General features: G+C 39.1%; 1 protein-coding gene across 4 annotated transcripts; it reads right to left on the reverse strand.

The window, feature by feature from the left end:
* Positions 1 to 16,049: 16,049 nt before the first annotated feature.
* On the reverse strand, positions 16,050 to 92,123 carry LRRC8D (leucine rich repeat containing 8 VRAC subunit D). Of its 4 annotated transcripts, none has more exons than XM_070941212.1 (3): positions 92,082 to 92,123; positions 61,274 to 61,410; positions 16,050 to 18,901 (listed from the first exon to the last, which is right to left on the reverse strand). In XM_070941212.1, the coding sequence occupies exon 3, from the start codon at positions 18,897 to 18,899 to the stop codon at positions 16,323 to 16,325; it is 2,577 nt and encodes an 858-aa protein (XP_070797313.1). In that variant the 5' UTR covers positions 18,900 to 18,901; positions 61,274 to 61,410; positions 92,082 to 92,123; the 3' UTR covers positions 16,050 to 16,322. The 4 variants fall into 4 exon arrangements, 3 of the variants coding, with proteins under 3 accessions (XP_070797313.1, XP_070797312.1, XP_070797311.1); XM_070941211.1 differs by having other exon boundaries at positions 91,937 to 92,111; XM_070941210.1 differs by lacking the exon at positions 92,082 to 92,123 and adding an exon at positions 61,597 to 61,747.
* Positions 92,124 to 111,001: the final 18,878 nt, after the last annotated feature.

Consider the following 111,001-nt stretch of genomic DNA (forward strand, 5'->3'; position numbering starts at 1 on the left):
GGGACTTGGGAGGCAGAGAATAGGTGAGGGCGGGGCCAGTCAGAGGTGGTATTTACCGGTTCTCCGAACTACTCAAAATTTCTGCTACCAGTTCTCCAGAACTGGTCAGAACCTGCTGAAACCCACCTCTGGTAGTCGCCCAATTTCCAACCAGACTGGGAGGCTCTCAGTCACAAGTTAGAATAATATATAAAATCACATTAAAACTGTAAAACTAAACAAATTAAAACATTAAAGACAACAAAGATCTGGTATCAAGTCAAACTTCTAATGTTTGAGAGAAAAGCCAGGTCTTCAAAGCCTTAAGGATGGCTAAAAGGATGAAGGCCTGCTGGACATCAGGGGCAGAGTGTTTCATAGAGCAGGGGCTGCCACAGAAAAAGCACATGTTTCGTGGCTCTTCCCATTAGATGACAATATTTAGGGGAAGGGATTAGGAGCATGGTCACTCTGTTTGACCTGTGGGATGGGTAAATACTGTATCCTTAGGGAAAGGTGGTTGTGCCCTGTGCCATGTGGTCACACTTAACCACAAGGATTGTTTTAAACAACCCCAACCAGAATTACTGTCATAAATTGGGTGTGGTTATGTGACGTTTCACTTTACAATTGCATCATTTAGTCATGGAGTTGCCTGTCCTAATTGTGGTCAGTAAGTGAGGATGACCTGTATTGTATAATAACTTACAGCATTGGTCCTGAAATCCTCTTTGTGCAGCTCTTGGTTCCGTTTTGATCAATAATCCAGTTAGTGATCAAACTGGTGGTGCAGTTTTTGAAGTGGGAACTATCTAAATCTACTGTGGCGTAAACCAGCTTGAGCAATTAAAGTTGGAATGGCGGTTTTTTAATAAACAGAAATACAAAGATCAGAAATGACTTCTTCCATTGCAAAATGATGCTATAAAGACTTCTGTGTGTTGACAGATTGATAAGAACAATTGCTGCACACCAAACAAATGTTGATGTTGCAATAATCCAAAAAAATGAATTATATCATTCTTGCCTTTCCCTCATCTTAACCTTCAGTGGATTCATTTGTGGTTTGAAGCTGATCTAATTGAGGAATCTATCCTCTTTATTAAGGTTAAAGGCTGGAGTTAGCTAAGGGTGTGTTGTGATTGCAGATCTAGGCAGGCCTTGCTGAAAGTGGCTCAGACTTGCGATATTGTTGAAGTCACATTTGCTAGTTTTGGAAAGATAATCCCCGTTCTCTTCCCTTGAGGCCTCTGTCCTCTACTTCACTTTCTTTGGTTTTCCAAAATACACAAGAAAGAAAAAGGTTAGTCACATAAAGCAAAAGAAGATATTTATCTAAATTATGCAGCTTGGTAAAATCAATGTGCATTATGGAGCATAAGTAAAACGTTAGATTTTTGTATTCAGACAACAGTGGATGGGTGTGTGTCCCCGTGGGTCTATGTCTCTCTGTATGTGGCTGTATTATGTATCCGAGATGAATGACATTTTGATCCTGAAAAAAAATCAAGGTGAAAAGTGAATGCCTGTGGCAATGTGGGAAACCCACATTGTAACCAAACATGGAAAGTATTGGATCTCACATTCCCAGCAGGGTCTGTGACCATGTGAACATCATTATTCTCACACAAACACTTAGGAACCCTTGGCTGTCCTTAGACCAGATGAGCAAACACTTTTCAAATGTTAAGAAAATGTATACGTAATCGTAACGTCCCACCCTGTCTATGACTTGTGAAATGAACAGCCCTTTGTCTGGCCCCGTTCTTGGGAATGGCTCATGTTCTTTTCTCCATCTCAGCAAGTTTCTCAAGATCCATAGCTTCCTTTTTTGTATTTTAGTTAAGCCAGAGATGCATAATTCAAGGGGACCACCTGCTGCCAGAAGCATTGGGTTTAAACCAGGGATGTCAAACTCAAGGCCTATGGGCCTTGATGCGGCCCGCAGAGTGCTTAAATCTGGCCCACTGTTGTGGCCCGTCAGGGGCCTGTGCAGTTAGTAGCTGATTCCAACAGCGAGGAGGTTGGTGTGGTACTGTGCCAGCAGCCTGTGCACTTGGCACTCAAGTCAGACAATGAGGAGGCTGGAGAAGATGTGCCAGAGGCGGGGATTCAGCCAGGGCCTTCAGAACCTCCAGAAACTCCCATAAATGAAGAGGAAGAAGAGGAGGAGCCTCTTCTCGATGCACAAGCGCACATAGCTGCGAAAAGGCAGGAGTGGCTCCTCAGGAGGAGATCTCCTCAAGAGTAAGGCTTGAGGCTAATTGGCCACTCCCCTAGCCTATTTAAGGAAGGACGACGACTGATGCAATTTGCAGGAAACAACTTCGTTCACATTCCTTCGTGTCTTGATTCGGCTCTTGTTTCTCTCTAATCAGTTTTCCTGCAAATTGTTTCTGGGCATTCTGCCAACCCCAGTAAGATTACAGTTATCTGAAATATTATGCCTCAGAATTTATTCATTATTCTTTGGATTCTTGTCGGCTGTTAATGAACTTAAATTAAGAGCCTTTGTTCAGAAAAGACTGGTTTAAATTAGTAAACTAAGGTTTGTACGGACTTGTGTGTGCTGTGTTCTTTGGGGTCCATAGCTGGCGCAGAACACCCGCGGGACTCGCCTGGAAATAGGAAAGGACTGGCCTGCAGTGCCTCTTGCAGTCAAAACAGGGCGCATGCGCCCACGGGCCCCATTTTGGCTGGCAAAATGCTGCAGGAGGCCATCCAGGCTGAAAACAGGCCACAGGGGGGCCATGTGCACCCCTGTGCCCTATTTTAGCCGGCAAAGTGCTGCAGGAGGCTGTCCTGGTTTAAACTGATACGGAATTGATTTCCTGTACTTTATTCTTGCTTGCTTTTAAACAACATCCATATCAAAGTTTTGAAGAGCACCGTCTTTTTGAAAACATCGCATAGGCTCTATGAAGAAACAGTTCATGGACACACCCTGAAAACAAGTTTTATTTATTCTATTTCAATCCTCTTTTTTCTCAGCCGGTACCAACCGCAGGTTTATTGTTTCGAGGGTACCGCTCAAAACTTCAGACTGAAGAATTTCTATTGAAGAGTTGAGAAACCATAACAACATTCAATGGGCTTTGCAAAGGTAGCCCCACTGGATTCCTTATCCGACATTGATGTGCCAAATTTTACAATGTGATTGAGCTACACCAAAGCTGGAACGTTGTTCTGCCCTGTGCTACTCCTCTTTTGCAGCCAAATTCAACAGGAACGTTCAGGTTTCAACGCTATAGTTAAACAACAATTTGGTGCTTGGCTGCTATGAATCACAATCAAGGTTCCAGGAGAAACAGGAGACATGCAGCTGGACATAAATCACCATTTTTCTTAACATAGCGAGGGAGGTGTTATTCTATCTACGAGAATGAATTTAATTCCTTTAAAGCAGTGCGGCTTGGGGAATTCTGGGAATTGAAGACCACACATTTTAAAGTTGCCAAATTAACAAAACACTGTTTTAAAGCATGTCTCGGCAAATAGCCTTCACCTCTTCTTGGTATAACAAACGTAGGTACTACTACAGTTTGATTATGGAGAGTATGCAGAAGCACTTCCTTGGTCAGTTGTAAATTTTTCCATCATTCAGCTGATTCCTTGGAAGAGTCTGGCTTCTAATACAAGTAATCCTTGACTTACAACAGTTCATTTAGTGACCATTCAAAGTTACGACAACACTGAAAAAAGTGACTTACGACTGTTTTTCACACTTATGACCGTTGCAGCATCTCCCTGGTCATTCAGATGCTTGGGAACTGACTCACATTTATGACTGGTGTCCTGGGGTCATGTGACCTTTTGCGACCTTTTGACAAGCAAAGTCAATTGGAAAACTAGATTCACTTAACAACTGTGTTACTCATTTAACGACTACACTGATTAACAACTGTGGCGAGAAAGGTCGTAAAATGGAGCAAAAATCATTGAACAAATGTCTTACACTTAGCAACAAAAATTTTGGACTCAATTGTGGTCATAAGTCGAGGACTACCTGTACTATCAAAAAGACCAATGCACATTTTCCACACCATCTGTAATTTGACAAACATCTACCATGTCTGCCTCTTTTTAAAGAAACTTTTTTAAAAACTTTTTTCTAAAGCTAAGATGTTCCAAGTTTCTCTTGCAGGGCAGTTGTTTCAGCTCTTCCATCATTTTCTTTGCTCTTTTCTAGTTTATAAAGATGCAAAAATTGAAATGGTACGGAGTGTTCCTAGAGAGCCTGCTGGGGATATCTGCAGTTTGTAGGGCCAGTTTGGTATAGTGGTTAAGTCATCAGGCTAGAAACCAGGAGAGGTTTTAGGCATGAGAGTGACTTTGGGCCAGTCACTCTCAGCCAACCCACCTCACAGGATTGTTGTTGATGTGGGGAAAATAGGAGAAGGATGGAGTATGTTTGTTCCCTTATTTATAAAAATAAAGGCAGGTTACACATAAAAAATAAAATCGTATCAATTTTTTAAATGGAACTCACCTTTTCACTGTTGCCAGTCTAAGTTGCTTGTTTCAACTGGTACCGCATGGATTTGTGGAGACAGGTCCAGAGAAAGACCAAAATTCAGATAGACTCAACATTTGCAATCCAGAAGAATCAAACTTCCCACAATTATCTATGCATCTTTTCTAATCCTCATATATGTTCAGGCTTGTTTTATAGTCAGGGTAGTGCTTCTGTTGTAAAAGGTTAGAAAATACAACCTGAGGGGATTGGAAATGAATGATGCTATGATTGCTTTCTTAGGCCTTCGTTTAAAGGGCGCCAACTGGGGATACAGCTATTAATTGCTGGATGCAAGGATTGGAGGACACCTCCCAATTCTGTACAGGCAGACAAGTTTCCACCTGAATTGGACGGCAAGTAAAAGGCTGGGAATTCTGATTTGGAGGACAGCTGCTCAGAAAAAGCTAGGCCTCTCCTTTGATACATTGCTTTTCTGCTTGTCGTTCTGCCAAAATACAAAGAAAGGAGGAGGAGGAGGTAAGAAAGGAGGAGTGAAATTATGGCTTCTGGTGGAGATCTTCAGTTGTCCCTTTCCTACAGCTGGTTGAAACAGAGGCTATTCTGTGAAGAATCCCATGGTGAAACTGGTTGACCTGTAGGAACCAATTATGTTGTAAAGCCCGACGATTGGGGTGGATGGAAACAGAGACGACCGGAGGCTAAGGAGGCTCTGCTTCAACCAATAGAATTGTTTTGAACAAAATAACTAACCATTCCACTATCTGACTGAATACAGGTAGTCCTCGACTTATGACCCCAATTGGGCCCAAAATTTCTGTTGCTCAGTGAGACATTTGTTAAGTGAGTTTTGTCCCATTTTATGACCTTTCTTGCCCCAGTTGTTAAGTGAATCACTGCCGTTGTTTAGTTCAGTCAAGTGAATCTAGCTTCCCCATTGACTTTGCTTGTCAGTAGGTCGCAAAACGGAATCGCATGACTCCAGAACACTGCAACCGTTATGAGTCACTGGCTGAATTTGGATCACGTGACCAAAGGGGGATGCTGCAACAGTCATAAGTGTGAAAAACTTAAGTCTTTTAAGTTTTTAAGTGTGAAAAACTTAAATATTTCATTATTTTTTTTCAGTGCCGTTGTAACTTTGAACTGTCACTAAATGAACCGTTGTAAATCGAGGACTACCTGTACTGCATTCCTTCATACTTTTTTTTTTTTATCCAGGCCAAAGCCTGGATTTATTTGAGACAACCTCGAAACCTGACAGCCATTTCTTTTCTCATCTAGTTGGAAATTCTGGGAAGTGCAATTCCCACGTTAGGAAAGACTGGCCTAGAGAAACCTAGTAAGTATCTCAATCCCCAATTTTGTACAAGAAAAGCTTGGGGTAAAATTATAACAGGCTCCCTACTTTCCAAGGGCAGCCTCTGGATTCTGCAAGGCTGGTGAACAGAATGCGTTAGTGTCTGAGCGCTACCTTTCCTCAGCTGATGGTAATTGTACCCCACAGAACAGCTTAGCAATTAGTTGCCCTTTTCGAATTAAGTCGTGCTAAAACTTCCAATTAGGCAGATTATCCAAAGAGAAACAAACTGCTGCAGCAGACCTTGGATTTTTTGTCACTCAAATTAAGCATGCTGCAATATAATTTTTTATTATACAACTTTTAGAATTTTCACTGGCACCAGGTATGGGGTTTTTTTTCTGCACAATCTTGGTTCTGGAAGGTCCTGCCAGGCACCAGTCCACACACACACACCCAATATATATATATATATATATGATATATATATATTGGTTCCTGGCAGGATCTTCCAGAACCACTTAAACTGATTTCATCCCATTTTCATATTAAAATATGATTCTCCAATTGTGTATCTAAGACCTTTTCCTCCTACACTCATTAAAGATTAACAATTTGATCACAGTTCTGAGAAGTCTCTAGAGGACTGCAACTGGCTTTGAGGCCTCAACGCAGATTTTATTCCATAGTTAGGAAAACATCCTTTGGTGAGATGGGCAGAATATAAGACAGTAGATAGGTAGGTAGATACGGTAGGTAGGTAGGTAGGTAGGTAGGCAGGCAGGCAGACAGACAGACAGACAGACAGACAGACAGACAGACAGACAGATAGATAGATAGATAATAAACCCTCTCAGGTGATCCCCATTTGTAAGCTCATTAAACATTAGAATGGGAAAAGCAAGGACATCAGCCTGGCAACTAAATATAAGGTTAGTCTGCTCTATCATATTCCCTATAGCTACCTATGGTTGTGAAAGTTGGACCTTAAAAAGACGAGACAGGGTGAAAATCGACTTGTCTGAACTGTGGTGCTGGAAAAGGCTCCTGCATATTCCTTGAACAGCACAGGTGGCCAACTAGCAAGTACTAAATCTCCTAAAGCCAGGCTGAAAGCAAATCACAAAACTATGTCTTACTTATTTTGGCCATGTTATGCAGGGGAATTCATTGGAGAAAGCAATTATGTTTGGGTGAGTTAACAGTAAAAGGAAACTAGGCCACCAAAGAATCGGTGGCTGGACGGATCTAGGACAATTCATTTCGCCACGGCCATCTCGCCACAGCCAACTCATCATAGCAGTCTCCCCATGGCCACCTCACCATGGGACAACTCGCTGTAGCCAACTTGCTGTGGGACAACTCGCTACACAAAATTCCACGTGGGATAACTCAATGTAATAAATGTTATCCTCCACCATTTCTTTGACATCATTTCCATTCACAAAAATGGTGACTTGTTCTGTGGCATGTTGGCCACGGCAAGCTGTCCTGTGGTGAGTTGGCTGCATCAACATGGCCACATCGACTTGGCCATGGCGAGATGGCATGGTGAAATGGCCATGGCAAATTGTCCCATTCTGTGGCTGGACACCATCAAAGCTAACACCAGCCAGAGCATGGAAAAACTCAAAGAAGTAGTGCAAGATCAGAAGATACCTGGCCCATAGAATCACCAAGAGTCGAACACAACTGAGTGCTTCAACAACTCTGTAAAAGGATGCAAATTACCAGCTGTCTGCAAGGAGTATAAACCCTTCCATTCCCCACTATCCTATCAGAGCTGAAGAAGCTTCTTGGATGAGAAGCGAAATGTCTTCAAAGGAAAAAACAGGAAAGTCCAGTTGCCTCCTGAAAAAACACCTTTGGGACAACCATGAGCTGTAGAGAATCTCTACAGACTTTTAGCTATACAATTTGGGACGAATACCTTTTGAATGGTATGGGAATAGGAATGGATTTCCAGAAGAAAAAATTGCAGACTACAAGAACAAGGAGCACTACTCAGGTGACCCTGAGGACACAGATAAACCTCCAAGTGCTTCAAGGACCCTCTAAAAGGATGCAAATGATCAGCTGTCTGCAAGGAATATAAATCCTGCCATTCCCCACTATCCTGTCAGAGCTGAAGAAGCTTCTTGGATGAGAAGTGAAACGTCTTCAGAAGAAAAAAAAACAAGGAAGTCCAGTTGCCTCTTGAAAAAGCACCTTTGGGAAACAACTGAATGAATAATACCATCATCAACATTATAACAGGGCTGGGTGCTGGCTTTTTCTGTCGATACCCTCTGGAATAATCTGCTTGGCCTGGGCAAGGCCGGGCATCTAAGTGGGATGGGCCTCTTCCTCCTCCCTTTGACTGACCTGCTTTCTCTCCCTCCTCAGCCAGCTGCTAGCTAAGGAGTAAATTGCTTATGATTTTACAAACGGTTTTTGAAATTCAATCCAGGGGCTGCTTGTCACACCTAAGTTTCTAACTCTACATTAGAAGCAGGAAAAATAATATTAATTCTTTCCTATTTGGGAGGGGAAAAAAACATTAGGGCTGGTGGACTATGCATTTAATAATTGGGTTGATTAAATGATAGCTGGATTAGAGCCAGATAATAGCCACGGAAAGTCTTAAGAGGATGGGCTGTAGTTCAGTGTTGGGAGCATATGGTCTGCAAAATGGAAATGCATCCTAGCGCAATCCTTGGCATCAATTCAATTTAAAGGATTAGGTTGCAAGTGATTGCAAACCCTTTCTTTGTCTGAAGCTCTAGAGAATTGCAAGCTTGTCAGAGAAGACAGTGCCGTAATATATGGAGAAATAGTGTGACTCAGCCTGTGTTTAGATATGCGGCAAAACATTTTGAATCAAACCATATTAAATTCATACCTCTACCCACAACAATAGTGCAGCAGTTCCCCTGCCACAAACTCGTTTATTTATTAAACAGGAGGCAGAACCAGCCAATAGGCCAAAGAGAAGGCCTATTAGGCTATTTTGTTTCGACATTAAGCCAGCAGAGTTGTGAAGGTTAAAATTCTGGCCTTAAACTTGCTGCAACAAACCCAAAGCTAATTAGATGACTTCAGAAAAAATGAGGCAGAGAAAGCTCTGAGCTCCTTGACAAAAAGTAGGATTCAAATGTGAATCGTGTGACTATCTCTCCCATTACAACAATTAACAGTGGCAAAATTAGACCAAAAGATTGCTTACCTTTAGAGTAAACCCTTTTGATAGCAACTTTTCCAGGGGGTTTCCAAGAAGACATCTTAGGGCTATCAGTCAAAAAGCACCACACAGATTTCTATATCTGTATCAGTATGGTTGGTTGCACAGTTAGCCTGATGTGAGTCCTTCCCAACAACTTAGGATAGGCAGATATTCAATGGTGTTAAAGGTAACTTCTGTTCCAAGTAAAGCGGCCTTTTGCGGTTGATTGATGGGGATTTTGTCAATGTCGATGGTGGTCAAATGGTGTCCAGTTGTAATAAGATGCTTATTATACTATTGGTACTATCTTTGCTTTCTTTTGTCACAGACATTCTATATCTGTTTGCAGGTCTTTGTATTTGCAATAGCGGCAAATATCTGTAGCTCGGGTGTAGGATGAGGGTGAAGGTTCATTCTCCAAGCTTGTAGGTTGGTTTCCAAACATTTCATTTCTAGGCTAGGTAACATCTTCAGGGAGTTTAGGGGATGCCAGCATCAGTGTTCTTCTGTAAGAACAGAAGGGCTTCAGGGCAGTGGTGAAATCTACTTACCTTCCTTACTGGTTCGGAAGTGCACGCACCGTGCACGCACGCATGTGCATCACATGCACACACACACCTTCTGTGCTTGCGCTAAACCTTATGCACATACGCAGAAGGTAAAAAAAATACTTCCTAGTTAAAACCAGGAAGTAATGACACCTGGGCAGCAATCGCTACCGGATCGCCGAACTACAGGGAAAAATCACTACCGGATCAGGTGATCCGATCCAATCCGAGAGAGGGGTCAAGTGAGGGTCTCATTTGACACACCCACAGCTGAAGCCCTTAAAAACAGAATACTGACACTGACACCCCCTAAACTCCGCTAAAGATGTTACCTAGCATGGTAATGAAACATTCGGAAACCAACTCACAAGCTCAGAGAACGAATCTTCACCCTCAGGTCTTTGTATTTGGTGATTTAATCCAGCTCCTTCTCTTCTGCTGGCTTCTCCAGATACTACCATGTCCACTATCCATTTTGTTTTTGTCTGTCTTATCAATCGGAATTCTCGAAATGTCAGATTTCATCCAAGAGCCAGTTTGGCCTAGCGGTTAAGGCACTTGACTAAAAAGCGGGAGATCATGGGTTCAAGTCCCACCTTAGCCATGAAAGTCAAGTGGGTGACTTTGGGCCAGTCATTCTCTCTCAGACCAACACAGCTCACAAGGTGGCGGTTGTGAGGAAAATAGGAAGAAGGTGTTGGATATTTTCAACATCTTGAGTTATTTGTCAAAATAATAAAGGAGGGATAAATAAAATGAAATAAATGAAATACAAGCACTGACCTCAAGCATCAGAAGTAGAACATGTGTGATCCTCCATATCCTACTAAACTACCAACATCCCAGCTTTAACTAGCTAGGACTAATGAAAATTTGAAACGAGGGTATTTTCTCTCCTCTCATACAGAAGAAAACTAGCTGTAACAATAGCCACACTGCAAAGTATTCTAGCAGCAGCCAGTGCAGGGTTGATAGAAGATTGAATTCAAGTACCCACTGATTGATTTTGGAACGAAGGCTCTCTTCTTTAGCTTATATCACAGGTGGTTTGGTTTGGTTTGGTGCCTTTGAATCAGTATTGATGCCTAGCAAATATGGAGCAGTTCATGTGTTTTCTTGACAACATCTTTGGAACGGCTTGCCACTGCATCCCTCCTAAGGCTGAGAGAAAGCGACTGGTTCAAAGTCAGCCATCTGACTTAGTGTCTAAGGCAGGACTAAAATTTACAGTCTCCCAGTTTCTTACCTTAACCACACCACCAAATTGGCTCTGTATGCCACAATGGCTTGTGGAAATCGAACGGTGGGGAAATTGTAGACGGTCCCTCTTGTTCTTTGGAGGAATAGATACATTAACTAATCATAAAGAGGTTGAGAATGGGAACTCTGTTTTAATTGCCACAGGTATGAGAAATGTTAAGGATTCTTTTTACTACATGTAGGTTTCCTTTTGTTGCCATGTACATTGTTTTGCCTGCTGTAAAGACAGCAGATGTAGAATTTCATATAACGATTTCAAATAATAATTTGGTTAGTTTGCAGCGAGAGTTGTGGGTTTTTTCCCTCTGGAACAAGCAGCAATAAGACAAAGCTCAGGCAAGGAAGCAAACTTAAAAGAGTGAGTGTTCATTGTAAACCTTCTCCTCAAAAATAGGTCATCGTGCAGATATTGGATTTGGAAAAAAAAAACCACCTCTCCTGTAGTCTGTAGTTTATTTTTTTTTCAGGGAAGCATTTTGAGACCTCAGAATGGGCCAATCAATGTTTAACTGGCAGGTACAACAAATTGGTGAAGGATTATCGGAGGTCTAAACAGGGGCCTGCTTCTAGATTAGGCTCTGCTCAAATGACATGTATAATTACAGTAAACAGTTTTTAAGCGTTCTGTGGAATTAGGTGGCACTTCCAGCTTCATTTCTCTTAAAGGAATGCTGTTCAGTTTTACAGATATTTCTTTAGAAATCCTTTCAAGTAACTGCATACTCTGAGATCATGGAAAAATACTCATGAGGTGCTGGCCATTGTGTGCAAGTCATAGTTGATTGCGCAAGAGACTTTTCACATGTCTTCCAGCACTAACGTCACTTCTTTGTGGATTTTCAATGAGTGCAGTATGAGGCCAGAATAACACAGAGAGACTCAGAAGCAGCCCTGCCCTAACTTGCTACCCTGCTACACTTTTACAGCTGCTCTCTATTTTCTGGAAGTAAATTTTTATCCAGGGTGTGAATCTGGGATCGATTTATGCAAAATCTGCAGCGTTTTGTGGAAAAGAATGCTTTGGTCATGGCTCCAGCATTTTCATCTGTGAAATGGGGGACTGGATTTTAATTCTATACTGTACATTTCTTCCTCTGGTCCTCTTACTGAAATGTCTCCCACCCCCACCCCCACCCCCACCCTTCACCGGGAATGACTTTTAGCAAATGGCATGATATTGCCTCTTGCTAGGTCCTTGATTTTAAATAGCAACAGAGCAGCGCAAAGCAAAAGAAACTGGCAGCTGCAAATAATAATTAAAGGGCCACATAAGACTTTTATTTATTTATTTATGGTAACTGACCAGCTTACATAAGATAACAACTAAAGTAGTAAACAAGCCAAGCACGGAAGGACCAGTTTGGGCTCTAATGCTGCATCTGATTTGGCTGCTGCTGATCAGAGAGCTGCTCTTTAACTGATGTGGCTTCCCCCCTTTTGTGATGGTGGCTGTGGTCCAGATGTGCAAAGGTGTTTCTGAGGGCCACTGAAAATTCAGTGCCCGCGTCCACAACTCTATGCATTGAAATGCAAGCTCATGATCATCAGGCATCCCTTACTTTTATAGCATGTCTTTTCCCAGATAATTCCTTCTGTTCTGATAAAGGGATTTGCTTCCTCAACTAGACTTGAATTCTCACTTCAGGAAAGTCGGTGTCTTTTGATTCGCTTTCTCCCAAGCATCCTCTCTTCTGCGGGTCCAGCTGTCCTTGTTGCCATATTCTAAATGGACAAATCAGCAGTATTTGTACTGCATGTACATTTGTTTTACGGCAGGGGTGTCCAACCTTGGCAACTTCAAGACCAGTAGACTTCAACTCCCAGAATTCCCCAGCCAGCCCATGACTTGTTGAACTCTACCGGTCTTAAAGTTGCCAAGGTTGGACACCCCTATTTTAGGGAGTATAATGGAAGATGGACTCATTTAACCAGGAACCTCTGTAGTTTCTTTGCCTTTGGTACCTATGCCAAAGTGGCTTTTATATCTAAAGTACTATGGCGACTGTATTCTGCTGGCTGAAAATGCTTTCTCCATGTGGTTGGGCAGAATATTGAGTTCATTCATACTGACTTCTACCTGATGTGTTAAAGAGGGAGAAGCTCTTTAGCTACTAATGCACAACTACCTGCTTTGAAGAAATTCCACGTTGTTTTGCAAAGATACTCGAAGCATGCTTCTTGATGATGTACATTCTCTGTCATCTGGTAAAGCAAAAATTCTTCCACAAGTTGCTAGCACTGCAGAGCATAAATATTATGTACCGCTGGCCTAGTCAGGCCTTACTAGTCTACCTTAACCATTATGCAAATTGCTTCACTGCTTTTTAAAGATTTTCTAGATTTTAAATGTTTTTACAAGTCATTTCTGTTTTCTGATTTAGAACAAAAGCTAAGTGGCAGTTTTAAAAAACTTTTCATGTGTAATGATATCCATAAAACAAGAAACATCTATTTTAAATAGTCTTAAGAAGCATTTAGCATAGAAAGATTAAGACATTTTAGTATTTTTTCAAAGTGAAGGATGGTATAATAAAAACAATTCTTGAATAAACCTTACTAGCAAATAGAACTTTTGCCCCAAAACCAGCTAAAATTTGTAGTCGAATGCTATGTGTTTCTATTCAAAAGCCTGCCTGAATTGTATGGGTATTACCCAAGAAAAAAAATTCTTTTATACCTAGACAGGAAAAACCAAAATACAGATTAGGCAAAACCCAGCCCCAAATGAGTAACTGTGAGAGGGACCTAGGAGTCCTAGTGGACAATGGCTCAAACATGAGCCAGCAGTGTGCAGCAATAGCCAAAAAAGCTAATACAATCCTTGGTTGTATAAGCAGAAACACAGAATCAAAATCACATGAAGTATTAATACCATTTATAAATGCTTCGGAAGACTTGGAACATGGAATACCGCATCCAGTTTTGGTCACTACATTACAAAAAGATGTTGAGATTTTGGGAAAAGTGCAAAGAAGAGCAACTAAGATGATTAAAGGCTGGAGACAAAAACATATGAAGAACGGCTGAAGGAACTGGGTATGGCCCGTCTAGAGAAAAGAAGGACTAGGAGTGACATGATAGCAGTATTCCATATTTGAGGGACTGACACAAAAAAGAGGGGGTCAACTTATTTTCCAAAGCACCAGAAGGCAAGACAAGAAACAATGGATGGAAACTAATCAAAGAAAGAAGCAACCTGGAATTAAGGAGAAATTTTCCTAACAGTGAAAACCAGTGGAACAGCTTGCCTTCAGAAGTTGTAGGTGCTTCATCCCTGGAGGTTTTTAAGAAAAGACCGGACAACCACCTATCTGAAATAGTATAGGGTCTCCTGCTTGAGTAGGGGGTTGGACTAGAACATTTCCAAAGTCCCTTCCGGCTCTATTCTGATTGAAAATGTAAAGAATTTCAACATCTGAATAGCAGCTGATGTTGAGTTTCTCAGCTATACTGCAATTAGGTTTATATGAAAACACATTTCTATTTACATATTGTGGGGCAGATGAAAACTATATTGAATTACCATATTTTTCGGAGTATAAGACGCACCTTTTTACCCCCAAAAAGGGGCTGAAAATTTAGGTGCGTCTTATACACCGAATGTAGCCCTGCCCACCCACTGGCCCCCACCCTTTGGCCTGTGCCTCGCAGCAGTTACCTCCTTGCAAGCAAACAGCAAGAAAAAACAGCTCCTTTCAGCTTCAGCATAGACTAATTAGCACAAGTTGATTAGATCGGTCTCCTGACTCTCAGCTGATTTGCTCTCAGCTGTTTTGCTGTTTTGCTGCTTGCTGCAAAGAGCTAAATTGCTGGAGCAGATTTTTTTTCCTTGTGCTAATCAAGCTACGCTGAAAACGAAACTGAAAATAAAGCAGGCTGTTTGCTGCAGCAAGGCAAAATTAGGCAGAAGCAGAGGGAGATTTCTTTTTCTTCTTTTTCCTCACCAAAAAAGGTAGGTACAAACAATGGGAAATTTAGGGCAAAAGAGGAGAGTTCAAGATTTTAAACACAAAAGAAAAAAAGGAGAAAGAAAAAGGCAAAAATAAAAATGGGAAGGGAGAAAAAGAAAAAGAAATGAAAGAGAAAAATGTTATACATATTTAGAATTGAAATATAAATAGTAGTAAGAAATAAATGGGAAATCATGATTGTAAAAATGAAATGAATAATAATTGGAATATTTGTCTTTGTATTTTTGAAATTTAGACAACGATAAGTTTTTCTTTTTTTCTTTTTTTTAGAAATATGAATAAGTATAAACTGTAACAATTGAAATACCTTTAATGGTATATGGTGGTGAAAGTAAAAAAAGATTAAATTGTAGCTTGGATAACAGCTAGAACATTTTTAAATTTAATTAGGGAAATTGTAATGATTGAAATATTTTTAATTATATATTGTGATGAAAGTAGAAATGATTAAGTTGTGATTTGAAGGATTATATGGGCAAAACTATGTGGGTTATTGGGAGAGTTTAAGATGTAAAAATGAGTAACATAAGAGGGGAAATTATTTGGTTTATTATTATTGGTAAATATAATTAATTGATTTGTAAGAAATTGGATTGCATGGAAATAATTGAAATATTCATGTTCATATTGATTAATATACAAAAAAGATAGTATATAACTAATTGATTTATATTAATTATATTTATTTATAAATTAAATTATATTTATATAATTATATTATATTATATTTATGTTGAATTTGTATTAAACAACTGTAATATTACATAATTAACCAATGTGAGGATGGATTTAAAAATAGATGACAATGGGAAGGGGTATAATATAGAATAGAAGGGAAAAATTGAATTTGATTAAGATTAGAGATGAGGATGAAAGATAATATTGTTTTTTTGAAAAAATAGATGAGGAATAAATATGGCAAAAAGGAAATATAGAAATTGTAAATTTAATTGAAATGACTAAACACACTTTAAATTTGTGAACCAGCCAAATACTCTGTTCAAAGAAAATACATTGTATGTTTGTATGTGTGTTTGTCTAAAAAATAAAAAAACTTTAAAAAAAAAACCAAAAAAGGTAGGTGCGTCTTATACTCCGGTGCATCTTATACTCCGAAAAATAGGGTACTTACTATTGAATTATCTATAGATTTTTCTTGTTGATCAATAACAATAATACTTGCTTGAATTATCATTCCAATTTTATAAAGTAAAGAAAACTATGGCCTTTAACACAGCGCTAAATGAACAGAGCCGTTTAAAAGTATTTATAGTAAGAAAAGGTCACCAATTTAATCATGTACGTTAAGCAGGCAAGCAATTTGTAAACATTCAAAAGCGGCAGCATCCATGTTACAAACATAAGGGAAACAAAAATCAAGATTGTTTTAACGATTCCCCCACCCTTTCTTCTTTGCCCTCCCAAAATTTTGGAACTGATGTTTAAAAATACTACGAACACCAAAGGAGATTCTACCGGGCTTAACAGTCCTTTCTTACAAAAAGAAAAAGTTCCAAATTCTCAACACAACATTTTATTAGTGTGCTCTTTAATATGATCTATATTGATCGCCAAGTTCGAATTCTGTTTAAATCCCATTAGCAAAGGGAATGCTTGTATCTTGATTCAATGCTTCTTTAACTTCTGAGGGCAATGTATCAAAAAGATGATCTTCTACAATTAGTCCACTTTTCCTGAGAAGCCGACACTGACCCAAAGTGGCTGGTAGACGGTCTAAACAGTTCCCCTTCAGCTCTAGGTTAGTTAATTGCAACAGCTGGCCAATTTTTTCTGGAATTGAGGTGATGCAATTTTGTCCCAAACTCAAAGTTCTTAACTTGGAGCACTTAAACAGCTGTTTTGGCAAAACTTCCACTTTATTTCCTGTGATATGTAAGTGCTGGAGATTTTGAAGCAACCCTATTTCCACAGGAATCACCGCAATGGAGTTGTAGCTTACATCCAAGCATCTGAGTTTTTGTAAACTGAATACTGCAACAGGTAAGGATTCGAGTTTATTATTGGAGAGGTAAAGCGACTCCAAGTTTTTAACGTGGGTAATGGAAGAAGGAATGTTAACTATTTTATTGTGCCACAATTTCAGACAAGTTAGTCTTTTTAAATGTTGGAAGCTGATGACTTCTTCAATTGTGCGTATGCTGTTCGACTTTAGGTCTAGTTCCTGCAAGTTAGTGAGACTAAAAATGGCGTGGGGAATACGTTCCAGTTCACAGTTCTGCAGCTCTAATTCTGCTACATTCATCATTTTCTTAAGGCTATTCAGTACAAAAAGCTTGGTACCATCATTGTGAATGACCAGCTTGGTTAGATGTGGTGCTACATCTGTGATGTTAGATGGAATTTTGGTCAAATTGCTTTTCACATAGAGAATCTTTAGGTGCCTTAATTCTCTAAGCGATTCAAGTCCTATCATTTTATTGTTTTCAGAATTCAAGTTGCCTACCAAATATAACTCTCGGAGATTTTTAAGTAAGTACACCCAAGCTGGTATCTCTGCAACATCAGTAAATTTCACATGCAGGCATCTCAGGTGGTCACGAAGAAAACTGAAGGCTGTCTGCTCCACCTTTGCAGGGCAATGATAGAGATGTAGCTCTTGAAGGTTAGTCATCTGGGATATTTTAGCAGGGATTTTCGCTTCAGGAATCAGCTCAAGTTTTAACACATCTAAATCTGTCAGGTCAAAAACCGCATCCGGGACTCCCGATAGCATGAAAAGATGTAATTCTTGCTTATCCTGAGCATTGCGAGAAACGTGTTGCCTCAATTTTTCAAAAGTCCATTCGTGGTTCAAACTTATTTCCCTCAGTTTATTTTCACTGACCTCTGACAGAAATACACCAAACCTCTTGGAGTAAAGCTGATCGTACTGGTCAACCATGTGCAAGAGAAAAGCAAAATCATTTTTAACATCTGGAATATCGCTGAAACTGCTCTCCTCTCTAACTTTTTCAAAAGAGTACTCCTTCAGGGGTAACCGAAACAACCAGAAGAGAGTGTACAGACAGACAAAACCATAGACACAGATGAGAGAAATATAACTAATAAGCAACTTTTTTAACATGTAAGCCATATTGTGTGTGCATTCAAATTCTTGGTAGCCAGTTAGATGTTCCACTTTGGGCATGCAAATGTGCTCAAAGCTGATTTCATTGACAAAATTTGCTGTGTAGCAGAGAATAAATATGAATTTTACAGTTTTGATGACAGTCTGAACAACATAGAGTTTATAAATCAAATCACTGTCCTCCACGTGGGCCCGGAATTTCCGTACTTTTTCAAAGAGTGCTTTGGCTTGCTCTCCATCTTTTTTGTCCAAAATGGTCATACCTGGGACTTCAATAACTGGCTTTTCTGCTGAAAACTTGAAACCAGTCTTATTTATCATGGGGGTACTAGCATTTGGACTTCCTTCATCACTACTAGTTGATACATGCTTTGGCAGGGACTGGGCCCCAGTTAGTCTCTGTTTATTCTCCTCAGAATCTTCACACGCCGTTTCAGACAATGCTTTTGTAGTCCAAGGGGATTCAAAGCATTTTCCTAAAATAGAGACAAAATGCTCAATTTTTGAGCAGGTTTTTGGGTATTTAAACCAAAAATTGCTACTGACCATTAAAATAATTGTGTGTATAAGAGCTAGGTAGGGAAAGTACTTCGAATACCAAGGAAGAGCCACATGATAACACATCTGGTTAATGAAAACATATTGCTGATAATCCAAGTTAGTCTTACGGCCCAGAAAATCTTTCTGCTCCTTCTTTGCTTCCTGATTTGCAGCAGGTGAGTGTAATGGGGGATAGGCAGGTCTACGTACATCAGGCGTAGTGACAGGTGTCGTGTCAAGAGATACAGTCATGGCTGCCTGTTTCTCTTTGTCCTGAATAGCTGGCGTTTCGGATTCTGGCATATTTGTAGCTTTGGCACTTCCCAAGGGGCTGGGTTGCATTTTCGCACTTACAGCAGACTGTAACACAGGCAAACAAACCACCTGATCTTTGGTCAACTGCATGGTTCCAGCAAAAATGGCAACCATTAGCATTACAACTGCCAGATAATCCATAAATACATCCCACCATGGTTTCAGAATTCGGTAAGTTGGCTGTATGTCATTCAGAGATGCAACTTCTGCAAGGGTAAACATTCCTGTAACAAAACAGAAGTTTCTGTTATTCACTGCTGAGAAGCACAATAATAATTTATGCATTTCTTTATTTTTAATTTCTATTTTTACTACTTGTATTAATTTCAATTTTATCTCTTATAAATGGTGGACAGCAGCCACTTTTAAAATATAAAAGGTGGACAATAGCTACTATTAAATATAAAATAAATATATTTTAAGGTCTCTCCAGCTGTATTGACAAAAAATTAAGATTGTGGCACTAAAACATGTTCCTTAAATGTATTTTAACATTTTAGAGATGTTTTAGGGTTACCATCTTAATTTAACATTTTAGGACAGAAATGAAAAAAATAATACAGAGCAAATGACCTTCAATGAGAATCAATCTAATAGTAATGCGTGGGTTACATAGTAATAGTCTATTTTATAAATTATAGCCATTAATAGTATTATTACATCAGAGCAGTAGTCCATATAAAAGCAGTACATATGTGATTTTATTTTTCCAACTTCATATATACTTATTCATTCCAATATGGATATATTGCTATATTCCTGTTTCCAAAACACTGAACATTTCTTATGGTAAGGAAAAATCAAACTAATATAATGGACAGGCGATGCTTCAACGCTATTAAATAATTAGCAGATGTAAATCCTCCTGTTAATCTTTTCCCATAAGGTAGGCATTATACGCAAGGTTTTATGGTCTATCCAATAACCTGCAGGCTGATTTTAGGATTAATTGTCTCAAAACCAAAACAATCAAAGTTGGCTTTGAACTGCCAAAGAAATTATGTTTCTTTGGAATACTGGAAGGCCTAGAAGCAGGAAGGCAGAATTAATGTAATTCAGCATATTTTTCAATGTGAGTTAAGCACATCTTTACTCTAGTCCACTGACATAAAAGAAAATGAAAATGTTTTCATGATCATGAACTTATCTGCCCTGTCCATGTTAGGCTCAATCCTGAATTATTTGATAAAAAAAATAATTCTCTAAATTCAGTATAAGTTTATTTCCAAATAAGCAGGAGACAATTGGAGTCTCAATGTCTTCTGAGTTGCAAGTTCGCTCAAATTTAAACTAGATTAATCTTCCATCTCCCACTATCAATCAATCGCCCAATCCGGTAGTGATGTAGGCGGGTGGTTCGGAGAACTGGTAGCAAAAATCCCTGCCCACCCCCCATGCCCAGCTGAGCCGCACAATCATCAGAGGCTTTTTTTTTTTACTTTTAAAAGCATTTTTTCTACAACCTCTTCGGCCAAAAAATGCTTTTAAAAGTAAAAAAAAAAGCCTCTGCCAATCGGGCAACTTAGCTGGGATCGTCAGAGCCTTTTGAAAGCATTTTTTTACAACCTCTTCGCCGAAGAGGTTGTAGAAAAAATGGTTTTAAAAGTTTTTTTTTAATGGCCACGCCCACCCAGTCACATTACCCCCACCACCAAACCACGCCCACAGAACCGGTAGTAACAAATTTTAGATTTCACCACTGCTATCAATATGTGGAAAAGTCAAGATTACCTAAGGAACAAAACTGTGATTAAATAAATCAACAGCAAAAGCTCAGAACTTTAGATCTGAAGGCCAGAAATATTTTTCAGAAGGTTATAGTTCAGAAAACAGCTCCAAAACTTGCTAAGAAAGTGAATTTTCTTATATGACAAAAAAAGAGAGTTTATGTAGAACATGACTGTCAAACTCGTGGCCCACAAGCCAGATGCGTCACGCGCTAGCCACGCCCATGCCTGGTTTAGCAAAGGGGGGAAAGTCATGATATGTCACGTGACAATGCTGTGACGATGCGGGTTTGACACCCTTGATGTAGAATATTAATTAAATATATTGTAAACCATTTGTTCAATAATTTAACTATATTTAACTTAAACAAGGATTTTGTTCTGGGTCTAACCACATCTTTTTCCTGTCTCTGATTATTTTAACTGTATTTGTGGCACCAGGTGTTCTACAATGTTTGAAATGCAGAAATGTGGTGGTATTATATATGTAATTCAGTATGCCAGTAGATACTTTCAAGACTGCAAATGTGGAAAATAGGATTAAAAATGCTTACTAATTTATTCTCAGGAGGTATGTGAAGAATGTTTCAATTTAAAGAGAACAGTAGCCTAGAAGCTACATTTTGATAAACTACATCAGTTCTGAATGGCTCTTTCCTTCACAAGCTTTCCTATACTCAGTGAACTCATTTACCATTGCAAATCATGCTGTAGACATATTAGATGTTCATTTAAAAGAGTTATGGTTATTCCTCAGTTAATAACAAGGTAACTGGGGCCAGAATTTCCATTGCTAAGTGATGTAGTTATAAAGCACAACATTGCCAGAATGCACTGCTTAATGATGACAATCCTGCACTCCCCATTGCTGTTGTTAAGCGAGGATCCTGGGTTGTTAAGCAACTCCCAGGTGGTTGAAAGCAGGCCTGCAGGCAGATAAGGCATAGTGGTGCCAGGAGTGGCTGCTGTTGGGTAGGGATAGGTATGTGAGTGGCCTGAGAGGCTTAGCAAGATTATAGACAGGGGTGCCCGGTGCAAAGTAGGGGAGGATCGAAGTGCCTTAACTGAAGTATCTTCAACTTTTCCTGCTGGTTTCTCCATTGGTTTTGCTTGCAGAAAGCCAGCAGGGAACATCACAAATAGCAATACCATTTAGACTTATATAACAGACTTATTTACAGCCCTCTCTAAGCGGTTTACAGAGTCAGCATATTGCCCCCAACAATTTGGGTCCTCATTTTACCCATCTCGGAAGGATGGAAGGCTGAGTCAACCTTGAGCCTGGTGAGATTCGAACTGCCAAATTGCAGGCAGCCAGCAGTCAGCAGAAGTAGCCTGCAGTACTGCACTCTAATCACTGAGCACCATGGTGATTATGTGGTCGCAGGACTCTGTAACCATAAGTGCAAGTTGATTGCCAAGTGCCTAGATCCCAATTACATGACTGCAGGCATGCTGTCACCACCACAACTTCAAGGGCCAGTCATAACTTGGAATGGCTGCTCGGCAAAGGCTACTTGTATTAAGAAATGCTTGCAAAACAAACACACCGCCTCGAGATTGGTATGTACTTAGCAAGCCAGTTTAGTCTGGTATATTAAATTCTGTATATATTGCTAATAACCTGTACAGGCTGGAAAACATTTAATATCTCATGACTTTCTATGATTTTTGGCAGGGATTGTGCATAATCACCTCTCCAATGAAGGAATAATAACATGCATTTTGAGTATAATTAGGTGAAAACCTGAGTTTTTATTATGTTCAGAAAAGTTACCCTTGGAAGCAAAACACACCGGCTTCAAAAAAATCCAGTAAAAGAAAATATCCAGGGAACACTATACTCAGTCAGCTAAAGTAATTATTCCAGTTAAAATAGATTTGTTTCACATAAAGAACCTTCTAGCTGTTCTTGTATTTTCTAGGGCACCTTTTCACCTTCACTTATCCACAGGGCACTTTAAAATAATAGCTATATTTTTTTCCCAGAATCCTAAGAATTGTTGTGCTGTAGGAACAGATGCAACAAAAACCTCATCACCTCACTAAATTACCATTTCCTATGATTATACTGATTCTTCATCATTCTTCCATAAAGGATCTTAACCTGGTAAGCAAGTGAGTTTGATGAGGGATTTGAACCCAGGAATTGTTCTTAGGTTAAGATGCACTCTGCATTTCTGCTTAAAAACAGCCCAATTCTAAAACAGAACTGCATCCCCATTTTGTATGAGACTAATTAAATACTTAACTGGTACCAACTTTATACAATATAGCTGAAAAACCCCCGAGGAGTTTTTATGTTTAGAAACAAAAGTGCATTGGATAATGGAATCACTATTTATGTTATGTTATGTTAGATATTAAACTATCTGTTTCTAAAATGAAGAAGCTAAATTGCTCTGGGACTTTAGAATTCAAACATGCAAGCATCTGTCACACAACACTCCAGATTTAACTATGGTTTATAAGAAAGATAAAAACATCTGGATAGTGGACATGGCAATTCCTGGAGACAACCGAAGAAAAGACAAAGAAGTGGAGAAAATCACAAAATACGCAGATCTGCATATAGATGTAGAATGACTGTGACAAAAGAAAGTAAAGGTAGGACCAATAGTAACAGGCACTTTGCACCTTGGGTGCAATCCCAAAACTTCAGGAATACCATTGACAAAATCACCATCAGTCAACTGCAAAAGGCAGTTTTTACTTGAAACAGCTTACATTCTGTTATGATACCTTTTGCTCCATCAAACTATCCCAGGTTCTGGGGAAGGACTCAATAGGTGGATAAAAATGCCAAATACAATCTAAACATCTGGCTGTGTGACCAACCATAACAGTAATAATAATAATAATAAATTGATGCTCAGAGTGTTACAGAACTGCTGTGACTAAACACAGAAATTATGAAACTCTGCTTCCTTGGTTCATTTTACTTCCAAACTCTAAAAACATCTTTCAAAAAACTGCTCTTGATCACTTTTCCCTGAAATGTGGAACAAATTCATCAAAGCTGCTTGAAGAATTATCGAAATAAATGTGTTTGAAAGCACTTTAAAGTACTCATTTTATTACTATGTAATTCTTATTTGCTCTGAGAAAAGGAACTGTGCAGAGATTTCTCCTTGAATGGCTGGCCCCTATACAAGGCAAAGACAAGGTTGTTTTTTTCATTTTCTTTCAAGAGTAATCTGGTGGGGCCACATAGTGGGCAGAGCAACATTGCTTAAGCTCAGAGTAAAAACGAATGCAGAAGCTTATTTTCTAACCTCTTTTTTCTTGGACAATATTTTTCTCTTCTCTTCTAAACACCTTGCTATAAAGAAGACACAATGCTTATCAAAGGTCTGAACTGTTTTCCTGCGGTGTTTATAAAATTAGACCAAGGGCTCCAGGATAAATTTATCCCCAACTATTACAAAAACAAGGACAGCTTGCTCTTTCAATCTTTGCTATTTTCAAGAATAAAATAAAGCACCAATTGCTACTAAATACATCTGAGCTGTGGCATTATTTGTCTGCAGTTCTAATAATAAAACCAGCCGTATATTACAAGACATAATCAATTTACTTTGTGTATTGATAACAAAGCTTTGTAAATGTATTAGGAAAAATTCCAACATAATTCAATTACATCAGAACTTGGAATAGGAACGGGGAGGATAAATGGAAAGAAAGTATCTTTCTTAATTGAGGTTTTGAAGTTCAAAAGAAATTGTGTGCAGATAAGAGTCAGGTCAGAAGAAGTTATCACAACACATCTACTAACGTAATCCTACAAACTCATTTGCAGTCTTGGGTTACACCAGAATGATAAGCATTTATTTATTAAGCCAGAACAGTTAAATTTCTTCTAACTAGATGCTTAGAAAACTCCTCATAATGCTACCTCCAAGAGACTAAACCATTTAATGACCAAGCTGACATTCACAGATTTCACATGACAAGTTATTGGATTACCAATGAAATGGAGGAGAGATGACTTTGCATGAAAATAAACCTATGTATATTCAATTAATATGTTACTCTGTGGCTGTGGGCAATAGGTTTTCCACATAAGTGCATCTTTTTGAAGGAAAATTTCATTTTCCATGCATTGAATGTATTGTATTGTCAATAAGTGTCATTTTATCCGTATCTGGACATACAGTACATGAAGAAATCTATGATCTATGGGCCCACTGAAAAACATAAAGTTAATACTTTCATCCACATCAACAATTCTAACATGGATAGAACTTACATCATTTTTCTAAAACTGTAAGAATCAAGAATTTCAATTCTCATATTTCTACAATTATTCAATGTTTTTCTCCATCTCTACATACCAAAGTAGAAAATACAATAGCAACTCATGAAGAATAAATATAAATTTAAGCAATACTCTACAAAGATATTTGGGGGAATACATAGGTCTTATCTACTCTGTATGGCCACAGGAGTCAGATCTTGAGATTACTATCCTTCCTTTTATTTTGAGTCATTCCATATTTCTTGGTCAATGGGTTTTGTACAACATTGTTTTAGTAAGTTGTGCAATCTGAAATTTTATTTCAGTACAAAATTAATTAGACAGCAGCTAAACTGGGCAGAAGATGATAAAGGAAATATAAAATAATCACATATACTATTGAATAGGTGAGATTGGCTTTGTCTAATTCTACCATCTCACTTCTCCTTTATGCCCAATGACAGTCTAAAGAATTATAGTTATAAATGTTCTTAAATTAGCATTTCCCTTTGCACTTTCAAATTTATTCTATTCTGATTAGAATTATAAATGCATATCCAAAATTGGTCCATGGTTCAAAGATGAATATGACAATTAGTCCCACTGCAGAGCATTGTTGTCTCCAAATTACATGAGACAATTTTCCTGTTCTGTTTAATTATGGATAGATCATTTATAGAGGCAAAGCATAAAATGATGTCAATTGGTATCAGAACCCTTCTGTTGGAAGAGTGTCTTCATTGTGGTAAAAACCAGCAAGTAGAACATCACCCACACGGCAATATTTATATAGGCCATGAGATCAAACTAATTCAAGAGTTTCTTTCTCCATATAGTTCAGATGGAATCTTGAACCAATCCATCTGAGGAAAACTGTCAAGACCTGGAGCTGTCAATGTAGAGGAGAAAAAGACATCCAAGGAAACAGAATGTGCAAACAGAGCAAAAAAGTCCAATATATCACTCTTCATCAAATTTGTAAAGAAAAGTAGTTGCAAAACAGGGTTTATGCTCTACTGAAATAGCTTTTAGAAAGAAAGTATGGCACTAAAGCACTTTCTAGTTCTGTATCTCTTGTGTTACAATTTTGAATGTGTTTTCCTTCTTCCTCACAAATAACCATTCTCAAGATTTCAAAAATGAAAAACATACACATACCTAAAATGAAATATTTTGATTTCTGTGCCTAATAGTGAATTACTTGTAAAAAGATTTCATTCAGGTGTTACATATGCACCATTTTGTCTGAACATCTAAAATAGCTTGTAAATATCATCAGCTTACTACATTCCTTTTCTATGAAAGCCTATCAACTTTTTCCACTCTATACAATTACAAAACAAAGTAAAGATTTTAGATTTTGTTTGAACAGGTGTTAAAATGCAACCAGGGAATCAAAGAAACCCTTTGGGATTGAATTAAATATCTGCTGGAAATATTATAAAAGCTCAAGAATTTCAAAGCAGTGATTCAATTTCCTTACAAGAGCTTATCTACATAAACCCATTTCTAAATTAATCATTCTGAATTTTTAAAAAAGAAAGAAGACATTTTTAATTCTCTGTCATCACAAGTATTTAAAAACATTTTAAGTAGAGCCGGCATTAATCAGCCTATCCCACAATTTGAAGTCAACAGTATGATGCAGTGCAATTTCTTCAAATGAAAGCACACCAGGGAAAATTCTCATATGCACACTTTTCCCTTTCCTTTGCCCATAAACTATATAAATCCATGATCATACATAGTAGATTTTGCCTGCCTTATACTCACAGGACTTTCCTATTTTATACCATAAATGACCAGTTCAGATAAAGTATTTTCATTGCATGTGATTCAAATGTGTTATTTCAAAAGCAATCCTGTTAATCCCTACATTTGTAGGTATTAAAATTACAATACATATTAGTTCAGCCAGTATTCTGGCTGATAGAAACATGATGGTATAGAGGCCCAAAAAGGTTGTGGAATCTGTTTAGTTATGCTCAGATTGCTATGAATACTTGCTAGACTTTTGGTTACAATTGGAAGAAGAAGGACAACAAAAGATCAATGACAGATTCAAAAAAATACCATCCTTCTCAGCTAATTTGTCACTCATTAATTGCTACATGAACTGCACTTTGGACCAGAGCAGAAAATGGTAACTGGTGGGACAGCAGTAATCTTATATTGAACAGAGAAACGACCATTTAAGAACTGTATAACACGTTTAGGCAAAGAAGAGCCATCGTCTATAGTAAAGGAGCTACATGGAGTGAAGACAAAATAGCAGCAATCCAGACTGGGTTAATTATCCAGCTTTTTACAAAACAAAGCTCAGCCAAAGACATAAAAGTACAGCATCCCAATTAGCTGGCTTTTACAAGATACACTGAGCAAAGTAGGCATCTATATTTTAAACTAATTTGTTGTGTGAATTCAACCAATATGCTTAGCTTATGGTAAAATAATGGGTTAGTTGGGCAAACTATGGATTGGTTATCTATGGGTAAGCATGCTGTGAATAAGAATTCATTTATCTTACTTTGCTAGACTTACCCAAAAGGAAATCAATTTAAAACAAGAAATTAGATTACCCAAGGTGAACTTCATGAAAGTTGTACAAACTACTTCAGAGAATAAAAGGAATCTCATCTCTTTTCTTGTCCATATAGATTTCTATATTCCAATCTATATATCTAAAGGACCATAATAGATTCTGTTTACTAAAGCTCCCCTCCTACCAAATAGTGTGGCAGGAGGGAGCAGTCTCTGTAGCAGCCTCCCTTCTATGAAACATCCAACCTGCCCCCCCTCCCCAAGGAAGGATGGGTTACACTCTCACTTTAAAATGTAAATAAATAAATAAATAATGTATAAATAATGACCTTCCAGACACTGGTTAAAACCTGGTTTTTTCATATGGCCTTTAGAGATTGATTGTGGACCCACAGGCATATATTTAAGAAGGAATATGGTGGGCCTCAAGGGAAACAGAGATGTACAGAGTGGTAGTTATGAGACCCACACTATTTAATGGTGCTGTTTGAAATGTGTTTAAATGTCTCCTAGTCTCTGTGTACAGTAGCTTTATTCAAATATTAAGTAAGTTTAATTCAAGTTTCTACTTGATTATAAATTATAGTCTGTAGATGGTCTGGACAAGTCCTTAGGTGTTTTAAGAAAATCTGAGAACTGGTGAAATTACTAGAGAAGGAAGTACAGTTCTACTTAACTGATTATAGATTAATATACAGAATGTCATTCCCTTGATTATATGTCTTGTTCTAACTATATTTCATTATGCATAAAATAAAATACCTCAAAGGAAACAGAATTATAATCAAATGGTTAAATAGTCCAATATATCCTGGATTTTAAAACACCTTCTAAAGTACTATTTGATTTTTTTACATTAAAAAATCTGCTTACCAATTCTTTGCTAATGCAAAGCATCATTTCTGATTATTTTACCTCATTGTTTTCTCAGATTTTCTTTCTCTAAATACATGGTATTTGTATACAAATACCATGTATTTGTATACAAGAATAAAAAATGGATTGAAAGAATGCAAGCATTTTTTTTTTCATCAGATCTTCGATATGATATGATGCATCTTATACAAGAGGACAACAAGCCTGAAGATGCTACATGATCAAATATATGGAATGGAATGGAATGGAATGGAATGGAATGGAATGGAATGGAATAGAATAGAATAGAATAGAATAGAATAGAATAGAATAGAATAGAATAGAATAGAATAGAATAGAATAGAATAGAATAGAATAGAATAGAATAGAATAGAATAGAATAGAATAGAATAGCAGAGTTGGAAGCGGCCTTGGAGGTCTTCTAGTCCAACCCCCTGCTTAGGCAGAAAACCCTACACCTCTTCAGACAAATGGTTATCCAACATCTTCTTAAAAACTTCCAGTGTTGGAGCATTCGCAACTTCTGGAGGCAAGATGTTCCACTGATTAATTGTCCTAACTGTTAGGAAATTTCTCCTTAGTTCTAGGTTGCTTCTCTCCTTGATTAGTTTCCATCCTCTGCTTCTTGTCTTGCCCAGAGGTGTTTTGGAGAATAGCTTGACTCCCTGCCAATATGGAAATGTAGAGCCTTGGTGGTGCAGCAGACTAAAGTGCTGTTAAGTAGCACTTAGCTGCCAGCTGCCTGCAATTACTGCGAGTTCAAATCTCACCAGGCTCAAGGTTGACTCAGCCATCCTTCCGAGGTAGGTAAAATGAGGACCCGGATTGTGGGGGCAATAAGCTGACTTTGTATAAAAAAGAAAAAAAAGAACACCGCTCAGATGGGGCCGAAAGCCCTACTAAGCAGGTATATACAAAAGTATGAAGGCTATTGTTTAACGCATTGTAAGCCGCCCTGAGTCTCCGGAGAAGGGCGGCATATAAATCGAACCAATAAATAAATTAAATAAATAAATAAATCTTCTGGCTAACCTGCAGCTCAGGCATATAATCAAGCAGAGAATGAGTCCACAGTGTGTTTTCTTCTCCTGGCAACAGTTTTTCTAAGCACATGTTACTCACTAAAACATGTTCCTGCAAGCAAGGCTTTCTTTAACACTCCACATAAGCTAACAGAACAACAGTTGTCACAGAATGAGTTCTCTAAGTTTTTGAGAGTTGTTTAAATGGTATTTTGTCCTTTTCTATGAAACAGATGAAAACATGTAGTCCTCAACTTACAACAGTTCGTTTGGTGACCGTTTGAAGTTACAATGGCACTGTAAAAATTGGCATGATCATGCTTCACACGTATGACCGTTGCTGCACTTAACAACTGTGTTACTAATTTAATAACTGCAGGGATTCACTTAAAAAAAGGGGCAAGAAAAATTATAAAATGGGACAAAACTCACTTAGCTAATTTCTCACTTAGCAATGTAAATTTTGGGTTCAATTGTGGTCGTAAATTGGGGATTACCGGTACCTGTATTCAGTCAGATTCAATTGTTAATTGAATCTGGCTTCCCATTGACTTTGCTCGTCAGAAGTTCGCAAAAGGGGATCATGTGACCTTGGGACACAGCAATGGTTATAAATATGAACCAGTTGCCAAGCATCTGAATTTTGATCACATGATCGTAGGGATGCTACTAAGGTTGTATCTCTGAAAAATGGTTATGTCACATTTTTCAGTGCTGTTGTAACTTTGAAGGGTCACTAAATGAACTGTTGTGAATCGAGAACTACCTGTATTAACTATTGTTTAACATACAGATGAAACCAAGGAATTTTTCTGTATAAAATATTTCTAAATATTGTGAGTAATTAATTCATTTTCTGTACAAGATCACAGCAAATTAAATTGTAGGATGAATGATATACTGTATATTCCTGGTGATTTTTTGCACTTTCCTTAGTTTCTTCTTTTACGAAAACAATGCAGATGTTTAAGAGTCCTTAAATTTTACTTGGTTAAGGTTTGAGGAAGGAATTAAATATATACCAAGGAGTTTGATAAAACTGATTAGAGCTGATGCTTTTCCCGCTGTCCCTCACATCTGTTATAGTACTAGTTTTGGACTCTAGTAGTAGCACAGCTGCAATGCGTTTCAATCCCGTTCACACAATGCATTTCGATCTCATTCACACAATCTTACTTGGTAAAGGGTTGGAAGCTGAACAGTTGTGTTATTCAATATGATTAGAGGCGAACAATTTTTATCTACCATAACATTCTTGAGCTAAAAAAAAAGGGGACCTGCACCAATCATATGTGGAAAAAGTATGTATAGACCTGCATCCAAGCTTTATTGCTAGGTTGCTCAACGGATAACTGGAAAATTGGTAAGTGAAGCAATGCTGCTGGGGAACACACATACCAGATACTTTGGGAAAAGGTATATCAAGGGCCATTTGCCAAGGATCCTCAAAGGACTAGACCTTCAAAAATTAGAACCATAAGTTGAAAATGAACTTGACTGACTTTGACTGCAAGTTTTATACATTCTGTAGGCTACGTGACTTATGTTGCAAACCAACTGCACATTGCAAGTGCTTTTTTAAAAAAAAAAAACATATTTCATCATCACCCTTCAGATGAAAAGGGCTGAATGTTTACATAAGTAATTGTACACTAAAGTATAGCATGCATTTGATTTTTTGCCATCAGAAAAACTTTGCAGAACAGCACAGATTTATATATATATATGTTCGAGTTCTCAGGATTCAAGGGCAAAAACTAGAGGTTCAAGAACGTATCTACTATGAAGCAAAGCAGACCCCAGTGGGAATCCAATGACTCCATGAAAGATGTAGAGATATATTGCCATGATGATAAATACAGCTAATTAATTCAAAATCAGCTTTAATTTCAAATGCTTCAAGAAAAACAGAAAATGGGCACTGAAAACCTGGAGGCATTTTCCTCCAATCTGAAGGTACTGGACTGCAGTTCCCCTCATCCCCCATCAGCAAATATATTTCAAGGATGCTAGCTCACAAAGGGATTCTCTTCTACCTTGTATAGCTTCAAAACATTCCATATTATATATAGTTTATCTACTACTACAAATGTATATTTTTTAAAAAGCCTAATAAATGTCAAGGAATTTATTACTCAACTTACTCAAATCCTTAATTACTTAACAAGAATGAGTTGGTTGTGTAAATGTTCAAGATTTAAAGGTGGATGTACTTGAAGACTATTAGCATCATTTCCACTGTCCTTTAGCTTTGTAGTTTATAAGCATTACAATACTAAAAAGTGTACATGTAATATTTATCATATTTATCACAGCTGTCTCCATAAAAGGAAAAAAAATATCCTATTCAAACTCATTTTTTGTCTAGCTAATTGCATTACAGAGAACAAGTATGTCAGTGCCTATTGAAGTTACACCACACCTTTAAGTATAATGATTATTTTCAATATTTTTTATTGGAACTAATAATTAACAATTATAACAAAACTAATAAATCTCCATAACTCATTTGTTCTCAGAATACTATGATTTTTAGAGGTTTTGGTAAATAATAATGTTAAAGGTAAATGAAAGCATTATGAAAACTTCTTCAGCAACTTGATATCAACAGAAGAGAGGAAAATATAACCTTAAAATTAAAATTAGTGTTCCAACATCTGTGAGCACATTCCAAAACTGGCCATGCCATATACTTTTAAGATAACTGGAAGAAAATGCTAATTAGCCATGATAAAAAATCATGATGATCGATTTATTTATTACTAAAAGGAACAGAAAAGACAAAGTTAAAAATAAATCTAAACAAAGCCGCAATTGGGACCAACAATTCAGTCATTAAGTGAAGTGGATGCTAAAAACTGCAACTGTGCTTATGATCTTATTTCCTTTGCTTTGCAAACTTAGCAAAGGTCATAAATGCGAGGACTGGTCACAAATCTACCTTGTCGTCACATATCTGTGAACAGTTGCTAAAATTCACACCCACATTCCCAAGTGCATGCATACACATGCTAGTGAGAGAAAGAGGCTTTGTATTCTTATATTCTACCACTACCCTAGTGGTAGAAAATATTGCCATTTTTTTAACTGCTGAGATCCTGGAGAACCAACAACTAATCAAGATATAGGTGAGGTGAGCTTGTCATTGTAGTTTCTTATGACTAAGGATTATGTGGTTAGAGATAAGATTGCCCTCGGCGGCCATTGTGTCACTATAGCGTGGCTGTTGTTTTGTGATCATTTCTTCTTCTGCTGCTGGTTTCTTGATCTTGTGTTCACAATAATGAGAAGCAAGGCTACGTAAATCAATATAGATCAATCAATAAATGATAACCCCAGCTTATCCTCTCACTCTTACCCTCCTTCATCATTGTTCCTCAGCAAGAAAACACAGTTGCTGACAAAATTAGTTAGGCCCAACGGAGTAACCACTCTGGCCAACGTTCTGCAAACTCTATGGTTGACAACAGATTCTGCGACCAGGTCAGAATTTTGCAAAGCTGAATCCCAGCATCTTCTGACGCTCTCAGAATGCTTAATTATGGCTGCAGCAGGGAAGGTGGGAGGGAAATGGGGTGCAAAACAGGATATTGAGAATTGTGTGAAATCTAGTGGGTTGCTTCCCTAGATGTGTGGTACAAGGACACCAATCTTCTCCAGCCAGCATAATCATTTCAGGTTGAAATAGCAGAAATGTTGTGGGACGATGTTTGGGAAAGATTACATATACAGTAGTTGCTGAGCTATCTCTTCACCTCCCTTTCCCTTTGATCTCACAGAGCTATGGTTAAAGAAGGCTAGACACAAAGCAAAAATCTATTGGATTCCAGATGCGTTTATTATTTTATTTACTTGATGTACACCCAGTCTTTATTTTGCATCTTTCAAGGCAATTAATGTTCCCTCTTCCTATTTTATCCATAAGAATCCTGTGAGGTGGGTTGAGCTGAGCAAAAGTGAATAGCCTTAAGTCACCCAGCTGGCTTTCATGCCTAAGGGAGGACCAAAACTTACAGAAACTCCAAGTAATACTGTTTATTCTGAGCTAAAGAACTGAAATCTCTTCATGTAAACAAGTCTAGAGGTTAATTGGACGCTGCTGGAGTCGTGACTCAACTGTTTCATCTCCAGATATCTCATTCTGTCAATGGAATTGAGGTCACCATCTTGGATACAGAATTCCCTGCAAAAAAAATTGTCATGAAAAAAGGATGGGCTAATAATATGCAGTACACGGTTCCACAACAAGTAAAAGGTAGCTATAGATGCAGAAACACCATTTCTATCAACACTAGATCTCATGTTTTCTTTGCTCTTGCTACATTTTCTGATAGTTAACTGTTGGCTCCTATTATTGTCTTTCTTAGTGAGAGATTACACAACCTATTTTTTTAAGGAATAGAAATAACATTAAAGATTTATCAAGGACATTTTATTCAAGGGGAGAAAACACTACACACACATAAATTATTATTATTTTGGCCATAAGTCAAAGAAAATTCTTTAAAATTTCATTTGTTTTAATGGAATATATACTAGTAGGGTTACTCCCACTGCAGTTAATACAAAGTGCTTCAAAACAGACAAAGCAATGCATAGGTTTCTACACTTTTAGGAACCTTAAGTAAGATCTTCAAAGATTTTTATCTAAACTGCACAAAGAACAGACCTGTTTGTTCCCCAGTGAATTCTGGGGGCAGGAGTTACAAAACACTGTGATCTTATCTATTTGGAACAACAGCAATATTACTAGCTTGCTCACTAATTTATCTGTCTACTGAATAAGTCTGTCCCCATAAAGAGTTCCTGTTTCCAATATTTATTTTAAAAGATGAGCCATTCCGATTCACTTGTTGAACTACACTAATAAGTGTTTGTCCTATATCTCAGTTTTCAGTTTCTTGTCCTTTTAATCTATTTCTAAATTAAATTCATGCATTATTTATTGAAAGCTTATCAAACGTATCAAGGAGAGAAGCTGACTGATATTTCATTGATTTATCCGAAAGAACAGTTATTTGAGATTCCACAGCTATAATTGTAAGGTTGGAAACTTTTCAGAGTTCAGATGTGGGACCACTGACCCCATTGTGTAAAGAGGCACATTCAAAAAGAAAGTGAGCCCATGATATAAAAGCGGGCCAGGACAAAAACTGAATTTAATTTAATGTAAATTTATTTGACATTAAGTTCCATTAAATAAAGTTAATATGATTTTTCCCCAGAGACATGTTTTATTCATCCTGCCATATTAAAAATTACAGCTTGGTAAACAATTTATGGAGCATTTTTGGAGGCTGCATGTGACTGTGATCTCATTTAATATAACCTTTAATTTAAAAATAATCATATTTATGTTTTACATAATATGAAAGAAAGTTGTAAAATCAAAAAGAAATCTTTTAAAGCTTTCAGGGTAGGGGGATATCATAGATCAACACTTTTCATCTGGGTTGGCCGGGATTATATGTGCTGTAATTCAATATATTTGGGAAATGCATGCTTGAGGAATTATGCCAGATTTATAATCCTTTTACTTCTTACATATTTTCCTTTAATCAGGAGGTTGCCTTGGGTCTGAATTCTCTAAGATGGAGTATCTGTCAAAGGTTTGTTTTTGTGGCCTTGAGAAAAGCAGATTTACAAATTATTTTTTTAAAAAATCCCTCAACAAAATCCAGCTCTTGCTTCTTTAACTCTTAAACATTTTTAATCTCTGCTGCAAATATTTCTATAGCTCATCCCTAATGTAATGCAGATCCAGAAATTTCACTGTTATTGACAGTGATAAATAATTCACTATTATATAATTTTATATTAAAAGCAATTAGATTTTCCGCTGCTTTTGTACTTCAGAGAGAGAGTAAACTGAAGCTATTATTCACCATGAAATGCACATTTTTTTCAGTTCTGAGAATTATACACATCCATTTATTAACATTACTGTTTTATATTTAACGTATCGCTAAATAATTAAGATTGTACAGAAGACCTAACTTGATGGATTAGACACAGAACCTATGTATTGAAAGACTCTACTCTGGAAGAAAAGTGGTTAGCTGGAACAAATTTGTAAAGCAAGAAAAATTCCAGGTCCGGAGTCTGCCTTTGAAAACAGATCCATCAGCAGAAATATCCGATAGGACTTTGTCCTTAGATTTTCCTGCGATAGCATTTTCAACTGTATTGGTTGCCTATAAGTTTTAACAAGATCAGTGCACAGATAAACAAAAACCCTATTGATAAAAATAGTTTAGATTTAAGGGTACTATGAAATAAAGGTGGTTCTCTTTAATGACCACTCATTCAGCAGCCATGTGAATAGCTTGGTGATGGCTGAGAAATTCTAAAAGTCCGAGTCTATTGTACATCTTTTAAAGTTCCTGAGATTAAGAAGCACTGCCTTAGATGCTGGAAACTGCAGGCTTCTGATTTAATCGTTTTTAAGTTATATCAGTCCAATGGGTAATCTATACTCTTTTGCTCTGCATTTAGAGCAAAGAGTGCTAAAGAGCTGAACCCAAAGGTACTTTTTGAAAAGGTAACTGGACTTTCTGGTTTTTCTTTGAAGACGGTTCACTTCTCATCCAAGAAGCTTCTTCAGCTCTGGAAAAGCACCTTTGGGACAACCATGACCTGGGTGACTGAGAATCTCCATAGACATTAAGAGCTGAACATTTCATGTTTATGAGGCCACCAACTCTTAATCTTAAAAAAAAAAAATTAAAACCACTAAACTACTATTCTAATTTTTCTTCCTTAATTTGTGTTTTTTGGTAGCAATAAAAATAATAGAAGCAGTGGGTAAATGTAAAGCATATAAGCAGCAACAACAGGACTCTTGCAAAATGCTGTTTATGTGACCAGGTAATCCCAGCTTCTGCCAACCTAGCAGTTTGAAAGCACATAAAAAATGCAAGTAGAAAAATAAGAACCACCTTTGGTGGGAAGGTAACAGTGTTCTGTGCGCCTTTGGTGTTTAGTTATGCTGGCCACATGACCACGGAGATGTCTTCGGAAAGCGCTGGCTCTTCGGCTTTGAAACAGATGAGCACCGCCCTCTAGAGTCAGGAATGACTAGCACATATGTGCAAGGGGAACCTTTACCTTTACTTTAATCATACAATAAAGAAATCCCTTGTGTGACCTGGCATGGCAACATTTATTAATAAGGATATGACCAAATTCAAAAAAGAAACTGATAAGCGAGTACCATCCCTGTCACCTGAAAGCTTAATTTCTATACAGAATAGAGATAAAATAGATTTTTCTTAATGATATGGAAGGTTTTCGGAAGACTTATCTCAATAGTGCACAATTTAAGAGGTCTTGGGGAAGTGCAACCACCCAAAACTTCAAAAAGAGTTGCCAAAACCTTTCCGTTGTGATTTTAAATGTCAGAAAATCATTCACTACCTTTAGGGGACAATATAAAACAAAAACATATAATTCAGTTATTTCCACAAACTCCTTTTAGATTTTTTTTTAGACTCAATGTTTTAGCTTTTGTTAATTATGGAGAGGTATTTCAAAAGTGAGAGCCAGTTAGGGGTAGTGGTTAAGGTACCAAACCAAAAATTAGGAGTCTGTGAAATCTAGTCTCATTTTAGCCAAAATACCATCTGGTTGACTTTGATCCAGTTTCTCTCACCCTAGGAAGGAGGCAATGGCAATCAGCTTCTGAAATCTTGCCAAGAAAAATGCAGGGGTATGTTCAGGCAGTTGCCAAAGTTCAATAATGATTCAAAGTGCACGCACGCGCACACAGACACAATCAATAGTGCAAGGTTAACAACAAAAACAATAGAACGCAAAAATCATCAAAGACTGCAAAAAGCTTCTAATTCTATCTTAGTTTGAGTAATGATTTTTCATGAAAGCAATAGCTTTGTCTTCCACAGGAATGCTTCCTGTGACAAATATTTTATTATGATATATGACACAAAATGAAAAAAACAGACTTCATGTCCTGCAGCACCCAGCTGTCCTCCCACAAAACAACACCCTTCAAACCATATCAGAAGTCCAAAGATGCTTTCATTTCTCCTTGGTTTTAGTATATTTTTAACATACAAATACAACTGCCGTGCACTCAAGAATCATTTATTCAAAACCAAAGAAATACAAATAAAAATTACTTTGTGAGAGAATTTTATAAAAGAATGTGGTGCTTCAGGAAGGAAGGTTTTTTTTAAGCATGATACAGAAAATAATATTTTCTCCAACCGTCACAAACAAAACAAATTCAATATTGAAACTTACACACATTGAGAGGGCTCTCAGGTTGGAATAATTTATTCAGACTAAAATTAAATTTTTATCTTTGATCTATAACAAAAGAGTTTCATTCTAATAGAACCCAACATATCTATTATATCCAATTGCTTTTGTTTGACAGTAACCAACAAGGCATTAAATGATTAGTTATGTAACACATTATTGATCCCGAATTTGCTGTTGGTAGGAATTCTGGTTCCTTGTTTTCAAATTGTGCTTCAATTTCATCCACTACATTTTCCATGCATTTCTATCACAAAGTCCTGCAGTCTTAAGGTTGCAGTCAGTCTTGAGAGCTCATGTTACTCATCCTTGGCTGGAATGAAAACTAAGTTTCCATCAAGCCAATAGTATTACTTTACTCAGCTATATTGTTGTCAATTTCAGATAAATTAACATCATGCTGACTTGTTAATATGATATTTCTGCAAAGTAAAGAAGCATTTTTTTTTACAGTTAGGTTTATCTATTCATTGCAAACAGTTCCTTCTAAGTTATGGTCACTTCAGGCAGATATTTCTCTTTCCACCAAGTGCCTGGTTTGCACTTTCAGCAGCTCTTAGGACTCTCAGAGATTGAACAGCATCTTTTTAAAAAAGGGACCTAAGGAAGCAAAATGAAGGATATTTGAGGGGGGTTTAAATTAGGGGTGAAATCCAGCAGGTTCTGGAGAACCAGTAGTGGAAATTTTGAGTAGTTCGGAGAACTGGCAAATACCACCTCTGACTGTCCCCAGAGTGGGGTGGGAATGGAGATTTTGCAATACCCTTCCCCCAGGAGTAGGGTGGGAATGGGGATTTTGCAGTATCCTTCCCCTGGAGTGGGATGGGAATGGAGATTTTGCAGTATCCTTCCTCTGCCATGCCCACCAAGCCACACCCACCAAGCCATACCATGCCTACCAAGCCATGCCCACAGAATCGGTAGTAAAAAAAAATTGGATTTCACCACTGGTTTAAATCTCTGGCAAGTGATGTATGGAAATAATCTTAGTATAAAGGAAATCTTTGATACTACATAGCAAGAATATTTTTTTGCTGTGACTGTACTAACCACAAGCTTAGGGTTGAAAGGTGTCATTCATGCTGAAATATAAAGGTAGTTCTTGAGTTACGACCACAACTGGACCAAAATTTCCATCTCTGAGCCAGGCAGTTGTTAAGTGAGTTTTGCCCCATTTAAGAGCCTTGGTGACGCAGCAGACTAAAGTGCTGTTAACTAGCATCAGCTGCCTGCAATTACTGCAAGTTTGAATCTCACCAGGCTCAAGGTTGACTCAGCCTTCCATCCTTTCAAGGTAGATAAAATGAGGACCCGGATTGTGGGAGCAATAAGTATTGCTGTATGACTGTATAAAAAAGAACACCGCTTTGGGGGGTGGGGGCGAAAGCCCTACTAAGCAGGTATATACAAAAGTATGAAGGCTATTACTTAATGCATTGTAAGCCGCCCTGAGTCTCCGGAGAAGGGCAGCATATAAATTGAACTAATAAATAAATATATAATAAATAATGACCTGTTTGCACAGTTGTTAAGCGAATCATTTCAGTTATTAAGTGAATCGTGCGGTCATTAAGCTTTCTCCATTGACTTTCCTTTTTGGAAGCCAGCTGGGAAGGTTTGCAATGCTAATCTCCTGATCCCAGGACAGTGCAACTATCATAAATAAAGGCCAGTTGCCAAGCACCCAAATTTTAATCATGTGACCATGGGGAAGCTACAACAATTAAGTGTGAAAAGTGGTTGTAAGTCGCTTTTTCAGTGCTGCTGTTACTTTGAACAGTCACTAAACGAATGGCTATAAGCTAGGGACCACCTGTAATCATTCAGCCTAGCAGCAATAGGAAAGACCAGGACAAAGCTTTTTCCTGAGAAGGTGTTGTTCCTGAGAATTGCAGTTCACATGAATTCATGAACGTCATTGTGTCTCTGCCAAGAGACTTTTTCTGCCTAGTGAGTCTGGGACACTGCATTCCACTGTTGTCTGTTGCAGATGTTCCATGTGCACAACTCAAGTGGTGCCATGAATTAAATACAGAAGGGAATGAAAATATCAGAATAATCAAAAAATGATTGATTGTCTTGGATAGGAACAAACGAAGGGAATTTCAAATGCATGGAATACATTCTACAGAATTTATAAGCTTAGTAGAATTAAAATTGATTGTTACAGAGTGCCAAGTTTTATTTTCCAGCTACAAAACGTGGGCAACTTTATACATTGGTGGGCTTTGGCAGCTAAGCAGAATTAGAATTGATTGTTACATATGCAAAGTTTTATTTTCTTCTAGTTACAAAACTTAGGTTGGCTTTGTCACAAGAAAATGATCTGAAATGCATATTAATCATACAAGTCCATGCATTCCACATTCAAACAGTTTCTCTAATTTGTCCACGAACCGCATTAAAATTAAATTAAAAGTCATTTTTGCACCATAACATTTGAGTTCCTTTTACATATGTGTGTTGTGTATTCCATACTCATATTCCATAAAAAAAACTCATTAAAAAACTTGTGTGTTTTTTTTAACCAATTGTAAGGCAGGTATATCGAAGTGTCCAACTGGGAAAGGAATTCCACAGAAACATTGGGTTAGAAAGGACCTGGAAGGATTTTTAATCCAAACTGCTGTTCTAAAGACATTTGCTATTTTCTACAGAAGGACGTTACAAATTATGTTCACAACTCAAGAGAAGAATTAATATGAGCAGTTTTACATACTAGCATTACTGTCTTTGATTCTGCCAAAGGCATGGAAATCAAAGAAAGATTATATGGAGGAAAAACAAAGGCGGACTATACAAGTTTACAGAATGCTTTCAAGATGTCAAGTATGATAACAGCCTGCTGAATTTATATCAAACACTGCCGTATTGTCATAAAGTTATTTGGTTAAGCAAGCTGTGGTTTTCAAGCCGTAATTTATGGCTTACCATGTCTTGTGTATCCAACGATTGTGTTTCAGTTAATAAATCACAGTAAAGCAAACTATGGCATAACTTGATTCAGAACTTGCCACTAGCTTTTATTCCTAGAAATAATCAGTCCCTTGATTTCTTGTTAGAGTTTTTATCCCACCTTGTTAGACGCTCATTCTGTAAGGTTTTTTCCTCCCAGTTTCACAAAAACCATCCCTATAGGATTGGCTGAGCTCAGAGAGAATGACTGGCTGAAGTTTACCCGCTGAATTCAGAGGATGGAGTTGGGTCTCCCCAGTAAGGTCACTACCTTCATTATCACATCACACTGTGGTGAGTTTTTTCCCCAGAAATTTTCAGGGAGAGTGGAGCATATTGTTCAAAACACCAAGACTAGAATCTGCAAAAATATTCATATGTCTATTTTAAAGATCTACTGATGTCTTTTATAACACTAGAAATAGGCTAATGACTCAACCCAGTATCTTATATCTGCAATCTTTTATAGCCAAATTTAGAAGCATTCCATCTCCATACCAAAAATATATCCCTACAGTTTTTATTTTAACACCCGAAAAAACATGTCAGCATTTTAGCAGAAAAAGGTTAGCGTAGTAGATCCTGCTTATGTCTTGGAATTGGAAAACTGTAAAATATACACTAGAAAACTCAGTGTGAATTTCATTCAAGCGACAGGCTGGGAATAGCTGTTGATTAGCTTACTTTCACTAGATGAAATGGTTAAATAATTACATAAAGCCTCTTCGGCAAAGTCAATACAGAGGGCAAAGTTAGTCTTCAAATGTCAAATGCTTGTTCTTTCACCATCATCCTGTAGTCTTGTAACAGTTTGGAAATAAGCTGTTTGGACAGGCAAAAATTGTTGTGATACCATAAGAAAAAAAACAAAACAAAATTTCTCCCAAAAGAAGAAGGAGGCTTTTAAGATATCTTTTTTTTCCAAAAGTTTTTTTTCCCCTGTTATGTGAAGAGAAAGCAACATGAAGCATCTAGAACAAATCCGGTTTTTCCGGTTTTTGTCAGGCACACAAGTTAAAGAGAAGCCTTACTTTAATTATTTCAGTATTTTCTGCTGTGGATGGAGATACAGTGGCTGTCCCTTGAACAGAGCAAATTCTTCATTTCATTGATTTACGAGCTGAAAACCATTTTTTCATAACTACATAAGACTGTGCAATCCTTTCAACTTCAATCAAAGACAATATTCATAGAAGTGCTTGACCTTTCCAGCAAACAGAACACATTGCTACTGATTATAGAATGAAGCTAAGAAAGATCAAGCCAGACACCTTTGAAACATCATTTTAAAGCTTTGCTGAATATTTGAAGCTCTGATTAGATCTCAGATTTAAACAATTATACATTAGAAGAGGGGGAGAAAATTGCTGGACTTGAGAAATGTTGCAACAGTAATTAATTTTTGAAACAATTACTTTTTTAAAAAAGGAAAAAGCTTGAAAAGGTTCAAGGATTCACATTTGAAATGAATTTTTGAACCCCCCTTACTGCTTATCCGATTACAACAGAGAGAGTGGTCATAAAAGGGCTTTTGATCTTGCTGGAACCTGTTCCTCAAAGCCTGTCTGACAGTATGAGTTAATATTCAAAAAGCAGGCTCACTGGGCTGAATTAATTCTCCCCAAATCTCTATCAAATAATACTGGCAAATTAAAGACTGTTTTTCAGAATACCAGTGAGATTATTTTTCATGTGGGGAGAAAAAAAACCACTTCTCAAAATAATATCTACATCTTGACCAAAAGAAAACAGCAAAGGTCAGCAAGTTCCATGAAGACATGGACAATGATATGAACAGTCCAGAGGTGGTATTCAGCAGGTTCTGACCAGTTCTGGAGAACCGTTAGCGGAAATTATGAGTAGTTCAGGGAACTGGTAAATACCACCTCTGACTGGCCCCGCCCCCATCTATTCTCTGCCTCCCGAGTCCCAGCTGATCGGGAGGAAATGGGGATTTTGCAGTAACTTTCTCCTGGAGCGGGGAGGGAATGGAGATTTTACAGTATCCTTCCCCTGCCATGCCCAGTATCCTTCCCCTGCCACCAAGCCATGCCATGCCTACTAAACCACGCCCACAGAACCGGTAGTAAAAAAATTTGAATCCCACCACTGCAACAATCATCCTTGCCATTTCTATTTACTGTGTTTCCCTCTGACTCAGACTATAGGGCCTACCTAATGGAGGATCTTCTTTACTGGAGTCCGTATCACCCGTAACGCTTTACCTGGAGCAAATGAGTAGGAAGAAGCCGGCCGATTCAAAAAGGCCTCACAAAGCTAAAGCATATCCGCTGAGACCAGCAATAGTTTTGCTACCGTTTCCCTGAAAATAAGACATCCCCTGATAATAAGCCCAATCAGGCTTTTGAATGCATGCGCTAAACTAAGCCTCCCCCAAAAATAAGCCCTCCCCGAAAATATTTAAGTGCAGAGCTGGAAATCAGGTAAGACGGTAAGAGGGGCCCCATTTTGCTCCCTGCACCCCAAAATAATAAGATCTCACAGAAAATAAGGCCAAGCGCTTATTTTAGGGTTCAAAAAAATATAAGACAGGGTCTTATTTTCGGGGGTCCGAAAGTAATTATATTAATCTAATTTGAATCATTGTTGGTCACTATTCAATTGTTACTAACATTATGATCCTTGCATTGTTTTTCCTTTTCTTTTCCCTTCCTGTATCATTTTCCTTTTGTGCTGTACCTTTCGGTAAAACTCCTGAAACTCAACCACAGTGAGGTTAGAAGGGACTGAGGGTCTATTGGCTTGTTCATACTGCAAATAAAAAGTAAACAATACGGTAGGATTAAGCTCTCGCTGCAGTGGAAGAGTAAGGCACAAACAAACTGGATGACTGGCTGAATAAAATAGTAACTTAATAGAGACTACATCTCTTCTCAAATGCCAAGAAGATTCCTAAAGCATGAATGGCCCTGATGTTTACATGAAAGCTCTGTTTATGTGTTTGATCTGTGGCGAATGAAAGGTCTAGCTGTATGTTTTATCTAACTGTATAAGCATCATTTGATATTATCAGTCGTCAACAGCTACATCCTGAGATTGAAACAGACAAAAACTGCACTTCAGGTAAAGGGGAGGAAAGAAACAGAAATTATTCAAAAGAACAGACAATTCAGAGAAGAGACTTACAACTTTATCTGCCTATTTCTATTTGTATTCTTGTTCTTTTATTTCTTTTAAACTGAAAGATGGTTAAACATTATCAGAGAACCACATGCAATTCAAGGGGTAAAAGGTCTCTAAATAGTAATAAAACCATCATAGCCATTGATTTAAAAAATCCAGTTTGGTAGGCACCACAGTCCTACCTTAAGCATGAAGTCCTTCAGCCAGTTGTCGTATTTCAGCCCAACCCACTTTTCAAGGTTGTTGTTATAGGGAAAATAGGAGGAGTTATTTGTAAAAAAAATAATAAAGGCGGGATACCAATAACTATATAAATACATACATAAATACATAAGTAAATAAATATTTAGGATTAAATTTAGCATGAAACACCGAACATGAGAGAAAGAAGTCTACCTTGTACTATGTATAGGACCAGGATTTTTACTCGACCAACACTTTTCAAGGTGTCAACTTTGCTTTTTGAATGAACAAGGTAAATGGGTCATTTTGCTCATGAGACAACACAATAATTTAGAAAAAGAAAATGGGTAAATTGATCCTGGGAAAAGCATCAAAGTACACTACAGGAAATGAAAGATAGGGAAGTAATAGTTGAATGTCATTCAGTCTCGCCAGCCAAAATTATTGCTGAACACACTTCCTGGAAACACTGGGAGGGTGTATATCTGATAGCTCCTAAACTGCTAGCTGCTGTCCTGGAAGAAATATCTAAGAGCATTTTAATAAAGCTAAGATTGAGCCCAGTAAGGGCTGATCTGTAATCTCTGTAATTTGCGGGATGGAATTTGCATCTCCCACTTGGTGTATTTGAATCTTCAGTGACACAAACTCGTTACCTGCCTAGTTGCTTGTCTTTGAGAGGTGTTGGAGACAAACTCATATTAGTAACAATAGCAATAGCACTTAGACTTATACACCGCTTCTTAGTTCTTTACAGCCTTCTCTAAGTGGTTTACAGAGTCGGCATATTGCCCCCAACAATCTGGATCCTCATTTTATTTACCTCAGAAGGATGGAAGGCTAAGTCAACCTTGAGCAGGTCAGGATCGAACTCCTGGCAGTGAGCAGAGTCAGCCTGCAATACTGCATTTTAACCACCGAGCCATCATGGCTCATACTATTGCTTTTCATTCTTCTGTATCAGCGCAGACATCAAATCAATTAATGGGGCAGCTGTCTCATGCACTGTGGTTAAGGTTTGCATACAATTCTCCAACTTTTTCAATACATTTTCCTGTTCAGTGCTTGGCAAGGCTCCAAAGGCGTCAATTAATTCTGCCTCCAGTGGTTCAGCTGCAATCTCTCCTCCTCTCTCTGCCTGAAAATATTTATCTGAAAAAGCTTCTTCCAGGTACAGGACCGGTGGATTCTCATTTAAAATACTGGCAACATCTTGAGGTACTGACTCAAAAAAAGTGGTGAGATTTGACCCTCACAAAACACAGGCCTTGGGAATATTAGGAAAGTAGTCAGCATAAGCTTCGTTTTGAAAAGCGTACTTGGAAATATGGACTGATTGAATGTCAGTAGGATTTGCTTACAGCCCACCTTACTAGAAAGCCACTCTGCCAAAAGTGAGTTAGTTGCATAATCCAGGTAATCTTCGACTTACAATCATTTGTTTACGTGCAAAATTACAATGACACTGGAAAGAATTATTTATGACCCTCCTCGCACCTCCAACCCTGGCAGCATCCCCACGGTCATGTGACCAACATTTAGGCACTTGGCAATCAGCATGTATGTATTTATGCCTGTTGTAATGTCCTGAGGTCATATGATCATCATCTGTGACTTTCCTAGATGGTTTTCAACCCAGCAAAATCAATGGGGAAGCCAGATTCTCTGAACTGTTGTGTGACTGACTTAACAACTGCAATGATTTTCTTAACAACCATAGTAAAAAAAAAAAAAAAGGTAATAAAATCAGGGGTGACTGCTTTAATCAATGCCTAGCTTAGCAACAGAAATGTTGGTCCCAATTGTGGCTGAATTGACGTTCAATTGACACTGAAAGAACTGACTTTGGGAATAACGCATCACTTTCTTTGAATCCCACCATCCGCTGTTTATTCTGTTACGGATGCTTTGCAGGTCAATCTAATTAGTTTGCAACATATGGTTGCTTTGATTTTGATTTTCAACCCTTCCATGTCTCAAAAAATGGAGGGCAGGGTTTTGGGGGTGTCGGTCCCTTTACTCAGTAGATTCAAATATAGAGTTCACAACAGCTTGATCATTTTTGGGACTCGGAGTTTTCTTCTTCAGCAACCAAAGTTAACTTATTGTAAATAGACCAAGTAAGTAAGAGACTCTTTCAATTAATCCACTTTCTTTTTATTTGTATTAAATAATAAAATAAAGATAGAAAGGTCTGCACCGTCAGTAAGCTTTGCCTAGACACAAAATCTGTAGTCTCATTTTTAAAAATCTTTCTTTTTTTTTTTTTTGGTCCACAATAGCAAAGTGGACCAAAACAAAGATAATACAAATATTAGAATTTTATTTGTTTTCTCTTTATCAAAATGAATTGAAATCAAATACGTATCTCCTGATTCAAAAGGTGCCATGAAAATCATCCTCTTAAGGGACTGGAATGCCACTTTTAAAGAACTACCATCTGCCATGGAAGCTCACTGGGCAATTTTGAATGAGGCCAAACTGTCACACAAGATTCCTGCTAAGGAGACAACACTGAGGGCAAGAGGAGACTATGTAGGCCACCCCTATCTCCTATCTAACAAATCTAACAAATAAATCTAACAAATAAATGGATGAAGATTCCATCATTTAGGTGGTGCCACAGGATCTGGTGGGTGCCAGTATATTTTATATTTCTCCTAGTTAATGGGATTTGATTCACAGTATAGTGATTTTTAAAGTAATAGCAAAAAGCCACCGAGAACAAATCTTGCACCCAGGATTCTGGAGGAGAACCTCCGCCCACCCAACCCCACCACCACTGAGAACAAGCAGTGCTGCCCCTGCTACTTTCCTGGGGCCACGTAGTGATTCTCACCATGCCACTTGTGGCTGGGATTCTGGAGGAGAACTGCCGCCCCCTTCGCCCGCCACCGAGAACAAGCAGCACTTCCACAGGAGCAGAGTCCGCGCCAAAGGAACGTCTGTCCGGCGCCAGGTAAGAGATGCGCCAGCTGGGAAGCGGGTGTGCTCCCTTGGCAGAAGTCGGGGGGGGGGGCTGCACTGGTTTGCCAATAAAATAATGTCCATTCAATAAATGGAAAATTGCCTTGGAATGTAAATGGAAAACAAAGTAAAAAGTATGAACTAAGAAATGAACAGAAAAAAAAGTTGTGTGTCTATAATAAGAGAAATTGATGGATTATGTACCATGAAGTCATTTTTGACTCCTAGTGACCACTTAGATAGAAAATAAGAATAAGAGAAATAGAATGGATGTAATACCAGTAGAAGGACAGGAAGGCCTGGAGGAACGTTGTCCATGGGGTTGCGATGGGTCAGACACAACTAACAACAACAACAATACCGGTAGACCTGAATCTTGTTGAGTCCAATTGATTGATACTTGCAGTGAAGTAGAATTGTAAATTTAGGTTTGATTTTGAATGGAAGGGCTAAAAGAAAGTCAGAAAAAAAGAACTGGTGTCACTTAGGTTGTGGTGGATGTACAAGAAAGTAGGAATAAATTGGGGATAGTTGCATAGCATGCTCCAGAAAATGGTCATATAGATCAATGGGAAATCAGTCTGAGGGTCAGCTATGCAACTTTCTAATTATTCTCATGAGACAAGAGTCAATACAAATATATCAACTGGGCTACTCAGAGACCAAAGAATGAAAGAGAACTGTGACTATATGGTGAATCTCTTCTTATCAGAATATCTGTTTCAAATTAAACCGTATATGTGAATGTCTATTCATGTATGTATATAGATCTAAATGAATGGAAAAGCATGGTTAATTTAGTTGTTTACAATGGAAGATTCAGAGGAATTGTAAAGGATAGAAAATGAACCAAACCATTATTTACATTATCAAGAATGTATCAGAGATGGTTGAAACACGGGTGGCTATATAAATGTTTAAATAAATAAAATCATAGAAGGAAAGAAGTTAAAGTGAAAGCAGAACAACTGCAGGAAGAAAACGTATGGGTTCTGCATGAAAGAGTATCAAAAGGATGGATTAATCTCCCAACAGGCTGAATGGAAAGCAGACGTAAGAAAGAAAAGGATGTGGCAGCTGCTTGGAACAGAGTGAAAAGAGTTGTGTTACAAACTGCTATAGAAGTGTATGGAGTTACATTAGTGGGAACTTTGAAAAAGAATGCTGGGACTGGGTGGAATAATGAAAACAAGAGGCTATGGAGGAGAGAAAAGTGTGTTTAACAGAATGACTGCTACCAAAACTCAGAATATTTTTTTTTAAAAGACTCTCAAAGAGACTCAAAGAAAGTGGGGGGGGGGGGGAAGATAGCTGCAAAGGATATAGTCAAAGAGAGCAAAAATGCAGAAAGGTGTAAATATGTATAAATATGGCTGTGGACCTATATATATGCACACACTTTTATAATGCAGATTAAGTTAGGATGCTGACTGAAAGCCAAAAAGTTAGTTTATGTGATATACACTGAGGATGATCTGAAATTCATTTGTCAAAGACCAAGGCAAATCTGTTTGACAAGAAAAACTGTAATAAAATAGCTATACCTAAATGACAAAAATAAGTGCAAATACAGGCCATCCTTATTTGCCGACTAGCTTGTTTAGTGATCATTCACAGTTGCAATGGTGACGAAAACTTAACTTTTCAGCCAATCCTCATGTTATGATGTCCACGGGTCTATAAAGCAAAGGAAAGCTGAAATAACATACATGCAGTCATGTATGCAGTCATGGTTTCACTTAGCAACCTCTTTGCTTAACAACCGAGTTGCTGGTCCCAACTATGGTTGCTAAATGAAGACTACCTGTAGCTGAAGTTGTGTAGCCAGGCAGAATATTTATTAAAGATAGGAAACGGATGGGAAAATGTAGATATCCAAATACTGATAAAGAAGTAATGGATAAAATTGGTGCTTTCTGAGTGCTCTGCTCCTGCCTATCTAGCAGTTCAAAAGCATGCAAATGCGAGTAGATTAATAAGTACCACTTTGGTGGGAAGGTAACAGTGCTCCGTGCACCTTTGGTATATAGCCATGCTGGCCACATGACCACAGAAATTGTCTTTGGACCACGCTGGCTCCCTCAGCCAAGAAATGGAGATAAGCACCGTGCCCTAAAATCAAACACAGCTGTCAAGGAAACCTTTGTCTTTAATTGGTGTTCTACTGCCAGGGATGAGTGATTGTTCAAAAAATAAAATGACAATGGTTGTGTATTACCAAGGTCATCCACACATTCCCCAGTACAGTAACACATTTCTGCTACAAGTTAGTTTACAGATAGTCCTTGACTTACAACAGTTCATTTAGTGACCGTTCAGTTACAACGGAACTGAAAAAAGTGATCTATGACCGTTTTTCAGTTATAACCTTTCCAGCATCCCCATGATCATGTGATCAGAATTCAGATGCTTGAAAGCTGGTTCTTATTTATGACCGTTGTGTCGCAGAGTCACGTAATCCCCTTTTGCGACCTTCTGACAAGCGAAGTGGGGAAGCCAGATTCACTTAACAACTGGGTTACTAACTTATCAACCGCAGTGATTCATTCACCAACTGAGGCAAGAAAGGTCATGTAATGGGACAAAATTCACTTAACCAAGACATTTCTCACTTGACAACAGAAATTTGGGCTGAATTGTGGTCGTTAAGTCAAGGACTACCTGTATTTTTATCCTTCTGTATACCAGTACCATTCTGTCCATTTTGTTACAGAAAACTGAGGACTGGTATACGGAAGGATAAAAACACACCGACTGTAGCAGAAATGGGTTACTGTAATAGAATGTGTGAATGACCAAGGGGAAAGATGGGAAGAGGCTACCTAGGAAACAATCAGATAAAAGAGGCAGAGGCCCCCAGTGGCTTCCTGGTCAGACAATTAAATTTAAGAAGAATTCGCCTTAATTGATCAAGCAATTAAAATTGGTGGCAGGAAGTTTGTTCTTTCAGAGTTGCAAGACTCTGTTAATGTAGTCTTACAATAAACTAGAATTACCGTGTTTCCCCGAAAATAAGACCTTGTCTTATATTTTTTGAACCCCGAAATAAGCTCTTGGCCTTATTTTCAGGGAGGTATTATTATTTTGGGGCATGTGGAGCAAGATGGGGTTCCTCTTGCTGTCTTACCTGATTTCCAGCTCTGCGTTTAAATATTTTCAGGGAGGGCTTATTTTCGGGGGGAGGCTTATTTTAGCGCATGTACTCAAAAGATCAATTGGGCTTATTATCAGGGGATGTCTTATTTTCGGGGAAACAGAGTAGTTCTTCTAGTCATGTTTTGGGTCTGGTTTACCTAGAAGGACCTAGAAGTTTTGAGTCTGGTTTACCTAGAAGGACTTAGATGTTTTGGGTCTGGTTTACCTAGAAGTTACTTAAAGGTTTATCATAAAACATGAAGAGATAGAGTCAAAAAAAGAATATATGTCGAAAGAAGGTTGATTGAGCGCAAACCTGAATTAACAGAGAAAAGAAATATCTCTCTAAAATGAACTCATCTCCCAGAGTTGTTGTTGTAGGAAAATAGGAGGGGGCAGCATTAGGTATGTTCATTGCCTTGAATTATTTATAAAAATAATAAAGGTAGAGGAGGTTCATTTAAGGACCATTCAAAGTTACAACGGTGCTGAAAAAAAGTGACTTATGACCAGTTCTCAAACTTATGACCACATTGCAGTAGTCATGTGATCAAACTTCAGCTGCTTGGCAACCATCATGTATTTACGATGGTTGCATTGTCCTGGGGTTGTCATTTGCAAACTTCCTAGGAAGCTTCTGACCAGTAAAGTCAATGGGAGAATCCAGATTTTGATAATGACTGCATGATTCACTTCATAATTATAGTAATTCACTTAATAATCATGGCAAAAAAAAAAAAAGGTTATAATATGAGATATGATTCATTTAACAATTGCCTTATTTAGTAAGGGAAATTGTGGGCTCAATTGTGGTTGTAAGTCAAAGACTACCTATGTGTGTGTGTCTGTATGTGTGCATCTGAGTGTATCCCATCTTTATTATTATTTTTGTAATTAAACAATTTTATAAATATGTCAAGGCCGTAGTATACCTAATACTCCTTCCTCCTCCTATTTTCTCCTATGACCGTGATGGCGAACCTATGGCACGCATGCCACCTGTGGCATGTGGAACATATCTGTGGGCACGCGAGCATTGCCCTAGATCAGCTCCAGCACGTGTGCGCTCACTGGCCAGCTGATTTTTGGGCCTTCCCAAGGAAGGCCCAAAAATCCCCTGGACTTCCCCTGGAAGTTGGGAAATGGGCCATTTCTGGCCTCCAGAGGGCTTCCGAGGGGGGATGGGGGAGGCCATTTTTGCCCTCCCCAGGCTCCAAGAAAGCCCCTGGAGTCTGGGGAGGGTGAAAAAACGGGCCTACTAGGCCCACCGGTAATCTTTTTGCCATCACGTGCCAAAAAAGGGGGAGCACTGAATTATGGGTGTGGACATGCTCGCGACCCCACCCCACTGCCCGCGCTTTTGACACGTGACGGCAAAAAGGTTAGCCATCACTGCCCTATGAGGTTAGTTGGTCTGATTGACCCAAAGTCACACAGCCTGCTTTCATGGCCAGGTGACAACAGAACTCATAATCTCCTGGTTTCTAGCCTAATTCCTTAACCACGAGACCAAACTGACACTCTCTCTAAAAATATAAGGTTAATTCTATAGAAGGAATGAGTAACAACTGAATCCACAAACTAAATATGTGAAAGACACGTCAATGGCTTTAGAGGAAGACAAAAATCATGAAAACTAAGTAGACAGAACAGATGAAATCTTCCAAAAAAAAAAAAGAATGAGAAAGTTAAAGAGCAAAAAGCAAAGTATGAACCGCATATACATGTGGTAGAAGTAAGGATGATTTGCATGAATAGAAAGGTACAGAGAGTCTCAGGGCATGTTAGTGTATTTAATAATTTACATTTCTTTTGCTTTTGCTTACTTCATTCTCAAAGTAGGTACACTGTGTTCTGATTCTCTCCCTCGTTAAGCCAACTATCTTGTATTTATATACCTAATTTTGGATAGATAATTTTTTGAGGAAAGAACTTATCCTTCTGTATCATCTCCAATCTTGCCATTGTCCGTAACACTACATCAATAATACTAAACAGCTTCACTGTGGCAACTCACAATTGGTGCTAACTTCTGTCTCCTCATATTGGGACCTGGCATGATTATGGGAAAACTGATGGCTTTGGGAAATCATATATGGATGTTTAACAAAGCCCACACTGCCAGTTTGGCTCTCCTGATCATGGCTTCTTCTCATACATGCCATAATGAAAGTTGAAAGTCAGGATTTAGAACAGATCTCCAGATACAAGCAGGCTTCCTTGAAACTTCAGAAAAATATTCTTCTCCTTTTATAAGGGAAAAAAAAAGTGATTGCATATTTATAATTGGGAATTTAAATAATTATAAACATGATGATCTTTTGTTTCCCCAGTCCCAATTTATATTCAAATCACAGTCTCATCACAATTGAGCAAGTAAGTAGAATAGAGTTACATTAATCTTTTCATTCTCCTGTTCCAAACATTTCTGCATAAATGCTCAAAACAAATAAGATGATTTAATCAATTATTAATAAAGAAAGGGTGCATTTTATTTAACTGCTATAAGTAACTGAGCCTCATCCTATCCCAAACAAAATAAATTTAAATAGCAAAAGAGGATTCCAATGTACAAAACATCATTTTAGGCAGTTTTTATAATTTAATAGAATACATTTATACCAATAAAGGTAGTCCTTGATTTACAACATTTCATTTAGTGACTGTTCAAAGTTACAATGGCACTGGAAAAAGTGATTTATGGCTATTTATCACCCTTATGACCATTGAAATATCTCCATGGTCACATGATGAAAATTCGGATACTTGGCAACTAGCTCATATTTATGACAGTTCCAGTGTCCTGGGGTGATGTGATCACCTCTTGCAACCTTCTGGCAAGCAAAGTCATTGGGGAAGCCAGATTCGCTTAACAACCATGTTACTAACTTAACAACTACAATGATTCACTTAACAACTGTGGTAAGAAAGGTCATAAAATGGGGCAAAAATCACTTAACAAATGTCTTGCTTAGCATGAAAATTTTGGGCTCAATTGTGGTCGTAAGTCAAGGACTTCCTGTATTAGGACTTTGATGATACTGGCGGTTTTCACACAATGACATTAGTCATTGTAATGTAAGCAAACTGTTCCGCAACATAAAACTATAAACCAACGTTTGAAAACCACACTGCTTGGATTCATATCGTACCAGGTCCAAACCAAACAAGCCACATTAAGATTAATCATAAGATCCAATAGGATCTTATGATTGGAGGATCCAATCATAATAGGATCCAAGAATGGGCAGAATGATCCAAGCAGATTATTTCATTATAATTAATGAAATTAATATATGTCTGTTCTATTCAAGGTAAGGGATACTGTTGCCAAGGTTGCTTCTAGAAATAAGGTTAAAAATATAACATATGAACAAGGCCTTTTAAGATTTACTATTCGACTCAAAAAGACCTTGCTGTTGGACTCATTTTTACCTCTATTCCTCTTTTTGGTTATTAAGTCTATGGCAGGGTATATTTATATATTTACAAATATACAGCAACTATATCTTCTGCTACCTCCTTTGAGTTTTTTGAATGAATGGCAGACAGTAAAACAAGCAATCAATATATATATATAAAAAATAGAACATATATAAATTATAGCTAGAACAGGACAGACAAAAGGCAGTAAAAATGCCCCTGTTCTATGGGTTAAAACTTGCAAAACTAACTCTGCCCTTTTCTTCGTCTTGCGTCATATATTATGAAACTTCTTGTCATGTAACTCAGGATGAAAACAATAGAGGGAAAGACAAGAAAGAAAAAAAAATGAGCAATGAATGGGAGGGAACTTTCTACTTTTCACTAGTTTCAATTGTTATTTTTTGAGGGTTCACACCCCCACCCCTTTTTACAAGAAGACCTGGACAAAGAAAAAAGAAAATACATTGCATAAACTGTAGAGCTGTGTTTCAAATTACAGTTTTCACAAGCCATTGAGCAAAACTCAACATTATACAAACTGAAGTCTTTTAAGGCTAAGAAATTTAATCATCCCTTCCTTTCTTCTGCATGTTCCCTAATCAGGGGTGTTCCCCAAATCTTCATAGTTAGTTTTGAAGTCATGAAGATATTGGAAAACTCCCCTGCTAATGGGAGCAATTGTTTCCATAGAAGGCTTCGGATGGCTTCTTAAGTCTTCTTCTCATGACAATACCTCTAAACATTTATTCTAGAATGTACAGATAATCCTCGATTTATGACCACAATTAGAATCAGAACCTATCAATAAGCAATGCAGAGAGTCAGCGTGTCACCACACTCAACTTTAAGACCTTTTTTTGCCATGGTCTTTAAATGAATCCAATTTCCCCTATTGAGCCCAGCTGGGCAGGTTGCAAATGGCCATCACGTAATCCCTGGGATGCTGCAACCATCATAAATACATGCCTGTTGCCACAGTCATGTGAACACGGAAACACTGCAACAGTGTTAAGTGCGAGGGCCAGTTGTAGGTCATTTTTTTCAATGCCATCATAACTTCGCAAGGTTGGTAAATGAATGGTCATAACTTGAAGACTACCTATAATCTACGTTCATGTAGACGAAACTGAAATTATTAATGGCCTGTGTTTATAATGAGACTGGTTTCAGTAGAAGCATTCAGAAAAGCACTGAGTAATTAGCTTTTAAAACAATGCATTAATTAGCATTCCAAATCCCAAAGATTCCACGCAGCGGATATATTTCTTTCTGAACTACTAGAATTACAACCTTTAATAATAGGGCAACTGAGATACATATCAATGCTTTTGAAATAGTAAACAATTTCTGCTTTGTCTGAAACTCTTCTATGAGCCCACTCTTTAAAAAATCTTCAATAGGCTTTGTATGCTTGGGTATAAGACTATTACAGCTTTCTGAATGAATCACAGTTATTCATATATATGCATCCCTTATATTTACATGCATATATATAAACACATACACAATGCACATAAAGTTGCCTAGGTTAAACATTCTGCTAATACTCCTTCCCTTTAATTTTCATGATCCTTATCGTAAACTACAAGGTGTCTCAGAAAAGATACTAAAACTCATAGCTCATCGGTCACAAAATTCTTATCTTTATAATACACGTTATCATCTCTTTCACTCATAATTAAAAAGTATCTGAAGACAAAAATGTGATAAAAATGTGCCACAATCTGACCACATCATCAAGATCAGTTTCTCCTAACCTTCTCCTAACCTCCTTTAATGTAAAAGTCTTTAGTCTTCATTCTGCAATTCAGAAGCATCAGAAGTCACATCAGTGGTGGCATTCTCTAGGGTTTACACCTAACAGCATCTGTGCTACCTGCACAACACAACCATTTTAATTTAACCCAAGCTGAACTTAATCAGAATTGTTTCAGACATTTCCAAACAAAAACAGCTCAATGGGTTTACAATCAGTTCTCCTTTTATTCCTATAACCTGGTAGCAGTTTCTGTTCAATAGGAGACTTGCCTACAATATACAATGGCTGCTTCGGCAACTTGAGCTGGTTGCTTCACCTTACCTTCAGGTGTGATAGTAACAATATCAGCTAAAGGCCGAAATTCTCAGCAGTTTTTGAAACCACTGCATTTCTTCAGTAACACTGAAAACTAACAGAAACAGTTTAATAAGAGATGAATGTTACTAAAGTGGTTTGCCTTGTGTCAGGCAAATATTTAATGAATAAAAATGCAATGAAAGGACAAATTAAGAATTCCTTTCCTGAAGAAATGTATTCTTCTACTATCAAGTGCACCATGAGCTGATCAGAGAAGTTTCTTGATTGCTACTTGCATATTTGCAAGAATCTCACCAGATCCCTGAAGGGGAGGAATTGATGGAGACCTGACTTTCCCTAAATCCCTGAAGGGTTTATCTGGTTGTTCTCTAGAGCAGGGGTATCATACTTGATTTCACTGAGGGCCACATCAGGATTGTGTTTGACCTCGGGGGGGTGAGCATGGCCAGGGTGGGTGTAGTCAGCTTGACGTCACTCATGTCGGGGGCACCTGTGGTGACCCGCGCGCTATGCAATAGAAAATGGGCTTCTGAGCTCCGTTTTCAGCTGCAACTGCTTCCTGAAACCCTCTGCCAGCAAAAATGAAGCTTGGGAGTCCATTTTCGCATGCGGCCCTCCCGAGCTCCATTTTCACTGGCAGAGGGAGTACAGACCAGTCCTTCACTGTTTCAAGGATGGCCCTGCGGCCCAGATCTAAGCACCCCCCAGGCTGGATCCAGCCCCCAAGCCTTGAATTTGACACCCCTGCTCTAGAGAACAATTAGATAAACCCTTCAGGGATTTAGGGAAAGTCAGGTCTCCCTCCCCTTCAGGGTTTTCATGCTAGTCAATCTCTTAACTCCACCCACCACTTCAGAAGACTCCATCTCATCTATCATCTATTAACTCAAATAAAAAAGACTTTTAAAAACCACAATTTTAAAAAAGGCAAAAAAAACAATAATAGCGCATTCCCTGTGCCAACAATCCTGCTGAAGGGCTAGATATAATTTTGTGGAATGGTTGCCATATGGCAACAATGCATGTTGATGTAAATAAAATTATAGACTGTTGATTCCATTCAAGAAAAGAAAAAAAAAATGTTCAAGGCTGAAAATTGAAAGCATAAAAGTCAAAAAACCTGAAGGGAACCCTCCCCGCCAGAAGGCGGCTTTTTGAAATCCCTAAAAAAATCAGATGATGAACTGAACCATAGGGGGCGCCAGAATATGTTTTTGCCAAAATGTCTGGAGCTTGCTCTGCTTAAAGACAAATTGTATCATGCAAAATACACAGTAACTATAAATATGAATAAGTGCTGCCTTATATCCCTGGTTTCAATGAAAATATACTTCTATGAACAAAATAGAAACAACACTTTTCAAAACCTGGAAAGCTGAAGAAAGCAAAACCAAACCAAACCAAGATAAGATGTTGGAAGCATTCGCCTCTTTTGCTTTTGACAGTAACCTCCCCCCCCCCCGACACACAAAAGTTAAATATATGTATGCAGCTGTCTTTTTAAATGTAAACTTTTATATTGTAAAATGCTTTAAAAGTTAAGATTGTATGCATGTGTATAATGCTTTAAATGTAAAATTATCCACCTGTCTGTCCGTCCATCGGCCTAACTATCCCCAATATCTGAAATTCTGGCAATTTACATGGGCTTTATTCAGGATTATCCTAGTTCTTCTAACCCAAAATCTCATTAAAAAGCTAGATCAAGACATAAACACAGGTAGTCCTCAATTTACAACAGTTCATTTAGCAACCATTCTGTCAAGTGCAGGGGAAATCAGGAGATTTGAGGAAGTTCAAATATATAAAGATTTATTGCAAGCTTAAGCTCCCTATGAGAATCTGAACTACTAACAGTCAAGAGAAATTTGGGAAAAACAGGAGTTAAGAAAGGAATTCACAGTGGGCTGGACTTAGATCTCTTATGGGTGCGCAGGAACTCATGACTGATGACGCATTTGACCCCTCCCTCGGGGTCGGTCTGGTCATCTCCTACACATTCAAAATTACAATGGCGCTGAAAAAAGTGACTTATAATCGTTTTTCACACTTTCAACCATTGACTTTGCTTGTCAGAATGTCACAAAAGGGGGATAACATGACGCCAAGACACTGCAACTGTCATAAATAGGAAACAGTTGCCAAGCATCCAAATTTTGATCATGGGGATGCTGCAATGGTTATAAGTGTGAAAAATAGTCATAGTTCAATTTTTTAGGTGCCACTGTAACTTTAAACGGTCACTAAATGAACTGTTGTAAGTCAAGAACTACCTGTATAGACTTTCCCTAAAAATTAAGTCATATCCAGATCATCATGCCAACAGCTTGATATCGCCAATAACTTAACCAGATAGGATGTTAACTTAGAATTCTTCTCAAGTCATTAAGAATGTTTATGTGGAGAACACCCAAGTTTGCCAAACCTTTTGCTATTGACTTGGTATACTCATGACATATCTATTTCAGCTCCAACAAGTTGATAAATATTTCAGTTGATAAATCTGCTTTACCTCTTCTCTTCCTGGCAAACTGCATAAGCAGTATCCTGATAAAATCCAAAAATAAATGGCATAAAGTTTTATCTATTATCAGAAACAATATAGATTCATGCATTACATTATGCCATGCTTTCTTTCAGACATCACTTGTAGAATTAGTTATAATGGCTTAATTCGCATGTGCATTATAGTTAATGTACTACAGGGGTTGGCTTCACATCTGAAACAAGCCACATATAAGCTCAGGATGGTCCATGAAAATAATTACTGTCCAATCTTTGTTGGAGACCAGAGAGTGGAAGAATCATCCCTAAGGGTTCAAGAGGTAAGTTCAAAGAACTACGCTTACGCATAATAATATAACATTCTGTAACTGAGACTGAACATGAAGGGGGTAATTATATTTTTTAGAACTTTCTGGTAACATGCAAGTTATTTTGATAGTTTGATAAGCCTTGAAAAGACCAGGAAGAATGTACAGAGTCCTTCTGCTAAACAAGAATACTTTGCCAGGCAGGTTGGATAACTTTACCTTATTCTACTGTCTACAACAAGAGTGTCAAACTCAAAGCCCAGGGGCTGGATCCGGCCTGCAAGATGCTTAGATCTGGCCTGCGGGGGCCTCCGTAGAAACAACGAAAGACAGGCCTGTGGTGCCTCTGCCAGCAAAAATGGAGCTCAGGAGGGCTGTGTGCAGCCCTCTCAAGCTACATTTTCAGCTGCAATGGCCTCCTGCAACTCTCTGCCAGTGAAAACAGAGCTCAGTTTTCACTGGCAGAGCGCTCAGGCCACAACAGGTGCCTCCAAGATGAGTGATGTTGAGCTAGCCACGCCCACACCCACCCCTGGCCATGCCCACCTCCCTCCCCCAAAGTCAAACACAACCCTGATGCGGCCCTCAATGAAATTGAGTTTGCCACCCCTGGTTTACAACTACGATGGGTACTACCAAGATAAGCCTGAGGAATCACTGAGAGCTAGATTTAGCTCTGCAGAACTTCCCAAGGATATTCTAATCAACATCTTGAGAGCAATGGGGATTCAAAACGTCTTCATTGCCCTATATTTTTTACCACCAAATTCTCCAGGAATTTTCCTCACTCCAGGAATTTTCCAACCTCAGTACCACTAATGGCATTAAAAATTTTCCTGAGAGTAAATATGAAGGAAAAAGGAATGCACTACCTTCTTCTAGACTTCTCTGCCAGAAATGAATAACAGAACTGGATAAAACCAAATATGGTCAGACAAGAAAAATTAAGAATGAAGTCAGAAAGTTCAAAGGACATAGATATAAAATGTCTGAAAAAATGAAATTACTACAGAGGCCAAAGTAAAACAATTTTTTTAAAAAAAAATATTGGGTTCTATCAAACTGAAATAGAAAATATATATTTTCCAAGCAAGGGAAAATGACTTATTTTGGCTATTCCTTCTGACAGATATGGTCTCCTATCCCTTGAGCAAGATGCATGCTTTCAGGAAACAGATCTGCCATCAAAGTATCTAGCTTGGTCTTTGGAGAAAGAGTTGGTAGTCTAGTTTCTACAATATAGACCTCAGATATCTAAGGAATGGATAACTATTCATAAATACTATATCCAACTCACTCTTACTACTAAGAGTAGTAAACCTTGGGGTATCCTTTTCATTTAACCTGTGACAAATCTAACCAACAGCTTCCCTTTCAGACACTGCAAACTCAAAACAGTCTTGACCATTTTTGACACTCTGCACTAGTAGTGGAATACACATTCCTGAAGCAGAGAATGTCAAACATCTGCTTTTATCTTCCAGAAGGGATTGGGATAGAGGATAAACAACTTGAACTCACTTTCAGAAGTACTGAGTATCTCATGGCTGCAGCCTAAACCAGCAAGAATTCTAGCTCAAAGTTAATCTGGAGAGAAGATTATAACATTAGTATTTTATTAACAGAGCAAAAAAGGTGGGGGGGGGAGCAAAAAGAAAATCAAGAACACTTAACAGTGAATACAACATATTCACTTGGACCAAGTTTTTGTGCACTTACTATTAGCTTGCTAGGTTGACTTATTTATTAAATAAAACTGACCGGTTGAATTCTGCACAATTATTAAAGTCACAGGGTTTTCCAGAGAAAAGAATAAGGGTTCTGCGTTAAACCCAATCATACAATTAAAAATATTTAACCTGTATTATGCCTGCTTATCAATACATCTACAATTCTCAAAACAAAAGCCCTTGTTGCAAAACTATACTGTTAGATACATCAGTTAAGAGAGAAGACAGGCAGAAAGGTTGTCACTTTCCTCCATTTATATTTCAGTGGGAAAATGGGACAGCTTTTTTCCCCCACCAAAGGCCTTGATTTTTTTTTGTATCAACTATGTACTTCTTGCTCTGGCAGGCTGGGAAAACAGCTTGCAAAAAAGGGGGACATGAGCAGTCCTTGCATCAACCATGGTAGAGGCTTCCCAGCAATCACACACAGAAAAATATTGGTCATTGCATAGGGATCATAACCAGTGGTAAGGGATCCCTATGAAACGAGACTTTTACACGAGGAAAGGGGGTGTATTTTCTATCCTGCACGTTGCCCCCTCCCTCCCATTCATTGCCAAAGACAGTGAGTGATACATTCCCCATCTTTTGTTTCAAAAGCCCCCAGCGCATCACACATGTCACCAAGAGCTTCCCTTCCCGTTAGGGCAGGATGCACGCTCGACAAACCCAGCTCTCCCAACCCATCAATGGCTGAGCCGAAAAAACAAACTTTAAACACCGGAAACCTTCCTCCTCCTCCTCCTCCTCTCAATGCTCCCGAAGGCGGCTCAATCCAACACCCTCGCCCGGCCGGATTGTATTTCCTTCCAACATGATCGAAGGCTGAACTTACTGCCAAAAGGGGGGGGGAGAGGAGGAGATGTGACAAAGGCGACCGCAGGCCCTTCTCTCTCTCTCTTTCTTTCTTTCTTTCTTTTTCTTTCTTTTTCTTATTAAAAAAAAATAATTTAAAAAAGGATCTAGGAGAGCAGAGCCAACATCCACCCCTTCAGTTGCGCCTGCTCTCCTTGAAAACCGCTCTCGCAGTCCGGCGTCAATTCAATTCCCCTCCTCCAGCGCCTCCCGGCTAGAGCCGGTTTGCTCTGATGCTCCTACTTTTCGGTCTGCTTCGTAAGCGGCTCCACCATTGTCTGCCGGGGCTCTCCGGATCGCGATACACAGGAGCTCAGGTGGCCCGGCCGAGCGAACAAAGAGCAACCGGCGCTCGGAAGGCTGGAATAAGCCGGTCCCGGAAAAGCCCACTCTGGGCTGGGAAGCCCCAACCGAGGAAAACAACGTGCCTTTTACCCCCGCCCTTCGCCTCTTCTCCCTCCCTCCCTCCAAACCAGACTTGTCAACTGCGCATTTGCGCCGAGCAGCGCCGAGGCTGCTGTTGAGCAAGCAGGCAAGCGGGGGCCATATATATATATATATACATTATGCATGTATATAGACTGCTCGCTCTTCAGGCTCCGGGGTCGCGGGGGGGGGTCGTCCGTACCTGAGCGAGCCGCGCTCTTTTCTACACCTTCCTTCAAGCTGCGGTTTCCTGGAGGATCGGGGGAAGCCGGAGAAGGCAGCGAGCCCGAGATGATCACTCAGTCATTTTGGTCGGTCCTGCAGAGACGCGGGGGTCTCCTGGAAGAGAAGAAAAGCAAGGGTGGGTTTTCCGGGCTGTCCTCGGCAGCGTGGACGCTTCTACTACGAACGTCCATTTTCTCCCTCTTTTCCCGTTTAGCCCTCTTCCTAGCAAACCGACCCCCCCTTCCCTTCCCCCAGACGCGGGAACCTTGGCTGATCCTCCCTCTCACCCCGATCCAGCACCTAGTTTGACATCGGCACCCGCGATTCTCTTGCAAAGTCTGCAAAGTTTCCCTCGCCTGGCGCTGCCGCTTCTTAGCTCTCTGGCGCTGGATCTCCAACCAGGCTGATTCACTTCGGCACCTTGCTAGCTGGTATGAGGCGGGAACTAGGAACCGTCGACGTATTACAGCGAAGGGCTTTTTTTTTTCTTCTTCTTTTCGTTCAACCGGCTCACCGTTTTGCATAAAACACGAGAGCCGGACTCTGCGTCCAAGTATCTGCTTGCATCATTTTTTTTTTTAAAGGAGAAAAAAAAATGCGACCGTTCCCCAGTTGGGATCGATCGTCCACCTGCTAGAACAAAAAGAGGTGAAACTTCACGCCGCGGAAATGATCCGCTCAGTTCCCATCCACGCGCGAGCCACAGCGGACCTTATCCACTCTAGACGCCTGCCCGATATTTCATCCCAGACTCCCAACACTCAAAACCAAGGCTTCCTCTCTGGGTTTATCATCGAGGTGAAGAACTTCATAGATGGTTGTCTATGGAGATTCTCAGTCATCCAGGTCATGGTTGTCCCAAAGGTGCTTTTTCAAAAGACAAGTGGACTTTCTGGTTTTTCTTTGAAGCTAAGAGCTGAGGAAGCTTCTTGGATGAGAAGAGAAACGTCTTCAGAGAAAAACAAGATTCAGAGCTGAAGAAGTTTCATGGATGAGAAGCGAAATCTTCAAAGACAAACCAGAAAGTCCAGCTGCCTCTTGAAAAAGCACCTTCACAGGTGGTTGTTTTTAATGTTTTTAATTAGGTTGCCCTAATAGAAACCTCTCCCGCTATGGCCACAGATCTGAAGGAGGTTTGGCACAGGTTCAAAACGGTTTAACTTAAGCGGCCACATTAATCACAACAGACTGAGTTAAAATGGAAGCAGCAACCTGAAATAAGTGTTATTATATTATGTATACACTGTGATCATCTCCGTCTCCCTGCCATCTCCAGCTTATCTCAGAAACAGTTGTCTGCTATTCAACAAGGTTGAACCCTCAAGGTTATCCATTCCTCCAGTATTGTGGACAAGATAAGGCTATGGGCAGGAAGTTTTGCTGATATACATGGGAACAGCACAACGTAACTACACTTCCTGTTTGTTGGGCACGACTTGGGAGATCTGGTTTTTACTGGACCCATGAGAGAAAGTCAGTCTACTTGAATACTTTGGAAAGTAATGTGCTGGTGCCTTGCAAGCAACAAGAGCTGGTTAGCTCTGAGCAGTGGAGGTTAGGAATATCTATTTTATCATCGTCCCTTTTTGGCACCTCCTTCCTTCCCAATTATCAGACTCTAAAATTGGGAAAGAGACAATGTGGTTTAGCCCTTCCAATGTTGGGCTAAATCAGGATGACCCAGGTTTTAGTCAGCCCTACAAGCTAGTCTACTCCCTCTACTCTAGGGGGAAGCAGCTCAGGGGTGTCTTTGTCTTAAGTTGCTCTCATGCAGCTCAACCTTGTCATGGAGAAGAGTAGAAGAGAACACTCTATATCTTGAACTCCTTTATAAAAGGCATAATATAAATGTGTTTGTTGGAGGGTGCCTTTAGGTCATTGTTGACTCCTAAGGTCACCCAGTTGTGCCTAAGGTGGAACTAGAACTCACCATCTCCCAGTTTCTAGTCTGGTGGACTACTAAAATGATAGGCTAAACATAACAGTCTGCACATAAGTACTTGTGCCATACTATACTGCACTGCCTACATGTAGTCGTCAACTTACAACTGTTATTGAGCCTAGAATTACAGTGATAAATTGTTCCCATCCTTAAGCAGATCACTAGGTAACTGCACCTGACTTGATTCTTTTTTTGCAGCAATTGTTAAGCAAATCCATTGTTGGCAACCAGAAGCATTGGTTTCCGGCAAAAAAGTGTCATAAATTGTGGTCACATGACCACAAACAACTGTAGAAGTGGGCCAGTTGCCAAGCACATCAAATGCAGTCACATGACCTAGGAGGATGTTGGAACTTTGAATTTGGGTCATAAGAAGCCCCGGAGAAGTCCGTCATAACTTTGAATGGTCAATAAGTAACCCATTGTAAATTGGGGACTATCTGTACATCTTTCCTACTCAGATACATCTTCATACAGAAACTGGCTGTGCATACAGGGAAAATGCCTTTACAAGATTTTCCAGAGTTGCCATGTTTTGAAACATCTAAAATGTTCCAGTTTTTACTGTCAGCCCTAAGATGTACATAATGTGCAAATTAGTCCTTTAATCCAAGTTGGTGTGCTTCTGAACCAGAAGCCAGACTCTCCTTTTAAAACATGTTTATCACTTTTTAAACATTTCCTTTCTTCTTTACTAATTAAATACAATTTTAAAAGCAGCAGGGTTTTTCACTATAATGGGCAGTGCATAATGAGTGGATAGTTCAAGACCAATGAAGTGGTACAAACATTCATAAAGTTAATTTAGTATTGTTTTAAATACCTCTCTATTGCCATGACTGTGAACCAGGTTTTTTTTATGATTTCTGCATCATAAAAAGATTCTGGATACAATCCTATTCAACCTGCAGGGGAGCAAAGTCCATAAGCAAAGCACTATTAAGTAACACCAGCTACCTGCAATTACTGCAAGTTCAAATCTCACCAGGCTCAAGGTTGACTCAGCCTTCCATCCTTTCGAGATAGGTAAAATGATTACCAAATTATTGCCCCCACAAAATGGTTTGTAGGGGCAATAAGCTGACTTTGTATAAAAAAGAACACCGCTTAGGGCCCCCCCGAAAGCCCTACTAAGCAGGTATATACAAAAGTATGAAGGCTATTGCTTAACGCATTGTAAGCCGCCCTGAGTCTCCAGAAAAGGGTGGCATATAAATTGAATCAATCAATCAATAAATAAATAAATAATAATCAGGCACCTAAACAAACTAGAATATATCAAAAGAGCAAGAAACAGGAAGTTTAACTAATTTAAATCTGCTTTGTTCATTCCAATGAAGCAGGGGAAAAAAGCTCAAACAGCTATTATCTAGGACTAGGAAAAGAAAGTCTGTTCAACTGAAGACTCCTCTAACATCCACTATTCTGCTTGCTAGAGTTTCTGCTCTTCTGCTCCACACTATTCTAACAAGCAAAATCTTACTCTCCTTGAGAGATAAGCAGCTGTTTCTACACAATTATAACTCTCAGAGTAGAAGGCCTTGAGGTCTAGACATCAGGGTTGAACCAGTGGTGAAATTTGGCCGGTTCTATCCAGCCCGGGCGAACTGGTAGTGTCAGCAGCGGGAGGCTCCGCCCACCCGCCGGGATATCATCACGTCCTGTTTTTGTCCCTCTGCACATGCATGGAGAAGGCGCGTGTGAGCGTAGCAAGCACGCTCACATTTGCGAACCAGTAGCAAAGGTAAGTGGATTTCACCCCTGGGTTGAACCCCACTGTCTTCTAGCACAATGTTTCCTAGTTTGGTAATGGATACTTGTACTTTTTGTGTGTATGCTACAAAAACTCTCAGAGAACTGTACTTTGTCTCATTCCATGAGAATGAACTGGGGGAGGGAGGGGGAAGATGCAGAACAACAAACTGTTTGCTGTAAATCCTACCCCTTTTGTATGTGCATGAGACATTGCATATATACATTGCGCAAGGCGTCCCAATCCTTTCTGGATTGGGACGCCTTGCGCACAGTCACTCACGCCCTCACTTCCCGTCTGGACTATTGTAACGCTCTCTAAATGGGGCTCCCCTTGAGGAGCACCCGGAGGCTCCAACTGGTCCAGAATGCGGCCGCGCGAGTAATAATGGGGGCGACCCGTCGCTCCCATGTAACAAACCTCTTGCGCGAGCTGCACTGGCTCCCAGTGGTCTTTTGGGTGCGCTTCAAGGTGTTGGTTACCATCTTTAAAGCGCTCCCTGGCTTAGGACCTGGCTATCTACAAGACCGCATTCTGCCACCGATTGGCTCCCACCGACTGGTATGCTCACACAGAGAGGGCCTCCTCAGGGTGCCGTCAGCCAAACAATGTAGACTGGCGACCCCCAGGGGGAGAGCCTTCTCTGTGGGGGCCCCTGCCCTCTGGAATGAATTACCCCCAGACATACGAAGGATCCCCGACCTCCGTGCCTTCTGTCGTGCAGTGAAGACCCTGTTATTCCAGCAAGCCGCTCTGATGGGACAAATGATTTTAATTTGGTTTTAATGGGGTTTTAAAATTGGTTTTAAAATGAGAGTTTTAAATTCAGCCCATGATTTAATTATTTTAATCTTCTCTTAAATTCTATTTTTGTACATTGTTTTTATTATGGCTGTTCACCGCCCTGAGTCCTTCGGGAGAAGGGCAGTATATAAATAAAATAAAACAAAATAAAATAAAATAAAATAAATAAATAAATAAATATCTCCAAAAGACTGACTTACAGGATTCTTTATTGGCCAGGTGTGATTGGACACACAAGGAATTTGTCTCCGATGCATAAACTCTCAGTGTACATGCAAGCAACAAGTGATAAATCGTGATCATAATCATCATAAAAATGCATTTATTGTGAATCATAAGAGACAACACTTAGTGATAATCATAGGATACTACATAAGCAACCAACATAAATCATACTACAATACTAAATAAAACAATATAAATCGTAAGATACAAGCAACAAAGTTATAGTCATAAGAAGATAAGGAGATAAATAATAGGAAAGATGAGAATAATAGTAACACAGCCCTACAGTTTGACAGTATTGTGGGAATTAGTTGTTTAGCAGAGGGATGGCATGGGGGGGTGTCCTTGTGTCTGGCTGTTCTGGTATGCAGTGCCCTATAGCGTCTTTTTGAGGAAAGAAGTTGAAACAGTTTATGTCCAGGATGTGAGGGGTCTGTATAGATATTTTCACAGCCCTCTTTCTGGCTCATGCAGTATACAGGTCCTCAATGGAAGGCAGGCTGGTAGCAATTGTTTTTTCTGCAGTTCTAACTATCCATTGAAGTCTGTGCCTGTCTTGTTTGGTTGCAGAGCCAAACCAGACAATTATAGAGTTGCAGATGACAGACTCAATAATTCCTCTGTAGAACTGAATCAGCAGCTCCTTGGGCATCCTGAGCTTTCTGAGTTGGTGCAGGAAAAACATTCTTTGTTGTGTTTTTTTAATGACGTTTTTGATGTTAGTTGTCCATTTTAAGTCTTGAAATATGATAGAACCCAGAAACTTGAAGGTCTCTACTGTTGATATTGTGTTGTCTAGTATTGTAAGAGGTGGTAGTATATGACAGTTTCTCCTAAAATCTACTATCATTTCTACAGTTTTGAGTGTGTTCAGGATTGTTCCAGCTACACCACAAGGCTAGTTGTTCAAATTCCCATCTGTATGCAGATTCGTAAGACAGTTGTTAAGTGAATCTGGCTTCCACATTGATTTTGTTTGTCAGAGGGTCGTATAAGGTGATCACATGACTCCAGACACTGCAATTATCATAAATATGAGTCAGTTGTCAAGCGAGCTGCACTGGCTCCCTATTGGTCTCCGGGTGCAATTCAAGGTGTTGGTCATTACCTTTAAAGCCCTATATGGCTCAGGGCTAGGCTATCTTCAAGATTGCCTTCTGCCACATAGCTCCCAGCGACCGGTAAGATCCCACAAGTCGGTCTCCTCCAGGTCCCGTCAGCTAAACAATGTTGGCTGGCAGGCCCGCGGGGGAGGGCCTTCTCTGTGGCTGCCCCGGCTCTCTGGAACCAATTATCTCCTGAGGTCCAGACCGTCCCCACCCTATTGGCCTTCTGCAAAGCGGTGAAGACCTGGCTTTTCTGGCAGGCCTGGGGCTGTTGATCTCGTTATAATGATCTTGCGAGACCCGGCCATGAATAGGGGTGCATGTGTTTTAACGTTTTTAAAGTTTTTAATGTTTTAATGTTTTTCTTTTTAACATTTTTTTTATGGGATTGTTTGCATTGTTTTATTCTTTGTTGTAAGCCGCTCAGAGTCCCTTAGGAGTTGGGCGGCATAGAAATGTGACAAAATAAATAAATAAATAAATAAATAAATAAATAAATAAATAAATAAATAAATAAATAAATAAATAAGTAAGTAAGTAAGTAAGTAAGTAAGTAAGTAAGTAAGTAAGTGTCCAAATTTTGATCCCGGCAGATACAGCATGGGGATGCTGTAACGGTTGTGTGTAAAATGGTCGTAAGTCACTTTTTTCAGCCACTAAATGAACTGTTGAAAGTTGAGGACTATTTGTATAACACTTCATAATATAATAAATATATTATTTTAAATAAACTTTCATAAAACAGGGACAACCTACCTGAATCCATGCACTCAGGATTGTAAACCTCTAGCCCTGTTTCTGGAGACTCCTAATTTGCATTTTTGAAATTAAATGGTAAAATAATTCTTTTTAAAACGGATAAAAATATTTTTCTCCTCAAGACCCCAAAATATCAGGTCCATCCCCTCCAGTAACCTAATTCTTTTTCCCCTGCAGCCATTAGAGGCTATAAAACCATCGTCCCAATCAGACCTGACATATCCAGACTTTACTAGGTCAAATTGCAAGTGAATTTAGTACACCCCCATTTTAAGATACATGCAATATTAGACTCTAGGATGAAGAGAATGCTTGTCTTTTAGGTCAGGTTAAGGAATCTGTTATCTTCTCTTTGTTGCCAAACTACACTCTTGATTCTCAGTGATTCTCAACCTGTGATCCATGGACCCCTGAGGTGAACTGCGATGTCATCATGGGGGGGGTCTGCATAGACTTAAAGAAATGTTATGATTTAAATCCTGAGTTAAGTCTTGGGGGTCCATGGCCACAAAAGGTATTTAAAGGGTGAAGAAAAGGTTCTGATTACTGGTATCACTGGCAGTGGTGAAATGTAAAATTTGTTGCTACCTGTTCTGTGGGCGTGGCTTGTTGGGATGGGTAATGTGACTGGGTGGGTGTGGCCAACTTTTTTTTTTTTTTTACTTTTAAAAGCATTTTTTCTATAACCTTAAGAGGTTGCAGGAAAAAATGCTTTTAGAAGCATCTGACAATCAGGCAACTCGGCTGGGATCGTCAAGAGGCTTTTTAAAACATTTTTTTTCCCTACAACCTCTTCGACTGAAAAGGTTGCAGAAAAAAAATGCTTTTAAAAGCCTCTGACGATCCCAGCTGAGTTGCGCGATCATCAGAGGCTTTTTTTTTTTTTTTACTTTTAAAAGCAATTTTTGGCCGAAGAGGTTGCAGGAAAAAATACTTTTAAAAGTAAAAAAAAAACCAGCCTCTGATAATCGCGTGACTCAGCTGGGCATGGGGGGTGGGCAGGGAATTTTGCTACCGGTTCTCCAAACCACCTGCCGCCATCGCTACCGGATCGGGCAATCCAGTCTGAACCAGGAGCATTTCACCCCTGATCACTGGTATATATCACTGGTGTTCTGGTGGAGGTTGCTCTACAACATGTACAGCACCACAATTTCATATACTTCCCTAAGCAGAGAGGGACCTGTAGGAAGACAACCCCATCAAATAAGTCCCATACCCGCAACTGGAGATATATGGACTAGATAAAATTTTCAGTAGAACTGGGATTCTACGGGGGAAAAGTTTCCTGATGCTATTTGACAACAGAGGAACCTACAATTGGTCATTGATGCACACACACACACACACACACACACACACACACACACACACCCAAATCCTGGTATTCTTTGAAGAGGAATCCTTTGTTCATGTTTTCAGCAAAGAGACTAATATTTGTGCGTTGCTTACCTAGTATTCCCATCCTTCATTCACTGGTTGGTTGGTTTTTTAATGAGATTGAACCTTTCAGATTTATGTAATCATCAAAAAAGTATGCGGTTCCACTCTTATGTAATGACTTTAAATCCACATCTGACTTGCTGAGGTTATTAGTGAATCTTCTAATCTTTTGGCTCTTTGCAATATCAGCAATTACATGGCTTTACTCCATAGTTAGCAGGACTTCGTGAAACATTTATTGCAAATTGTTCAGACTGTAAGGGATTTTTTTTTTCCAAAATCGCTGCATGAGATTCTTACCGAACACTTTTCATTAACTCAGAGTGATGAAAGTTTTAAATAAATCAAAAAAGCTGTAATATAGGTTATTGCTCTCGTGAAAAAAGAAAGAAATTAGGCTGACCATTGAAGAGAAAGCACTGTACAGCAAGTAATTTCTTTAGCTGTTTAACTGATTTTCTTTGTTCAAGAAGGATTAGCTACTGAAAACACACAAAAATTAGCCTCATAGAAGTTAGCCTCATAGAAGACTTCTACACTACCTTTTCTAACTAACGAAGAGCCTTGGTAGTACAGGGGTTTAAGGCACCCTGTTATTAAGCTGGTTATTAAGACCAGCTGCCTGCAATTACTGCAGGGTTCGAATCTCGCCAAGGCTCAAGGTTGACTCAGCCTTCCATCCTTTCTAAGGTAGGTAAAATGAGGACCCTATTTGTGGGGGCAATAAGCTGACTTTGTATAAATATACAAAAGGATGAAGGCTATTGCTGAGCACATTGTAAGCCGCCCTGAGTCTCCGGAGAAGGGCGGCATATAAATCAAATTAAAAATTAAAAATTAAAAAAAAATGTTATTAAAAGGCACACTATGCCACTCTGTAGATCTGATGAAACGAACAGCAGTTCAAAAATGCTACACATTTTAATACAAGTAGTCCTTGACTTACAACCACAATTGAACCCAAAATTTCTGTTGCTAAGCGAGATGCTTTTTAAGTGGTTTTTACCAAAATTTGGTAAAACGTTTATCATTTTTACTCATTTTTCTTGCCACAGTTGTTCAATGAATCACTGCAGTTATTAAGTTAGTAACACAGTTGTTAAATTAATCTGGCTTCCCCCATTGACTTTGCTTGTCAGAAGGTCGCAAAAGGGATCACATGACCCCAGGACACTGCAACTGTCGTAAATACATGCCAGTTGATAGGCGTCCAAATTTTGATCACATGACCACAAGGATGCTGCAACGGTCATTAAGTGTGAAAAACAGCCATAAATCACTTTTTTCAGTGCTATTAAAACTTCAAGTAGTCATTAAACAAACTGTTGTAAGTCAAAGGCTACTGTACAAGGCATTAGCTGGAAAAAGTGCTACCTGATTTTTGGCTATTAAATCAGGTATAGAATTGTATAGACTAACAAGGTTTCCTCCTATAACATAAAAATATAACATCTGAATTCCATGTAAGTTTTGATGTATCAAGGGTGAAAGAATTATCTATCTGCTCGTTCTTTACCATTACTAGTTTCCAACATCAAGAAAAATAAACATCAGCTTATATGCATGGAAGATTTCACTTCTTCAAAAATATTTTTTTTCCATTTTTAGATGATAGAAACTTGTCAAGCATCAATCATAGCTTGGCATGCACCCTTTCTGCAGATGCAGTGATGATGGCTAAGAACAGCTTTGTTTGCTGTCACTGCTGTCACTGAACAGGACATCAGATCCATTATAGAGGCTATGTCTGGTCTAGCTATTGTTCCATTGTCTTTTATCATTTTTACTTTCAACTGATTAAAATAGCCCTGTAAACCAGTAGTAAATATACAATAAGGTAAAGGTAAAGGTTCCCCTCGGACATATATGCTACTCATTCCTGACTCTAGGGGGCGGTGCTCATCTCTGTTTCAAAGCCGAAGAACCAGCGCTGTCCAAAGACATCTCCATGGTCATGTGGCCAGCATGACTAAACGCCAAAGGCGCACGGAACGCTGTTACTTTCCCACCAAAGGCGGTCCCTATTTTTCTACTTGCATTTTTTACGTGCTTTCGAACTGCTAGGTTGGCAGAAGCTGAGACAAGTAACGGGAGCTCCTCCCCTTTACATGGCACTAGGAATCCGAACCACTGAACTGCCGACCTTTCGATCGACAAGCTCAGTGTCTTAGCCACTGAGCCACCGCTTCCCTTTTAAACTATACAATAAGATGGCTAAATTGTTACAATCTCTTTCAAGAGCTATATCTGGAAAAGAACAGAATGGTTGTGTATTCATGAAGCTCATATAAATCATTTGCCTAAGTACCTTCAGTTGCAATCTGAGACACATTCCATGCAAAACACATAAAAGCAGCTTATATAAACAATCCAGGTCCATGTTGTTCAAAAGCTTTTTACTGCAGTTCTTCCCATTAGATAAATAGTCATGGGCCAATATTTGAGGGTCAACCAATTTGGGGACAAAAATCTTTGGGTTGTACAGCAGGATGAAGAAAGCCCAGGAGATTCATGTTCGAAAGCCACCTATGAAACAATAGTTCTGTGGAGTGAAATGTTTGTATATTGAGGTTTATACAAATCAGGTGGTTTTAGGAATACCAGCATTTTTTTGTAGTGGGCAGGCAGGAGAAGGTACGGTAATTTCAATGCAATGACATACCGTATTTTTCAGAGTATAAGATGCACCTTTCCCCCCCCCCAAAAAAAAGAGGGTAAAAATCTGGGTGCGTCTTATACTCCGAATGTAGCCCTGCACGGCTTCTCAAATGGAGGTTTCAGAGGCTGAAAAAAGCATCAGAAAAGAAGCTTCAGAAAAGAAGCCCCCAAACAGAGCCTCAGAAAAGAAGCCCCCAAACAGAGCTTCAGAGGCTTTTTTTTTCTGAAGCTCTGTTTCGAAGGCTTTCAGAGGCAGGAAAAAAAGTTTTTTCTGAAACAGTGTTTCAGAAGTTTCAGAGGCAGAAAAAAAAGCAAGGCACAGAGCTCACAACCAAGGAACCTGTTGCTAAAATTCACCTCTGGGAACAGCTGATTGGGGGTATTCCGGAGGCCGATCCACCTGCCAATCAGCTTTTTTCTCATTTTCTTCCCCAAAAACTAAGGTGCGTCTTATACTCTGGTGCGTCTTATACTCCAAAAAATACGGTACTTCTTTTTTAAATCAATATATGCAATGAATTGCTGGATTAGGCCGAGGTAATTACCATGGGTAGCAATTAAACCTGTTGACTGCTTTAGGAGACTATCTTTATTTGAAACTGGATAGAAAAGAATACACCCTTGCCAGTTTGCTAACTGATCTGTGTGTTTTTGTATCATATTACCCTTCCGGGCTGCTTAACTGGTTTGGGAGTTGGAAGCAACTGTTTTATTATTCTATACAGTTCATGTGAGGCTGGAACAGACTCCTATGTGGTCATCGGCCAGTAGAACTTAATATTTCTATTGAACTGCTGAGAGAAATAATGGAGACTTTAACCAAATAAAATACATACCTCTTTCCATATAAATATAAATTCCATATAAATCCATGCCTTTTAGAAGGAAGCTGCTTAAATTATGAACTGCTGCCTTTTAGTGACAATGGACTGAAATAAAGAGAAGAACCTAACATGGAATCCAGATAAGTTAGTGATGTTTTTAATCACTCATGGAACAGATTCAGTTTCTCTTGAATGGATTTGCCCTCCTGTGAAGACTTGGTAAGCAGGTAAGTGTATTTCTCACACACACCCCAGATTAGTGTCTGTAGTTATATGAGCCACTGTTTTAAAAGTGTTTACATTATTACAGGAGCTGGTTATAGGTAGGCTGTTAACTCTAGTTAGAAAATTTACCACCGACCAATTCACTTATGAGATCTATGAGTCTATCATGTAAAACAGAGATTGATAAGGTAGATATCCTATAAATTCTATGAGACTATACTTTAAGATACTCTCATTCTCATAGAAAATTTGATGAGGTGAGTAGCATGAAATGGAAGATTCAGTGAAATTATCTGTGGCCCCAGAATCTAGTTAATTTATCAAAAAAAAAAAAACATGTAATAGTTTTCTCTTCAGAGATGTGCTGTAGTTAGTCTTTTTTTCTTTCAATTTTCATTTCTTTTTCATTTGTTCTCCAGGCACAATATTTTATATATTCCTAATTAACAATGCAAATTTTTGAAATGGCCACTTCATAAATACAAGAACAAAAAAAGCCTGCTGCATATGTGTGTTTTACTTGTTTCTATTATTCAAAGGATGTGGAAATATGTATTAATATGGCATGGATTTTGTGATGTCTTATACTGACTGTATTATATTGCTCATATTATAATAGTGAACTCATGACTATTGGTAAGTATAAAATGTTTTTTGCTCCATAGTTTGTATTTTTAACATAGTTTTAATTTCCCCCCCTTAAGATTAAAGATTGTCTTGTTAATGCATGGATTAATTAAATAATTTTTTAAAAAAAGAATGAAAAAACGTTGAAATCTATTGAAATTTGGTATTCATTCAATATTTTTGGGATACCACTAACGACCTGTTATTAAAATAAGCATTCAAAATTATCCTGGTTAGCTACTTTTTAATCTTCTTTGCTATAATGATTTCAAATCTTCTTACTTTAATAATATTGGGCTCTTTGATTCTGTAGCATTTTACAAGAAGTTAATAGGTAATTAGTTCTGAAAAAGATATATAGACTGATATTTTTGGCTAAGTATCTATATCTGATTATGTGTTTTATGAAATAATGTAAAAAAAATTGATCTGAGATTTAACATTAACAAACTTTTTAAAATAATTATGTGTTTAACTACTCCTCTGAAATAAATGTGATAGAGAATAGTTCTTAGGATTTCCTGGAAAAATTTGTAGTTGGGGCAGAGAATATTCAGATTACATTATCTTCACGGATTGAATTCCATTATGAAATTAGTAACCTTTAAATAGAACAGGGCTAGATCATTCTTAACATTTTCTGCTGTAGGACATGTGATAATCCCAGGTTTTGACAGCAATGGGTGTTTCCTATTAAGCACTGAAGCTCCTGGGAATGCTTTATAAAGCCAGCTGGAAATGCCTAGAGAAAATGTTCCTAGCCACATGCTCTATTTTTCTTTATTAATGCACAAATTAGAACGTATCATGTAATTAGAACATTTATTACATGAATTATTTATCATATCATCAACAAAATGAAAGTTCTTTCCTCGAGGGTAATATTAGAACAAATAACTGAAAATGGATATCTGGCTTTCTCATTAAATGGGAATTACTTACCCTGTATTCCAGCTTTCCCATGACCAAAGGGGGGGGAGATCCAAAACTATTGAGGAGGTGGCTCCTCCTCTATAGAGTTGATCAAGTCCAAAATCTAGATGCACCCATCCAGATCACACTAGAGGGCCAGAAGAATCCTTCAACCTCTTACAATGCTCAACAGTCAGCTGCCAATGTTTTCAAAACAAAATTAAAAAAAGAAAAATGTAAGCTTCCCTGCCATATCACTGCATACCAACCTTACAGTGTTGCACTAGGAACAGGAGACCAAGATTTTAGAACTGGAAGTTGCCTAAGCTAAAGGTCCCCAACCTTTCAGACCTCAGGGACCACTAAATTCATAATTTTAAATCCCATGGACCACTAATATGATCTGCCTAATGATTGGCTGGGTGGGTGTGGCTAGGTGGTTATGTGACTGGGTGGGCACAGCCAACTCGATGTCACTCACATCGAGGGGCACCTCGCCAGCCTCTACTCACCCCTTTCCTGCCAGCCACTCCTCGCCTCCCGGCCCAGGTTCCTTAGGGCCCCAAGAAGAAGCAGCTGTTGGAGCTAAGCAGCCATCACGAGAGTTGGCAAAACAGCTGGCTCAGTTCAAATTGGATCTGACCAAGAAGGAGGCTCAGCAGAAGCACCTCACTGAAGACTACAAGCATAGACTTTCCAAGCAGAGGGAAGACCTGCAGGAGTGCAAGACCAGGTACCGGCGCCTGGAGGCTCAGCGGGTTGAGATGGTCAGCCAGGTTCCAGGCCATGATTCAGTCCCACTGGAACAAGACCCTCTGGAACCAGCGGCAAGGCCTTCTTGCCACCAGCAGCACTTCCCTCCAGCCTTCGGCCAAAGCTCCATGGACCACTAGTTGGTGACCGCTGGCCTAAGCCACTCATCCTCTCTAAGCCTAACATGCCTTATAGGATTTTGGTTAGGGAAAAAAAAATAAGTCTTGCATTGCACTTTGGTATAAGGGCATACCAAATAAAAATACCAGGCACTATATATGGAGATAAATGAAGCTACTAGGGTTTTTTTATTTTGAATGCACAGATCCCAGAAAGAGGTGTATTAAGTGCCCTTGGTTAGACAAGGAGAACAGGAATACAGCATACATATCATCTGCAGATAGTCTTTGACTTACGAGCATAATTGAGTCCAAAATGTATGTTGCTAAGTGAGACATTCGTTAAGTGAGCTTTGCCCCATTTTACGATCTTTCATGCCACAGTTGTTAAGTGAATCACTGCAGTTGTTAAGTTAGTAACATGGCTGTTAAGTGAATCTGGCTTCCACATTGACTTTGTCAGAAAGTCGCAAAAGGGGGTCACATGATCCTGGGACAACGCAACCCTCATAAATATGAACCAGTTGCCAAGCATCTGAATTTTGATCATGTGACCCTGGGGGGTGCTGCAATGGTTGTAAGTGTGAAAAATGGCCATGTCCCTTTTTTCAATGCCGTTATAACTTTTGAACAGTCACTAAGTGAACTGTTGTAAGTTGAGGACTACCCATATTTCTCTCATCTGCAGGAGCACATTAGAAGCTCTTCAGAAAATCGAACCGTAGTTTCAATCCAAAAAGGGACCTGAATTTAAAGAAACTGCCATAAAGTATCATTTGCTAAAGAGACATATCCATTTGTAATGCCTGGAAAACAGTGAGGTAGTCAATTTCTGTAGTCACTGCACAGTTTCAAATATTAGCTGATGGGACTGTTCCTTTCAGCTAATCAGAAATGTGATCTGGGATCCTTTTATCTGGAGAATGGCATGCCAACAAGAAACAATAGCTCAGCCTTTCGAGACACAGATGATTTGGGCACATTCCTTTCTACATGAAACAATTGTTAGGATATGCTCATAGCTCCTACTTTGTAAAAATTGTGTGGTCTTGCTAAAGTTAAAATATAGTGCCCTATTATGTTCAACCAGGCTTTTAGTTTTTCTTGATAATGTTTATAGCAGGGGTGTCAAACTCGATTTCATTGAGGGGTGCATCAGAGTTGTGTTTGACCTGGGGGGTGCCGAGGTGGGTGTGGCCAGCTTGACGTCACTTGTGTCGGGGCGCCTCAGGTGACCTGAGGGCTCTGCCAGTGAAAACAGGCTCCCGTTTTCAGCTGCGACGGCCTCCTGTAACACTCTGCCAGCAAAAACGGAACTTGGAAGGGACGCCCTCCCAAGCTCTGTTTTCACTGACAGAGGCACTGCAGGACAATTCTTTGCTGTTTCCAGGGCGGCCCCATGGGCCAGATCTAAGCACCCCGTGGGCCGCATCCGGCCCCCGGGCCTTGAGTTTGACACACCTGGTTTATAGGCTGAAGGAAAAACAAAACTGAGGACCTTGGGAGAGTACCATACTATTTCAGCAAATATTGAACTATTAATAGGAAAAATATTTAAAACCTGATTGTTTGAAAAGAAAAAATGCTGATAAATTCAGCATATTGGTCTTGTAGGAGCATAAAACAACATAACTTCAGTTCGTTGCTCTTATTAAATTCAAAACTTGTATTGATAAATGGTAACATTATTAAAGAGTGCAATTATAGTAAGTGGGCTTTATGCAATAAGTACAAAAAGAAATCCAATCTAGATTAATATCTATCAAATATATGCACGTTTGTATGAAATATGATACAGATTATTGGAATCTCTGTAGTTTCCTTGTGGTAATTTAATACAATATTCTATAATAATAAGTGGTACAGATATCTAGCTTTCAGCACCTGGCCAATCTTGTTTGGGCTCAGAATCTAAGCATGATAAAATCTGGGAGGCTGCCAGGGAATATCAGGGCTGTAAAGTAGATTGGGGAACTGAAAAAAAATCTCAGAAGAAAGCCAAGCCAAGCTACTTCCATATTGTTGTCCAAAATTATATGTCAATGTCTATGGAGTCATCATGAATCAAATCTGACTTGAGTTACCTTATTAGCTGCATTAGGATTGTTAATAAAGTTATATATATGGTATAATTTTATTATAATTTCATTATTGTTACATTGTGGATCATCCACAACTGAAATTAGGTTTTCAGCTTTGAGTAAAACGTTCCCTGACACTTGATGTAACACAGATTCCTTTCATCTCCTTGAAAATATATTGTCTGGATCCATGTGGCAAGCCAAGCCACAGTTTGTTAAATAATCTCCAAGAGTTAAGCTTACATGTTGCTCTAAGCCATTAAACATGACTTATTAAAACACAACTGACTGGATTCACATACCACATTTAACCAAAAACAAACAAAGTGCATTATGGCCACAGACCACAGACTGACTGGGCAAGAAGTAACAACAGAGTAGAAAAATAAAGGAAGTCAATGGCTATACTGACAAATAAAGCCCTTTCTTATACACACACACCCCAAAACATGAGAGACGAGGAGAGATGTAGCGGGTTGATATAACAGGCAATAATTTTGAACCAATTATTCTATTTCTTAAAATATGACAGTAAAACATTATTAATAGAAGCATTTCAGGAAATGCATAATTCACTTCCTCAAGGAACATTCCAAGCTTTAAAACGTTTTTTTTCCCTCAACAGTCGTAGCCCTTAAATCCTCTCTGGCAGATTTCCATGGTTGTTTATAAGAGGATGGAAAATGCTGTTCTGAAGAACAGTGAAGGCCTATACTTCAAAAACAGTGTTGATTCCTCCACATTAAAATAACTTTTACCACTAGAGACAGAGGGGCTATGTCAGTTAAAATTAGTAACGGGGAAGTGAGCATTACTTACTGTGCTGAACTGCCAGCTTGACTTGGGAGACACATTTTGCCAAAACACAAAAAGATTATTCAAGTTAAATCTGAATAAAGCTGGCTTTGTTCCGCTACAGCAGACATACTATTTCAACTACTCTAATCATTGCATACTCTAAATAGTCAAATTATGCATACAAAAAAGAATAATTATTATTTTTAATTAAATACAGCTTCAGGGAACTGGAATTATTATTTTAAAAAGTGATTCTGGGAAAAGGGTATGAAAGAATTTCCTGATTAAAACCAGCCCATAAGAGCTTCTATCTGCTCCTTAAGGCAGGAGGTGAATAAGAAAGATGCTCATTGCAATTCAAAGTACGTAGATACAATAGCTGCGTTAGCATGATGCTAACTTGGTTGGTTTGTTTTACGTATGAAACAGGCCTCTGTGATTTATTACATAATGACTTAATTTGACATGTGAACCCAATCAATGTTTGTCAGATGGTTTGATCATATGTGGCCACATTTTTAAATTTACATTACATTATTTTTTTTAAAAAAAGGAGGGAGAAACTAATTCCATCTGTATTTACAAAAGCAAAAATGGTTGAAAACTATCTGGCCTGCTCTACAATTCATACCAACTATTTACTAAGTAATTAAAACAAATAGCAGTCTATACAACACAGCCCCAAGAATTACAGTACATCTAGTTTGACTCTAAAAAAGAAAAAAATATGCATTATATGATAAAGCTTCAAAGCCTAAATCAACATTAGTAGATAGATTTTTAATAGTAGCAATGGAAGATTCAAAAAGGATCATCTGGCTGACATAGTTGCAGTTGCTGGATAATGTAGAAAACAACAAATTTGCTTGTAAAACTTGAGATTTTATATAATACCCATAATGGGGAAGATTATACAGCTCAATCTATCTAGAAATAAGCCGTTCATACAGAGTGTATTAGGATTCTTCCCAATGAAAGAGCCCAGAAGAGTTCCAAGCCACAACTGCCTAGGTCACACTTTAAATGTGTCAATCAAATGCCCAGGTCCTTATCTCAGCACATTCAAGTCAATATAAGAACCAGAACCATGTGTCCTATGCATGTATGACCAAATGCTAGTATTTTTAAAAAAATAATTTTTATTTATACATTTTTCTTTAACATATATAAATATTTAAAAGACAGTGTATTGCCTGGGTCATTTTACATATACATAATAATAGTAATAATGATATTCTTTACTTGTATATAATAGTATTCTTCCAACTTCTAATTTCTACCTTTATTATCTAACCAAACAAATCCCAAGTTAAAAAATATTGTGTCTTCTTTATCCTTTATCTTTAGCGTTAACCTATCCATTTCAGCATAATCTAATATTTTTTTGATTATATTTTTATCTGAAGAAGTTTCCTCATTTTTCCAGTATTGTGCAAATACAATTCTTGCTGCCGTTAAGATGTATTATTAAATATATATTCCCTTTATTATATTTTTCTGGCAAAATTCCTAACAAAAAAATATTTCTGGCTTTAAATCTATATGTTGCTTTATCAGTTTCTCTAACCATGTATGTATTTTTGTCCAAATTTTTTAAGCTTTTGAGCAAGTCCACTACATATGGTCTTGATTATATAAATAGAACTGCTTGCTCACTATTGTGAACAAAATCAGGGTAGACCACAGCCTTCCCCCCCCATCAAATTCTCATAAAACCATAAACTTGGACAGCATCAATATCAAAACACCTCTCAAAGTTCAAAAGGTTTGAGTTATACAGTCACAGGGTTAAAAGTTAATTCTAAATGAATTGATTATGAGCAATAATTATTTTTTATTTCCTTGTATAAAAGGAAAGGTACAATTAAATTTCAGTAGAGTATGCTACCTTAGCTGGTAGCTGAAATGAGGACCATATAAACTCAATTATTGTATAAATGTTGTAGTTAAAAAGTAGCTACAAGGAGGCAAGGAAGAATAATAGGTGAGATCCTAGCAAGAGAGAAAAAGTATTAAATCTCTTTCCCAATTATAATTTACACCAACAGGGAAATGTGGCTCAGAGAAGTTGATCAGGAGTCTTGAAAATCCTGCTGTCACTCCAAATGGACACAACATCCTTCTCACACTACCAAAAACTTACTTGAATGGATTACATCAATTCTGGCTAGCAAAGATGTTTTGAACTTAATTTTTAAGAGATGTTTCTCTTTGCATTGATATTTCAGAAACTATTTTTCAGGCTTTATTTTCTTTTTTTAAAATCACCATGCTGGAAAGATTAATTCTGAAAAAAAAAATCACATTAAGATTCAAGAAATATGTCATTTTACTTGATGTCAAAAATATTTACATTTAACAAGAAATAAAGATACTGCAGTATAACAGAAATGACTAGTAACTTACAAATGGTTAAGCCAGGGAAAGAAATCATGTGACTTTCTATATTTGAACAAAACTTCCTCAATACGAAGATAGCATTTAAAGGCTTTGATGTACAGGCAATGTGTTATATATATTTAAAGAGAATATGTAGGCAAAGATTGGAAAGGTTCTACTTGTTACATCAAAAAATAATAATTTGTTTGAGAGTGCTACAATTCTGCACACAAAATATTGAGCCTAAAATATTAATTAGCAAAACACTAAAGTACTATATCATTTTCTTTCTTGTTAGCAAGCTATGCTTAAGATCTGAACAAAGCCCACATTTCAAGGTAGATCAAGGTAATTCAGAATGGATGTTGATTACTTGAGAAGGAATAGTTTCAATTCACTATGAGATTCAAAATTCTCTGCAAAGTCCCACTGTCATAAAACTAGTGGTGTTGAAGCTCTATCCTCAAAGAAAAAAAGGAAAGGGAAGGGAAGGGAAGGGAAGGGAAGGGAAGGGAAGGGAAGGGAAGGGAAGGGAAGGGAAGCACTTATTTAAAAGTTCATGATGGGGATAGAAGGGAGAAGGAGAACTGGACTAATTAATCAACCCATCTGTCCTCTCCAGGAGTGATGCCTTTAATAGATGGTCTGTCATCAATGAGCAATGTCAATTATTCAGCTGCAAGCACAAAGAATTTATTAGGAGTTTGGAAGACACTGCAAAAGAAGCCAGAACATGTAGCTGGTGAGGTCTGAAGGCAACTTTGTTCCCCAAAACAGTGAAGGATGTCTCTACAGAATCACATCTGCTCCAAAGGATGGCTATTTGGGCTGGGGTCAAGTTGGGTCACTGTAGTCATTACACTTTGGGAAAACAGTATCAATTTTTCCTTTCCTCCTACTCTCTAGCAAGTTTGGTAGCAAGACTTGTATGGTCATCTGAGGGGTGGCAGCTTATCATGCAGCCCTTTGTTTAATGTTTCTTGAGAGACTGTATGGCATTGGTTGCCCAACAGGGAAGGGTTGTAACTGGGGATGGCTACCTCATAATTCTTTACAGTAAGCATCTTTGGGAAAAGGCAGACATAACAGCTGGTCTCAGAGTCATTTCTCAATTAGACTCAACAGAGAAGAAGAATCAAAATCACCTGAGAGAGATGTTTTGTTTCTCTAGTCTACACCATAGGGAGAATTATCCCCCAGAGAGAACACTATTCTGTTTTCCAAATCATGCTTAGTATCGGTGTTTGATCATACCAAGTCCCATTTTAGGGAGCATCTTCATTTTAGTCCTAATGAAATTGTTTTCTGCACATACATAATATTATACAATTTCTTTGACCATATCTTCCTTGAGTCATCTTTTTTTTTCTAAAAAAATCAGATGTTGCAGTCTTTTCCTGTAAGAAAGATTCTCAAGTCTTCTGATATTCTCAAGATACCTTTATATCTTTTTTCAGATCTAGCAATCAAAATTGTATACATGCATATACTGTATTTTAAAAATTGGTATAGGATATTAGAATGTTGGCAATTTTATTTTCAGTTTCTTTGCTTCTGATTCCTAGTATGAAATCCCAGGTTTCATTGAACAGGCTGTTTCTGTAGCCACAGACTTTTCAAGGATTTTTGCCTATTCTCAGTATTTCCCCAGCCTGGGCAAGTTGCAGGTGTATAGATTTCAAAGCTTAATTTTTTTTTTATCCAATATAGCCCTTGCTGAGAATTCTGGGAGTTGTAGATCACATAGATCTACAGATCTGTAGATTTACCAAGGTTGGAAAATTTTGGAAAGGTCGGTCCCAGGCACAAAATCAGGCAGATGATCATGGCAGTAGCCAGGGACTGACTTTTGAATGCCAAGATTATGTTTTACCAAGCAAAGGTTCTTCCTGTTCCCTATACACAGAAATAACTATTCTACCTTCTTGCTTCTGACATTTACACTAGAAAGGGATCGTAGTTTTCTCTTTGTGCAATCTTGCTAAGGTAATACTTACCCTCTCTTAAAACGATGTTCTTTTGAACTTTGTATAGTGAACTATAAAGCCAAATGTAAACTCATATCCTAAACAGATGAGTTTCATAACATACAGTATAAGAGTTTTTTTTCCCCCTTGACTGCCTCTATTTCCAACTATTTTTTAAACTATTTTATACTTTTAGATTATCTACAAGTAAAAGGCAACCATATTTTTTTCAGACAACTCTGACTAAAGCTTGGTGGCACACTAATGCCAGCTGGGTGTTATTTGCCATCCCCCTTGGGGCTGAACAGGGTGTAATGGCCTTTTTTAGCCAGAACAAACAAGAGGAGAAACCTATGGCTTATTTTAACGTTAACAAGTTTCCCCTCTGGCCTAAAAGGGTATCATGATGTAGAGAGAGGCTAAAGTATAATTGTACTTATAAATGCTGTGAAGAATATCAGAAACCACTTCTTTGTGTCTTCCTTTTCCTTAACTTGTTTCCTTTCTTGACCTTTTCACTTTCTCTGAGTTTTTCTTTTTTCTTGCTGACTTTATGTCAAGTTCTTTATTTTAGTCCAGATTGCAGCATTCATTGGCATCCTTCAGTCTCAAGAGTCTATGGTATTGTGCTCTGGAAAGAGGTCCTAAAACAGTATCTAGTGTGACTAAAAAGGCCAATTTGAGAGTAGCAATCCCTTCCACACTGAGGGCAGATACATTCTTGTCCCTTGTCCAACCCCCAGATTTCGCTGGTTCCGGGACTGCCTCTTTGCCTCAGCCTGCCGAACAAGTGTCTCTTCGAATTGGAGAAGGCCATGCTGTGTCTTTAGCCTCCAAGCTGAATGATCGGAGGTCAAGGTTTCCCAGTTGTTAATGTCCATTCCCAGGGCCTTTAGGTCCCTCTTGCAGATATCCTTATATCGCAGCTGTGGTCTCCCTCTGAGGTGCTTTCCCTGCACTAATTCTCCATTCAGGAGATCTTTCGGAATCCGACCATCAGCCATTCTCACGACATGCTCCAGCCAGTGTAGACGTCGCTGTTTCAATAGTGTATACATACTAGAAATTCCAGCACATTCCAAGACTGCGCTATTTGGAACTTTGTCCTGCTAGGTGATGCCAAGAATTCGTCGGAGATAGCGCATATGAAAGGTGTTCAACTTTCTCTCCTGCCATGTGTAGAGGGTCCAAGACTCACTGCAGTACAAGAGTGTGCTCAGGACAGACTCTATAGACCTGGATCATTGTATGTTACGTCAGCTTCTTATTAAGCCATACTCTCTTTGTAAGTCTGGAAAATGTGGTCGCTGCTTTACCAATATGTTTATTCAGCTCAGTATCTAAAGAGAGTGTCAGAGATAGTTGAGCCGAGGTACACAAAGTCATGAACGACCTCCAGTTCTTGTGCATTCTGTATTACAAGATTGCAGCAGTGTGGCTAGTTATGGACCCAATGCACTCGGGACACTGCTATGCCTGAAGTTGCCCTGGCTCCCAACAAGCATCCAGATGTAATTCAAGGTGATAATGCTGGTTATCACCTTGAAAGTCCTCCATGGCATAGGACCGAACTACTTGCAGGACCGCCTGCTTCCAACAACATTTGTCTGACTCACATATAGCAATAGCACTTCAACTTGTATATGGCTCCACAGTGTTCTATAGTACTCTCTGGGTGGTTTGCAATGTCAGCCTATTGCCCCCAACAATCTTACTCCTCGTTTTACCAACCTCAGGAGAATGGAAGGTCAACCTCGAGACCTGTCAAGATTGAACTCCTCGCAGTGGAATGCAGACTCAGCCTGCAATACTACATTGTAACCACTATGCCACCAGAGCTCCGTTTCACCCTAAGGAGGACACACTCCAGGTTCCCTCATTTAAGGATTTAAGGATTAATCATTCCCTCACATCCTGGACATAAACGGTTTCAACTCCTACCCTCAAAACGACGCTATAGAGCACTGCACCCCAGAACAATTAGACACAAAAACAGTTTTTTCCTGAACGCCATCACTCTGCTAAACAAATAATTCCCTCAAAACTGTCAAACTAGTTACTAAGTCTGCACTACTATTAATCTTCTCATTATTCCTATCACCCATCTCCTCCCACTTATGACTGTATGACTGGAACCTTGTTGCTGGTATCCTTACGATTTATATTGACTGTTTCCTAATATGATTTGATTGCTTATTTGTTCCCTGTGACTATCATTAAGTGTTGTACCTTATGATTCTTGACGAATGTATCTTTTCTTTTATGTACACTGAGAGCATATGCACCAAGACAAATTCCTTGTGTGTCCAATCACACTTGGCCAATAACCTGTTCTGTTCTGTTCTATTCTATTCTAATCGATTCGAGTCTGTTCTGTTCTGTTCTGCCATCTCATGGGACCTAGCAAGTGGGCCTTTTCAGTGTCCGTGCTGTCTACAAACATCTCCCACATACAACAAGCCCAACCCTGCTGGCCTTTGGAAAAGCAGTCAAGACTTGACTTTTTCCCCAGTCAATAACTGTTGGTTGTTTTCATCTATTCCATTCAGTTTACCATTTTGCACATCCAAGTTATCTTTTAATAATATAAGTTTTCCTCTTATTGTTCATGTTTGGTGAGAATGATGTTGGTTGAGTTACATAAAGGTGGCCATATAAATGCTTAAATCAATAAAGATCAGGACAGTCCAAATTCTGCCAACATACTTTAGTGCTACTTCACTGATTGAAAGAAAGCACATTAAAGCAGCTGTTTGGATGACTCCTTAGTCTCTTTACTTCTGATAGAAGGAAGAAAAACATTTTTCTAATGCCAAAAAGAACAGATGCAATTTGTTATTAGTTACATCTTCAGCAAAAGCTATGATTGTAAAATAATGACTAGATAGTCCTTGAGAACCAACTGTGGCATATTTAACCACATTTTAGAGTGGGCTGGTGCACAGCTGATAAACAAAAAAAATCTGCAAATGATAGAAAAGTGGTAACTTTTCATGCATTAATATTAAAAAAATTAAAATCATGATTTTACCACATTAGGTAGAAGATTTATCAAGCTTTCATGTCTTGTAGTGTCGGTAGTAATGCAAAAACATGAAAGGTCAGATTAATCCTTTCAATAAAGTTTAGAAGAGAAGCAGAAAATAGTTTTCTTTCTTTAAGGCCCCTTAAAAAGGCCTTGGAAAAAGTAGGTTAAAGACTTATGCACAGAGAAGTAGTGTGAATCATAAATCAAGGAAGAGATCTAGCTCTGATTTGCTATAATGAGAGAAAAGAGTTTCTGAAAAAAGCAGATTGATTCTCCTTCCTAGGTGAAACAGCACTGGTGAGAAAAAGTGAAAAGGCCCTAGAGCAGTGATGGCGAACCTTTTCAGCCCAAACCAGAACGTGTGAATGTGTGCACAGCACAGCTGGTCTTCGGGTTTCCGGTGCATACGAAGACCAGCATGTGCGCTGGAAATCAAAAGAGCAGCTGTCGACAGCGTGCGTGCCCACAGAGGGCTCTGTGTGCCATCTCTGGCACAGGTGCCATAAGTTTGCCCTAGAGTGACCATTCCTATATTGCCAAAAAAATATTGACCCATTTCCATTTGCAAATCTAAGACGTACAGATGCGAATTCAGAATTAGCTGCTGTAAATTCAATAGAAACACAAATAACATTTTTCAGCACAGTTCAGCCGGGGAGCGGGGAATGTCAAGATGGCAACCGCAACCACAGCAAAAGACCTCCCCCTGTTAAAAGGGGCAGGACTTTGATCACTGTAGCTCAGTGGTGAGCTTCAAATTTTTTAACAACCGGTTCTCTGCCCTAATGACTGGCTGGGGGGGAAGGGCATGGCTGGAGGTCATGTGACTGAGTGGGCATGGCCAACTCTACGTCACTTGTGTGGGTGGTACCTGTATGGGACAGGCAGGGTTGGGGAGGGAATCCAGGGGCCTTGGGGGGGGGGAGGAAAGAAAGATACAACCTGTGTGTGTGTGTGTGTGTGTGTGTGTGTGTGTGTGTGTGTGTGAGAGAGAGAGAGAGAGAGAGAGAGAGAGAGAGAGAGAGAGAGAGAGAGAGAGACTGCATCAAGATACACTGGGAAAGCTGGCTGCGAGAGGAACAGAAGCTGGGTAAGCTGGACTCAGACACTTCCTGGGTCCCGTCATCCCAGAAGTAGCAACCTCATACTCTCCCCACTCTGCTAGCCCCCTTCTTCGCACAGGATTACCCAGCAGCAGAGACAGAGAGGGAGAAGAGGGCAGCAGTGGCCGCTAACATTGAGGGGAGAGTGCCACACAGAAACGGGAGCACACAGAAAAGCCACCCCCTTCTCCGTCTCCGTTGCTGGGCGATCCCATGAGAAGAAGGGGGCTAGCAGAGAGGGGAAGAGTGTGAGGTTGCTGCTTCTGGGACGAGGGGACCTGGGACATGTGTGACTCCTGCTCACCTGGCTTCTCTTCCTCTTGCAGCCAGCTTTTTTGGACCATTTTCAGGTCTTTTTTGTGGGGCTGATCTTGGCTGGAAAAACGGCCTGAAAAACTACCTCTTTTGGGTGTTTTTCAGGCCATTTTCAGGCTGTTTTTCAGGCTGCTTTTGGCCGGAAAAATGATCAGCCAGTGGTCCGATTTCCTGGTTCTCCGAACTGCACGGAATCAGAACAACCGGTTCAGGCGAACCAGTCTAAACCACCAGCAGCCTAACCCTGCTGTAGCTGCCATTTTGACTTTTTTTTTACTCCAGCCAAGATATCCTTAGCATAATGGGAATACTGTAAACAAGGGATATATGGGCTGGCTTAAAAGAGTAACACAAGTTCCTGCTTTTCTTCCCTTCTGATGGTTTTTGTTTTAAAAATGATCGCTGTTCAGGAAATACTCTGAGGAAGAAAACTGTTCCCTGCAAAGTACTTATTTGTTTTATTAGGCTTACCTACCACTTCAATTGTTGGTTGATTTTGAATGGTTTACAACCCTTCCGTGCATAAGAAAGATTAAAACAACTAAGAAATAAACCAGATAAACAACAATATACAGTTGAATACTATGTTGAGGAATCATTAATTAATTAATGTATGTATGTATGTACATTTGTACGCAGGAAGTATCTCCCTCAATTCATCTCCCTCTCAAAGACCTGCTAAAATAACCAGATTTTCTTAAATCCCACTAATGTTGAGGGCAATTTCACAGGAATGCTAGAGAGACAGCTATCCCATCTCATAATTTGGGCCAAACTCCCATAAGACAGCTGCAGAGTCTCAAAAGATAACTAGGATTGATTTTAGGAGCCTCTTTCTGTCTTCAGCTTCAGCCTGCTCATTCCTTGACTAAGCTTGGTCTCCCTCCTTTTTTTTTTTGTGCTGTTCAAACCCTGTTGGCAGCTGTCTCGGCTTCCTTAATATACTTCTTCAACCATCTTTTTTATTGGATGTTTTTATTTGAGATGTAACAGCTTAATTCTAAATGCTGTTATTTTATCCACATGTTATTGTTAACTGCCTTGACAGTATATTTTTACTGGAAATGAGGGATATAAATATTCTATTTAATAGTTATCAACCTACTGGACTTCATGGTACTATTAAAGTATCATAAGTCATACCTTCCTAAATCAGGACAAGGCCAACGGACTGTTTATCTGTACAGTGATGTTAATGGTTAAACAATCCACATGCATAATTCCTCATCTTAAAGAGCCTTTGCTTATTTATCAAGAAAAATGGACGTGTTATTGCCAAGGTAGCTGCAGCTCGGCCTACACTATGCCGGCTGAAACACTTTTTTCCTCCTCAGTTGTTTCCTACACAGATTTGATTGTGTCACAATGCTAAACCATAACGTAGCTCAAGCAACTTCTGTTCCTTGAATTCTCAGCAGTTTTAGCCCTCATGATGTTGCTGAGTAAGGTTCCCCATCTCCAATGAATAAAGATTACAGAGAAAAACTTGCTGTAGGCCCTATATGGCAGGGGTCCCCAACCAACCATGCCATGGACCACTATCCTGGTCTGTTAGGAACCGAGCTGCACAGCTGGAGGTGAGCGGCAGGTGAGCAAGCGAAATTTCATCTGTATTTGCAGCCGCTCCCCAGCTCCCTAGCATCAAGGCTCAGCTCTACCTCAGATCATCAGACATTAGATTCTCAAACCCTTCTAAGGGGTCTAATTTGTGAGGCCCTCCCCACCCTCCCCCCTGATTTGTGGAAAAATTGTCTTCCACAAAACTGGTCCCTGGTTGGGGACCTCTGCTATATGGTATATTAGGCTTACCTACCACTTCAATTGTTAGTTGATTTTGAGCGGTTTACAACCGTTCCGTGCATAAGAAAGATTAAAACAACTAAGAAATAAACCAGATAAACAACAATATACAGTTGAATACTATGTTGAGGAATCATTAATGTATGTATGTATGTATATACATTTGTACGCAGGAAGTATGATTTATTCCCAAGGTGCATGCTTGTTTGCTATTAGGTTTGTCACAAAATGTGAGAGATACCCAACTGCGTAAGTAACAAAAGAATATTGGGGGTTACAGTTCAATATAGTTCATATTATAATTGAAGTTGGCTTCTGCAAAAAAAAAAACCCTATAGCCTAGTGAATTTTATTCCATTAGTTTGCTACATATGAAAGGGCACAAGTTGTCCACCCCTGATTTAATATTAAAGGGAGTCCTCAATTTACAACAGTCCATTTAGTCACTGTTCAAAGTTACGATACTGAAAAAAGAGACTTATGACCATTTTTCACAATTACAACCTTTGCAGCATTCCCATGATCATGTGATTACAACCTTCTGACAAGCAAAGTTAATAGGGAAGCCAGATTCACTTAACAACCTGGTAATTAACTTAACAACAGTTAGGGTGGCGAAGCAAGGGAACTCTCAAAGAGCGTTTCACAATATTTTGAAATGTTACTTTGAATTTGGTAGTCCTCACCTTACAACAGTTCATTTACTGACCGTTTGAAGTTACGACGGCACTGGAAAAAGTGACGTATGACCACTTTTCACACTTATGACCATTACTGCATCCAACAATGGTCACATGATTTACATATGGATGCTTTACAACTGACTCGCATCCCGGAGTCATGTGATCCCCTTTTGTGAACTTTTGACAAAGAAAGTCAATGGGGAAACTGGATTCAGTTAACAACCATGTTACTAATTTAAGAACTGCTGTGATTCACTTAACAAATGTGGGTAGAAAAGTTATAAAATGGGGCAAGCTCAGTTAACAAATTTCTCACATATCAACGTAAATTTTGGGCTCAACTATGGTCCTAAGTTGTGGACTACCTGTATAGAAATATTATGGGGCTGCCATTTAAAAGCAATCCAAAGAATCTTTAATCCAGCGGAAAACTGTTAAATCTGCCATAAGCAAGATTATACTACCTGAAGACATAGTACTGAACTATAAAAAGTCTTTATGATGCTTTTTCCAGCACAAAAAGGACATGAATGCATTTGCTGCCACCCGAGGCGTCACAAATTAAAAGAGCGATACCTGGAGGGCATGGCAAATAACATTTCATTTTATAGCCTTTCATTTCTACCACACCTACACTGCAACACACTTCCTCCTTTTTCCTGGCACATACAGTATTCAACTATGGAGAGATTCATCTCCCTCCAATTACTTTCCTTCCCATATCAGCAGTACAATTAGTTACTTTCTGTTCTCAGCAGCAGCTGCTATCCTCAACATTTAAGGCAAGTCTCTGTTGGCAGCCAAAGGAGGGGGGGGGAGAGAAAGTGGGGGGGGAGAGAACAAACAAAAGACTTTTGCAAAGGAATTTAATCTGAGGATATTAGCCTTCCCAATTTCAGTGGTCTTGCTACAATTCTGGATGCATTCCAGTTTCCATTTTCCTAACTGTCTTTCTCATGAATGGGAAGCATCAGATCTTGGTAACAGGATATTTCACTGTATTGTCTATTGGTATGGCAAAAGCCCTAAGCATTTCTCATACATTGGTGTCATGTGTTTTAGAATGCTTGGGCTTTGCAGTTGATGTCTTTTTAAGTCATACTAGCACCTTTGTTTATTTTTACACCTTTAGATAGCGCTTATATCATTTTTGGGTTTGTTCTTCAGGCAAAAAAAACCCCACTTCTCTTACATCTGCCCAAAGAACAGGGGAAGGGAGTGTGACCTGAGGATTCCCTCAGAAGATGAAGTCACACAACTGTGTCATGCAATACATCTTTCTGAACAAGATTTAATTTAATCCAGCATTGCAAGGCTCGTCTTTAAAACACAGTATCTTCTTCAAAAGAAAACCTCCAGTATTTTATTTTCTCATATTATAAATGAAATTGGTTTCTGCAAAAGAACCAAACTATAGACTGGATTTTATTTCATTAGTTTACAAGGAGATAAAGTTTCCTCTTTACCCTGAAAATCCATTCTCATTCAGATAGTTAATACCATATAGATTATACAGTAGCACAGAAGATAGTTTACAGACCTTGTCACAAGCCTTCTACTCTGTTAATATTTCAGATATTTCTTAACTTTTACCAAAGAGAGGCATGTTGCCCAAGAAACTAGCAGTCTAAGCATCCTTTCCAAGCAGTCAGAAATGTGAGGAAAAGAGCTATATATCGCTCTCTATTTGGAAAAGAGAGCTAGTACAGCACAGTCCAAAATAAAAACCCAGAGAATCCAAAGTTCAAATCCAAATTTATTTGCAGTGCAAGAATAAACACGTCTATTAATACCAGCAAAAGTTGTGTTCAGTATATCACACGCTGCCATATTATGGCTTTGTCAATATTGCAACCGTTTGCAAGCAGTCAATCCTGACTCATTAAACAAACCACGAAATAAGCTTCGCGGGGCTTACTACTTGCACTGACTTCCAGATAAACAGGTGCAAGTTTAAAGTCTTAAGGCTATATAATCTTTACCTTCACTTACCTGAGCACAAGGCTCACTGAATGCAAAGTCTGACTTTCCAACACCCTTCCCCCCAAGATCTGAGCTTTGTGCTTCAAGAGACCGAAGGCGAATCGCTTTCTCGCGAACTCAGAGCCTCTCCCCTACCACCCCAAGGGACGCCAATACCGGCCCACCGACCAAGATTGTTGTAAAAAAGGATGCCCGACGTCAGCGTGACGGCTTTTGCCAACCGTCCCTTCGTCATGGATGAGACTGCACAAAAATCTCTGATGCGCAACGCAACCGGGCGAGGACCGCAGACCCTCCGGTTAGCAATATTATTAAATCACCCGGCAAACCGGATATATTTTTACGCACCTCACCTAGCAGCAGCAGCAGCAGCAGCAGCCCCGGCGAAACGACTCACTCTAGCAGCCGAGCCCATGCAGGCGGGGCCAAAAACGCCGGGTGAGAGAGCGCGGTCCAAACCCGGGCGAGGCAAGCTTTAGACGAAGCCCCCGAGCTTACCTCTTCGGCTTTGGCTGGAAGAAGGAAAAAGCAAACCTCCACCATTTTTTATTTTTATTATTAATCACGCCCGGTCTGGCTACCCTCGTTTCCCTCAACGCAGAGCGAAGCTAATGGCTAGGCCCTATCCAATGGCACCAGAAGCAGAGCCCATGTGATTGCTGGCGACGCCTTTTCCTCCCCGCCTCGCTGTTCAGGTGCGGTTGCAGCCAAACCGAGCCCGGGCCCCCGAAGGGGAAGTCCGGCGCGTGCCCGGGTGCCTTTTTTTTGGGGGGGGGGGTTGCCCGTTTTTTTACAGATTGCCTCCAATGGAGGGAATGTCCCTCTGCACCGTCCCGGAGGACAGGTGGAGATGCGCCCAGGAGGACGGGGAACTGCTGGCTAACGCTGCAGCCTGAGATATCTCTGACGGCGACCCCATTGGATTCTTTTTGAGGCCTGGCCTTGCTGTGAGGCAGAAGAGGGCAGCGGCATTTGGCTGTCGTAACCCAACTTTGATTTCCTTTCTATTTCTTCCCCACCCCCACCCCCCCAGTCGAGGGGAGGGAGCGGTCCTTCCTTTCAAGTTTCCCCCCCCAATTTTTTTAATTTATTTTTTTATTTGTCATGTATAAGATAACAGATATAAGTATAAACATGATTATGAATACAGGAAATGGATACGAATAAATGGGGACAATAGGACAGGGACCGTAGGCATGTTGGTGCACTTATGCACGCCCCTTACACACCTCTCAGGGGTGAGGTTCACAGTAGACAGTCCAAACGTTAAAGTTATGGGGGTTTGGGGATGTAACCACAGAGTCAGGTAGTGCATTCCAGGCATTGACCACTCTGTTGCTGAAGTGGTATTTTCTTGCAATCGAGTTTGGAGCGATTTACCTTAAGTTTGTATCTATTGTGTGCTCTTGTATTGTGGTTGAAGCTGAAGTAGTCATTGACAGGTAGGTAATAATTGACAAGACAGGTAATAATCGCCCTATGAGCCAATAAACTGGAAACGAGGGTCCTGGGATCACCCAATGCATTAGAAGCATTAAGAGAAAATTTGAGTCTAGGCCTGCCTTTAATGGGTGATTTCCATTAGTAGAAGAACTTGGTTCCTGTAGTGACATGATTGTTGGTTTTTTTTTTAATTGCCTTGGATGCCAAAATAACTGGATTATTCTTGGATTGTATGGAACTTGGTTTGAGAAAAGGAACAGAGTGGCATTTGATGTTTCCTCTTGAGGCTTGGGCTGGCTTGGGGCCAGATACCCCTTAATGGCCCATCTTCCTTTGAGAAAGCTATGGTTTTTAAATCATGGTTTGTTTCACCATGGTTTATAGAAAAGCCACGACTTGAAGGATTCTCACTATATTAAACCATGGTTTAGAATCACCGTGTCAAAATCAAATAATTTCTTCAGAGCTGAAAAAGCTGCTTGGATGAGAAGCGAAACATCTTCATAGAAAAAACCAGAAAGTCCAGTTGTTTCTTGAAAAAGCACCTTTGGGACAATCATGACCTGGATGACTGAGAATCTCCATAGACAAAAATCAAAATAATCTTCATTAGGCCTGAGCATGCTGAAACAAACATGCCTACATTTTGTGATGTGTTAAAGTTTTAACAAATACAATGTAGCTGGGTTGGTTTTTTTTTTTCTGTTCACTGTAAAGTAGAAACAATTCTGAGGGAATTTGGCCCTATTATTTGTAGGCTGAGTTCACCCAAGATATCCAGCTAAAATGCACTTTGCTTGCTTGCAGAATAGAATGCAATTTCACAATAACTGTTTTTTAAAACAATATTTAACTGAACCTGTTAAGCTGCAACCCATATATATTCAACCGGCACCGTTCATGTGAGTGTGTTTGTAATGATTAGTTTAAATGTCAGTTTCCTTCCATCCAGAAGAAGAAAGTCTGAAAGATATCTGTTTGCCAGATCCACGGAACCACAAAGGAATCCAGTATGTTGTGTCAACCTAGCCTATGTTGAAGGCTTGGTGGGTTGTATGAATACAGAAAACAAGACTGAATAAATGTTAAATATAAATAAGCATAGCATGCATATATAGCAATGTAATAAAGATTATGGTATAGGCAGTCCTCAACTGAGCCCAACATTTATGTTACTAAGCAAGACATTTGTTAAGTGAGTTTTGCCCAGGGGTGAAATGTAAAATTTGTTACTACCGGTTCTGTGGGCGTGGCTTGGTGGGGGAGGGGTAATGTGACGGTGGGCGTGGCCAATTTTTTTTTTTAACTTTTCAAAACATTTTTTCTAATGCTTTGAAAAGCCTCTGCCGATCAGGCAACTCAGCTGGGATTGTCAGAGAGGCTTTTTAAAAAATGCCTCTCTGCCGATCAGGCAGCTCAGCTGGGATTGTCAGAGAGGCTTTTTAAAAAATGCCTCTCTGCCGATCAGGCAACTTAGCTGGGATCGTCAGAGACTTTTCAAAGCATTTTTTTTACCACCTCTTCGGCCAAGAGGTTGCAGAAAAAAATGCTTTGAAAAGCCTTTGACAATCATCAGAGGCTTTTTTTTTACTTTTAAAAGCATTTTTTCGTTGGAAGAGGTTGTAGAAAAAATGCTTTTGAAAGTAAAAAAAAAAAGCCTCTGATGATTGTGCGGCTCAGCTGGGCATGGTTGGGGGGGAGGCGCAGGGATTTTTCCTACTGGTTCTCCGAACCACCCACCGCCATCGCTACCGGATCACGCGATCCGGTCCGAACCGGGAGCATTTCACCCCTGCTTTTGCCCCATTTTACAATCTTTCTTGTCACATTTGTTAAGTGAATCATTGCAATTGTTAAGTTAGTAAGTTAAAGTGAGTTTGACTTCCCCATTAAGTTTGCTTGTCAGAAGGTTGCAAAAGGTGGTAACATTATCCTGGGACACTGCAACCGTCATAAATATGAATCAATTGTTAAGTGTCTGAATTTTGGTCACGTGAACCGTGGTGAATCTGCAATAGTCATAAGTGTGAAAAATGAGAGTTTCAGGTTCTAGTCTACCGTCAGCTGTGGAAACTCACTGGTGATTTTTGATCAATCATTTTTTCTCGTTCCAACCTACCTTGCAAGATTACTGTGGGAATCCAATGAAGGGAGGTCTCCTACATAAACTGCCTTGAACTTCTGGAGGAAAGTGAGGACAAACACCTTATAAAATAATGGATAAGCAAGTTCCATTAAAAATACTAAATGTATTTTAAATTCCAATAATAAATATTAACTAATAGCCAGGGTATGAGATAGAAAAGGTTCAAAGTTCCAAATTAACTCAGCACAAAGCATTAATAGGTAAACAAATTTAAATTACAAAAGTTCAAAGATTAATTGGCAGCTCAAGCATCAAGAATGCCTTTAATTTTATTAACTCTAGCAAAACTGAATATACAGTACACATTAAAACATTGAACGATGATGTACCATTTCGTCCAAATAAAGGTTATGACAATGAGAATTTTAGTAGCATAGACATAAACGCTGAAAGATAAACTTTATTAACCCTGCATTAATTCTTTACAGAACAGTTTAAGAACCCAGGAGGATTCTGAACTATCTTGAAAACTACCGTAGTGTACTGAGCCATTAAGAGTTTTCCCCTATCACTGCCTTGGGGAAAAAAATGAAACTAAAAGGGAAGTGGGAGATGTTTATGTCATGGGAAAAACTTGACAGACTTATTTTCCAAGCTGTACATGACTTGGGAAATACCTAAGATATTTCTGCACTATTGAAGGGGGTGCAACAAAAAATATTAACTATTATATGTCCGGTTGATACATTTTGTGGGCTGTTCCTCTTTCAGGGAGGCCCAGCATACAGATCTACCAGATCTGGGCTGCAAAATCCAGAATAGATAGCAACAGAGAGTTGGGGTTTTCTCTATCACCATGTTGCCATCTAATGTTCATTCCAAATATGGTTGCCTTACCAATGCAGTAAACTTTTCAGAAATTCAATTTGAATGTAACTACAATGTGTAGAATGTTAAGTGCAGGGACCACGCAATATCTGATTTCCCTTTGACTTGCTTCTGCCTTTATTCTTGCATCCCCAAACTCTTCATGTTGAATATTTTTAAAAAGTCACTATTCGATCAATTAGGATTAAAAATAATATTTTAAAAATAACATTTTTAATATTTTTAAATTATTTTATTTACATTAAACATCAAATTGCTGTTTAATGACTTTAGCAGACTTGACTTCTCTTCTTCTCAAAGAGCTCCCTCTGCTGACCAGTGTCCATGTATAAAGACCACAGCCACAAGAATTGCAGCACGAAGTTCAATTGAAACAAACGAAGAAAACAATTACTCCAGGGGACCTGCTTAATAAAATCGCGCTCACTGATCTGATTTAAAACTTTTAAGTGACATTAAACATTATGGTTATATGGCATATGCCACATAAAGGGGAAACCTTTACCTTTTTAATGTAATAAAAAGCTAAACTGAAGATTTGTGAAAACCTTCATGCATTTACTGAGGCCTTGTTTCTGTTTATCAATTACAAATGTATAAAACTGCATAAAAGTTACTTTGTTAGGAGATGTTTGTGTATTGAATGTTGCTATCAAACGTTATCTGAGCTTGGTGTGGGTGTCTATATCTGTCTGAACAAATAAAGCTACAATTTATGGATAACCAAACCAGCTTATACATAAGGTAGGAGCTGAATGAACCAATCATTACAAATTTTAGATGCAGCTATGGTTTAATTTAGTTATGCCATTAATATTATAAACCTAACGTTTACACTAAAAATTAGAAAACGTAAATATGATATAGAGAAAAGTCATATTCTATTGCATTTCCTTCTGATGGAAAGCAGAAACCTACAAGGAAATCGGATTGTTCTTAGAATTCTTTGCTATTTCCACACACATGATCAGTAAATTACCAAATAGATTAATGGTGACTCTGCCCTGTTTTCTATTCACTTTTATGAGTAAAGGATGACATGGAAAATAAATTCTCAAAGGAACAGGACAGCATATGCTAAAATAGTATCAGCTGAAGCAAGAATAGAAACATGGATTTTACAAAGACAGTCAAGGAATGAGAAATGACATCTGAGCTAATGTATATTCTTATTCCAAAATAATATTCTTATCATGCCTTATTAATAAATCTGAAATAAATACATTTTCTAGTTGACAAATAATACTTTTATTCTTTTATTACTCTTATTTTTATGAACTTATTTCTATCTCATCTCCAAAACACAAGTCACTATTTCCAGTGAAAGAACAAAGTAGAAAATAGCATATGGATAGGCATTTCAAACAAAATGGAATTTGGTTGATGACTGATACCCAGAATTGGGTCATAAAACAGCTGAAGTGAACCTGGAACTAGGTGACAAGCCAATAATAATGAAAGTTGATGCTGCAAAATAGATTGGCAAATTGCAACTACCAGGCTCTAAAAATAACTGGTTGCAAGATTGGCTGATAACCTCAATGGGAAGTAAAATCAGATTTAAATTAGAACATCTCAGCAGCTTTAAAAGAAGGACAGTATTAAGTAAGATAGGTCAGATGAGATCCCTGGCCAAATTAAAATCAGGAAGCCCAAAGAGTGTGATATCTGGTTTATGGGTCTTCATCCTTTATGGTCCACTGGGCACATTGTCATGAGAGGTTTTACAAAATGATGGTCATGGGTAGAACAGCAAATCATGAAGAACCAATGTAACAGAAGGCAAACAGAAGCTATTTCTCCTTAGCTGCCCCACAGATGTTTTCTATCTAGTTGGTACCTTCCAAACAACACACTGAGATCCATCATTTTTAGTTTCAAAGAATGTGATTGTGGTTCATGTAGGATGCAGAAAAGGTCTGACAATAAAATTCAGTCTATAACAGTGGTGAAATCCTACTGGTTCACACCGGTTTGGGCGAACCGGTAGTGATAAAAACTACTGGTTGGTCCGAACCGGTATTTCTGATGATCAGTTGTACCGTGTGATTTAAAATCACTAGAAAGCAGGAAATCCTGCTTTCTAGTGAATCTAAATCATGCAGCACAGCTGTTCCCCCCCTCTGTTCTACTTACCTTCCCAAGCCTCCTTTTTTCGTGCGCAGCATGCATTTGGTGCATACTGTGCATGTGTGCGTGCGCAGTGTGCATTTGGCATGCAGTGTGCATGTGCGTGCTTAGCACGCACTTGGCACACACCACGCATGCATGGGCTGCGAACCAGTGGCAAACCGGGGAGGATTTCACCATTGGTCTATAAGCTTCCTTTTTATTTATTTTTAACAAAATCTAATATCAAATCAAGTAAAACGGGGGGGCAAAAAGATGTGTTGTCAAGTATAATTGATACATGCACACACCACAACGGATTCACAGGATTGAATTAAAGCTATCCCAGATGACATAGATCCAGACAGCAAGCATAATTATTTCAAGTTGTTTTGTTTGATAGCATTATTTGACTCATCTACTTTCAGGCTCAAATGTTGCAAGTCCATAAAATGTCTGAAGAATAATAAAAATGCAACACAGCTTCCTACAGTCATTAAAATGCCCATTATTTCATGCTCCACAATTATTCATTTTTAAAATGTCCTAATATACCAGGTTTCAGAAAGTCCTCAATGCTGCAGTTGGTGGAACAGAACATACTGCTGTTCATAGACTTGAACAGCATATTAAACTATGAACAAAGCCAGAACCAAATAAATCATATTATATTAACTAGATAATTTATCCTGGAACTCAGGCTAATGGGTCTTGGGATTCTAGTGAAAATATCAGCAACAAAAATAGATTTACACATCTCAGTGTATCACCTATTTTATCCTTATTGTATCAATAACACTGACTGTATCTTCCATGTAACGTTAAATTGTTGTTTAGCCAATTCAATTTGTTTTGATTCCTGCCCCCACTCCTATTGGGAGGCTTTCAATTCCAGCCCAAAAAGGGGAAAAAATCAGTGGAAGACGCTTTCCCCCTTACAACCAGTCATTTAACTATTTTGGCTGACTAGAATAAACACCTTATGCTTGAGCTATTGTCAAATTAGAGAAGGCTTTGCTACCAGGTCACTATTCCCTCCTCACCAATTAAATATTTTGCTAGCTAGTTAGAATGGCCAATCAAGGATGTTTCCTTCTGGAGCTGAACCTTGCAATAATTACTGCTGTTTCTTAGCAACGTCATCTGTATATTCCGCACATCCCTTTAGATTTGATTTCGTAGTCCTTTGGGAAACCATTACCGCCTGTTTGTTTTACTTCATCTCACGTTGATGCAGAATTATGCTTCATTAGCATCGTGATAACGTTTGTTACATCTGTGTCCAATTCAGTATTCACCAGGCGTTGGGGGGGGGGGAATAATTCTTATAAACATCTGATGTTTATATCCCTGATATTTTTTATGTAGATCTTCCAGGGCTGATAACAGATGCTTTTTCAGGAGGAATCTATTGTATTTGATGGGTGTGTTTAATGGCATTTCCTAGATTAGATCATACAGGGTTTTTTTAAATGTTCTTTTTCTCATTATAGTTGAAATTGAGAGATAATCTCAAAAAGCAAAACAAAACAAAAAAAAAACCCTATACCTGTGTACCCCACATTAGAGAAATATTTTCATCCTTTTCAGGTGCCTGCTGTTTCAAAATGGCATAAGAGGCTGGCTTCCATAGAAAATATTGGGCTTTTTTATTTTTTACAGAATTACAGTTTATACAAGGAGTCCTCGACTTACAACAGTACATTTAGTGACCGTTTGAAGTTACAACGGCATTGAAAAAAGTGACGTATGACCATTTTTCACACTTATGACCATTGCAGCATCCCGATGGTCATGTGATTTCAGATGCCTGACAACTGACTCACATTTATGACAGCTTTTTTTTTTATTTAGACTTCTATACCGCTTCATAGTGCTTTACAGCCCTCTCTAAGCGGTTTACAAAGTTAGCATATAGCATATTGCATATTAGCATATTGCATTAGCATTAGCATATTTCCCCCAACAATCTGGGTCCTCATTTTACTCACCTCGGAAGGATGGAAGGCTGAGTCAACCTTGAGCCGGTGAGATTTGATCTGCTGATCTGCTGAACTAGCAGTCAGCTGAAGTAGCTGCAGTACTGCACTCTAACCACTGCGCCACCTCGGCTCTGCAGTTGCAGTTTCCCGGGGTCATATGATCACCATTTGCGACCTTCTGGCAAGCAAAGCCAATGGAGAAGTCAAATTCACTTAACAACCAGATTACTAATTGAACAACTGCAGTGATTTACTTAACACTTAAATGTGGCAAGAAAAATTCTAAAATGGGGAAAAGCTCACTTAACAAATTTCTCACTTAGCAACTTTCTCACAACAAATTTCTCACTCTTGCCACAATGTTGGGATCAATTGTGGTCATAAGTTGAGGACTACCTGAAATAGGATAGTTAGATCAGAAATGAATTAAAAGAGGGAAAGTCTGACCTTAGTAATATTCTGGGATCCTCCATACCTCTTGTTCATGAACTGTGCTCTTTCCTGAGCCAAGATTCACTCAAAAAGCAGATACGGTAGTTCAGACTGCCTTGCACAGTATTTCCCTTGGAAATTTCGCAGTACTATAGAGAACATTCTGTACCTTTAATAGTCCTGGACATTTAATAGTCTATTGTTTCTCCATGTGAGGACATGACCTCTAGTGATAGAATTCTTAGCATCTCACAAAAAACAAAAAAAACAAAATGAGGGCCCAAGATGATAACAGCATTTTATGTGTGGCTCGGTTTATTAAGTTCAAGTAATCCTCGATTTAGAACAGTTTAGTGGCCATTCAAGGTTACAACGTCACTGGAAAAAAAAGGCCTATAACCATTTCTCACACTTACGATTATTGCAGCATCCCCATAGTCACGTGATTTAAACTTGGATGCTTGACAAACTGGTTCATATTTATGACGGTTGCAGTGTCCTGGGGTCATGTGATCCCGTTTGGTTGCCCTCTGACCAGCAATGTCAATGGGGAAGCCAGATTCAGTTAACAACCATGTTACTAATTTAACAATCGCAGGGAGTCACTTAACAATAGTAGTGAGAAAAGGTGTAAAATGGGTCGAAACCAGGGGTGGGTTTGCTGGGGGTTTGCAGGGGTTCGGGAGAACCTCTAGCTAAGATTCTGTGCAGTTCGGACAACTCCCAAATCCAACTCCTGGCTGGCCCTGCCCACCCCACCCCACCCCTCCCCTCCTAGGAGTCCCCATGTGGCCCATTTTGGATGCAGGTAAGTGCAGGGTGCATGCTGTTTCCGGACTCCAGAGGTTCTCCGGAGCCTAGGAAGGCCATTTTTGCCCTCCCAGAGGCTCAAGAAAAGCCTCCAGAGCCCAAGGAGGGCAAAAACGCCCCCCCCTGTGGTGCAGGAGGCCAACTAAGCCACACCCACCATGGCCACGGCCCCCCAGCAACCAGGCAGAGAACCCCTTGCTAAAATTTTTGAAGCCCACCCCTGGTTGAAACTTCTCTTAACAAATTTCTCACTTAGCAACATAAATTCTGGGTTCAATTGTGCTTATAGGTTGAGGACAACCTGTATACCCAAACCAGTAGAAATACATTCCCTAAATCAGGGATCAGCAACCTGTGGCTCCGGAGCCGCATCTGGCTCTTTGGGCCCTTTGCTATGGCTCCCTGTCAGGTGATCCCACCACTGGCTGGCCCTGCCCCTCGCCCTCCCCTCCCAATCACTCCTCGCCTGGCCTGAGAAGATGGAGAAGTGGCCAGGGCAGAGACAGAGAGATACAGAGAGAGGGGGAGAGAGAGAGACATAGAGAGATACAGAGAAAGGGGGAGAGAGAGAGACATAGAGAGATGAGAGAGAGAGGGAGAGAGGGAGAGAGGGAGGGAGGGAGGGGAGAGAGATATGTCAAAAGGATTTTGTGGTTCCCAGTGTTTTTTTAACAACTGGTTCTCTGCCCTAATGACCGGCTGGGTAGGCGTGGCTAGGGGGTCATGTGACTGCTGGAAATGAGCAACGAGTTGGCCACGCCCACCCAGGTTTTGTGGGTTTTGTGGCTCCCTGTGTTTTCTTTCCTGTGGGAAATGGGTCCAAATGGCTCTTTGAGTATTTAAGATTGCAGACCCCTGCCCTAAATCATGGTTAGAACCATGGCTTGGTATGGTAGGGGAATACATTTCTGTTGACCATTCTTACGTTTTATAATAAATTGCAAATGGAATGCTAGTGCTTTTAGCATAATGGCTAATGTATAGCTATCTCTGCTTGCTGGAGACTATTAGATGTACTAAAATAAAGGTTTATATCTACAAATAAAAAAAGGAATATGCTTCCCTGGAGTAGAGCAGTCACCTACAATGATCTCCAGCCACATTCACTGAATCCAGAGATACTCATGAGCTGAGGTAATGGAAAAACTGCCTGTTTCCTTGCCTTGCCAATAACTGTAGCAGTCTGCTTGAACCTTGAGTTCCTTTGATGAAGCTGCCTTGCTAATTAATTTCTCATATATTTATTTTTGAACAGGAATGAGAATTATGAAGCATATGTAATACAATGTGGAATTTTAGAAACAGACATGAAAACAGACACAGAGCAGATAATTTCCTCCGTGTTATTATTATTATTATTAAAAGAAAAAGGGTGCTTTGAAGATGATATTCTTGGAGAATTTTAGTAGGCAAAGTGAATAGAATAATGGAATCTTGGAAGAAGCCAAAGAATGGCTTAACTATATCTTCCCCCAGCACCACTACTGTGTTTTAAATGAACAATTCAGATCATTTAAGTAATATTACAAAAAAGAAATTGTACTTCTGTCATATGAGTCTCATCTCAGGGTTCTGGATCAGGGATTGACTACCTTTTTGTCCAAAAGACAATTTAGAACAGATGTCTCCAACCTTGGCAACTTTAAGACATGTGGACTTCAAGTCCCAGAATTCCTCAGCCAGCTAAACTGGCTGAGGAATTCTGCGAGTTGAAATCCACAAGTTTTAAAAGTTGCCAAGGTTGGAGACTCCTGATTTAGAATGTTGAGAACAGGTTGCAAAAACCCTCTCCAAAAATGGATGCCATGAAGGGGTTGGCCTGGACAGCTACCATAGTGGCTACGACTAGTCACAAAACAATCATTTTCCAGAAGGCAAACTGAGGAACTTATGCCCTGCCCTGTCTTTTAACCATCCAGCATCTTCTATCACCTCATTTATCACTTAATTAGCCTTTTGGTGGTAAGTGTAGCTAGATACACTTGTGAACAATGCTCTGGGCTGCAGTTCCCTGTCATTCTTCTTTTTCTAAAGATGTCTGGGGATTCACAGGCATTCTTGTAAATAAGGATGTCATTACAGATAATACTTTGCTTGTTCACAAAATGTTTTTAAGCATCCCAGCTTCATTTATTTATACATACATCTATACATTAATTTTAATAAGATTCTTTTACTTAAACAGCACATGAAGCATTCGCCTGCCCATATATCAGGTTTGTAGAATAGTTAACTTTCCATGTAGTTTCAAATCATGGTTAATGGCTTAAACTGATATGTGAAACGAATGGTAGCTTAATAAACCAGATTTATACAGAACAGGTTTGGATCTATGGGTTAACCAATTCAAAGAAAGCATCTGGGTTTGTCATTCCTTTCTAACCTTTTGACAAAAAGATGGAAACCTTCACTTAGGAAATAGAAAACAAATGCACAAAAAGGGGACTCTATAGTTTGGGCTAGGGTAGGGTTAGGGTTAGTTTGGCAAAAATATTACACTTGATCTATCAGCAGTATCAGTGGTTTCAAAAAATTTTATTACTGGTTCTGTGGGTGTGGCTTGGTGGGTGTGGCATGGCTTGGTGGGCATGGCTTGGTGGGTGTGGCAGGGGAAGGATACTGTAAAATCTCCATTCCCACCCCACTCTGGGGGAAGGATACTGCAAAATCTCCATTTCCTCCCGATCCCAGCTGGGACTCAGGAGGCAGAGAATAGATGGAGGCGGGGCCAGTCAGAATTTTTACTACCAGTTCTCCGAACTATTCAAAATTTCCGCTACGGGTTCTCCAGAACTGGTCAGAACCTGCTGAAACCCACCTCTGAGCAGTATGATGTAAATGCAACACACAGCTGCATCAAGAGAAGTACTGTATAGTTTCCAAATTGCCAGAAATAGTTATTCCACTGTATTATACTGGTCACAATTTATAATAAGAACCCTCCAGTTCTCAGCACCATGCTTTAAGGAGGATCCAGCAAACTGGAACTGGTGTAAATGCAAAAAGCAGGGAACTGGAAATTACTGTACTTCCCCCCGCCTCCAAATAAAGTGGGTGGAAATGTCTGTGCATCTTATAGACCGAATATTGTGGCGGGGGGGAGGGGAGTTAGTGCCACCACTGCCACTGTTCACCACTGCTGGGGAATGCTGGAGCCTTCGCTGCCGATCAGCGGTTGGATTGGCCTCCCAGAATATCGCCAATCAGGTGTTCTACGCAGCAGGGATCGCTGCCGCCGCATGGCAGCAGTGGCGATAGGCGATAGGTGGTGGCAATAGGTGGCAGTGGTGATAGGCCGTATTCCAGAAAGCCGATCCAACCGCCAATCAGCTGCTTGGCAGCAAAGGCTTCAATGTTCCCCGGCATCGGCAGCAGCTCAGCTCAGTTGACCAGTGGGAGGCACAACAGAGCGGAGCCTTGACAAGCCACGTGCTGGGGCTGTAATAATGTGCTGAAGCTGACCAGACTGTTTGCTGGAAGGATGCTAGCCAGATGAATACCGGAAGGATGCTGGGAGGCAGAGGCAGATTTTTTTTTTTGTTTTCTTCCTCTAAAGCTAATGTGCATCTTATGATCCAGTGCATCTTATAGTGTGAAAAATACGGTAAGACTTAAGTAGAGAATTTGAGGAAACAAGCTGGGTATGTTTAGCCCTAAGAAAAGAAGATTGAAGGGGAATAGGATGACATTCTTTAATTACAGGAAAAGATATCACACAGACATCAGGCCTATCATCATAGAGTTCAGGACATGGAATAATGGCCTAAAATTACAAGAAAGCAGATTTTAGCTGAACATTAGGAAGAACATCCTAACAGCAAAAACATGTCAACAATGGAATCGCTTTCCAAGGAAAATGAATGGGCTGCTCTTGACCAGATGTATACAAACAGAAGGCAGATAGACATTTGTTGGGAATGTTTTCATTTGTGTTCTTAAACCAAGCAAGTGTTTGAATTCCATGGCCTAATTTGCTCTGTCCAATTTTTTGATTCAGTACCCAGAAGGAGGAAAGAAAGATGTATTTTTAATTACCTTTTAAAGACATATTTCTGCTTGCAGCACAACCAGAGATGGAGGCATCGAATGGAGCAAATTATTAGTAAGGGGGTGAGACATTTCAAATCTCTTACCAGCTTACCAAATGGATGCAGAATTTTACCTTCTTAACAGATGTTGCACATTCTAATAGAAAAGCTCATAATAAAGTTCATAATAAATATTAAATATAATTTAACATTAATTATGTACATTTAGAGTCGGTTTAGTGTAGTGGTTAAGGCATCAGGCTAGAAATCAGGAGCCTGTGAGATTTAGTCTTTCTATCGCTACAAAGCCTGCTGGGTATCCTTAAGCCAGTCAATTTCTCTCAGCCCTAGGAAGAAGGCAGTGGCAAACCACTTCAAAAAACATTTGTAAGAAAACTAGGGAATTGTTCTGAACAGAAGAAAAAAGAAAGTGGGGTAAAGTAGATCAGATAAGCCTTTGTCTGAAAGGTTTTTTTTTGTCAAGGTACCCAAATCACAGCTTGTCAATAAATGCCAGAATTTCACATAGCTTGACTTAGCTGTTACGCTTGGACTTACCGGTAGCTTCTCAGTCACATATCCCCAGTAAATGGTCCAGGTAAATAAATTTATTGCAAACCAGTATGAAATAATTCTCAAAGTCTGATTGGTCTCTACCATTTTAAATCCACTGCTTCTCCTCCCACTCTCAATCCCAGATTCTGTGCTTTGGGTTGGTTGTTGATAAAACTGATATATCTGTTTAAGAACTGTTCTCTCTCAATTTACCTCTCGTTTTTTCTGATCCATGAGGCCCCTAGAAGTGGAACTGACCTCAGCAATAACTTGCGGTTGAGTGACACCTGTGTGCATTATTTTATTATGGAAAATTAATGTTATTCATCTTTACAATTGAAAACTCATGTGAGACTTGACCTTTTGCCTGGAATGGGCTCCCTTTCTTGAAACATAGACTGAGATATTCTACTATGAAAAGCGGTTGAATCAGAGACAGGCCAGCTGTTTTTTCCTATGCTTCCTTTCCTTTTTACCCTCCTTTTAGACCCACAAAAGGGGCCTGAACTCATCAGTTCAGGGCTGGTTTTTGTCTTCCTTGTTAGATTAGAAGAATATCAAGTAAATAGGAAGGCTTTGGATTTTACTGATTCAAGCCTTCCCAAGGTCTGCCTAATTTTCTCTGATGTAAGGTAAGTGGTGATGTAAGGTAAGGACTATGGACATTTCTCCACCAACAGGGAGTTTTATGAGGCAAGAAATTATTCTCTGTTCTTAAAAATCTTATGATGCCCCTTTCAGGGACCACTGGATTGCAGTACTGTAAATTATATTCTGTTTTTCTAAATATGCCATAGATGAATATTATTGCTTGGAAATAAGAGTTTTGTACGTACAGTTACTCCTTGACTTAACAACCGTTTGATTAGTGATCTTTCAAAGTTACAATGGCATTTTAAAAGGTGACTTCTGATTGGTCCTTTTACAACCCTTGCAGCATCCCCACAACCATTTGATCAAAATTTGGGCACTTGGCAACCAGCATGTATTAACAACAGTTGTAGCACTGTAAGGTCACGTGATCATCATTTGCAACCTTGCCAGGTTCTGGCAAGCCAAGTCAATGGCGGAAGCTTGCCAGATTCAGCTAATGATCGTGTGATAATCCTTAACAACTGCAGTGATTCACTTAACAGCCATGGCAAAAAGAGGTCTTAAAATTGGGCACAATTCACTTAACCATCTTACTTATCAACAGAACATTCCCAGTTATGGTTATAAATCAAGGACTATCAGTACCATGTAAGCTTTGTATTCATGCACTGGATATGCAAGAACTACCTTGGGTTTTTCATCTTTTTAGCCTTACCTGGCCAAAGATTTTTCACTACGGGTAATCCTCGATTTATGACCACAACCGAGCCCAAAATTTCTGTTGTTAAGTGAGACATTTGTTAAGTGAGTTTTGCCTCATTTTACGACCTTTCTTGCCATAGTTGTTAAGTGAATCACTGCAGTTGATAAGTTAGTAACCCGGTTGTTAAGTGAATCTGGCTTCTCCATTGACTTTGCTTGTCAGAAAGTCACAGAAAAGGTGATCACATGACCTTGGGACACAGCAACAGTCATAAGTATGATCCAGTTGTCAAGCGTCTGAAGTTTGATCACATGACGATGGGGATGCTGCAAAGGTCGCCATTGTGAAAAGCGGTCATAAGTTACTTTTTTCATTGCTGTTGCAACTTTGACCAGTCACTAAATGAATTGTTGTAAATCGAGGACTATCTGTATAAGATTTTTTTGAATGATTATTCTCCAAAGATTTGTCAACTTCACTCCCTGTCAAGAAAGAAAAACATGATAGCGCAATTTACTGATGCTGATAATACTGATTAGTAAATTGTACTAAATTTAAATTAGTGCAATTTATTGATCAGTATTAAATCTACTATCAAAAAGAAAAGAAAACAGACATAAAAGCATGATAAATATTATCCTTCTGGAAATATCAGTGGAATAAGATCCCCCAAGTTCTGGGTTTAAACAGATGGGGTACTGAATCTTTCTGAAGCTTCTTTAAGGCAGGGGTCCCCAAATTTTTTAAAAAATTTTCTTTTAATACAAAACATTCCATCGTTCATTAAACAGTGTGTCATCTGGGTACAATTTTTTTTGTGCCATAACAATTAAAGCTTACCACCATATTCATTACTTATATCTACTCTTATTTTAATATTAATGCTTAATGCTTAATATATCTATTATCATAACATTTTCCTTCTTAACTTATTTAACTTTATTATACATTACTTTCATATTTATTCTCTAACCATTGATAAAATAAATCCCACATATTGTAATAATCAGATTTTTCCTTTCCTTTAATCGCAAGTGTTAATCTATTCATTCCTGCACATTCCAATATTTTCTTAATCACATTTTCATCTGCAGGAATCTCTTCCTTTCCAATTCTGTGCAAATACAATTCTAGCCGCAGTTTTTACATGAATAATCAAATATACATTTTCTTTACTATAATTCCCTGGTAAAATCCCCAACAGGAATATCTCAGGTTTTAAATCAATATGCTGCTGTGTCACCTTCTCCAACCACATACGAATTCTTGCACAGTATTTTTTTGCTTCTACACACGTCCACCACATATGATAATAGGGGTCCCCAACTTCTAAGCAGCAATCCACTACCAGGCTGTTGTCTGTTCAGAACCGGGCTATGGAAGTGGTAGACAAGTGTGGATGCATGCAGCTCCATCTGCATGATCGGTGGTCATCCGTGCCTGCCACTTGCCCGGAACCATCCCCTTCCCACCCTTCTCAGCCTACAAAGCCAGAAAGGTTGGGGACCATTGCTTTAAAGTCACTGTCATTTTTTTTAAAAAAAAAAAAACACAACCCTTTGTTTATTTGTTAACCCTTTGTTTGCCGCCCATCTTGCCAGAGGTGACTCTGGAAGCTTACAAACATTAAAAGCCAATAAAATATTGAAGCAATCAATATTGTAATAATTTGAAATTAAAAAGAGGGGAGGAAGGATTCAGGATGCCCCCGGAGGAGAAGTGGGGTTTTGTCTTAATTCCCTCAGCCCCCTCCATCTTGATGAATCCATATTGGGGCCGCAGGCCAACTGGCAGAGCCAATTCTTCAAACCCTTAGTCAAAAGTCAAAAGGATAGGTGCAGATCTCACCTTGGGAGCCCCAATGTCCCAAAGGCCAAGAGTCATGGCAGAGAAGGCTCTTCTCCTGGACACTGCCAGCCGAAATTCCTTAACCAATGGGATCTCCCTTATGCCTCTTCTACTGGCATGGGTGGGGTGAGCCAATCCCAGTGGGGTGAGATGGTTCCTCAGATAGGTTCTTTTTATAGATCATGCCCTGAAGCTTGTGCAAAAATCTTCGATTTCTATCTTAGAAGGAGGGGAAAAAATAAAAAGTCTGATGCCTACTCAGTCCCACTGGGAGCAGAAAGGAAGCAAACTGTTTATTTACAGAGAGATTCCAAGCACAAAGGAGGGAAGTAAGACAAGGATTATTGAAAATATGTGAGACTGGCTGAACTGTGACAAAAGCTTCGTTGTTACTCATATCAGAGTAGATGAAGAAGTAAGGTGCAAGATGAAACATTTTGTTTTTAAGCCGTGGTATTTCTCTTTGGTTACTCAGTCTGCATATATATACACATACATACCTATATTTCAATGGGGAGGAAGCAGAAGCAAGATGAGACAAGCTGATCAAGAGGGGGCCTTCACTCACAAGGGCCATTCTATAGTCGCCCAGGAAATTTTATGAAACAGCCTTCTTTGATTTGCGGTATTCTGAAAGTAAATTGAGACTTCATGATCGTGCCCTGTATACAACAAAAATGGTGACTGAAATAATATATGATCCTAAGGCATGACTTAACTATAGTTTATTAAGTAAGTGCTCTCTCTGTATATCCCACCATTATTATTTTTATAAATAATTCAAAACAGCAAACATATCTAATACTCCTTCCTCCTCCTATTTTCCCCGCAACAACAACAACCCTGGGGAATGGGTTGGGCTGAGAGAGTGTGACTAGCTCAAAGTCACCAAGCTGGCTTTCATGGCTAAGAAGGGACTAGAACTCACGCTCTCCCGCTTTCTAGCCTGGTGCCCACTAAACCAAACTGGTTGCCTATTAGCAATAGCAATAGCACTTAGACTTATATACCGCTTCATAGTGCTTTACAGCCTCTCTAAGCAATTTACAGAGTCAGCATATTGCCCCCAACAATCTGGACCCTCATTTTACTGACCTCGGAAGGATGGAAGGCTGAGTCAATCTTGAGCCTGGTGAGATTCGATCTGCCAAACTGCTGGCAGCCAGTGATCAGCAGAAGTAGCCTGCAGTACTACACTCTAACCACTGCACCACCGCAGCTGAGTTTTCAGAGCATAATATTGCATCGATGAACATATGAAGCCCAAAACAACAACATTAAAAATTAAAACATCCTGGCTAAGTGCAGTGTGTGAACTCAGGCAATATGGGGTTATTTGGGTGGTCAAGAGAGAACCTTTAAAACTCTTACACATTTTTCTACTCAAATAGAAGATCAGGATAGTTTGTTGCTTACTCAATCTATACTTCTGAAAATATATCTTCTCAATAGCAAGGTTGCCAAGCCAGGATAAGCTTTGACCTCCCAGTTGCATCAGCAATCTTTCCCAAGCCAGACAAAATTATGTCCTGGCTGATCTTCATCATGCCATTCCTTCTGATGATCATCAGTGTCGGCATTTAAGAATGTACTATGTTCCATGTGAGTGATTTATTCTGAGTCTTTCAGTGAGCAGATAATGGAAACATCTTCCCAACAAAACGATGGAACCACATATATATTTGTATTATCTGGTGTTTCTTGATTGTTTGATGCCAGATTGACGTTGGAACAAAGACAACAGATTGACGTTGGAACAAAGATATAGAGGGAGTGCTTAGGTTAATAATAACTTGTATCTCAGTACAGTCATTCAATTTCTCATTTTGGTTTGAGCCTTGTAAGATGTTTGACTGCTATTAACTCTTGTGAACACAGCAAATAGCAAATGGCCAATTTGTTGGCCATTGCTTAGTGATTATTGCTGAACTGCAACTGTA

The sequence above is a fragment of the Pituophis catenifer genome, unplaced genomic scaffold (assembly GCF_029215685.1).
Source record: "Pituophis catenifer annectens isolate HBS135680 unplaced genomic scaffold, rPitCat1.0.hap2 SCAF_3, whole genome shotgun sequence".
In the NCBI taxonomy this organism is placed as follows: Eukaryota; Metazoa; Chordata; class Lepidosauria; order Squamata; family Colubridae; genus Pituophis; species Pituophis catenifer.

Coding starts and splice junctions, on each gene's coding strand:
- LRRC8D (XM_070941212.1), bottom strand. CDS start 18,899: ATGTTTACCCTTGCAGAAGTTGCATCTCTGAATGACATACAGCCAACT.